Genomic DNA, 126,060 nt, shown 5'->3' on the forward strand with positions numbered 1-126,060 from the left:
ACTGTTGTGGGAAGGGATTCAGAACCGCCGAGCCCCTGGCACTGGCTGCTGCCCATGCTCATGTCCACATACTCTTTATTTTGCCTCAAGGAATCGTTTACACCGAAACCCACGGGATTTGGCCTTTACCCTGTACAGGCGGAATCAAAATCACATAAACACAGGAAACCGTGGCACCCTGCGAGAGCTCAGGCTCCCTTCCCACCACCCAGTCAAGCGCTGTACACTGCATTAGGGACCAAAAAATAAATCTCAAAAGAAAATGCAAAGCAACTGTTTCAGTTTAACCAATGCCAAGGGGGGGGAAGTACTTAAAACCAACACATGAACATTCAGAGTTTTTATTTTGAGGTATAGACAGACACCTTGAAGAGTTTGCCGAGGGACTCCACATTTTTAGCTACAGAATGGGGAAAAAAAAAAATCATTCTTTCCTCCTTTGTCTGTAAACCATTTAAGCAGAGCTGGTTTTCTTACTGACCAGCACCTGGTTTTACAGGGCTCTGACCCATCACAGGCTCTTCAGGCACTAATGGGACAAAGCTAAGTACTCCAAAGAGAAGCTGCATCTTTAAGAAGTTTGTATTTCATTATGCAGTGTTATTGAAAAAAAAACCCAAACCATGCTATGTTTTAATATACAAAATGTGTTGACATAACCAAGCCCAGACCTTTGTTCATGTTCTTTATTGTATGTTTGCACAAACCAAGCTGAGATTAATTTTTCCTCCCTCTGCTCTGTATTTCTTGGCACAATGTTATGGCTAGGATCCTTTTAGTAGCTTTCATTTAGATAGAAGACAACAGTATCTGCTATAACCACACATTTAAGCCCTGAAATTCCATTAATTATCTCAAACAACTCTCCCATAATGCACATCAGCAGATTTCTGCTTTGGTTCTATCTTTAGTGTGTTTATATCTGCTAAAACATTATCTCGTCTCAGTGTGTAGATGTGTTTAAGTCAGGACATGTCACAGATTTTGAAATAGCATTTTATTGGCTGCAAATGTGCTCTCTTGTCCGGGGAGCAGAACAGCCCTGTACTTTTCAATTCAGATCAAGGATGACACAAGGTCTGGCAGTTTTTCCTCACTATCTTTCAGATATTTCAGAAAACATCTCATCTTTCAGAATTGTTTTTGGGGTCAGGCTGACACATTTAGCCAGAGGGGAGCAGGAAATCTCAGTGATAAACCAATCCTGTACTTGTACAGAAACTGTTGCTGAAACACACCAGGAAACCAGTTGAATGCTACAGTAAATTGTGTCATCCAGAGTTCAAGCAGGAACAACAAGGGCTATTTTTTGAAATCATAAGGGCAGGCAGTCCAGAATATCCAAAACACCAGAATGCCCAACTTGCAAGCAAAGCAAAAGTTACCCATGCTTCACACTTCAACTGCTAAAACCTTGTGCAGATTTCCTCTCCTGCAGTGGAAAAAAGGAGATATTGCCAGAGCTATGGTAACCCTAACATGTACAGAAGCACCCAAGTGCCTGCCATGTCCTGAAGACGCAGCACAGACTCAGTCCCAGGGTTTGGTCTTGATCCCTTATCAAGATCTGAGATCCCTTCAAGAGAAGCTACCTCCCTCAATGTTTTGTGGTTTTTTTTTTTTTTAAAACCCTCTCTTTTTTTTCCCCGAACAGCCTCAACACAAGACTCCTTGTTCCAAAGCCTATGGCACTATATTCACCTCAGTTACTCATGGGCAGACTGGGCTGCAGCGCGATGCGAGCTGCCTCCGGGAGCAGCTCCTGCCCGCCCTTGGTGCCACGCAGCCCTCCGCCTGCTGAAGACAAGGTCCAAGGAGCAGTGCCCTCAAACACGCTGCTTGAACAGGGTAGTACCGCCAAACCCCACTGTGCTGTGTGTTGCCACGTGGCAGACTCAATGACCTCAGCTCCACTACACCTTTGCTACATGCTCTTACAACCTATTGTATGTTTTTCTATTGTGCAAGTGTCCGCTCAGTCTGGATTATTCTGCTTCCTCCAGGTAATCCAAGGCTGACTGCAATAACTACTGAGTTTCCTCATGTTCCCAGGGAGCCAGTTTCTTCAGTATGATCTACGTGACTCAAATCCTCCTCTTGGCCCTCCACCATACTCTTGCTGCCACAGTGATAACAACTCCAGGTTTTCCCTAGCCACTATTATTTTTCACTCAGCATCGCCATTCCCTCTCAAAGCAAGTGTTAATACCAGCCCAGGGAAGCAGCTCTATCTGTGCTGGCATTGCAACAACTAGCAATTTGCACAGAAGTTCCAGTGAAGACAAAGTCCCCAGAGCTTCATTAGCCCTGAAATGAAATGCTTCCAGCTGTGATCGAGATGGCTCTAACCATGCAAATATTCATGCCAGAGCATTTCAGTGGAACTACCCGCTGATGGATGCCGCAGGAAGTAAGCAGCGCAGATGAATCATTTGTTAAGTCAATAGTGAACCATTGCCCCAGTTTTATTCCACAGGTGACGAGCTGCTGGTGGTACACGATTTAGAGCCATACAAAGTAAACACCTTGGGTTACTAAGAGTCCCATGACACACTTGAAACCAGTTAGATGTTTCCATCAGAGCCAAACATTAACCAGGATGACAATCAAGCTATGTTTTCCTCATGTGGGAGATGTGTTGAGTTTGTATTTTCTGGAAAATCTGCACAAAAGTATTGAGTATACAGTAACATTTAGAACATCCTTTATTCTGTTTGGCAGAGGACCCCTGTCTCTCAATCAAAGCAAGCTCAGGAAATCCACAGCAGTGATCTGCAGGAAGTAGGTGGATATTAGAATCTCTCCAGAGTAAACAGAGAAGAGGTACAAGGCAAGCACCCCAATATTTCAATAAAACAATGTAATTTAATTGCTTAAAGCTCCTTCTAAGTTTGTTGTGAAACAAAGCAGAGGCAGGATACCTAAAGATACTTTCTATAGAAGCTGTAGATATGAATTAGAACAGCATCCACCAGTACCTGAGCGGCATCATCTTCAGAATAAGAGTTTCTGCCTCTGCACTGCTGAAACTAGTTACGTGCTCAGGAGCGTCTCTGAGAACATATCTCCTTTGCATAACTGCAGCATGCACATTTGTATACATACATATACACAGAACACAACAAACTCGGCACCAAGAGTAAAAACAGCATGGGCACACACAGCTCACCGAAGATCAGTTATCCAAGCCCTGAGCCTTATGGTCCAGGGGGGTTTAAAGGGCTTGTGCTAAAGCAGCTTCATTGCAACCGATGCCCAAACTTTGTAAATAAAAGCACGTAAAAGCAATGCTCTCCCAAGTCACACCCTGTAGGTTTTCTGTCTCAACAGCTCTGTTGAAATCCACATCAGCACTGAGTCACAAAAGCCTGCAGGAGCCTTCAGCCCATTTAAATCAATATGCCTGGTTCATATCCTATCAGGAGGAAAAACACTTCCACCCTCAACCCACCTCACCACACAAGAGCAAACAGAGGTGGTTCTTCAGCAGGACAGCTCACCCAGGGCACAGGCACTGCCTTACAGGGACCAAGGGCAAACTCATCAGGCAAACCCCACTTTGCTCACATGACCTATGCTAGACAAGAGAGTAAGTCTGTTTTTTTCTGAGCATATCCTCTAAGAGTGCAGTATAAAGTCACACTGGCTCTCTGATTCATACCATATCAACATGAGCAGGGCCTCCACCCTCAATCCTGTCTGGGCCACTCAGTTGTCAAATTCAGCCCCAGCAAACACCAAAGTCAGAGAAATACAAGCAAGTCACTGTCCTCCCACAAAGCACAGCCATGCTTTCTGCAAGCGCTGGTGACTAAGCGTCCCATCACATGATGTATGTCCTAACAGCAGCCCCAGGGGTTGTTCCCTACTGCTCTGGAGACAGAGATACTGCTACTGAGCAAGACCAAGCTCATAAGCCCTTTTCCCCATTGCCTGCACAGCTTTTCTTTGAGCCTTCCCACCAGCACGCTGCATGACCAGAGCTAGTAGGTCACCAAGACACAACCCAGCCCATCCTGCCCACCAGCCAGAGCTAGTACCTGTGTAAGGTCTGCAGGGAAATCATCCCTTCCAAGGTCATCTCCTCCCCTTGCCCGTTCTGCTCAGCCTCACCCATTCAGAGAGAGCCAGTACAGCTACCAGCAGCAAGAAATGCAAACTGCTGCCAAAACAGTCCTGAAGAACCCAGCAAACCCCTGCACCACTCCCAACATAACAGCTTGGTTACACTTTCTGTGCTTCTGGCTTAAATACCATAAAATCAGGTGCACTGAATTCAGGCAACCCCACCCAACTGAGAGAGGGGCCATTTAAAGCCCACCCAGCCAAGGCAGTCTCTTGGAGCCCTCCTTCAGTGATAGTGTCTTTCAGTTCCCAGTGGTTATGAGTTGGCTGTGCTTCTGCTCAGTACCAGCAGGCAGAGAGACAAAAGTAGAACATGACCTTTATGGGAATGTAAAGCTGATTGTTGACCCTGGCTGTGGGGGTTTTCCCAAAGCAGGGCTGTTCACAGCTGTGTTAGCTGCAGCTGATGCCAAGGGGGAAAAAATCCAAGCTAGAGGGGAACAAAAAGCCCTTACATTACAGGTCAGTCTTTAATGTTTTTTTTTTACTCTGGCAGGACAATTTTTGCTATAAAAGGGAGTCCAGAAACCAAATTACAAGCTTCTAGCTATGCTGTAGTAATAATGTTTCTTTCTTATAACATGTGCTCCTTTGACAGAATGTCTCTCTTTGCAGATAGAGGAAACTTGGGTCTATATTTCGCAGGACCCTGCTAGATGTGAAGCTGTGGCAGAGCAGGGAATAGTTTGGGCCCAAGTGCTGCTTTTCTAATTCGGGACTAGCGTAAAGTGTATTTCTGTTTTTCACTAGCTCTTTAGAGTCTTGTATTTGTTCTTGCAAAGGAAAGTTTGTCAGCTCATGGGAACCTAAATGGAAACCATTATTTTTTGAGACAGAGCTGATAACCCACTGCTTCTCCTTTGCTTATGCAATAGTCTGTGATGCCTTTCATCTTTATTGTGGTTTCTGCACATGAGATCCAGAGAGGGGCTTTCAAAACTGCCCAGCCCTGAGCAGCATCCAAAGGGTCAGACGGGTCCAAGGTCCCAGCTGTGCCTGAGCACCCCGGTGAGCAGGGGAGTCCCCTTCTCCCGGCCAGGGGCCAAGAGGAAGCGCTGGGTTCCCAATTCTGGCTCTTTCTCAAGCGTCCGCAGGCCGATGTCCCCGTGAGTGTTGCGGGCTCCCCTGGAGAGGGCAGCCGAGCCTGGCTGAATGCAGGCGCGCGGCTGAGCTCCAGCAGCTGCTGGTGAACTCCTGAGCCACAAATAATGGCAGAGGGGGAATATATGAAGCAAAGATTTGGAGAGCAGGAGATGTAACTGCTGTTCAAAACCATCACGAATCCACTGAATGGGGGGAACTGGGACCCAAGCAGGAGAGAAGGTTGAGTTCTTGCTTGGGAGAAGATGGGTTGATGGTGCTGGGATGGGGCCGCGCAAGGAGGTTGCAGCTGCCCTGTAGGATGTCGGAGCAGGACCTGCAGCGGGGCAGGGTGATCTAGGGGCTAAGGAGCACGGTCTTTCCTTTGCAGCCAGCGCAGCCCCACTACAGGTTGTATGGTCTTTACCCAATTATAAGGCGGCCAATTCCTTTGGGATTTTGGGCAAACTTGCCTCTACCCACTGACACAGAGCCTCGAGTAACAGGTGGTATTCTCCCGGGTGCTCTGCTGTCACCTGGCAGCTGTTCCTGCTTTCCAGCAGCAAGAGCACAACCTGCAAATAAGCAGCTACAGGCTGCTGCTGCTCCGAGGGGAAGAAGTGGTTAGCAGTGAGGAAGTATGGCTGAGAGCAGGTAGAGCAGAGACCTCAGCCTCTGCAGCCCTGGGTCCATCATGACCACGGGGGTATGATTGTGTAACTTAAGAGCTTAAGCCATTTCCTTTCTCTTCCGCTTGCAAAGAAAATCATCTTACTCTTCTGGCATTAGCAGAGCGTGTTTGTGTATGGAGAAGCGGCTTGCCCACTTTGCGGGGCAGAGAGTTGGGATTCTTGCTGTTAACGGGGCTGGCAAACACGCAGATGGCAGATTTCTGAGCTGGCCCTTAGACCTGCGCACAGCTAGGTATATCCAGATTTTTCCATTTCTGCTTCCTAGCTCTTTTCCTTCCCCTCATCTTCCACTTCCCCAGAGAAATCAGGAAAAGACCTTGAATGCCTCAAACACTGCAGGTACATGGAGGAATCGGAGGGACTGAGCAAATTATCAGTGAGTCGGAGGGTTAGGGTGATTGTGAGATTTGGCACTAGCAGCCAGAAGCAGAACACAAGACCCACAGGGGAAGTGGGGAAGGAAAGAAAACCTGACACGTGTTCACCAAAAGGGTACAAAAGAGAGCAAGAAACCAGAGGAAGAACGTGCACTGATGGATTTCCAGCCCAGGGGAATAAAACAGAATGGTACGAGAAACCCAGATGAAACCAGAAGTGATGTGAAAGGAGAGGGAAGCAGGCGCCGTCTGCAGCTGCACAAACTGCCCTGAGAGCTGGAGGGAAGGGAAGCCCCCGAGCATCCCCAGCCCGCAATGCCAGCGAGAGGAGGTGAGTAGTTTGCGTTTGCTAACCCGTGGGGAGATCCTGCAGCCAAGGATCCTTTTTCTCGCAGCAAAACACATCACACCTTTGAGCCCACAGTGCTGACGCCCACGCACGCAGACTGGGGAGGCTCCGCTGCGCCGGGTTTGTCACGGGGAGATTCCCGGTGTTATTCAGGATAAAGTGCAATGCAATGTGTAACAAAGGCTGGGAAAATTGGGGTTTAGGATGAATACTTTCTTAACGAGAGCACGAAAGGTAAGTGTTTAAATAGCAGACTGCGGACTAACTCTTCACAGCTGGTTTTAGGGAATATTAACGTTGGATATGTCAGAGGTATTTCCAAATGTCTCACAAGCATGGGTACAATACTGAGCTCTCAGGCTGAGCGTTCTGCACAAGTTAGTGTTTATTATGACTCCGCGTGCAGTGGTTTTGGTGGAGTGAGAGAAGCTCTGTTTTGCCATGCTTTGGACCCGAACTGGCATTCGCAGTGCCACTCTGCACCCACACACCCATGTGCTTCGAACGCTGTCACCCCGAGCAGTCACATATGGCCAGATCTGGACTCCGAAAAGAAAGAAAGCATAAACTCTTCAGTGTGGCATTCGTGCCGGACAGTTCTTGCATCAGGGAGGTAACTCTGCTCAGCATTATTTAATATGGTCAGAGGGACAAACTGGGATGCACAGCTATTTCCAAAATAATGGCAAAACTTCTGCAACTAAAACAAGAAATCATATACAAACTAAAATATTTGTAAAGCAAAAGATATTTTGCTTTTTCAGCAAGGGAAATGTCCAAGCATTAATGACAATTTTTGCATAAATCACTTCATATTAGGTGACCACTTAAGACATTTTATTTTATTGTAAAGACCAAATCTCTCAGAAATTCTGTTGATGAAATATTCAAGGCCAGCACTTTCAGAATGCTGCAGGCACATTGCATTGGCTGATTGCAGCAGGAAAATTTACTTTTACGTTATCTAAGCAACCGGGATGTTAACTTATTAATCACACGGATTCTGAGATGTCTGTGTAAATGAAGAAACCATTCCAAGTGATAACAGAAACCGTGCTGCTGCATGCAAGGCGGTGTAAGTCTGACAGCTGAAATCAATCGCAGCAATGCACTGAAATGGAAAAGGACTTTTCACTTGTAGATTTAATTTCCACCGAAGCCAGCGGAGTTATTAGGCTGGAGTGAGTGGGCTCACAAACAGATCTAATGGGAGGAAGGGTTCTCCACTGCTTCTGGGCAGACTTTCCAGTCAGTGAGGCGTGTATCAGAAATATATCGCGTTCCCAAATGTCTTATCTGCATTTTGTTCCTAATAGCTGGGCTTCTTGTTCATTCAGTGCATCACCTCCATTTGCTTCCTTCTGGGGCTCTGCTATTGTTATTGGCACTGTCTGGGGGTTTCTCCATTGCAAGAGACGGGGGTTCCATTGCTTTATTTTGGCAGAATTATTCCCCACCCTGGGAAATCCTGCTGGCAGGAGACACTTTGCTGTGCTGGGAGGAGAATTAATCCTGTGCAGAGGCCCAGGAAATCCCTGCTCTGCTCCCGTGGCTTCCAGGGACCCAGTCCCCCCGTGCCGCAGCCTCCTGGCTCTAAAGGAGGGCAAGAAGCCCCTTCATTCTTTCTTGCTGAGCTGAAACGTCAGCCTGGCGCGCAGGGACTCTGGGCTTGTTGGGCTGGTTGTGGTGGGAATGCAAAGCTGTGCCCGGGGCTGTAATTCCCAAGGAGGTGGAGATGCTGCCCCTCGGAAGAGGGTTTCCACCCTGGAAGTGGGACTTGGCCCATGGAGGATGCCACAGATCAGCTCTCCCCCGGGATCCAGATATGGGCTGGCTTGTTTCCCAGGAGCTGAAGCATGCAGGAGGCAGTGGGCATGAACAAACAAATGATTGAATCCAGAAGCCCATCTGACAAGAGAAAAATGTCCCCTGGGCAGGAAAAAGCAGCCATATGGCCAAAAAAAAAGACAGGCAGTGCAAGGAGAGGGGCTCTTGGCACTGCCCGTGTTTTCACGCTCTAGAGCATCTGCAGAAGAGATCTTGTGCTGGAGCAAAGCCCTGTGCTTTCCCTCACAGACATGGGAGCTGGAAGGAGGGTTTGGGGGAGCTCAGTCAAAACTGCAGAGATTCATCCTTGTCATTCAGCCTGAGACACAACAGATGTGGGAAGAGAAGTTCTGGGCTGGCTGGCTGATTGCAACGAGCACAGCACGGTATTTTGAACGTGAGGGCTTATCTGAATTATGTCAGCTTAATGGAGAGAGCTGTACCAGAACAGCCAGTGCAGGAGTTATTTTGCCATTATAACCAGATTCTCTTCCCAAGCAACATAACGTGAGGGGTAGCATTTTGCTGGCCTTCAGTCTCTTGCCTAGTGTTCACTACAGTTTCCAAGCTCCTAAGTATGTTCGCTGGACATTGCACAACTGCAGATACTGAGAATTTAAGATGGTCCTGGGAATGCTGGCTGCAAGCAATAGATGTCAAGGTGATGCTGGAGTCTGCTTAAGAGGTGTCTTGGTTTGGATGCTGGAGTTTTGGCTGGGGAGTTTTGGATACTCAAGGAGGCAGTTGCTGCCCCGGTGGCCCCTGGTGAGCCCTGAGATATGTCAAAGTCCATCTGTCCGCTAAATCCATCTCTCTCTGGAGGGACAGATGTTGTCAGGTTTAATAACAGCAGTTAGTAATTACTGCTGTCCTTGTAGTGTTTCTGTGAAGAGTTGCAGAGAACAAGAGTGCTGAGATTAGAGTGCAACATCTCTGGTCCTGCGTGATTACCCCATGCCAGAGCCTGATGTAAGAGGAGAGAGGCTTGCTGCAATGCTGAGCCACATTTCAGCCCAAAGTCCAAGACTCCTCCAGTCTGATATGCCAAGAAATGCAAATCAGGGTTGAACTGCTCTGTCTGTAATGTGCACCGAACACCCTGCAACTGCTGATGTTTGAGCCCCGACAGGCAGGCAGGAGCAAAGTGCTGGGGCTCAGGCTCTTCTCCGCGAGCTCCTGGGCAGCTTCTCAAGTGCTGTAGGGTATTTTGCAACTACTGCAAACCACAGAAGCAGTGATGGGTGCCAGGGGACAGGGGAATCAGCAGGGAAGGAAGTGGCGAAGACAGGTATAAAATACACGTCACTGCTAAGACATTGTAGACAGAGGTTTCTTGTGTGTTCATCACTGCTGGCTATTGTGGCCTCTGAAGACAGCTGTTGGCTTTGCTGAATTTCAAAAAATGGAGAAACCACAGATGGTTGGCTACAAGTGCCTGGAGCCCAGCAACACAGCAGCCCAGCCCCTGCACCGCCTGGGTGCCTGCTCCGCTCCTCGGGTAGCTGTAGTCATCACACATGCCATCTGCTGTGCCTTGTGTGTTTTGGACATTTCCTCTCTCGAGAGAGAGCTGATGGCAGGAAGAGACGGTGGCTTGTTTGTTCTGAGGGAACGCTGTCAGCTCAGCGCTTTCCTCCAGCAGCAGGAGCTCATGGTCCCATTGCCTGGATGTGGGATCCTGGGCACTCAAAGCCAGGCGGATGCTTTTGGGAAGGGGGGGTCCTGTCCCATGGGCTTTTGCAGCAGAGCGGTACGACCTGCTGGTGCGTGGCACTCGGGACACAGCATCTTTCTGCTAATAAGGCAGCTTTAGTGTATCCGACAGCCGCCTCTTCATCTGCTCTCTATAACCCAGTCCAGGATGACCCTGTTCCCCCTGTCACATGAGGCAACACAAGGCAGCTGAGCCCTCAATGAAAGTGCATTTGGTTTAAAGCACAAGTATAATTAAGAGCAAGAATGGGAGAAAAATAACATCTGAAGGACGAGCTCATCAGTGTAATGAAGATGGAGGGATTTAAATGCACTAAGCTGCAGAAGTGTAGAGAAAAACATGACTTTGCTGCCACAGAGTGCACTGAGCAGCTCAACATCTGCCTTGGGGAAAGTAAGGCGTTTCCCTCCATCACATCTCTGCTGAAGCTAAAAATACTCATAAAATTAACACAATCCTGGGCATGGATGGGGCTTCTTAGGTTCAGGTGGTCTAACTCCTGCACGTCCCCATTTTTATGTCCAACCTGCACTCTAATATTGATGTTATACAATAGCTTCTAATCACTCTAACCATGGGACAGACTGGCTCATGACACAGGGATTTTGGGGGGAGAAATGCAACTTTAATGAGGCTGACCTTTATAAAACTGCAATGGACAAGCTTAAATATAAACCCAGTCTTGTCATTTTATGTGTTCAAACAGCTTTGGTGAAGAGTAAATGCTTCAAAGTGCACTTTGTGTTCCCAGATGAGCCGCACCGAGCCCCTGGCGGTGCAATATCCCTTGTCCTTCTCCATCCCAGCCATCTCCCGGGGCAGCTTCACTCGGACAGGCTCTTCTCCAGGACCTATCTCCGGACACAGCACAGTGTCACCATGAGCAGTCCCTTCCACCGCTGCTGAACCTGAGCAGTGAATCCCGGAGAATTGGTAAGAGCGGGCCCAGATTTGTACAATTCTGAGCGTTGCTGCTTCCCTCTTGTGGTGAGGAAACAGCCCGAGAGACAGACGTACGGATGTGGTACAGACGTGGTACCCATGGGCTGCAGCAGACGGGTCTCAGCCAAATCACCGGTGGGACAAAGCCTGGATCTCTCCTGGGAAAGGGTGGAAGTTGGCCCCAGTATTTGGGCTGTGGACCTGAAAGTGGGTCTCCCTGGGCTATTTTCTGTTTGCTTGCCTCCCTCTAAAGGGAGGGGTGTGTCCAAGTTGGTTGAATTTATTGCTTATCATGCTCCTGTGAGTCCTCTTCACCTCGGTCTTTTTCAGAGCATCTGAAGAAGTGAGAAGGAAGCAGAAAGGCTCTCTGCAAGCTCCTGGCTCCAGTTAATTACAATGGATATTTGTAAGATACATAAAAACTCTTCCAAGTGCAGTGTGAACGCTATGGAGTGCTTTATGGTCCTCAGCACACAAGCACAGAAGATAAGCATTGCCACGCTGTGTGGCCTCTTTGGGACGCTGTGCATTTTCGAGAACTCTTTGGTGCTGTACTTGATCTTCTCCTCCCCCGGGACCAGGAGAAAGCCTTCCTACCTCTTTATCAGCAGCCTGGCCTTGGCTGACATTCTGGCCAGCATCATCTTCGTCTGTAGTTTTGTTAACTTCCATGTCTTTAATGAAACTGATTTCTCTAAAGAAACGTTCCTGCTGCAGCTGGGAGGGGTAAACACATCCTTCTCTGCCTCCCTGAGCAGTTTGCTGCTGACAGCCCTGGACCGTTACATCTCCATCAGCCGGCCCTCCGAATACAAGCTCCTCATGACGAGGAAGAGAGCATGGATAGCACTGGGGGTGCTCTGGGTGACATGTGCGACCACTGCTTCCCTGCCCCTCCTGGGCTGGAACTGCTGCACGCTCAATTCAACCTGCTCTGAGTTGTTCCCGTTTGTGGATGACAACTATCTGTCAAGCTGGATCTGCTTCATCATGGTCCTGCTGGGATGTATCATCTACGCCTATGCGCACGTGCTAAGGAGGGCTCACCAGCATGTGGCCTACATGGAGAAGCACCAAGTGCAGGTGGGAAAGCAAAACGCCAGGATGAGGATGGATGTCATGCTGGCCAAGACCCTTGTCATGGTGCTGACTGTCCTTGTGCTGTGCTGGTCCCCGGTCCTTGTTCTTATGATCTACAGCATCTTTGCCAGGCTGAGCAATCACCTGCGCAAGGTGTTTGCCTTCTGCAGCACCCTCTGCCTGCTCAATTCCATGGTGAACCCCATTATTTATGCCCTGCGGAGCAAGGAGCTATATTCCTCCCTGAGGATGGTCTTTTCTCGGTTCAGGAGGCAGCTGAAGGCCTCTCAGGAAAGCCCAGAAGCAGACAGCACCCACAAGTCCTCCATGATAGAGACCATCTGCGAGGACATGCGTGTGACATAGGGAGGCAGTCATGGGAAGTCTGTGCTCAGGCTGGCAGAAACAGTCTGGATCACTTTTTTGGTTTTTTTCTCTTCTTATGGAGGTCCTGGGAGATGAGGGATCAGATGCCTGTCATGGAGCCAGCTCCCGCTGATGTTATTCTTAGATGCTGGGACATAAAGTGCACAGACTTACACAGGCAGCCGGTCCCCACGCTGCAGAGATACCGGTGCCACGTCAGTGTGCCAGCCATGAGGCAGCCGATAACACCATGCCCCAGAACAGCAGATCCTCATATTTTATGACAACTCCTCCTGCCTGGTCTCCCACCTGTCCACCAGTAACCTCCTAACCCATTTTTCGTACATTCAGTGGTGTCTTCCTTACACTCCATAAAATATAGCTAACCTCAAGTAAAACACTCCACAGACCTTCAGGTTCTCTAGAAATCCCCAGGTATCACATAACTCTCTCTAAACCCCTTAACTGGGCACGGGCAGAGTTGTATAAGCACCATCAGCAAAGTGCTAATAGCACATCGCTGCGTAGCAGAGGTACATCTATTTATACCAGACTTGAATGCCGTCCCGGGGTGTTATGTATTAGCAGCACAGTGACAAAAGGTCTTCAGGTCCTGGCAAAGGTGGCAGAGAACAACACCAAGTCATGACGAGCTCCCACCGACAGTGAATGCCTCACCGCATCGCGCCGGAGCAGGACCAGCAGCAGCAGGAGGTACCTCAGCCTTTGCTGGGAAAGGTGCAGATGCTTTCTCTGGACTCGCTTGCAGACGGTCCTGGCTAATCATGTCTCACAGCATTTAGGATCATGTTGATTTTAGGATCATGTCGATTTTAGGATCTAATTCATTATGGAAAGCTGAAATGCTCTCACTGTGGCTTATGGACTGTGCTATAGTTGAGGCTTTTGAGGTGGACAGGACCCTACAGGCAGCACGTTTCATTCAGCAAATTTAAGGAAAGCTAACCTGTGCCACGCAGGCGTTTGCTGGATTGTGATTAAACATTAAAGCCATTTTTCAGCCTTTTCTTCCATTAACCTCTGGGGCACAAAATCCTCCAGGCAACAAGTTTAAGCCCAAGCTGGGGCAGGTACTCTGAGCATGAGGAACTCGATAAATGTTTTTGCAAATTGCACAAAAGCAGCACCTTTAGCTGCAAAACCTGCAAGGAGAGCAAAGTGGGACGGGGCCCTTCGCCGGGGCCCTTCGCCAGCGCCCGGGAGAGCAGCAGGGCTCCTGCCGGCTCCCAAAACGCCTCCGACGGGGATGAGCCTGACCCGGGGCACGGCCACCGGGCCCTTGGACTCTGCCCTGTTTCCCTGAGGATGCACCTGGCCCTCACGTGCGGGTTTTGGAACCAGGCCCTGGGCCTGCTCTGGCTGCACAGGAGGGCCGGGGGAGAGGGGCCTGATGGAGCCGGCAGCCATGGGGCCAGCCCCACGGGCTCTCTCCTGGCTCCTCGCGGGATGCACACAGGCTCAAACCGCAGCAAGAGGCACGCGGGCGGCTGCGGTGGGGCAGAGCCGGGCCGGGAGGGAGGGAAGGCTTTCCCTCTTCTTTCCTTGCTGCCTGCTACTCCTTTCTCATCGTCCCCCAGGCTCCTAACCTTATGCACTGCTCCTGTCTCTTTTATTAACAAATGGTTTGCCTCTCGCACTATCCTGTTCCTTCAGTCCTTGTGTTGCTGGTGAAGTCACTGCTTTTGCTGCTTCCGCCCCTCGGGCCGGGGGACACCTTATTCCTGCTTGTAATATTAACGTAAAGGGGAGACTCAGACGGTACATCTGCAACGCTTGGATTTGGCAGTGTTATGGTGACGGTTGGACTCGAGGATCTTAAAGGTCTTTTCCAACCTAAATGATTCTGTGAGTCCGTGAAGGGGGGAGGAAAAGGGCAGCCTGCCCCGCTGCCAGGAGGAGCGCAGCCTCGAACCGGCGGCCCCTCGGTAGCCATGGCGGCTCCTCGCTGTTGCCTCGGTAGCCATGGCGGCCCCTTGCTGTTGCCCCGGTAGCCATGGCGGCGGCTCCTTGCCGTTGCCTCGTTAGCCATGGCGGCTCCTCGCCGTTGCCCCGGTAGCCATGGCGGCGGCCCCTGGCCGTTGCCCCGGTAGCCATAGCAGCCCCTCGCTGTTGACCTGGTAGCCATGGCAGCCCCTGGCCGTTGACCTGGGAGCCATGGCGGCCCCTGGCCATTGCCTCGGTAGCCATGGCGGCCGCCCCTGGCAGTTGCCTCAGTAGCCATGGCGGCCCCTGGCCGTTGCCCCGGTAGCCATGGCGACCCCTCGCCGTTGCCTCGGTAGCCATGGCAGCAGCCCCTGGCTGTTGCCTCGGTAGCCATGGCGGCTCCTCCCCGTTGCCTCGGTAGCCATGGCGGCCCCTCACCATTGCCTCGGTAGCCATGGCGGCCGCCCCTGGCCGTTGCCTCGGTAGCCATGGCGGCCCCTTGCCATTGCCCCGGTAGCCATGGCGGTGGCCGCGCTGACGTCAGGGGCAGCATGGCGGCCGGCGGGCTGCTGTGGCTGGCGGTGGTGGCGCTGGGGCCGGTGTGGGCCGCGCCGCGCTACCGGCCGGACTGGGCCAGCCTGGACGCGAGGCCGCTGCCGGCCTGGTTCGACCAGGCCAAGGTGGGGGTGTTTGTGCACTGGGGGGTGTTCTCCGTCCCGGCCTGGGGCTCCGAGTGGTTCTGGTGGCACTGGCAGGGCGAGCGCCGCGCCGACTACGAGCGCTTCGTGCAGCGCCGGTACCCGCCCGACACCACCTACGCGGACTTTGCGCCCCGCTTCACCGCCCACGACTTCCAGCCCCGCGAGTGGGCCCGGCTCTTCCAGCGGGCTGGTGCCAGGTCAGCGGCGGGTGCCAGCCGGCGGCGGTTGGGGTCCCTGAGGGGATGTGGGGTGGGGTCTGGGGGTCCCTGAGGGTACGGTGAGTCCCTGAGGGGATGAGTGCCACGCCCGGGAGTCCCTGAGGGTATGGGGGAGCCATTTCTGGGGATCTGTGAGGGGATGGGGGTCCCTGGTCACTGAGCGGATGGGGAGAGCCATGTTTGGGGGTCCCTGAGGGGACGGAACAGCTGGGAGAGGATGGGGGGGCTGTGCCTGGGGTCCCCAAGAGGATGCAGGGGTCCCTGAGGGGTCGGAAGGGCCAAGTCTGGGGATCCCTGAGGGACTGGGGGTCCCTGAGCAGTGCTGGAGATCCCTGAGGGGTCATGCCCAAGGTGCTGAGGAGATCATGGGTCTCTCTACTTGCTAAGTCTCGATTGTTCATTCTTTTCCAGCATTAAAATCCATTAAAAACCTCTATTATTGTAGTTGCTTCTAAACTTAAAGGGTAACGAAAGAGGGCTCCTCACAGCATGGTTATTCAGCCCCTTGCTTTTTTAGTGACTGGGTTTGCCAGTGAGGCTGGGGAATCTTAGGTTGTTCCTTTGTCATCCTGATCGAGTCCTTTTTTTCCCCTCAGGTATGTGGTACTGACCACGAAGCATCATGAAGGCTTCACCAACTGGGGGTCACCCGTGTCCTGGAACTGGAATTCTCTGGATACGGGGCCCCACCGCGATCTTGTGGGAGAGCTGGGACAAGCCCTCAGGGAGAGGTACGGCACTGCCAAACTGTGCTGTTCCTTTCATCTGTGTGCATTGAATTCTCCTAGCTGTTCTTGGCAAACAGCGGAAAATGATGAGTTTAATATGAAAAAAGTAGTGCTTGCAAAGTCACGAAATCTGTGAAATAACACCACCAGTAACCTAATCTGCTGCTGGTTCTTAATCCCTGCTGCCAGCCTGACTCTTTCCTCTGTGTTTTCTGTCCTTCAGCAACATACGCTATGGACTGTATCACTCTCTGTTGGAATGGTTTAATCCACTCTATCTAGCTGACAAAGAAAGTGGCTTCAAGACCCAGAACTTCGTTTTAAAGAAGACCATGCCAGAACTTTATGATCTTGTCTTAAAGTAAGAGCTGCGACCAGTTAGGAATCAAGAGCATTTCCTGGTTTCAGTACTGTACAGAAAGATGCAAAGTGGATGCAGAGAAGAGAGGTGGTAAATGTTAATTTTTGCCAAGGCAAATCTGTTTACTTATCGGTAATGGTTTGCGGTAATTAGAAAACGGGTTCACATTTGCCCTGTGGACAGTCTAATTTGTAGAATATGGTAGGGACAAATTTTTTGTACAAGAGCAATTCCCTTTAATCCTTGCCTTGCTTCCCCTTGTTGACAAAAATAAGAGGCTTGGACACATGTTGCTCAGAATGGCCGTTGTCTCAGGTCAAGAATGTGCCTTGTAATTGCCTTTGAGATGCAAACTTCTGGTTTTTGGAAGAATTGCATCCTCTCTTGAGCTGTGATCATCAATACATCATTCTTTGCTGCTGCAAGAACCTCACTTAAAGCTTTGTCTGAAGCAGAAAGTGATAGCATAAACGTCCTGGTAATGTCAGGCAATAGGAAGAGGAAGTGAAGCTAGACTCCAGACACAAGAAACACAGTGCTTCCTTTGTGGTGGGAGAAAATAAGCCATTTTGAAATAACGTTCATCTCTCTGTTAGATATAAACCAGATTTGATTTGGTCGGATGGAGACTGGGAAGCTCCGGAGTCATACTGGAATTCTACCTCTTTCCTTGCCTGGCTTTATAACGATAGTCCCATCAAGGTATCGCTTTCAGCTCTCCCTCATGGCCACTAGCATTTTATGGGGATATTTATGGTCTGGCAGCAGCGAGATCTGAATGTGATCAAATCAGAAACCCGCTTGACAGATGCCAGATGTGCTTTGTTCTTTCACAGGAAATAAGCAGCTCACACTGTGCTCCTACGAGAAGACACTAGTGTCCTTTTCAGCACACACGCGGGAGGCTCAGAGGCCAGGAATGTTGTTGCCTCACCTTCTACCTGAGTGAATAGAGAGAGGTTCTCCCAGAGAGGGATTCAGCCTTCTCTTGATGATCCCCTCTCTCTTTCCACTGATTACACAGGGGGTTTTAGGTGCTTACCTCCTAACTGAGATGCCTTTGCTAACTTAGGAGGGATGAACGCAAGCTGAAAAATCCAAGACAAAACTTTCTCCCTACTGAGCTTTGTTTCTTCTTTCAGGACACTGTTGTTGTTAATGATCGTTGGTGTAATAACTGCTCTTGCCATCATGGAGGCTACTACAATTGTGCAGACAAATACAAGCCAGGGACCCTGCCAACTCACAAGTGGGAGATGTGCTCCTCCATTGACAAGCATTCCTGGGGCTATCGAAGCAACATGAACATTGCTGAGTTAATGGATGAAGCAAGTATCATTGAGGTAAGAAATCTGAAATGAAAACATGTGGGGGAGTTACTAAGAATTAGAGGTTTCCTTCATCCTCCTACTTGCAGAAAGAGTTGTCATGTGTTTCGTACAATCAGGCTGGAGTTAAAGGAGCAGTTGATGAGGGCAAAGCCCTCCTCAGGTTTCTTTGTTGTCAGGAATGAAGATAATGCAATTTGTTACTTTGGTTTATCTGTCACAGGAGCTAGTGCAGACTGTGAGTTTTGGAGGCAACTACCTTCTCAATGTGGGACCTACAAAAGAAGGGGTGATTGTTCCCATCTTCCAAGAAAGACTTCTGGCCCTTGGGAGGTGGCTGGACACTAACGGGGAGGCAATTTATGGATCGAAACCATGGAGAGTACAGATGGAGAACAGCACAGACACGGTCTGGTAAGGACTCTGTTGCTCAATACCATCTGGGCTGGGACTTCCAGAGCTGACGTTTCTTTCTTATTTGCTCTTAAATTTGGTACACTGAAGTGTTGTCATCAGGCAACGCAGAGGGTGTTTAGGTAATAAACGCAATCAGAGTGCTCGGTTACTGCCCCATGGTGTTATCTAAGGAATATCTTGCTTGAAAGAAGAGAATAAAAATCAGGACTTCATTCATCTTGCTTGATTTGGAAAAAAACAACTCTTCCTTTAAAAAAAATTCCATGCTGCTGCTGTCAGGACTGTTCAAGCAGCGGTCCTGCCTAGTTTGAATTGGATGATCTTAAAGGTGTTTTCCAACGTAAACGAATTCCACAAATGTAGTTCATCTAAACGCATACCGATGGTAAATGTAGTGATGTTTGCTTTTAAGCTGTTATATAATAGTACTAATCGCTGTTACCCAACTGTTAGATTTATACTGAGAAGGGCATAGTGAGTCAAGAGCCAGAAATTGCTCCAAAACGGAGTTATTTGTTTTCCTCAAGTGTGCCCAAGTGTGTTCAGTCTAGAAATGCAGAGCAATGATCAGGATAAGACAGCGCATCCACTCTGTTGACCACAAGCTGAGGCAAGGACAGATTGGCAAATGACATTTGCTTTTAGGAAGCATGCACAGACTTTGTTTGGGTTTCATCAGCCAGTGCTGACTGGCTAAATGGTAAGTCCAAGGTGACAGATTTTGGAATGAGGGGGAAGTAGGTGACCCCTGTGTGGTGACAGCCAGTGTCCTCGTGCTCTCTGGAAGGGTCAAGCTCGTGTCTGGTTCTCTCTGATGGGGCTCTTCACCTTGCTGAACTCTTTCTCTCTTAGGTACACTTCTAAGGGACCAGTTGTCTATGCCATCTTTCTGATCTGGCCTCTGGACAATGTTTTGGAGCTGTCCTCGCCCGTTCCATCCCCAGCCACACAAGTAAGGAAATTGAAAAAAAGATAACGCACTCTGAGAGCCCACCTTGGGCACTTGTGGGCTGAGAAGGTCCAACCTGACTTCATCGGGAAACCAGGGAGAGTGTGGAAGTTGTCATGCCATACTTGTTCTGGGATGCTCTGGCCTCCCTCCAGATCCTTGCAGCATCCCAGGTGATTCTCCAGGCTCACTGTTAACACAGAACATTGGCTAGAACTTGCCAGGACAGGCTCGTAGTCTGCCATAGAATAGGCAGAAACACTTCTCCCCCAGAGTCTTTTGATCCTATTGACACAGGGAGGTGAAGTAAGTAACACACCTCACACATAGAAGGCATCACTGGTATTGCATCTCAAATTCAAATCGGGTACACTGACCCGCTCATTGTAAATGTAATTGTGAGTGACGCAAATGCTGGAGTGCCCTTTGCTCTAAACAAACAGAGGTAAAGCCTTCCCAGTTTAAAAAAAAAAAAAAAAAAAAAAAACCAACAGACTGCAGTCAAATCTCTGGCCCCAAAATATCCCATGTGTTACCTTTTGTGCACTGTGAATGATGGGTGGAAATGTGCAGGACTGCTTTGAATGTGTGGGAAATGCTGTCAGAGACTGCAAACGTGTTTTGGGTGTACTGGGGTATTCGAATGGGAAGTACCTGTGTGAGCTACCGCTGAGTGTTTCCCCTGCCCTCCTCTGCAGGTGACGATGTTGGGTTTTGCAGGGACTCTGAAGTGGCAGGAGTCCCCAGGTAAAGGAATGCTCATAACCTTGTCCCCCAACATGCTTCTGTCTCCTCTACCTCCTCAGTCTGGCTGGACTGTCAGGCTTGAGGGTGTGAAGTGACGGCTGCGGGATGAAAGCAGCAGTCTCCCCCTGCTTTTGTTTCAAATTGAGTCTAAGAGGATTTTTCATTTATTGTTGAATAAAACATTTTTCTCTTAAGAGACTTTCTCTTCTAATTCCTTTTGCCTGTAAGCGATCTGCTTATCAGTGGACCTTGTTTGGCAGCAAAGGACTGACCTCTCTGCTCAGCAGTGGGAGGTTGGGATGCCCTTTGCAGTATTCTGCTGGCATGTGATAGCCCGTGAGCCAAACATCTGCGCTTGGAACAAAGTTTTTTGATGTAAAGCTGGGCTTCTTGGCGGATGTTACTGCTTTGCTGCTGTGATTACGGGTGGGTGTTGGTGGGAGACTGAACAGAGTTAGCATGGGGTGGTTAAGAGGACCTGCTTTGGGGTGTCAGGCCAGGCCACGTAGCACTGAGGTATTAGCGCGTGAAGCTGACAGATCACGCGGCCAAAGAGGAGATGCGTGTGTTGCTGGCGAGAGGCCTTGGGCTGCTAGAGCAGCTGACAGGACGCGGAGCAGCAGGAGCTGCGTCCCCATTCACGTGTGCGTAGCCAGCGCTGGTGAGCCAGGCGACGCACGGCGGCAGGGTCTGCACCTCCCAGGCAGCAGGAGCGGGCCCTGCTGCTTCCCTGGCTTAATTACTCATTGAAATTAATTTGGATAACCAATGTGATACTCTTATCCGTGGAATCGTGAAGCCTTGCATGTGATGGGCATGTTCTAATGAAGACCAACCCCAGTGCCATCACAGATTCCTGCCTGTGATGTACTTGCACAAAAATAGGTACTCGATGAGATGCGCTGTATTACTTTGGTACCGATTGAAACAATTGTGATCACATACTTCCATCACAAATAAATGTAATGGGAGCTTGTTGTTTGGAGAGGTCTAGAAGGAATCAGCTATAGGAAATCATGGTCTAATACAAATCCATTAAGGAACTTTTATTTATAGGCTGGTGGAGATAGGTATAAGCAGAAGAGGTTTTGTTCTTATGTGAATTTGGCAGAGAAGCTGCTGTTCTGAATTGAACCTCTGACTTCTGCTGTTTCAGTGAAATAAGATTTCCTGCGTTGATGTCAAACTTCTCTGAGAAGGGTTGAACAGTATCTACTTAAATGGTGAAACCCCTCATAATGGCGTGTGTTTCTGCGGCGCAGTTGTTGTGAAGGCCCCACAACGTTGCATACAGGCTTTATTTTGTCACTCTATGATGCGGTGCAAGCAGAAGTTGCCGGAACACCGAAGAGTCGAGCGCAAGCTAAGGCGCAGGGCTGGGACACGCGCTGAGCTGGTGCTGTAGGGGCTGTTACTCAATTGACAAATAATGATCTGTGCTGATGAATCTGTGCGGACTTCAGAGAACTGGCACTGCCTGCCAGGGACCCGCTTACTCACGGGAGCATCACCCCGGCTCCGGCGATGACGTTGTTATGAACACACAAGAGGGGAAAAAAAAAAAAAAAAAAAAAGGGACAACAGAGCAATGGCCTTTTTGTCTCCCCACCCCATCACGCTGGTAACCTCTGGTGCGGGGAGGGGGCCCATCCAAAACAAACAGCCCGTGTTTATTTAGCGGTCCGAGCCAGCAGAAAAGCCACGGTATAAGTGAGCGGCGGCGCGGAGACGGCGCACAGTGCCGGTGTCGCAGGGAGCCGTGCCGGTGTCGCAGGGAGCCATGCCGCAGTGCGCCACCGCATCGCTGCCGCGGGACGGCCCGCGGGGACAGGTACGAGCCGGGGCTCTCGCTCCCCCGCCGGCGCCCCGGGACGGGCAGCGGGGCCCTTCGCGGCCGGAGGGAGCGGAGGGGGCAGCGGGGGCTGCGCGGCGCCGGGGCGAGGGGGTCCGGGCCCCACGTGGGGAGCGCGGGAGCGCCGGTGTCACGTGACCGCGAAGCCACGCCCCTCTCTGATCACGTGTGGGGGCGTGGGCGCGGTCACGTGAGAGCGAGCGGGCGGGCGTGATGGCGGCGGCGCGGCGGCTGCTGCCGCCCTGGGCGCCGTGGCTGCGGCCGGGGAGCGGGGCCGGGGAGCGGGGCCGCGGGGCCCGGCTGACGCTGTCCCTGTCGTCCCTCTCTCCCCAGGGCAGCGCCGCGGCGGCGGCCGGAGCCTTCCCGAAGCGTGTGAAGGTGGTGGAGGTGGGGCCGCGCGACGGGCTCCAGAACGAGAAGGTAGGGGCGGGCCTCAGCCTCCCCCCGCGCCTCCCCTCGGCACCGGGGCCTCGCCCCGGCCAGACACCCGGAACGTGCTTCTGCCTCGCCGACGGGGCTGGCTTTCTTGGGGCTTTCTTATCAAATGCCGCTTTTTGATGTTGGAAGAGGAGGGGGGGGTTTGCAGTGGCGGAAAAGTTTGTTGTGAAAATAGTAACTTCAGGTCGTTCTTCTTTTCTTCTTCTTAGAATGTTGTACCGACACCCGTGAAAATCAATTTAATCAATATGCTGTCAGAGACGGGGCTTCAGGTTATAGAGGCCACCAGCTTTGTTTCCCCCAAATGGGTTCCCCAGGTCAGTATTCAAACGGGATTTACAATTGCGTGCTATAAAAATGCCTAATAATAGATAGTAATCCAATGAAAAGATTCCACTTGCTCCAAAATCCTTGTTACCGTAACTTGTAACTGGGCCAGAAGCAGCAAAGACAAATAAAAGATCTTGCGATATCCCAGGCCTTCCCTTTGGACCCTGCAAAAGAGCAAACGTACAGCCCAAATACAAACGGCCGGTTGTGCGCATGTTGGCACTGGCTTGGCGGGGTGACTGAACTATGATCCTTCACAGGGTGCAGTGCTCTTTGCTCTTCAGAGGCCCATTTCTCTTATTTCTAAGTATTGCTGTCCCAGTTCGTAAAAATAAATTAAAAAAATAAATTTATAGTTTGCAAAAGTGGACGTTGTCACCCTTAGAAACCTTTCCTTGTTTACCTTGCAGATGGCTGACCATACTGAAGTCATGCAAGGAATTAATAAGTTGCCTGGTATTAGTTATCCTGTGCTGACCCCTAATCTGAAAGGATTTCAGGCAGCGGTAAGAGCTGGCAGCGTCTGAACGTTCTCGGTGCCTCACGTGCAGGGTTGCCCACGAAGGAATGTTTCACCTGCGGTTAAGGGTGGGAAATGCGTCTTTCGTTTTGGCAGGCAGCAGTCTCCTCTTGTAGTTCCTTTACAAGGGATCATTTTGCTGGGGAAACAGAAACCTGTTGTTTATAATAGAAAATACCTTGATACATTTTCTGTTATTAAAAAAGTAATCTATTTTAATTGGCAGTGATGCTTTCAGTCTTATCTGCATGTCCCCCAGCTCTCCGGACTACATCCAGCAGATGTAGCTTTACTGCTGTATCTGTAACTTTACACTTCTTTGAAGACAAACTTGGATGTGTCATTGTGTTTTTGTTGTAGAAGGAACTGAGGAAAGAATTGGGTTATTCGAGGAAGAATTGGGGAAAAAATACTTTTTATAAAATATTTTTTATAAAATGAGAGAACTGTAGTCATGGTTATGCTTGTCATTGCCCTTGCAAGAGAAATCGGCTTGCTTTAATTTACACTTTCTGTTGGCAGGTGGCAGCAGGGGCCAAGGAAGTGTCGATCTTCGGAGCAGCATCTGAGCTCTTCACCAAGAAGAACATCAACTGTTCCATAGAGGAGAGTTTGGAGAGGTTCGATGAAGTGATGACTGCAGCGAGAGCGGCCAGCATTCCTGTCCGGGGGTAAGGAGTTTCTGCTGCGAACTTAGCATCGAGCAGGTCACGTGGGGAGATGAGACTGCTTGAATTTATCTCTTTGGAGTCCAGCCCATGCAGCGCTGGGGAGTGGGATTTCTTTTAAACTTTACCTTTTTTGGGGGGGTGTCTCTCTATCTGGATGGGTGCAAGCAGATGTGAGCTCAGTGCAATGAGAAGCATTAATTTGGAAACACCATCACGCTCACACGGTTTCAGATGCTCACTTGGTGCAAAGCCTGTACCACTCGTGACACTTTGCGCTCTTCCAGATGGATTCACCCTTCGTGTAATTATTCTGTCTTCAGCTTTACCAAATGATCCAAAATAATACTAGCTTCTTGGCAGACATTCCACATGGAAGTGTGTAGATCTACAAACCTAACAGTCCTGCGTACTCTTGCCTTGGCAAATTTTTCACGTCCGTGGAAGAAGTAATTCTTGAGTAGTTAATTATGTAAGCTTTATCCACTGGACTGATTTTTAGAATATGAAATTAATTCTTCCATTGTATAGAGCATGCAAGACACTGCATGAGTCTTGGCTAATTTGGCCAGTATAATCTCACTTTGGTTCTCTAGCTAAAGGTGTGTATTATTTTTAACCACAGATACGTTTCCTGTGTCCTTGGTTGTCCCTATGAAGGGAAGATTTCTGCAGCTAAAGTTGCAGAGGTGAGTTCATCATAAATATAACCAGAATTTCTGAGAGGTTTTTGGCTCCCTTTTATGGGTGTGAATTGGGCACTGCGGGCTGGAGGATGTGTCAGACCATTTAACCACAGACTGAGGGAAGACCGGGGAAGGTCACAGCTAGCTGCCAGCACAGGGAGGGGGAAGGCTGGATCTAGCCAAAATGGATTGGGGAATTCAGGGAGAAGCCTCCTGGCTGTTGTCCCCATGGCTGCTGTGCTCCGATTCCTCTGTCTGGCAGGGCTCCAGCTCTGGGGAAGGGAATGACAAAGCTGCCCTTTTAGTAAGCATCTTGGCTTTTGGACAGGTCTCAAAGAAAATGTACTCGATGGGATGCTACGAGATTTCCCTTGGTGACACCATTGGCGTTGGGACCCCAGGGAGCATGAAGGAGATGCTGACAGCAGTCATGAAAGAGGTGCCAGTTGGGGCTCTTGCTGTTCACTGCCATGACACCTACGGGCAAGCTCTTGCCAACATCTTGGTAGCGCTTCAGGTAAGATTCTCGCTTTGCAGTATAGCATCCTTCCTTGAGGGTTTTTTGTGCTTGCTTGTGAACCGTAGATTTGAGGAGCAGGACAACAGTTTGTAACCTTTAAGAGTTTACTGATAGTGGGTTTGTTCGCAGATGGGCGTGAGCGTGGTTGATGCTTCCGTCGCTGGCCTTGGAGGCTGCCCCTATGCCCGAGGAGCTTCGGGAAACGTTGCTACGGAGGACTTGGTGTACATGCTGAATGGCCTGGGCATCCACACGGTAAGCACGAGCAGCTGCTGCCTGCAGCAGCTGAGCCTCTCACACGATGGCTCTGTTCAGGCTTCATATCATAGAATCATGGAATGCTTTGGGTTGGAAGGGACCTTTAGGGATCACCCAGCCCAGCCCCTGCAGTGAGCAGGGACAGCTTTAACCAGAGCAGGGTGCTCAGAGCCCCGTCCAGCCTGGCCTGGGATGTTTCCAGGGATGGGGCCTCCACCGCCTCTCTGGGCAACCTGTGCCAGTGCTTCACCACCCTCATTGTAAAAAATTTCTTCCTTATATCCAGTCTAAATCTCCCCTCCTTTAGTTTAAAACCATTACTCCTTGTCCTGTCACAACAGGCCTTGCTAAAAAGATTGCCCCCATCTTTCCTATAGGCCCCCTTCAAGTACTGAAAGGCCACAATAAGGTCTCCTCGCAGCCTTCTCCAGGCTGAACAACCCCAACTCCCCCAGCCTGTCCTCGCAGGGAAGGTGCTCCAGCCCTCGGATCATTTTTGTGGCTTCAGTGGGGGGTTCAAAACTTGGCCCAGGGAGCCTGAGTGTAGCTGCAAGGGTTGCTCCGGCTCTGCCGTGTCTTGCCGTGCCAATCCCACCCCCACCGGCTGGAAGCATTCCCTCCTCTCCCTTTTTCAGCGCTCTGCGATTTAACCCTCACTGTCAGAACCACACTAGCGAGCAGCAGGCACTCGCAGCCTCGTTAAAGTACCCTTCGGGCTCCCTCACCCCCTGCGAGTCTCTCCCAGTGACACCGGTTGTTACTGGGCAGCTTTATGTGGCAGAACTGGTACCAATGCGCGTTGTATCTTTTTTTTTTTCCCCATGAAGGGTGTGGATCTGCAGAAGCTGATGGACACAGGCACGTTTATTTGCAATGCTCTCAACAGACGAACCAATTCCAAAGTGTCCCAGGCATCTTGCAGACTGTGATACTGCATCGAGTTTCTCCTCGGATCAAGAGGAAAGCAAGGATCTGGCGTTGGCCGGGTTTCCCTCTGTTCTGCTGCCTCTGATCTTCAGTGCTCCTTCCAGGCTCAATGCTTGAGAGGAAATGCATAATTCACCAGAATCTATGAAGAAATGAAAAAAAATGAGAATATTATATTCAACCTTGAAGACGTTAGCCATTTGCCTTAGAGAAGGGAGGACGCGGATGGGCTGAGGGAGAAGCGGACGCACCGCTTGCCTTCTCGCAGAGAGCTCTGGCACCAGCTCAGAGCAACATCCGGTAACTTCTACGTCGAGAGTGCGTTGTCATAAACTACCAGCAAAGGATAAACCACAGCTTTTCCCATTTGAGCACTTCTCCAGGTCAGGCTTGACCCTTCTTCCCTTCTCTCTCCTCACTACAAATGTTAAGACTGAAATCGAAAGGCTCCCCTTCGTCATTCGAGCGTCAAGGACCAGCCTTGGACCCTCTGTCTTAGCATTTAGGATTGTAATAAAGGGTTGTATCTGTTGTAAGATACTTCTAAATACTAGGAGTAATGAACACATTATTTAATGTTCTAAACCGTCAGAAATTTGGTTTAACGAAACCAGTTAAAGAGCTTTTGCTGCTGGTTTGGTTCCAAGTGCCTCTTCTACCAGCCCTCAGTGTGGAAACGCTGCATCATCATGGGCTTATTCTGTACGCACGTCTACTCACTGTAGACAGGTCCTAGGGAAGTATCCCCTTATCTCCTATTTAAAATAATTTATTTAATAGTTTATTTGTGAGACTGGAGACAAGTGCAGAAACCTTGTCCTTCCATGGGGTGGTTTGTAGCTGCGTGCTGCGCCTTCCTCTGACTGCCCCAGCGTGCTACATACAGGACCGTCCCTCCGCCTCTCTCCACATCCCTTAAAATAAGCTGTAACAATTAAATAAACCGTAACGCTGAGATAATCCTGAATCGGTGAATTCATGGGTGGGTTTAAACCTGGGGCTCAGTGCCCTGCGCCCGCCGCCAGGGGGCGCTGCGAGACTGGGCGCTCCCCGCAGCCATTGGTCCGGCACTGACCACTCTCCGGGCTCCGCCCACTCTCACGGCCCGCCAATGGCCGCCGTCCCTCTAGGCTGCGCCCCGCCCCGCGGAGGGCGTGGTCGCCGCACCCCGCGCATGCGCGCCCCGCGGCTTTTTGTCCCCGCCGCCGCGCCGTAGCGGCAGCCGCCGGGACACGTTTCCATGGGAGAGCGGCGCGCGTGGCACCGCGGGGGGCGGGGAGAGCGGCCGGGCCTTAAAGGAGCCGCACCCGGCGGGGAGGCAGAGCGAGGGCGGCGGCGGCGGGAAGCGACCGGAGCAGCGGGTGAGCGGCCGAGGGAGGCGGGGCGGGGGGAGCCCGAGCTGAGGGCGCGGGGCGAGCGGAGGGAGCGGCTGCTGTGCTCTGCCTTGGCGGGGGGCGACCACGGCCCGGTCTGGCCCCTGAGGTAAATCCGGGCCCTGAGGTAACCCCCGGGCCCTCAGGTACATCCAGCCCCTGAGGTAAACCCAGCCCCTCGGGGGCCCCCCAGCCCCACAGGGACCCCTGGCCCCAGCCCCTCAGGTGAGCCCTGGACCCGGCCCCAGCCCCCCAGGCAATGCGCAGCCCCTCGGGAGACCCCCGGCCCCGCAGGCGGCCCTGGTCCCAGCTCCTCGGGTAACCCCCGGCCCCAAGCCCCGGCCCACGGGGATTCCCGGTGCAACCGCAGCCCCACAGGTAACCCTGCCCCGCCGCCGTGCCACGTCCGCGCCGTCCCACGCACACGCCCTGTCCCGCAGGGCCCTGCCCCGGCCCGCTGCCTGTCGCCTGCCTGGCTCAAGGCAGCGTTATTTCGGCTTTCCAGCCCTCGCCCGCCTGGCTCGGGCTCTGACCCCCCTTGGAGCTGCCCTCGCTGGCTGCTGGAGCAGCCCTGGGGCCGGCAGCAGTGTAGGGTCTTCAGTGGGGTTTTCAGCCTGAGGTGCAGCTCTGAGAGCGACTGAAGGCACCCAGGGTGGAAACGTCCCCTGCACTGCTTCCACGCGCCTTGGTAATGAAGCAGATTCTCCCTCCTACCCGGTGGGCCGGAGCTGCTGCTTGGTTCCCGGGGACGGGGGCTTTTGTGCAGGTGAGCTTCCAGGTTTCCACTTTGTGTGCGCCAGCGAATGTCCCTGCAGTCCGCAGTGACCCAGTGCCACCTTCCTGGGAAGCAGGGGTGGGACGGGGCCAGTGCTGGGCGAGGGGAGGGAAGCAGGCAGGGAGTGCTGGGGCTGTTGTAGAGAGGGGATTTCAGAGCTGGAGAAAAAGCAGGGAACGGGGGGAAGAGGGCAGAGCTGATGCCCCTTGAGGAGGCCGCCCACATTAGATGGCTCCCTGCCCTTGTGCCTAGGGGTGAATTAGCCTGAGGGATTTGTGCTGTAGGATATGGGTGGCACCAGGATCTTGACTGGATTTAACAGGAAGAACAAGGGTTTTTCCCCGGTTTGTGACAAGTGTCAGATAAACCCTTCCTGTCGAGGAGGCACGAAGCGTGTCAGCAGGGTGTGCTACAACCTGCCCAGCCCATTCTTCTCCGGATGCCGTCCTGGCGCTGGCCGGGCCAAGCGTGGGGAGTGCCCAGAGACAGTGCTGACGTGACAGTGCCCAAGTCCTGCCTGCCCCTTCCCTCCCAGGGCCCCTGGCTGTCGGGCGCACCCCAGGCCGCCTCACACAGCGCTCTGCGCTGAAGGGCCTTTCCTCCCCCAGAGAACCATGGCAGAGAAGATCCTGGTGACCGGCGGAGCTGGCTACATCGGCAGTCACTGTGTGCTGGAGCTGGTGGAGGCTGGCTATGTCCCCGTGGTCATAGACAACTTTCACAATGCCATCCGAGGTATGGAGAGCCTTCATCCCTTCCCATACAAGGGCCTCGGCCGCTCTCAGCCTGTGCCGGCACCTCCAGCCATCCCAGCGCCTCACACCCTTCCATCTCCCCAGGGGCAGACGCGCTCCCCGAGAGCCTCCGACGTGTGCAGGAGATCGTGCGCCAGCCCATCCTCTTCCAGGAGCTGGATATCACTGACGAGGCAGCGCTGCAGGAGCTCTTCACTAAGGTGAGAAGAGCAAGAGCTGCAGTGCCCCAAGGCGGCCTCATGGGCTCCAAGGGATGAGAGAGGTTTGTGCTGGGGCTGGGAGCAGGGAGGGAGACGTGGAGTGGGCAGGAGCGGAGCGGGGAGGATGGTGCTGAGGGAATGCTGTGACCAGCAAATGTTCCTCTGGGGCATGGAGACCACACAGGCTGGCTGAATGAAACTCCTGGGGGGATTTCTGACTGGTTTCTGCCTGGAGCTTCTATCTCCTGTTGCTGTGGCACTAACGCCAAGCTCTTTCTCCCTCTGCAGCACCATTTCTCAGCCGTGATGCACTTTGCGGGGCTGAAGGCAGTGGGGGAGTCTGTGCAGAAGCCCCTGGAGTACTACAGGGTGAACCTCACTGGGACCATCCGGCTGCTGGAGGTGAGCGGAGCCGGGAGGCAGCGTGGGGTGCTGGGGCCGCACGGGTGCTGGGTGACTGGTGCTGGGTGCGATCCCGTTCTGGGGTGGCTGTGCTGGCTGGCAGCCTGGTCCCGGCGGCGCTCCCCAGGCCCTGTCCCAGGGGTGTAACAGTGCCTGCGTGCTGGGAGCTGCTGTCCTCAGAGGGCTGAGCCGTGCGGCTGAGCGGGAGGGCGCGGAGCTTGCCGGCTCAGTGGCAGCTGGTCCCTGCTCCCCAGACCATGAAAGCCCACGGCGTGAGGAACATCGTGTTCAGCAGCTCTGCCACCGTCTATGGAGACCCCAAGTACCTGCCCCTGGATGAGAACCACCCGGTTGGAGGCTGCACCAACCCCTACGGCAAATCCAAGTACTTCATCGAGGAAATGATTCAAGATCTCTGCAAAGCAGAGAAGGTGAGGAGCTGCCCCAAGGCGTGCAGGCCTGGGAACCGCGAGGTCTTTTCCCACTGGAGCGTGCTGGGGTGACCAGGCAGCACCGCATGGCACTACGCCCTCCCCAGGCAGCCTCACTGTGTGTCTCCCCAGGACTGGAACGCCATTCTCCTGCGCTATTTCAACCCCATTGGGGCCCACGAGTCAGGCATGATCGGAGAAGATCCTCAGGGGATCCCCAACAACCTCATGCCCTACGTGGCGCAGGTACCGCCCCACTGCAGCCTTTGAGAACCCCCTGGGCTCGCGGTGCCCATGTGGGGCACAGGCTGACGGGGCTCTCGCGGGCTTGTCCCTCTGTGCAGGTGGCAGTGGGGCGCCGGGAATTCCTGAGCGTGTTCGGGAACGACTACAAGACGGATGATGGAACGGGTGCGTTGCAGAACTGCTGGAGCAGAGACGCCCCGTCCCCTGGGGCAGCCGTCGCAGCTCCCCAGCCCGGCTGCACCCCAGGCTGGAGGGCTTTGCGCTCACCCTCTGTGTCCCCACAGGCGTCAGGGATTACATCCACGTCGTGGATTTGGCCAAGGGCCATATTGCTGCTTTGAAGAAGCTCAAGGGGAACTGCGGCTGCAAGGTACCAAGAGGGCCGTTGTCTGGGGTGTGGTCAGCCCTGCCGGGGCTGCGGGGCTGGGCTGGGGCTGGGCTCTTGCAGCCCTGGGGAAGCTAAAGGGGGGCCTGACTCTTCTTTCGCAAGGGGAGAAGCTGACCCGTTGTCCCTTATCCTCCTCTCAGATCTACAATCTGGGCACGGGCACCGGCTACTCCGTCCTGCAGATGGTCCGGGCAATGGAGAAAGCCTCAGGGCGGGAGGTAAGGTCTGCCCCGCAGGGCCACGGGCACAGAGCCAGCGGCTCCCACAGGTCCCCCCTCGCCGCCCCAAGCCCTCGCTGCTGTGCCAGCCCTTGTGCCTGTGGCTGCAGCAGCCGCTGGCACTGCTCCCTCGGCTCCTGGGCCTCAGATGAGTCCCCTCTGCTGAGAGCCAGGAGCCCCCAGGCCCCACGGTGCTGCCTTCCCTGCAGATCAAGTACAAGATCACGGGCCGGCGGGAGGGAGACGTTGCCTCCTGCTATGCCAACCCGGCACTGGCCGAGCGCGAGCTGGGCTGGAAAGCTGCCTTTGGCCTGGACAAGATGTGTAAGAGCATCCCCCCAGTCCCTGGCACGCTGTGCGCCGCCGGCTGCCCCTCTTCTGGCCCACCCCTCACCGCCGCTCTCTCCCTGTTGCAGGCGAGGACCTGTGGCGGTGGCAGCTACAGAATCCCACAGGCTTCAGCAAGAACTGAGCTGAGGGCCGGCCTGGCTGCCGCGAGCTGCTCCGGGGCAGCCCTGCCTGCCTCCCCCGCGGCCCCAGCGAGGCTGCCAGTGGCCTGGGTGCAGCTCCCGCTTCTGCCTCTCGCAGGGGGCAGGAAGGCAGCGGCTTCCCCAGTCTCTTCACTCTTCATCCTCATTCCCACCAGGTCCTTTGCATCTCACAGAGCAGAAACGCAAGGAAGAACAGAGCCAGGGCCCGGCTTTGGCAGCCGGGGCACAAAATCCCCTTGTGGGAAGGGACAGGGGCTGGTGCTGGCCCCAGCAGGGAGCCGGCTGGGCCCTGCGGCCACTGCTGGAGCCGCTCCTGGGCCCTCCTTGTGCCCAAACCACCCCTTCCTTGCTGCACTCGGCCCCCAACCCGCCCAGCTCAGGGAGCCGGGGCTGTTCCTGGTCTCGGGGAGGCCAGGGCACCCCCTACCCCGGGCACGAGCAGGCTGCTGAGCACCTACCTCACGGCCGCAGGAACCCCCAGCCCCCGGCTCCCACAGGGACCAGCCACATCCCAAGGCCACTGTGGCTCATTTCCCAGCCCCGCTCCCCTGGGAGCCGGCCCTGATGGCTGCCAGGGGCTGTCCCCTTTCTTCTCCCCTGCTCCCCCAGTGTGGTTTTTAGGGACCAAGCCTCAGCAGCCATGTGCTCCTAAGGAGCCCATGGCTGTGCCAGCCCTGGGCACAGCCGGCCTCACCCGGCTGCACACAGCCCCCCCCGCTGCTGTTAGATTTGGCCGGTGCCTGGTTCTGCTTCCACGTTGCCTGTGGCAGCCACTTCCATAATCCCATTGCCAAAGGCTGCCCAGGAGAAGGCTCTGCTCAGCTGTCAAATACTGCTCCTATTTATTACTGGCAGCTCTAACGGCTTCATTAGGCAGCGCTGACGCAGTCAGCCCGCTTTGCCGTCAGCTGGATTAATAACTTATGCTACTAAATTATGAATTGAGCTTTTGATTTGTTTTTAAATAAACTTTCTTACTTTCTAAAAGTGGCAGCTCTGTTCTGCTTCCCCTCAGCTGGAGCTGCTTCCCCCCCAAGAAATGGCACCCAGGGGCCTCATGCTAATCCCCCCCCCCCCCCCCCCCCCCAAATCTCTGTTACAGAGGTGCTGACGGTGCTTCCTGCCCAACCATGAACGATGCCAGCTCTGGGAGAGGTTTACAATTTATTTAACCTTGTATCTGACTCTGTGGAACACACACACACACAAAAAAAAAAAACCACCAAAACCAACCCCAAAACATTTACAAGGAAGACAAAAGAGAGAGAAGAAACAAACAAACAAAAAAAAAGCTGTATTGAGGAATGGAGAGAAGCCGTTCTCCCTCCCGGGTCCTCAGCACGGCCCCAGCCAGGCGCGTGCTGCTCAGGCGGGGAGCGAGCAGGAATGCTCTGCAACGGGGCCAGCACGGCCACCCGTGCTGTGCCCAGGGATGGCCACGAGTCCCGGGCCCCCGCTACGCACACGGTTCCAGTTCACAGTCAAATAGGTCGGTCTGTCTGTCCACCAGCCCTCAGGTAACCTGCGGGGAGCTGCGTTCCCATCCCAGCCAGCCCCTCTCGCCTCCCCGCTCCCCACCGAGCGCAGGGAGGGGAGGACACAGCAGCTTTAAAACAGACAAAGTAGAAGAAACAGCAGGACTGAACCCCGAGCAAGGGGAAGAGCAGGGCTCCCCCAATACCAGCAGCAGGTTTGCTGGTTTAAGACTCCCTAAGCTGGGGGGAACCCCAACCCAACCGCCCAAAACAACCCAAGAAACCAACCAAGGATGAGTCCGACAGATCCGACTCTCCAGAGAGCGGGTTATTGCTTTACGCATCCCAGGCGGGGAGGGCACAGCCGGAGCAGAGGTACCAGCGCCGAGCCCCCCGGAGCAGCCCTCGCCCCAGCACCGTGAGCCCGGCCACAGCCCACTGCTGGCCACGGGGCACCGAGCAGAGGCTCTGCGGGGGTCACAGAGCCGGAGCACACGGGAGGGAGCGACAACCCTTAGGCTGGGTGGGTTTTGTGGTGTTTTTCTGTTTAAAAGACACGTACAGCTCCAGCCCCGAAGGGCCCGACGGTGCTGCGGGCTCAGCCCATGGAGGAGAGGCGAGGAGAAGGGCAGTGCTGCTCAACAGCAAGTGCCCTCAGCCCTGCGGGAGGGGACGGCAGGGGAAGGGGCAGCCAGGAGCCCACCCGCAGAGGAGACATTCGGGGCCCGGGGAGCTGCTCTGCTGCTGGGGACGGTCCCGGCCCCGCGCCCCAGCCAGCCACGGCCGCCGGCACAGCCAAGCCTTGGCTGCAGCCTCCAGCCAGCCGGGCAAGGGCCCCCGGGGACACCTGTGATTGTACATGGCAAGGCCAACGGAGCCCGCGGCCCCGGCCCCGGGGGGCACGGAGAGCCCCACACTGCCCCACGGGCCAGGGCGCAGCAGCACCCGGGCATTAGATGCTGGTGAGATGATGGCTGGGAGCAAACCTGCTTCCTCCAGCTGAGCCAGGAGCCATCCCCGGGGGCCTCTCCTCGCCTCTCCTCTCCCTCCCTGAGCCAGCCCGAATCCAAAGGGAAGGAGAAGTAGCAGCAAGAGAGACGTTAAGGACTGGGCCAGCGCCGGGTGGGCTCTGTGGCAAAGCCGTTCGGATGCCGGCCATAAACGGCAGGGCTTTGGGGCTCCACGGGCGCAGAGAGAACCTCCGGGACCCCCCACGGGGCTGAGGAGGAGATTGTAAAAGCAACAAGAGGAGGAGAAAGAGGAAGGAGGCGATTATCTCGAGAAGGGCAGAGCTGCCACAAGCCGAGGGCTGAGGCTGCTGGAGCGCGGGGCGAGCCCGCTGGGGAGTGTGCGTGTGCGACAGGGCGGGGGCCGGGGCCCCGTGCGAGGAGGTGCAGGAGCTGCGTGGACGCCTTTCTGCCGGCCCCGGGAGATGGGGCGGCCTTTGGTGGTACCGGCCCAGAGCAGAGCCTCTCCCTGGGCCTTGAGGTGTTTGCAGGAGAGTCCCGGGTTCCTGAGCTCTGATTGAAAACCCGTGAGTCGCCTGAGCAGAGGCCGAGAGCAGCCACGGAGAGGATGGGCTGAGGGCAGAGGAGGAGCACGGGCTGCTCTGGGTGCCCCAGCCCTGCCCTGTACCCACACCGCTCCTCCCGCCGCACAGGGGCATGTCTCACCCGTAATACTGTTACAAAAAAAAAAAAAAAAAACCCAAACCCAACAGAAAAAAAATAACAAACCTCGCCCGTGCCATGCCAGACCCACGCACTGCGGTGCCTGAACGGGGAGTCGAGGGGATGGTGACCCCCCCAGAAACTGCTCGGAGCAAGAGGAGAGGAAAGGCCACTCGAAGACTCGCCTTAGACAGCTCCAACCTCAGCTCCGGCAGCAGCAGGGAGAGACGGGGCACCTCCAGCCAGAGAGGACGCGGCGCGAGGAGACAGGGAGAGGCAGGGGCCGGGGGTGCGGCAGGAGGTGCGGTGGGGTGCCATGGCTTCCGTTTGCAGCAGACGGGTCACGGGGGAAAGATCAGCGGCTGTGACCTCGGCGTCCTTCCCTGCAACAGTCTTGATTGGCTCTGCTTAGATCCGGGGCAGCAGCTTCTCGATGAACTCCTTCACCGCCATCATCTCCTGCGGAGAGCACAGAGCCCGTCACTCCGGGGCTCCCACAACGCCGTGCATTGTCCCAGGCGTGGGGACACGAGGGCTGTGCAGCCTCCCCGGAGCGAATCAGGGAATAAACACATCCTGTGTGTCCCGGACTCAGCAATTTCCCTGCCCTGCCTGACCCACTGTGCTGGGGTCGGTCCCAAAAGGCGACACCAGCCCCTGGCAGCCCCGTCCCCTCCCTCCGCCCCAGGGCACTGACCTGAGGACAGGAACTGTGCATCACGCCGGGGTAGGTTTTGAACTGGACCTTGGCGGGGGTGACAACAGATTTCAGCTTCTCAGCAGTGAGGGCCCCGAAGCGGACGGGGATCATGGGGTCCATCTCCCCGTGGCACTGCAGGATGGCGATGTCCTTGTTCACGCCGTTATTTGCCGCCTGCAGCGAGGAAGGAAACGCTCAGCGGTGCCCAGGAGAGGGGATCCCCAGTGGGGAACGGGGTGGGTGCTTTATCTGCGGCCCCACGCACATCATGCGGCAGCTCCCCTCCTCAGGAGGGAGGTGGGAGAGCTGCTCACCCCGCGCCTGCTGCCCTGCCACCCAGCACCTCCTCCCACGCTGCCGCCGGGACCGAGCTGCTGCCCGGTGGGCACCAGGAGGCTGGGGGAGCAGACCGGCTCGCAGACACTCACACCAGATCGGAGGCAGAGCCCCGATTTCTCCGGTGCCCTCACCTCCCCCAGGCCCCAGGAGCAGGGGCATGGGATTAAGCCCCCACCACAGGCACCTCGTGCCCCCAGCACCCCCAGGCTCACACTGCAGCAAACTCCAGATGGGAAAATCCTCCCCGCCCCGACCCTCCCTGCGGACACACGGGGCAGCGTACCTGCGGGAAGGCCTTGTGCAGCGGGAGCCAGCAGCTGAGCGCCACGATGCCGGCCAGCTGGTGCTGGCAGGTGAGAGCCGTGTACAGCGACAAGGCACCGCCCTGCAGCAGATGAGGAGGGTTTGTTAGTGCCGTGGGGGGATCCGCAGCCCCAGAGCACCCACCAGCCTCCCTGCCATGGAAGCTCGCTTTGAGGGGTGTCTTCAGAGGGGGAAGAGGGAACCCAACCCTCAGCCTCCTCTGCCTCAGCACGCTGCAGCTCCACTCACCTGTGAGAAGCCCCCCAGGATGATGCGGTTGGGTGGGATCCCGTTCTTCATCTCATGCTCGATAATTGCTTTAACTAGAAGAAGCCAGAGAAACGGGTCAGTGAAAAGGGTGGGGGGCTGAAGAGCAGCACCTGAGGCCTGGGGTGCACACAGGACAGAGCACGTCAGGGAGAGGCAGGTGCCAGAGGGCCCAGGGACCGAACGCACTTGGCTTCAGCCAGGGAGAAGGTGGGCTGGGATCACAGGAGAGCAGAAAGGAAGGAGAGGTGGAAAGAAGACATCTGCTCCTGTCCCAGCGAGGGAGAGGGGCCCAGGAGCTCAGCGCTTCCCTCTCCCCAAAGCTTCTTACTGTTTTCTGCGGCTTTCTTGATCCCAACTTCATCCTCAGGCGCATCCGGAGTCAACCCCATCAGATCGAACCTGGGAGAAGCAGCAGAGTCAGCCCCAAACATCTCCCAGCGCCCAGGGTGTGGGGAGGTGGGAGCTGGGTGTGCTCTGCCCTTCCCCTGACTCCTACAGGGCAGTGGATTTTGGCTCTTCAGTCCCCCCATCCCTCTCGCTCCCCAAAATACACCCTCAAAAGGGTCCCACCCACCCCTGCCACCCAAAGCACTGACCAGGAGGGCATAACCATCTTCATGTTGAGGGTCACTGGGATCCGGGGCCTGCAGAGAAAACAGTTTGGCTGGTTTAGTTCAAATGCAAGAGAAGAAAATCTGAGCCAGGGGGAGCGGGGTGCCCGGCCCCCCTGCCCGCAGCTGCGGGACACCGCTCCCAAGGGACAGCAGCGTGTCGGTGCCACCAGACCCAGCCTGGGGGCTGCAAGGGGACCCCAGGAATCACCCCCGAGCAGATCCCAGCTGAGCTGGCAGCTCTGGGGCATTGCCAAGCGGCCCGTCCGGGGAGGAGAGCAACTGCGTCCCTCTCCTGTTTGCTGCTGCCGAGCCAGGAGGTGCTGACGGAGCGGCTGCCGCTGAGACCAACGCTGGGAAGCCGAGGCCCTGCTGCCTGGGACGCCGTTTCAGCAGAGCTCTCCCAGCCCCGTGAGTGCTGCCCTGCGTGGGCTGCTATCGACACGGGACACATCGGGGAGCATTTCCTTCCCCTTCTGCTGAGCCCCCTCCGGCCTGACCAAGGGGGACGGGGAAGGAGCTCCAGTGGTTTTGGCTTTCACTGCAGCCGTCGGGGAGAGGCAGAGGACAGGTCAGGGGAGAAAACAGGCTCAGAGCAGCAGCTCCTGCGCTGATCAGCTCTGTGGGGAACCACTCTGCCCGCAGGCAGAAAATGTCAGGGCTGGGGCCCTGAACGAACTGGCCACAGCCGGAGAGCAAGCCTCACTGCACAGCGCTGCAGGTAGGTCAGGGCACAGGCCACCGTCTGCCTCCCCAAACAGTCTCGGCAGCGGGCACCAGCATCACAGCCCACCCAGGCCCCCCAAAGGCCCTTCCCGAAGCAAGGACGGCACTTACGCGTGAGGGCAAATATATTTCACATAGGGGAGGCGGATGGAGGAGAGAGCATCAGCCCAGCTGTGCCTGGGGAGAGAGGAGAGGAGGGAGTTCAAGGCTTGCCCGACCATTTTGGAGGATGCTGGTGAAGGTGAGGGATTTCCTCCAAGGACAGGTTTTCTCCAAGGCTGTTGGCCCCCTGCCCCTGTGTTATTTTCCCAGGTCCTGCCCACCCCAGCAGCCTGAATCCCAACACAAATCCTCGGCACAGATCTCCTCTGCGGCAGGGCAAAAGGCAGAACACAAAGCCCCGCAGCTGGAGGTAGAGGAGCTGCTATCAGCAAGGGAGGAGGGAGAACCTCCTGCGCAGGGAGAAGCCTTTTGTTACCGCCGTGTCTCACACTGTCCTCTAAGGTGGCCTTGCACATTAGAGAGACGCGCTCGCATAGACAACCCCACACCCAAGGACTGGAAAAACCGCAGTGCTTATCTGCCTGCCTTAAAGAAAGCAGAAAATCAAACCCGCGGGAGGTGGGGGGCTGCCAGGCTGCCGGGATCATAAATATTCAAGTGCAGACAGCTGCTGGCCGGCGATTCCCTGTGAGAGCGGCGCAGTCACGGCTCTCGGACCGAGCTCAAAGCCCCAGACAAATCTCGGAGCTGCCCCTGGGGAGAGCAGCGCCGGCGCTCACAGCAAACGGCCAAGCCCAGGCCCGCATTCAGCAAACCGTACGTTGCAGCCAGAGCCAGCTCCTGGAATACTCACCCCGTGTCTCCAAGGCCATGTAAAAAAATTACCTGTTAAATTAAGCAGAAAAACAAAAGAATTAGCTGGTGTGACAGCCGGTGCCCTGGGAGAGAGGCAGGGCTGGGCTCACAGGGAAGCGGCAAAAGGCCACTTAGTCACTAACTAGAGGAGACTCAAACCGGCAGAAATTAGCCGATGCTAATGACACGTCTCTGCAGCTTTGAGTGTGACGGATGGGTGGAACGGGCACGTCACCGTCATCGTGCCACAGAGCCTGCTGTCACGGCCAGGTTCGTGGGCATCGTCGGCCCCTTGGCTGCCCAACGTAGCAGAGGGCGCGGGAGCGCCAGATCATCCTGCCGGGCTGCACGGCACCATGCCGAGCAGAGACCGAGCTTGCCAAGGCCTCACAAAACCCGTCTCTACGGGCTTTTCATCTAAGGCTCGGGCAGCCCCTAAGCAACAGGGAGCAGGGGGAGGGCAGCCTGTGGGGTGCCAGGGAAGGACAGAGGATTTTCTTTGGGGGATTTGCTTTTAAAAGCTTAAATAACCAAATCAGATCCAACTCCCACCAACTTCCCCGCAGGTCAAGCCTAGCTGTGAGGCTGTCCCCGTGCTTCTGCACCGGGCCAAGCACCAGTAACGAACAGCCCAGCCCAAAGGCCGGTTACTTTTCCCCAGCAAGACAAGAACTTGCTGGTCCCGCATCCCCTTTGGAGCACCAAGATGTACACCTGAAGAGTTGGGGGATTACGGGCTCAGCTCATGGCCCCTCTGAACCCCACGGAAGCAGCTCCTTATCTTCAAGACCGCTAAAAGGGAGGAAGCAGGTGAGGCAGGAGGGGTCCGGCCCTTACCGCGGCAGTCTCCCGCTCTGCCCCTGAGACAGTCACTGCATCAGCGAGGAGGGGGACAGACATGTTGTTACCACACATACACCGAGAGGGACTCAGACACTGGCACCTGCGGGACAGAGGGACAAAGGTAAGGTAGGAAAACACTCCCTTCTTCCCCACCCCGGCAACAATTTGCTCCAGAGGGACCAGCTATTTGGGAGGAAATGAATGACTACACGAAGGCTTTGATGTTTAAGCTCTTGGGACAGCCCTGCTCCGTCCCTGGCCTGGCAACGCCAGAGAGCCAGGAAGCAGAAAACGCTTCCCACATTGCAGCACCAGATGCGGGCGAGCGGGGATGCGCGCGTGGGGCATTGGAAGTGTTAAAATTAGCTCTTTCTGTTCCACCTCAAAGCCAAAGTTATTTCTGTGACTGTAACGACGTGGGCAGAGGGCGGCCGGGCGGCACGCAGCCTCAGCATCCCTTCCCGGCTGCCAGCAGAGCCAAGAAGGAGCCTCACCCACATCTGCTCCGATGGGGAAGCAGGAAACGCCGGCCCTTGGCATGCAGTAGGCAGCAGCAGCGGCTTTACAGCACTAATAAAAGGTCCGGCCCTCTTTTATGGAGCCAGCTGGGGATAAACCGGAGCGTTCAGGCGCTGGCCCGAGACCCAGCCCCACACTGCTTCCCAGAGCCTGCGACCCCCAGCGACGGCATCCCCGTCCCCCCCGCTGGGCAGCCAGCCCGGGCCACCACCGCTGTCCCCACCATAACGGCCTCCTGCCAGCACGAAGGGCTGATTGTCACCTCCCGGATCCCGGTCACCTGCGAAGCGGGCGGCACCGGCAGAGCTAACAGCCCCCACAACACCACCTTCAGCCACGACAGTCGCCGGCGTTTGTTCACAGTCCGGCGCAAATCACTAAAAGTACCGCACCTCACGTGACAGGCCCTAACCCCCACTTACTGCCCAGGACTAATTAGATCAGAGCACGTTTACGGCGCTGCCATCATCTCCCGGGAGCAAAATCAGCCTCCTGGCTACTGCCAGGAGCAAAGCAGACCCCACCGTCTGCTTGAGTCTTCAGATCTCACTGCCAGCACCGTCCCCAGAGGGTTTCGGAGGGCAAGAGACCACCCAACCCGCCCCCCAAACTCCCGGTACCCCCGGCAGACAGCCTTACCCAACAGAAACAGCTGCCTCCTCTACCAGCCTGGGTCGAGACCTGCCCAACTCGTTTCACCAACTGTTTGTCAGCCGTTTCCCTGACTCAAACAAAAACACCGGGAACAACAAGCTCCTCGGGTCTGGCGAACCTCGCAGACACACAGCCCACGTGCTCGTGTGTACTCCAGGGTCAAAACAACCAGCGAGGAAAAACAGCACCTGCCAAAATTCCTGGCAAGAAGAGCCATAAATAAAAGCATCTTCCATGACAGATGGGAGACGCTGAAACGCGCTCCCCGAGCAGACACAGGCTCGCGGCTTTGCCTTATTCACAGAGGCTTTGGGGAGCGGAGGGGTTTCGGGGGTCAAGGCTGCCCCAAGCACCCCACGGAGACACCCGAGATTTCCCTGGGGTGTTTCTGCCCCGCTCCCGGGGTACCCACGGGAGGGTCCACGGCTGCCGCCGCGGCTCGAGCAGAGGCAGCCCTGAGGCCGCAACGTAACACGGGAAGGATAAAGCCCCCAAAACGTGTCTGTGCCTGCATAAAAGCACCCACGCACAAAAAAAAAAAAAAAAAAAAAAAAAAAAAAAAAGACGAATTTGTGTCCAATTCGGGCTGTTTCCGTGGCAGCCCCAGAGCTATCGCCCCTCACACCCACCCCTCGCCCACGAGCGACGCCAGTGGGAAACCCACGGCCCCGGGAGGGGAGCGAGCGGCCGGTCCTCGGTCGTTAACGTGCCCCGGGCGCTCCCGCAGGCCCGGCCCGGCCGGAGGGGAACCGGTGCAGGGAGGGAAAGGCAGCGGGAGGCCGGAGAAATCCTGCGTGGAAGCGGATGGGCGGGAGGGAGCGCGGGGCTGCGGGGGCCACCCGCACCCCACGCCCGGCTCGGCCGCGGCGGGAACGGGAACTCGTTTTCCGTGGAAATGGGGCTTTGGGGGGTTCCTAAAGGCTGGAAGCCTCGCACCGACCCGCGGGAGGGCCCCGGGCGGGGGAGGAGGTGGCTCTGCAGCGGGGGGGGGCGGCCCCACGCTGCCTGGAGCGGCGCCGTTACCGGCTGCGTGCTCCGCCGCCGCCCCGGGCAGGAGGCCGCAAGGCGCCGGGGCCCGCCCGGGGCCCCCGCCCGGGGCCAGAACCGCACCGCGGGGCCGGGGAGCCTGGGGAGCGGAGCCCCCCCACGCCCGGCCCGCAGCCGCACCAGCCGGTGCTCCACCGTCGCGGCCCCCGTTACAGACCCCGGCAGCACCGCCCGCCCCGGGCCTCCCGCCGCCCACCCCTCCCCGCGGCGCCGTGAGGCGGCCCGGCCCCCCCGCCCCCGGTGGTACATCCCATCTCGTCCCGTCCCGTCCCGTCCCGCCCCGCACCTCTCCCGCGGGCCCGGCGCGCGCTCTCCTCCCGGTTCCCCCGACGCGCTCCCACCGGAACTTCCGCCCGCCGGGTCGCGGCCGGGGCAGCGCGGCGGAAGTGACGCGCGGCTCGGCCCTCGGGGGCGGCCATCTTGGCAGCGGGGGCGGAGGCGAGCGCGGCAGGGCCGGGCCCCACGGGAGGGGAAGGGCGGGGCGGCCGGGGCTTTGACGGGGAGAGGCCGCGGGAGGCCCCGCTCCCCCGTCGTTACCGCGGCGGCCCGGCCCGCCCCCGCCGGTGAGGCACCGAGCGCCGCCCCCTCCCCGCCTCACAACCGCCGGTGACAGCCGCGGCCCGGAGCCGCCCCCGCTGCCCGCTCCCCCCCGCAGCCACCGGCTCCCCGCGGGGACACGAGGGCCGCCCCGCACACCGGCTGCGACCCGCGCTCAGGGACAGCGACCCGGGTCCGCGGCTCCGCACCTCAGCGCGTGTTTTATTGGCAGACACGAGAATTAAACGACACCAGCCACGAGCTTGCCTCTGCCTAAAGACCGCGTCTCCCGTTAACGAGAGCGGAGCCGCTGCCTTCCGCGGGACCCAACGCACCGCTGCCCTCAGCGGCCGCCTCCGTACAGGCGTCGCACACACCCGGCACTCCGCTTTCCGAGGCAAAAAGACCAAAACGTAAAGCCGATCCAGCGCTCTCCAGTGCTCCAGGAAGCCATTTCTGTCCCAGTCAGCCCAGCACCTCCGTACACTTGTACCAAAGCCTTCGGGAGATTCCCGACAGCGGTGTTAGGAGATGAAGTGAGTCTGTGGGGTGATTTGTTCCAACTTGTGATCAGCTGGGTTTGCTGATGCTTCGTAATTGCAGATGGTGACTTCGTGGCGATGAGCCTGAGTTAAGATTAAACGTATTAGTCCAGAGGAGAGCAGAATTCAAGCCCCTCCTAAAACCCCTGACCGGCAAGAGCTGAGCAGGTTCCCAACTTACAGACTTTTCATCACAGACCTTCCATGCCCACCCCCACACTACCCTCACCTTCCTCACTGCTAGAGCACAACTTAAGCTACGATTTAAAGCCCCTTTCACACTATTAGCAGAGTCTTGCTTATCTCTGCTCTCACCCACCTCTGTCCACTCTCCCTTCAGACCTATATAAAAGATCTTCGTTGTCTCTGCTCCAAAGTTCTTCGGAAAGTGGATGGAGAGGTGGTAAACGTTGGAGAAACGGGCAATTCTGGAAGAAAACACACTCTGAAGCCGGAGCTGTGCGTACAAGCTGCCGCTCTGCTGCCTTGCCACCTCCTCTCAGCACGGCGCTGCGGCCCTGCACTGCACGTGGCCCCTGCCCTAATCCGAGTCAGACTTGGGAGCAAATGACTGAGGGTGCAGGAGGAGCAGCTCCCTTCACGCTTGTGGTAACGGGCCAGCAACAAGCTGTCGCTGGGGCCAGGAGCAGGGGACACCACACTGGGACGATTCTGCACCCTGAGAATTGCTGGGTGACAGGCACAGCCACCCCCCAGCTCCGGGGAGGAGGTTTTCAGACCAGAACTCTCACCTGACAAGGGCAGGATGGAGCCAGGGATGCAAATTCTAGTCTGGGCAGCTTTGAGATGCAAGGGAAGGAACTGCCCTCTGCTAACACTTTGCTAAACTTTGGCGGCACACCAGCAGGCTGGACAGAGCGCGGCTCCTGCGCTCAGGAGGAGTGGCCCCCGCACCCCCCAGGCGTGTGGGTCTGCATCGTACTTGGTGGCGTACTCCAGCTCGCCCGTCGGATCCCGGTTCAGGCTGAACGTCTGGTCCGGTTCCCTGGCTGCATCATCAAAGGACATGTGAGGAATGTTCCTGAACCTGGGAAGAGAGGGAGGAAACCCAGGAGCTAATTGGTTTCCTCCCCATCTATTAGCGCTACCCGGACTCTTCTCAACAACAAGAAACTGGATTTGCTTTGTTTTCTAAGGGGGAAAATACCAACGCCACCACAAAGCATCATCATGTTCCAGAATACCCAAAACTCTGAAGAAATAATAAGGAAGAGAGAGGAACAAGGCTGGGGAGATACAGATCTCAGCACCCTTGGGTACATGAAGAAACCCAGACCCCAGTATACTGGAGACCAAGGAAAATGGGGGCCCGATAAAGGTGTATTTCTTTCCACACAAGCAGGAACTACAGAGTACTCGATACTTTTTTTTTCTAAAAAAAAAGTAGTATTAAGAAGGCTCTCTCTCCCTTCAGGAGCTAAAACAGGCCACGTGGCTCTGTGCAGCCAGACCGCTGCCAAGAGCTGACAAACCTCACCTGGCTGCAGGACACCCCGTCACTTGTGTCCCCTCCTCCCAGGCCTCAGAGCTCCCCCCCAAAGCGCAACCCTTCTTGGCCCACCAATCCTTCTGCGGCCCGCTAAGCCAGGAGCAGGTTGATTTCTTCACAGCACAGCCAGCACCTCAACCAAATGTTCTCTTCTAATTAGAATTTCTCTAGAGAAAAGGCAGCAAGTAGCTACGCTCATCTCCGTACAAGTTACTGTTTCTTTTTCCTCCTGGGGCTGGAGAATGACTGAGGTGCTGCACAGTAACACTGCTTGCTCCCATGCTGCGCACCCTCGCTGGGTGCCTGGGCACCCAACAGTGGGAGAATCGCTGTTCTCGTTAGCTACGGGTCAATCGGTTTGGTTCACGCGCCAACAAAGTTAACGCTCATTTTACTTACAGCCTCATCTCTGCTGGATGTGTATCATCGTCTTCTCCCATCACAATTACTCCTTTTAACTTCACGTTGCCCGTAAACCTGCCAAGAGACACAGAATTGGCGTCTTCATCTCCATTCTCCCCAAATCAGCCCCGGTTACGGCGGCAGACGGATGTGCCTCGCTCCCGGGAACATAGAGGCAAGGAACAAGCCCTGCCAGCAGCCAAAACGATGCCAAAGGAGCTCGGGGAAAGAACTTACGGGATGTTAAACAGAAGCTCCTCGTCATCGTCACTTTCTACGAACTGAGGAGAGAGAGGGGCGGGTCAGGGCCGGCCCCGGCCACGCAGGTACGCGGGCAGCGCACCGGGGGCGGGGGGAACACGCACCGGGGGGGGCGGGTGACCTCGGAGGGGCTCGGGGGCAAGGCGGGGACCCACACCACCTCGCATCCTCCCGCGCCCCGGCCCCCTCCCGCCGCCCGGCTCTCCTCAGGCAGCGGCACCGCTGCAGGCCCCGGCCCGGCCCGGCCCCACCTGGGCGCGATCGCCGCGCTCCTCCCAAGCGCGGAAGACGAGCGCGCCGCTCCCCTCCCGGCGCTCGTTGAGACATTGCAGCCGCTGCCGGTCGATGCGCAGGTAGAGCCCCCAGGCCGCGCCCCGCTCCCCGCCGACCGCCGCCGCCTCCCCGCAGCAACAACAGCAGCGCCCGTGACCGTGCGCCATCACCGCGCCGCCGCCCCGCCCACCGCGCCTGCGCACTGCAGCCGCCCCGCCCACCGCGCCTGCGCGCTGTCGTCGCCCTGCCCACCTGCGCCCCGCTCACCGCGCACCGGCGCCCCGCCCACCACGTACCGGCGCCCCGCCCACCGCGCACCGGCGCCCCGCCTACAGAGCCTGCGCGCTGTCGTCGCCCCGCCCACTTACGCCCCGCCCATCACGTACCGGCGCCCCGCCTACAGCGCCCCCCCCACTGCGCCTGCGCGCTGTCGGCGCCCCGCCCACCGGCGCCCCCTCACCGCGTACTGGCGCCCCGCTCACTGCGCCTGCGCGCTGCCGCCGCCCCGCCCACTGCGCCTGCGCGCTGTCGTCGCCCCCCCACCCCGCCGCGCGCTGGTGGTCGGTGCTGGGCGCTGCACCGAGCAGCAGCAGCGGCCCGCCCCGGGGGGTGGGGCTCGGCCCCGGCCGGACCCCGGGAAGTGGCAGCCGCCGGGGGAAGTGCCCTGCCGCTTTTCAGCGGCGCCAGGAAGGGCTGCTGGGGTTTAAACCTGCGGCTTGTTCCGGCCGGGAGGGGGAACGGGAGCACCCCCCCCACCCCGGGACACCGGAGCAGAAGCCCGCCTAGTTTTGCTAAGGGTGTATTTAACATTCATCGCTGAGACAGAAAAGAACAAGCAGACGCGGTCCAGTGTTTGGCTTTTATTGAGACATGATTTCCCTCTTTTCATATAACTTATCTAATTAAAATATTCATCTTAGTTACCACAAAAAAAAGGAACATAGAAAATTGTATATACAGAGTTAGGGACCAAAATACAAATGCAAGTCAAGGTCGCTCCCCCTCCTGCCCACATCACTCGGCGGCGAAGGGGGAAGAGGCAGCTCTGCTCGGTTCCCTCGCGTGTAGTGTAGCACAGAAAAATTGCACAAGTGTAACACCCGGGGCCCCGAGAGCCGGGGAAGGGAGCGAGCGCTTCTACCCTAGACTTCGCTGAGTTTGTGTCTCATGGCAGTAACCCTCCTCTCCTCCCAGCTGCGGGGCGGTGCCCACCTCTTCCAGCTGTGCTGGTTTAGTGTCTGAGCAAGAGGGCAGGGAAGGGGGAGCAGTGGGCATCGGTCCCAGGACCAGCGGGACCCGCTCAGCGGAGCGCGGGGTCAATTTGGACACGGTGTCACCTCTGATCCTCTCTGCATCCCCCTCCCTGCGATCCAGCTAAGCTAAAATACAGACACAGCTGGCAAAGCCTAGAGCAAAGAAGCTGCTCTGAGAGGGAAGGTACATCACCCCGTAACAGCGATGCTTTGGGCAATACCCATGTCCGAGTATCCAGCTGTAGTATTAATTAAGTGGCAGTTTAGCAGTGCCCAAGGTTGTCCTCGGGCTTCACGCAGATCCTTTGCTCAAGGCTCCATTGGGGCCCAAACAGCGTGCCAGACTGTGCTTCCCTCCCCTCTGCCCCTACCCCAAGCACAGAGGAGAAATAAACGGTAGCACAACGGTCAGCAGAAGATAATATATTGTTATCTAATTAAAAATACAGCAAAATTAAATACAGCAAAAATGCAAGAGTAAGGAGCCATTATTTTACAGCACAACACACACTGAAATGCTGCACGGTAACATTAAAGCATCTGGGACTGTAACAAACTTACAGCATATGAGAGTCTGAGAACATTTTTCCAAGACCTTCAAAATAAGAAAAGAACAGACCAAATAAACAAGAGACAGGTGTTCAGAATGGTTTAAAATTATTTAAAAAAAAAAAAAAAGGAGAAAAAGAAAGAAACAAACCAACAGAAACCAGAAGCATACAGGGATTTTTCTAGAGCCCTCCAGGGAGGACTCCTCACAGCAAGGTTTCCCCCGGTCAGTGTGCACAGACAACTCCACTGGTTCAGGATGTGGCAGCCACAGAAGGCCAGCAGCAGAGCTGCTCAAAAGCTGCCACCAAGAACAGCATCTACCACCAACACCTTTTCTGCCTAGACAGCAAATATGGCTTGGAACAAGAGAATCTCTCCCCCTTCCGATCCAGTCGGACCTCTGAGCACTAACAGAGGCCGCCTCCCTCACCACACGAGCTGGCTCTGACCAGCTCCATCCTCCGCTTGCACCACCTCTGGGTAAGGCTGCTTTCCAGGCAGACACAACTCACAGGCAGGAACGTTCACCACAAGAAGGCTTCACGCATAACAGTGAGTGCCTAGTTGTGTCCGGCTCCCCGAGTCCACCTGAAATCACACACCTCGTGCAGCACTCGGGCTCCCAACCTCCCCAGAGGAGCTGTGCTCCAGGGCACCTCCGCACACTTCCGCCAACCCCAGCCTCCAGGTCCACCGGGTCACATCACACCCCATTCCCTTCCAGAGCTCCAGTTCCTCAGACACCAAGTACAACTGAGCTTTTTGAACTCCTGCTATGAAGTATGCACGCCTTAAAAACAAACCACATTCCACTATTCACTTCCCTCCAACTCCAGTCAAGTGGTTTCAGGTTCAAAGACTAAAATCCTTGCTCTTTCCAAAGAGGGGGCAGAGGAAAACATACAGGGAAAAGACAGGATTTAAGCACCAGCTTCCAAACTGGAAATAAATCCTTCCCAATTCCACACGAAAAACAAGATAAAAGTATTCCTTCTTTCCACTAAAAGAGGCAAACTGATGCCATAATTGATATTTAAAAATTGTTTTTAATTTCTGAGGCAAAGTCCTCTCTCTCTCAATTAAAAAAAAAATTAAGATCTGACTTGGTGCACAGTAAGATTTCTCCCAAAACCCCTTGTAGTTTTATTCCCAGAAGCCAGCAGAAGACAACAGCAGCAGAGAAAAAGTCCCCAATGGCTCTTGGCATCCCTGCACAACAACGTAAGCATCTGTACAAGATCTACAGTAACAGCAGAGAGAAGGTAGAGTGCTAAGATTTTATTAACATACACGAGTAGAGAGCAAAGCCTCGGGACTTGATGCGCTTGCCAAAGGATCAATGAGCAGATGGGCCACCAGTCCTACCTGTCCCAGAGAGTCCAGGCAGGACTTGGGGCCCAGCAGGTACCAACCATATCACGAGGAAAGACGCCCGTGACACCCAGTGTCCACTCAGACAGATGGGTTCTTGCCAGCTCGAGTCAGAGAGGCTGGCCCTTGTACTGGATTGGGAGGGGGGAAGACTACTGAGAGCAACATAAATAATACCAGCGGGATAGAGGGGCAAAATATTAATTAAAACCATTTTATAATTTATTAAGAGGTTAAATAGTAAATAGTCTCTGGATCTTCCACTCTCAGCAGGTGCCAAGACTTCACATTTTCTCATATCAGGAGATTCTGTACACCCTTCTTTTGACAGATGACAAAGCCAGAAACAGGATGTCAAGGGCAGGGGTGAAAAGAGGGGGGCTTGACACTGAGAAAGGGACCAGAATAAAAGATAAAATACTGTGCTGTCGTCTTGTGCAGATCAAAGCTTCTCCCAGCAGCTGCAGCCTCCAAAGAGTCCAAAGAAAAGGGCTGTTTGGGTACCTTCTCCCCATTCAGTGCCACTCCCCCACGAGAAGGAAAGTCCCGGATCTGCACCACAAACTTATCTCCGAGAGAACCTGTTTTTGAAAGCTTTGATAGTCTTTGCCATCATGGGTGCAATTTCTGCAACAGAGAAAGAAAGAAAAAAAAATCAAACAAAAAACCCCACACATTAAAGCAGCAGTCACAGACTAGGAGAGCAGAGAGGAATTCAAAGCTGCAGCCCTGGCAAAGCAGATGCAAGGCAGGCGTAAGTGTGCGCTCTCTGATCATGGCCTATCATATTTTCAGGTCACAGACTGCCGAGAGCCCACTCTGCTTTCTGCACTGCAAGAACACAGATCTCTGGTTAAACTCTCCCTGCTTCCTTCCCAAGGGAGCTGCACTAGAATTGCATTGTTCCAAACTGCTAGACAGACACAGAAGGACAGCAGGAGGGAACAGGCAGGGTTTCTGCCTCACTAGTACCATTAGGACAGGCTGATGTAGTCAGCACTGAGCAGGCAGGCAAATCGGATGTTTCCCTATGCTTTTTCTTGTGCAAGAAGTTTGAACAGCCTTTACCCTCTTTTTAGGGAGAGGACAGAGGCCACCAACATCAACCCTCATGCATAGCCTGGATTTCTCTTAGAGCAGAAGCAGCGGATTCGTGCGTTTGTAAAGGAGGAGCTCTAGGAGTCCACACAGATGTTCTGCAGTTTGTACTTACTCTTCACTGGTGGTTTCCTGGGGTCGTAGGAGGAGAAGGTGCTACCTGAAGATGGGACAGAATGGGCACTGCTCGTGCTGGGCCCATCATAGGACTGCTCCTCACTCACACGAGTGTGGCTTTTGCTAGACGGGTACAGGACTGGTTTTATTCTGAAACAGAGACGGGGCAGACATTTCAGTAAAGGATTCGCTGTGGTTTGACACAATTCTTCAGACGTAAGCCATATTTGTTAACAGCAGCATGGCTGGTACCGCACGGAACCAGTGGTGACTGGGATCTCCACACTTCCCAGCAAGAAAGCAGCTACTGCAGTTACAAGTTTCACTGCAAAAGGACCTCCAGGACACACAGGATTCTTTCCTGCCAGGACTCAGAGCTTCAGGGGGAAGCTGGCAGGAGCCCATAGGAAGAGAGGCCCTGAACAGCAAGCACTACTGAGAAACACTCACTTGGTCTTCTCTGGCAGAAGAGGTCCCCCAGTTCCAAACTTCTCTTGTCTCCTTCGTACATCCCGAGGGGGCTTTGCTGCAGAGTTCACAAACGCCATTTTGGCCACTCTACCTGTAGGAGGCCAGAGGGAAACATTGCTTAGATCCACCTTGTTTTATTACAGCAAGCTCCAACCACCAATCCATCTGTTTCAAAGCTCAGGCGATAGCCTCCTCCCTAAGGTCCAAACCTCCTGCGGTCACAACATGGGCTGTGAGATATCAGACTGATCAGATCAGTAGTTCTCATTATGTTCACCAAAAGAGCAGTAATGCTTCCCTCCACCTCGGTATTCTTCAACGCCAGCACGGAGGAGCCACTCTAGCAGAACAGAAGGTGTCTCTGCAGCCCTACATGTTCTTGCTATAAAATATTGCTCTGTCTAGTCTGCATCAGCAACACTATGGATGAAATCTAGAGCCTGCTAAGCCATTAAGCAAAGGCCACCACAAAGAGCAGAGACTTAAGCATCTCCTAAATTGGACTAGATTTAAACCAGCCATTCTGAAAGACCTTCCCCCCACAAAGATATCCCCTAGGCAGAATTTCCAGACCTCTCTCTGATCATTCAGCCCTGCTTTACCTTTGGGTTTGTTGGCATGAGCTGAGCCGATGTTCCGTGCTAACATGAGCAGCCGCTGCTCTCGTGCGTCGTGAAGTCGAAGGTACATCTCCCGCCAGGACTCAAACTCTTCTGGCTTCTCATTCTTGAAATCTCGGAGACAGTGATTGTGCCACAGTTGATCCGTATCCTCAATGAGGACCTGAAACAAACCCACACATAAGCTGGGATCCCTCCCGACACCTTCACTCCCCTTTCCCTCAGCACCAGTATCACTGGAATACCACAGAGGACAAGACAGCTTAGGGGCTGTCCTGGTTTCGGCTGGGATAATGTTAATTTTCTTCCCAGCAGCTGGTGTAGTGCTGCATTTTGGATTTAGTTTGAGAATAATGCTGATCACTTGTTGCTAAGTAGTGCTTACACCAGTCAAGGACTATTTCAGCTTCCCATGCTCTGCCAGGTGCACAAGGAGCTGGGAGGGGGCACAGCCAGAATAGTTGATCCAAACTGCCCCAAGGGCTATTCCATACCATACGGCGTCATGGGCAGTATAGAAACTGGGGGCAGTTGGCTGGGAGGCTGCAATCACTCCTTGGGAACCGGCTGGGTATCAGTCAGTGGGTGGTGACCAATTGCATTGTGCGTCACTTATTTTGTATATTATTATTATTTTCCTTCCTTTTCTGTCCTATTAAACTGTCTTTATCTCAACCCACGAATTTTACTTTTTTTTTTTTCCCAATTCTCTCCCCCATCCCACTGGGGAGGGGGGAAGTGAGCAAACGGCTGTGTGGTGTTTAGTTGCCTACTGGGTTAAACCACAACAGGGGCCAACTTGCAGCAAGAGATGGGCAGATGGCAAATCCAGGAACTCAGGACTAGCAAAAGCCACCTCTTGTTATAAAAAGGCATTGTTCTTTACTATTCTGCAGATGAGGACAGAACATCACTCCCGCATGTCACCATCCCTTCCCCAGGCCAAGGCACTTACATGATTACATTCCTCAATGCGATACAGCTGCTCTGGGGTGCATCTCTCCAATACTGGCTCCAGCACCGAGAACGGGACACCACCCACTTCATAGATTGCTAGAGAGAAGCAAGATGCACAGAGTATTTATCCTGCTGCTTCCCTGCCAAGGAAAGGGCTTGACACCTTGAAATGCAGCAGAAGAAACAGCAGTGCTGCGTGCCACTACACAATACGAGGGGAAGGAGAAAGGAACCACAGGTGTAATAGCTCTAGTGGGTCATCAGGCACCAATATCTCCAAGTTAAGAAGTGCCTGCGCAAGGCTCTGTTTACCACTATTTCCTAGTGCTTTTGCACTCCCTGAAAGCATGCTGGGTGCTGATTCCTGCAGCACCTGAACTTTCAGCGAGAGCGGTCCCATATTAGTTAGCTTGCCTTGTGACAAGGGGCAACTAACTGTTCACATGCTCCAAGCCAGATGCTGCTGGGATATATACAAACAAGCTACCAAGACTTCAGTATTATCTGCGTGGCAACATGACTAAGATAGATGTGGAAAGGTACTTACAGTCGATGTTGTTACTGAGGACTCTGATACATTGCTGATACAGAGACATCATCTTTGGGAGGTAGGCAGTTTTAGAGCCTGAATACACCTGCATCTTTGAATTCAACCGGCGGCCTGTAAAACCTGCTTCGCTCTCTTCAACTGGCGAGGACACTGCTGTAAAGAGTAGGACTTGGAGTGAGAAGGGAGCAGAGAAAAGAAGAGCCCACCCTGCTGAATGGCACAGGAGACACAAATGAGTCACCCAGAACAAACCTAAAGGGCCAAGTCTTCTCTAAGAGACCTGCAGCCTAGTTCAGGAAGGGCAAGTCCAAAGCCCAAACCTCAAGAAGGGTTGGCAAAGGATCTTCCTCATTTCTGCTACAGCACATGGGAAAGAAGCCACCTTTTTCTGAAACTCAGGCTCTGGTCATCAGAGGCAGGACACCAGAGCCCAACAGAAAGACTTGAACCCAGCCAGCATCCACTTCCTCCCACAAACAATGGCTGCAGCCCGTTTCAGACCTATTTTCCTGCCCAACATACCTTTCCTTTTTGTCTGGGAGCAGGTAATGGACTCGATCGAAGGAAGAGGGCGGTAGTTGGCCTGAATCGGCGGCAGTGGGATGTCTGGTAACGTTGGCACCACATCTAAAAGTATCTGGAAGGAGAGGATGTACACGCAAGTAAGACAAGAATAAGGAGAATGTTACACTCTGCCAGCATACAAACAGCGCTGAACTGCATTTTGTTTGATGCTTTGACATTCAATGCTGATCAGCTGAAATAGCCTGAGAGGGAGCCTGCACTTCTGCCACATTACTGTGGCTCTGTCTAGGCTGTCAATACAAGGAAGCCAAAATTCAGGATCTGAATCACGTAACACCCTCCATTAAGAGCCATCCACATCTTTAACCTACTAGGTTCAGTATAAAAGGCCTCTGGCAAGAACCCAAATCAGATTAACAATGCAAAGAACTAGAGAAAAAACAGAAGAGAAAGCTGGCAGGAACATTTCCTTGATCTCAAACACTCATTTACCTGGTTTGTCTCTTCTTGTCCTCCTCCCCCCCACCCTGCAAAAACCTCCAGTGATGGAGAGGGGAACCTCACAAACTGGGGGACACCTAAAACTTATTAGAATGAATGGCAAAGCAGGACTTTAAAAGGCTGCTAAGATTATCAAAACACTCTTTGAAGAGCAAAGCATTTCAAGTTGAGTAAAAAGATAAAGCAGTCAAGGTTTTACACATTAGTCCCTTATTTATATACACAACACTGGCACCCACGTGGTAATGAATATATACAGAAACATTGCTCATTTTTCATGCTTTCACAAAACAAGGTCTGTCTTTTAGAATAAGCTGCATTGTAACACCAGTTCTCCCATTTCTCCCCCATTTCTGGAGACCAACAGATTTAGTTAACAAAACTGCAGTACTGATAAAGATAAAAATAAAAGGTCAATTTTAGAGAAGCATAAATACTTGAGAAACTTGGGAACCTTGCTAGCAGGTGGAGATGCACCGCGTGTTAGGCAGGATTCTAAGCTGACTCACACCTGAAGACACTCTGCATGCTTAACAAATGTATCATGTCCAATATGTTTTCATACAATTATTTAGCTGAAGGTGTTTCCCTCTTACTCTCCCCATTTTTGAATAAAGAGGGTTTTGTCTATTGCATTTCTTTTTTCCCCTCCCTCTTCTCCCACTTTTCCAGCAGAGTTCCACTCTTAACAGCACAAGGCGATGCGTGCGGTGCAGGGCATATGAAACACAGGGTGTCTCCCAGCAGGAGCCAGGAGTCACAGACCTAGATACCAGTGAGACACTGCAAGCACAACCCGATGCAGAACACAGCCCAGCACCTCCAAGGGGAAAACTAATAAGCCCCAGATGGCAGAGGACCAAGAGCAGCTGATCCCACCTGCTTGTTCACTTCCCAATCTTCAAAACCTTACCCTCTTTGGTTTAGGAGGCTCTGGTAGTTTCTTCTCTGCCTTTTTCTCACTTGTTCGCTTGTGGCTTGGACTCTTCCGACTCGAGCTTGAGCTGTTGGTACTGGCTTTGGATCCATTCTGTTTGCTGTGCCCTCGGTCTTTCTCCCCAGCTGACGCAGAGGGTTTGACCACTTTCTTTTTCTTTTTCTGGGGCTGATCATAGCTGAGGTACGACTCAAAGGACATTGTAGGTTGTTCAAATTCATCCTCCACTTCCCCCTCCCCCAAATTTGAGGAAAAGCCCATTGATTTTTTGTCCACATCGGAGATTTTCCGCTTCCCCTCTGAAGATTTTAAGCTCCCAGAAATCCCCTTTTCTTTACTCCTATTTGTCGAGTCACTCTCAGCTTTCCGTTTCTCCTGCTCTGTGTTAGAGGTCTCCAGGCTCAGCTTGGGCTTTTCCAATTTGCTTTTTTCAGAGTCCCGATGTTTTTGCTTCTTAACATGGTTGTCCAAAGACTCTTCCAAGTGTGGCAACATGTGCAACTTCTCCTTTCTCGGGGTGCCGCTTTCTCGGTTCTTCTCCTTCTTGGTGCTATCTGACATCCTCTGCTTCTCCTTGCTGCCCCCTGCCATGGGGGCTTCTTGAAGCTGCTCTTTAAAAGAGGTCTTGTGCAATCTTTCTGGGCTGAAGGCAGAGGTCCTGTCCTCCCCTCTGCCATCAAGTCGCTGCTTCTTGTGAGAAGACTTGTGCTCTTTGCTTCGACTCATGTTCCCTTTGTCGTAGAACTCACCGGGGTTCCTCTCTCGGCCTCCCCCCAGCTTCTCCTGAAAGCTGTGGCCTTTACTGGCTTTCCGATGACATACCGTCGGTTCTTCCTGCTCCTCAGAGGCGTAAGGGTCTGCGTACATATCCTGAGGGCTCTCACTTGGCTCAGGTGACACAGCTTGTCCATAGTCCGAGTACTCCTGATCTGAAGAGAGCACTGGGGAAGATCTGCCCCAACCCTTCCCGTCTTGGCTGCTATAGCCATAAGTCTCGTGGGCTCCCTCAGGCCTAGGATACCTTTTGGACTTCTTTTCCCTATGATCTGGGCTATAGGACTGGCTGCAAGACGGCTGGAAGGGTTCTGAATACTCCTGGTCAGGTTCCTCATCCTCTCTGAGGGAGGGTTCTTGATGTCTTTTGCTTGAGCTGCTCCTCTCGTAGTCACGGTCTTCAGAATCTAGGTTATTTCTGAAGGGATAAGAAAACAAAATAGTTAGATTAAAACTTCCCAATATGAATGAAATGAGCCACTCCCCATGGACCATGTGGACGGGAACCTCTCTTAGAGAAGACTAAGGTTGTATTTGGTAGTTCTGGGGCAAGAATACCACTAATTCTTCCAGGCATAGCAACATTCAGGGATTTAGAAACCGCATGTCTAGTGCGCAAATTGATTAAGCATTTTTATTAAGACTAGAGACTTCACTAGTTCATGGGAAGTGGAGACAGATGTGTACAGAGACTTCTCCATGCCTACACACTCCTGGCTGTATGGTGCCTATGGGGAACATGTCCCCCACTTAGCCAGTTAAGCATGTAAGGATACTACAGCCATCAAATTATCATGAATAACTGGGTCTTTATCACCCACATCTAAATGATACAGTTTTGTTACTACAACATGCTGGCTAGCATTAACTTTCAGTTTCCATAGATTTTTCGCACATAAAAGCCTTCTTTCAAAGAAAGCCACTTCCTTTACTCGGGCCTAGAACTTCCTCTCTTTAGCATCATAAAATGGGAAGCAAGCAGATTGTATCTCTTGCATTAATAAACACACTTTTTTGGCCTCTACTGTTAATCTCTTCATCAAACTGCAAATTCTTGAAAATTGGTCCCTACTTTCACGCAAAACTGCAGCCATCAGCAACCCAATGCTCTGCAGCTAGCAGAGACAGGAAGTTTATGCCAAAACAAGGCAAAAATCCCATGCAGAGTTAGCACCCTTGTGTTACAAGTTTATCCAGAGCCTTCACTTTGTCACCTTGGTCAGAGAAGTTTACGATCTCTACTGCAAAAATATAACAAAGCTTATCTATCAAGATAGCCGAACAGGTTCACTTACCGATCTGCCTCTTGGGACACCGGCACTAGCTTCTTCCACCTGGCTACGAGATTCTTCGCAAAGTCTCCTACAAGCTCGTGTTTCCGTAAACTGTTCACAGTCTTCCCAACACCCGTCTCCTTCATGAGAGAGCCAAGACATGAATTCATCTTAGCAAAACAGTCAGCATTCTCACCTCTGCTAAATTTCCTACAAAGTGAATAAAGTTAACCCGCTACCCATCCCTGCTAGATAGAAATAAACTTCCTTGATCTAACGGCAAAGATACCACATATATTATGTTTTCAGCGGCCATTATATTGTTTACTACAGTTCTGTAAGTCAAACAAGACTTAACTCTGCCTTAAGGCAAACATTATTGGTATTAATAAACCAAGTTAGTATTTACCACAATTATTGTTTATAAGTTTGAAGACAGAAGTCACTAACAATTTTAAGGATTAGCACTTCCTGATTTCATGCCGATTCACTTATCATTAGTAACTGCTCTGACTTGAACACCATCAAGTGTTGAACTTTTGGAAGAACTGAGGATGACAAACTGTCCTCCATGGCTTCACACTTGCTCAGACACACTCCTTCCCTGTGCCTGGTATCTCTAGGACCTCATCACAATTGTGCCTGTGACACCAGGCTGTAGCAGGTGGCTGAGGCAACACGCCCTATTCCAGAGAAAGCAGCATTTCTGTGGCAAACGGTTAGCCTGCGACTTGACAGACACGATGAAAGCGCGAGAGATTTCACAGCTCTTACCACAAGAATGTCAACTGTGATGGGCAACTCAGACAGCCTCTTCAGACTTTTCAGCAGCTGCAGAGACAAGAAGGAAAGTGTTCAGACTTGTCATACTGAACCACATACTGTGATTAGAAAGGAAGAGCACTGCATGAGAGCTTGTTCGAAAGATCCAAGTGGCAGACAGCTGCTGTCTTGCTCCAAATCAAGCTCCTGAGAAGGTGAACACGAGGGCCAACTGTTAAGAAATTATCACCTCTTTGCCTACGAGGGCCCACCTGAGAATCTTAAAACGCACTCAAATATTAATGCTTTCTTCACACAGGACTGCAACTTATCTTTGGCTTAAAGCATCAGGAACACACAACTCTGTTGCACAGCAAGTAGAAGAAAGGACTCGGAAGCTTGTGACTCTCAGAAGGTGGTGCTGAGAATTGCATCACTTGTTGAGAGAAAAAAAAAAAAAAAAAAAAAGAGTCCTTTCTGAAGTTTTGCAAGCTAGACACTGAGGGAAGGAAGATTTCTAGATGCTCTTGAAGGTCTAAGAGGGAACCTCACTCTTCCCTGCAGACCCTCCTCTCTGTCAGTGCTGCTGACAGTGTCTCTCCTCTCAGCTCTAGTCTGTGCTAAAAAGGCAACCGACCCCTTCCACAACCACTGCCTCTCGCCCCACTCTTTTCCCTTCCCTTCACCATACGCCAGTGAAAAATGTTGTTTTCCTCCACACGCACGCTGCCAAGCGAGGCCCTGCCGGCACGTACAGCTGCTCCGCGGGCCAGGAAGGGAAGAGGAGCCCTCTCCGACTCGCACCCTGGCGAGGGGCTGCAGGTGAAGGGGACATACTCGTACCTCTACCACCCAGGTGGTTTGGGACATTGCTTCACCCAGATGTCTACCGACTTTTTAGTTACGGTACACGGAAGCACACATCTGACAGCCCCGCTGCCCCTCACATTATTTCCTGCAGCTCAGCTATAGCCGCAGACCAGCCTCGTCAGCGTTCCCATTATTATAGCCCCTATACAGCCCAGGCTTTGTTCAGCACTGCTGTGCTATATGCCATACAAAGGGCTGTCCCTCATCCCTCTTTAAAGCTCTGCGCTCATGCTCAATTAGCACTGTCGGCCTAAGCTATTCCAATCACCCCCACTTCCACCATGCAAGGATCAAAGAGGTTTAGAGGTTTCCTTCCTTTTGAAAGAAATAAGTTCTTTTAACCTATCTGAAGAGTGCTATTACTTCCAGAGAGAAAATACTCCTCGACACAGAGATAAGGGTTCATCTAGCTTAAGCAGAACCACAGGACAGTTTCCGTTCACCAGAAACCACTGCCCCATCTCCATTATATTAGGACTTTATTGCCATGACTGAACGTTTAGGTTTTGTTTGTTTTAGAAGAACGAAACGCTGATATCAACAGTAACAGTGTGTTTCAGCACTCTTGAGCTAAGATGCTGAGGGGGGTGCAACAGTTCTAGCTGTGCTGTAACCACAGCTAACCAGGTCTTCAAGCCCTCTGTCCCTTCAACTCTGGGCTCACGATAATGCAGAGTCTCCCCTGGGATTCATGGGATCTGGGGCAGGTAATGCATTCCACCACCTAGCTCAACTGATGAGAGAGGGAAGGAAAAAAAAAACCCACCCAGGCCACCAGTTGAGCTAAAAATCCCAACATCCCTTCAGTTTTCAGTACCACTGTTATTTTGCCAGCACTGCTGCTTGACAAGCTCGCTGGCAATCAAAGCCATCAAACCAGAAGGAGCAGAGGTAGAGACACAGCCCACCTCTGCTGCCTCCCCTCAAACTGCCGTGGCAAGCCCTGCCAGAGCTCGTGGCTCGGGATCCCTCTGAGAAGCCCAAGATCCTTCTGGCATCGGTAACGCAGGAGTTTGGACTAGTGTGCACAAAGGCCCTCTTTGGAAGGGGGCAGGAAGGGAGGGGAAGAAGGATGGATTTTGTACTACATAGAAAAAGAGTAAAAAACGGGGCAATATTAAAACAATAGCATCTCTGTAAGCTGATTACCTTCCTAGAGAGGTTGTTTCAGAGCTTATAAAATCCCACCGTGAGAGTAAGAACCAAGGGAAAACTCGTTATGATATCCTTAAAGCCTCCCAATTATTTTCCAGCTACACCCCCCCACTGCAGCATCTTCCACAGCTCTTTTTGCTCTTTAGTTATTTGTTGCCTTCAGGGCTGAATTCCAAGAAGAAAAGTACTATTCTGAACAGGGTTCATCTCTGGATTTTGTATAGCCAGGGAAGTGTGGTTTGAGACCAGAGGACCCACACATTTGATCCAGAACATGTCTCAGGGGGAACTGGCTTATTCCACACCCACTGCAGTCAAAACCTCCACACTTCTTAAAAAAAAAAAAGCAAAAGCTGGCTTTCCAGCTTTCCGAGAGGCCACCATACACATACCTTTGCCTAAGTGTTACTTTACCAAGCTTTTACACCTGCACATTCACTAGAAATATTAACACAGTTTGAGTTCAGCAGACTTCCCAGCCAAGTAATAAAAATCTCAGAATGACGCTGTCAGGAAATGAGGCATTTTTATTACCTGCGTCATCAGTAGCACACTTATCTGCCAATCTAAGATATCAAAACCTGTGCTTATTGATGCTGTCCAAGTGGCACGCAGCCTGGCAACAACCAAGGAGGGATATATTTGGGAGCTGTGTTTGTAACAGCACAGCAAAACCTCGCTTTGCTTGCCACCTCTGTGGACCACAGGTCCACGTGCATGAGACGCATCAAGTGAGACAACTCCGATGCAGCAAGGCTTAAGAACTTGTACGAATCTGTATTTCCTATGGGAACAAGCTGGTGCAGTACACCCCACTGCCTTCAGCTGAAATCAGCCAAGCAGACTCAAATCTGGCAGCTCAACTCAGAAATAACCGAGAAAAAGGCAGCCAGGTAGAAGACAGAAAACACAAGGCTTGTATCTTGCCAGATACCACATGAAATACATACGACAAAACTCTTCTAAAACACCCCAACACAAGGCAGAGTTTCAGTCAATCGGCCACAAGACACAAACCATAAAAAGTTCACTTAGTTCCAGCTCCAATAGAGTTTTGTTTAATATGGGTGGATTGTTTTCTTTTTCTAAAAGAAGTCAGCCAGGCCCATTACAATGCTAACAACACACTTTAATATCAAATTACTACAGCACAGCCTGGCCTCTTCCTCTCCGTGAAGATGTTCTCCTGTTTGTGTTTCCCGTACCCTCCTTCTTCCCCCAGAAGAGAAACAAACTCTGCTGCAGGAGTGTATCTTCTCTGCTGGAAAAAAAAGAGACCATTTCCAAACCGTTACAGCAGCGTCCAAAGTTTCACTCATACAGTTCTGTGCCAGCAGCCCGATTTTCGCCCAAAACCAATATTAATACTTAACACCTTTCAGCAAGGCGATATAGAGTTGTACACGATACCAGGCAAATATTATTCTTTCACATTACTGATAAAATGTTTCAAGAGGATAAGGCAAGAAAACTGAAGACTGGAAATGGTGTAACGCATGGGTAGCACCCAGAGGTGCTGTGGATTTGTCCTGCTGACATGGCAAAGCTGTAGCTGCTATAGAACTGTAGCGGAAACAGTTATAGCAGAAGAGCCGAAAGCCATTTTCTGACATAGGAAGGTGCTCAGAAGATACACAAGCTAACAAGACAACGCAATGGCAACTAAATTCAAACCTAGAAACACTAACTCTTCCAAGGATATAGTTGAAAAGGTATCAGAAATAAAAAAGAATATAGGTCACAGGACCTTTCTGCTGCGGAAGGGAAAAGGTTTAAAGTCACTATCCTAGCTAGTAACAGCTTGCAAATGCTTACCACCTCTCCCTCCCCTTGCAAAACTGCATGGGATCAACAGAGAAAGAAATGACTTCACATCGCAAGGTTACTGGAGAAAGAGTCAGCCTGTGCAAATAGTGCCCAAAGCCTTACAATGCCCAAGGAACACAGACAAGCAGTTGTTGCCCCAAGCTGACACAAGGGTCAGGAAACAGGAGCACCAATTCTCCATGCACGGCGTGCTGAGCCAGTATTTGAAGTCTTGCGCGTGCTCTCAGCACCACAGAGCCCGAGACCCCCTGGAATTGACTCCTCAGCAGTCCCTCAGCTCCATTTGGGGCCCCACCAGGTAAACCCTGCTCTGGTCTTGGCTGAGAGGGCGAGAAAAGGAACCAGACCCCCCATCACTTCGCCCCCAGCTAGACTGGAGCCGGGTACAGGGGCCTCTGGTTCAAAGGGTCAGCACTCGAGCACTTCAGTATCCATCCTTCTTCATGGGTGGTAGGAGCTCTTGGAAAGCAAGTGGTTCTGTAGGTGTTTGCCTCAGTTAAACAAAATTAACCAAGGGCAGAATAGCTCCACAGCCCTCACTGCCTCGTCTTTCACCTGAATTAAGTGAAACATGAACCAAACACCTGTAAATAGTCACCACAGCTGCTCCCCCTGGAACATATAAAATCCTACAGAACAGGGTAACAGCATGCAGCAAACCCACACCTGAGCTCAACCCTAATTCCAAGTTTCAGTTGAAAAAGACGGCTCCGAACCCTGGTGCCCAGCAGGAGAGTTGCTGTCAGCAACAGAGGCAGCCAAATGTCACCGAACAGATTGGGGCACAAGCGCAGATCAGGGCAGCGCGCGCACGGCAGCTGTTCCACGGCAGCTGCTGCGGGCAGCAGATTTCGGCAGCGGACACCTTCCCTCATGGAGACGGGCGAGAGGCGTCGAGCAACTTCCCCGAGGCCAGAGGGGGAACGCACGCCAGGAGCTGAGTTAAAACTCGGCAACTTCTTGCCCTGACCCCAACTCCCCGGCGATCGGGGTGGCCTTGCCAGGGTCCTGGCCCTCCCCAGCCCCACGGCAGGGCTGCGCCCCCCCATGGGGCTCACGCCGGGGACCGCGGCTCCTCCACCATGAACACGTCACCAGAGCAGGACTCTTCCGGCAAGTTCTCCCGTTGCCCACTCGCCCGCCTCTCAAACCGCACCCCATGGACGTGCCACGGGGGGACCCCGCACAAGGACCCCGGCACGCGGCTGCGAGCCTCCCGTGGGGCAACCGGGGCCTGCGAGCCCAGGCTGGCAGCAGCGTGGGGGGCTCCCACCGGGGACAACCACCCGGGGCCTGCCCCGCTGCCGCGGCTCGGGGGCGGCGGGCCGCCCGCCACGGACCGCGGCCCCGGCCGGGCAGGAAACTTCGGCGGGGCGAGGGGGGGGGGAAGGTCCGGCGGAGGACAGGCCCGGCCCGACCCCGCTCCCCGTAGCCCCCGCGGGGTGGCCCAGGCCCTCCCGACCCCCGGCCCCGCCGCGCCGCCCCCACCGAGGAGGGGGAGCCCCGGCCGCGCCACCGCCCCCGTCACCTTCTTGGGCTCCGAGCTGCCCGCCAGCCGCGACTGCAGCTTGCCCACAACTTCCAGCACCGACTCCGCCATTTTTACTGCTGGAGAGGCCGCGGCGGCGGAAGCGGCTTCACCGCCCCCCAGCCACACGGCGCTTCCCCACCGCCGCCGCCATCTTGGCTGCGGGCAGGAAACGGAAGCGGCGCAGCAGGTGTCCCGGCCTGTGGCGGCCATGGCGGGTGCGGGCAGAGTTCGGCGGGTGCCATCTTGGGGCCTGGCAGCGGCGGCGGGCAGCGCCATCTTGAGTGTTGGCAGGGCGCTGCTGAGGGGAGCGCGGCCGCCATGGCCGCCCCTCATTGAGGCGGTGGAGCCGTGCCTGGCCCCACAGTGGTCAGGACAGCCTTTCCCGAGACAAATGTCCCTTCATGCCGACTCCTGTTGCCTCCCAATGGCCAACGGCTCCACCACGGCTGTTGGGAGTGAGTGGAAAGTAGGTTTTTAGATTTGTTTGTAGCCAAAGGCAAATTGAGTAGGGCCACAGCTGCCCAGGCCGGGGGCTCCTCAGGCCCGGGGCTTGGAGCTGCCGTCTGCTCCGCTCACTCAGGAGAGAGGGGAAGGCATCAGGAGGGCAACGTCCCCGCAGCTCATCCCCAAATGCCCTGGTGAACCCCTCTGGGGTGGAGCTGGGCCTTTGGCCGCCTCCTCGTTGCTTCTCCCTTGGCAGCAGCCAGGTCATCACGCCCGGCCTTTGGTTTACTGCCTTCTCCCGTCGCTGGCTGCGACGATGCCCTTGGCCAGAGCAGCGCTACCTGAATCCAGCCCTTCCCATGTCTCTCGGAACTCGGCTGAGGGTGGCTGTCCTTGCATCACCCCAAAAGCCTGCTGTAAATGTAGAAGTGATAAGAGCAGTCAGCTGGCTGGGAGGCGAGAGGAGGGAGGAGGATGTTGCGTGGGGAAAGTTGAGGGTCTCTGTCTCTCAGCCTGCAGAGCCCTGTGCTGGTCAGAGCTTCCCCTCGGACCACCCGGCCTGAACAGCAAGGTAAGGAGCAGACCCAGCCTTTAGATGAATCATGGAGAACCAGGGCTCGCCTAGCAGGATTTGCAGAGACCTTGCATGGGGCATGGGAACTGCTGAATAATGGAAATAATGGCATGGGGAAAGGCTTTGTTGTTTTCTAAAATGGGGCTGGAGGAATTATTGGCAGCAAAACAGTGCCCAGAGGTGCAGCGTCCAGGTATTTTTCCAGGCCAGCGCGGTGTTTGCTGTGACTCAGACCCTGCTTGAACCCACAGCCAGGGACACCAGCAGGTAAAGGAAAGGGACTCTTGTTTGGTTAGATATTAAAGAAAATAAGCCTGCTGTGATTTTCTGAAGACCCAGTATCACCCAGAGTAGGTCCTGCTTTGTTGTTAGCTCAGTAATATGGTGCAGGGCTGAGATTAGCAGCACTGAAAGGATGTGAGGACAATTACTGTCTTCTAAGAGAAGTTAAACCGCTAGAAAAAAGCCCTGTCTTCCTTCCTTTCTGTCTGGGCCTTTTGAAATCTCTTCAGAACATTCCAGCTCCCTAGATTAATCCAGCAGCCAGGATTAATCTGTAGGAAAAATATCCCTTTCAAGTCACTACAGTGGTATTTCAATCAGAAGCAGCAATGATGTCCCATTTTAAATTAACTGCAGGTAGTAAAGGTCGCTCTGCCCTCCTGCAGCCAGACACTGGAATAACATGAACATGTGCTTCAAATCGGAGTCCATCAAAGGTGCCCAAAGGGGACAGGCAGGATCCCACGGACATTAGTATGAGCCCCAAACTTCGCATGGCTCCTTTGTACTTGTATGAAGTGTAGTGCAGTTAGAATCATAGAACTTGGCGTTATTAGCACCATGCTCTAACCAACTGAGCTAACCCGGCTGGTCTCCCAGAACAACTTCCCCTCCTGACTCCTGAGCAGGGTGGACAGGGTATGGAGAGAGCCAGCTGCATTGCTGGGCTTTCCAGAAGGTGTTAAGAAGGCTTTTGGAGATCCACTTGCCCAATTGTGATGCTGGGCTCCACACCAGGCCCACAGGAGCTGCTGGGCACTGGTGTCACCTCTCTAAAATGGGGTCTTAGAGCCCCTGAAAGGGGGGTGAGCAGTTTTATGGACAGGAACAGTGGCTTGCTGCAGACACTGTGCTTGTTTCTGTAAAAAAAGGCCAAAATCAAGGCAGTCTGGGGAGCAGAAGGGATCGGGCAGATCCTCAGCGCAGCCCGATGGGAGCTGACACCCAGGTCACTTATTTCACAAGGCCAAACCCTCCTGCCGTGGCAGGTTGCAGACCTCAACCTGGCACCCGTCCTGCTAGGACTGGTCTCGGCGTGGGGGCAGCAGGATGGCCACCTCCCTCCAGGACAAGTCCTGCTTCTCTTTGGGTTTCTTCAGCAACAAGGAGGTTTGTGTAGCATTGTATCTCAGAGAGAGACAGGTCTCATCCCTTGAGGGATCTAGAGAGAAGGCCTGGAAAAACATTTGCATTTCCTGGGAAATTCTAATATTTAACCTAATATTGTCACTTCAAATCCAGCTGAAAAGCTAAAACTGCAAATTTTCTTGGGGAATGGATAGTCTGAGCAAAATGCATGTTTGGAAGCATCAAAGCGTGGTTGCTCTGAAAGGGTAAATCCTAGTTCCTTTTCCCAATCCTGAGCTGGGTGTCAGAAACAGTTTCATATCCAAACACACAGAGTGAGCGGTATTTGCGTCCCAGTTTCAGAAGGACCTATGCCCGCTCCAGGATATGACACTGTGATAGATGAGCCGTCAGTGGTGTAAATTGGGGTAGCCCCGTGAAACGCCACAATAGCAGGGATGGCTCAAGTGCCTGGGACTTTTCTCCTGAATCCTCTTGGCTTCTGTGCAAAGCCAGGAGAGAGCAGGGTCTGCGGGCGTCTCTGTCATCCCTGCTCCCTCTGCTTACCCCAGCCAGCTGAGCTCGGCCGGGCTGGCACTGCTGCTCTCCCCCTCAGACTCAGTCCTGAATCCTCTTTCCTGGCAGGGACTTTCACTAAACTTTTCCCTTCTCCATATTTTTGCTGAAGTCTCATAATGCCTCCCTTCTTCATTGCCCGGTGCTAAATACGAGCCGATTACTCAGTTCCAAGAAACCTGATCTTTATGGCCAAGCGTAATAAACAGTACCCAGACATGTGAGACAGTGCAGTAACAGCTATTTCTGGTCGGCAGATTTGTTCCCTCAGAGGAACTGAGGTCACTGCTGAGTTTCAGACTGGAGTTTCAAGCAGGAATTTGGGAACATTCAAAAGCTGGATTTTTGTTGTTGTTGTTGTTGATTTTTTTTCCCCTTTCACCTGCATTCTGGTCACCCCAAAGGGCAGCTGGACCCACTGGATACCCAGCAGTGCCTCACCGTGCCCAAGGGCTTGGGGGAGGAAACAAACACCCTTTTCTGTGCGGTCCTGCAGTGCTGGGCTTCCTCTTACCTCACGGCTGTGTGGGAACCTCTGTCAGAGCTGCTGGGACTCGATTCACCCCATCTGACGTGCGCTTGAGTCAGGCGGAACACACCCAGCGATCGCCCCCTCGTTCTGCCTGGAGTCTGCGTCACCCCAGACAGCAGAGCTGTCAGTGGGGCCGAGCACGGCCCCACACCCCAGGAACCAGCGGGTGCTCCCAGTTTCCCAAGGCAACTGCCCAAAGCCCCCAGTCCTTTTTTAACACAGCGAACGTGCTGGTACTGGTTGAGAGCTGAGGATCCCCTCTTGAAGTCATGGCCCTCAATGCCTTTAATGCAGCTCAGAGGGGTACAGGGCTTAGTTTCCATCCTTCCCTTGGCCTGACCCAAAGAGTATATGAGTCAGTGGGAGTTTTTCCTTTGCTTCACTGAATGTCTTAAAGAGCAGAAGGTCACCTGTACCCCTGCTCCTCACCTCTCCTTTCTCACCACGTCCCGTTCCGATCCTGCCAAGATGGCACCCAAAAAGAAAATCCCCAAGAAGCCCAAGGTGGATAAAGAGGATGCATCCATCACCCCGGTGATGGTGGAAGATGCTTTGCTAGATGTCGAACACTTCAATCACTTGAATAGTTTGTACGACAGCGGCTCCAACGGCTTCCACTGCACAGCCACGGAGGTTGAGGCGCCAGACCACGGAGCCAGCCTTCTGGAGGGGATGAACCAGATGCGCCAGAAGCGGTTCCTCTGCGATCTCACCATTGCCACCAAAACAAAGTCCTTCGAGGTGCATAAACTCATCCTGGCTTCCTGCAGTGAGTACTTCCACTGCCTGCTGCAGAGAGACCCTCAGCTGCACCGGGTGGAGCTCCACAACATCTCCCCACTGGGCCTGACCACCATTATCACCTACGCCTACACGGGGAAGCTGAGCCTCTCGCTGTACACCATCGGCAGCACCATCGCCGCGGCCACCCAGCTGCAGGTGCCAGCGCTGCTGAACATGTGCAGCGACTTCCTCGTTCGGGAGACAGCCGTGGAGAACTGCGTGTACATCGCCAACATCTCAGCCACCTACAGCCTCAACCAGGTGAAGGATGCCACCCGGAAATTCATCCGGGAAAACTTCCTGGAGTTCTCCAAGACTGACCAGTTCATGAAACTCCCCTTTGATCAGATCAATGAGCTGCTGATGGATGATGGCCTGCAGATACCCAGCGAGGTTACAGCCTTCCAGATCGCTGTCAAGTGGCTGGAGTTTGACCCGAAACGAGTTCGATATGCTGCTGACCTCCTGAGCAACATTCGATTCGGCACAATCTCAGCTCCAGACTTGGTCAACCACGTGCAACCTGTGCCACGCATGATGCAAGATCCGCAGTGCCACAAGCTCCTCGTGGATGCTATGAATTACCACCTGCTCCCCCACCAGCAGAACAGCCTTCAGTCTCGGAGAACCAGGATTCGGGGAGGCCAGAGGGTGCTTGTCACAGTCGGGGGTCGTCCAGCTATGACCGAGAAGGCTCTTAGCAGGGAGATCAGCTACAGGGACGCAGAGGGAAACTGGAACAAGCTGACGGAGATGCCAGCAAAAAGTTTTAACCAGTGCGTGGTGGTGATGGATGGTTTCATCTACATCGCGGGTGGCGAAGACCAAAACGATGCCAGGAACCAGGCCAAGCATGCTGTCAGCAGCCTGAACAGGTAAGATGGGCTCCACCTGGCCACGCAGACCCCTGGGAGGGGTTCCAAGCTGTGCCGTGTGTGCCTGTGCCCCAGCATCCCCCATGGGGTGAGGGACGAGTGTGTCAGAAAGGTTCCTCTTTGCTATCAGTAACCAGGAGGTAGGTCTGGCCTCTGGGATAACGCTGCCAGGGAGGGACAAACGCAGCAAGGCCCAGCACAGAGTGCTGGACTGTGAGACACCAGACCTGGAAACCATTTCCAGGGATTTGGTCTGCGTGACCCCAGCCTGGGCTTCCCCTGGGGACTTTGGTGCCTGGGCTGTGCTGCCCACGTCCTCTGGCGTCCTCACAGCACCGGTGCAGGATGAGGGCAAGGCAGGGCTTCTTGGAAGCTGCAAGACTCCTTGGGAAATGGGAGCCCTTGTTATTTAGAAGTAACCCATTTTGTTACTCTGGGGAGCTCCCCTTTTCACCCGCTGGCTGTTCTTCCAGCTGGTGCCAGCCTCAACCTGGTCTCTGGTTTGCCTGGATTCATTTTAAGGTTGATTTACTGTCTATAGGATTCCTGTTGCCCTTCAGGTTTTCTTCTCTCTGCCTCCCTTTCTCTCCTCATCATTTAAATGACAAGGTTTGTTTCCTAAATCCCCGTAAGCCTGTCACTGGATCGCCAAGGGATTACTATTCAAAGAAAGGAGGAGTAACTACGGCAACCTGACATGCAGTATTTTGTTTGCAACCTAAACTTGAACTTCCCAGTGGCTCGGCCCACAGCTTGGCTCAGCCACCTGAGGCTCCACACGCAACGTCGTCAGCACGGCTCGAGGCCAGCCTTTCGTGGCCCCTGATCACCACCCCTCGGTTAGGAGCCATCATTGAGCTCTTTCTCCTGCACTGAGTGAGGTTTTGGCGACCCACTGGCAGGTCTGCTTTCTCTTTCTGGCCAGTAGCTTATCCGCCTTCCCCAGCCTGGCCTTAGTCCCTGTGGCATCGCTCTGGGGACACAGCAGTTCCAGTTCCCTCTGCTGTCTCCTGGGCACACAAGGAGCCGGCTTCTTATCACGTGCCTGGCTTTGGCCTGGCAGGGTGGGCAGGGAAGACCTGCCCCTAGGTCCTCTTCTACCCAACAGAGGGGACAGTGACAGTGCTTAGGGACACCTCGGATCGGCAGCACTCACAATTTCCAAGCCAGGCTGGAGCTTGTGGTAGCAGGAGCAATGCTGGGCCCTCCCAAGGGTTGGCGCGGCAACAACCCCAGCAGTCGCAGGTAGGATCCAGGCCTGTGCGGTGCCGTCATCTCCATCTGCACTGCCTGTCCAGATGCTTTTTTACTGCTGGAGAAGACAGAGAGGCTCTTCCAGAGCCCGAGTTGTCTCCTCTGAAAGCAGATGTCTGGCAGGCCCTACTTCTCCCCATGGCTCTGGTGCTAGTCCTGGACAGACAGCTCTGCCCTTCGTCCCCCAGGTACGACCCACGCTTCAACACCTGGCTGCACCTGGCCAGCATGCAGCACAGGAGGACACACTTCAGCCTGAGCACCTGCAACGGGCTCCTCTACGCTATCGGAGGGCGCAACGCCGAGGGCGCATTGGCGTCTGTTGAGTGCTATGTCCCCACCACCAACAGCTGGCAGAGCAAGGCGAGCCTGGAGACGCCCCGCTGCTGCCATGCCAGCACCGTCGTCGACGGCAAGCTCCTGGTCACCGGTGGCTACATCAGCCATGCCTATTCCCGCACCGTATGCTGCTACGAGCCCAGCACCGACGCCTGGAGGGAGGGGGCAAGGCTCAGCACCCCCCGGGGCTGGCACTGCGCGGCCACCGTGGCTGACCGAGCGTATGTGCTGGGTGGGAGCCAGCTGGGTCCCCAGGGTGAGCGGGTGGACGTGATGCCCGTGGAGTGCTACAGCCCACTCACAGGGCAGTGGAGTTACGTGGCGCCCTTGCCCACGGGGGTCAGCACGGCCGGGGTGGCTCTGCTGGAAGGGCGCTTGTGCCTGGTGGGTGGCTGGAACGAGAGCGGGAAGAGGTATCAGAAATGCGTGCAGTGCTACAATCCTGACCTCAACGAGTGGGCTGAGGATGAGGACCTCCCCGAGGCCACCGTGGGTGTCTCATGCTGCACTATCATCCTCCCACACTCCCCGAGTTCCAGGTCCCGGGCCAGCTCCGTGGCCTCGGCAGCAGCCAGCACATAAAGAGCCCTGAGTGCCACGTGGCTTATGCCAGCAGCTAGGGAAGGAGCCAGCTGAGTGCTGGGTAGCTGGATGGGGAGGCACACTGATGTTTGGAGTCACTGCGAAGTCTCCAACACTCTTGTTCCATCACGGCAAGTTTTGGGCCCTAGGAAAGTGTCTTCTGAGCTGCCTGCATCTCCATCCCACAGCTTAAGCAGGGATTGCTCAAGTGGGGCAGACACGGAAGCAAGCAGGACAGAATAGCTTTTCTCCTCAGCCTGCAGCACTGTATCGCAGCGTGGATTGGAAAAAAATGGAGAAAAAAGAAGAACACCCCCCCCTAGAATAATGCAGAAGTTCTACTGTAGGAATAGTATCACAAGACACTTTTGAAACAACAGTAGTATTGGTATTAGGTACAAGAAAGTGACAGGTCTAGAACAGACTCTGTTGCTCACGTAGCATTTGTTCAAGGGAAAGACATTTAATATTTACTCACTGAGGCTAGATACCTTCACACCAGGAATAAAGTGAATCTTGATAGCAAGGAAGAGAACTATTGGATCAACTCACCAAGATCTTTTGCTCTTCCAAGTGCTGTGCTCTAGCTCAAGCAGAGGGAATCAGGGATGTGCCTGTGGATGCTGTGAGAGTCCAGGAGATCTGAGAGGCAAATGGTGCCCTGAAAATAAGTATGAGCTGGAAGAGAAGCCCTTCACATCTAAACCAGGAGCTCTCGTAGATACATCCCTAGCCAGGTCCTGTTACTTGTACCATCAAGCTGACAGCTTGGTTTTGAGCTCAATCAGCGCTTCCCCATTACTGTAAAAGCAGCATCTGACCTGTGAAAGGAGAAGCCGTTAGGAAACTTGAGTTTCCAGGGGCAAGCACTTGCTCGGTGCCTGGGGCCCCTCCCCGTCACCGTGTCTGAGACAGTTACCAGTCTGTAGTAAAACCCTGGCTGCCCTTTCAGAGGGCACAGGGGCTGCAGCCCCCCCTTACAGCACTGCAGAGCAGAGTCACGCTCTCGGGCTGAGTACATCCAGACAAACCACGCCACAGCACTCCAAACCCTGCCCCAGCGGGTCTGAGATACAGCCCCAGGGCAGCGATAACCTGTGACAAGCGGCAGGCAAGAGAGAGTGGTGGTTATTTCCGGGTCTCAAACCATTACAAGACACCACGCAACAGCCACACGCTGAGGCCAGCATCTTCTGGTAACAGGTCCTGTGCCTGGAGCACATTCACACGTGATCCTAGACGGCTCATCACCTTCGTCTCGGGCCAAGGCAGCTACGCGCTGCTGAGCATCCAGGCAAACGCTCTTGGTTTTGTTTTGGTCTTTTTTGCACACCACAGTGAAATTGCATCCAGGAAGCCAATTGAGCTGCTCAAGGGAACCCCAACGTGCCCCGAAGATGCCAAGACAAGAGCTTTAGCAAAAGCGGGCTGGTTTTCACTTCCTTTCACAACTCACCAAAACTGAGCAGCTTGCAGTAGTTACAGTTCATATAAAGGTACTGCTTTCTCTGAGAATTCATGATCTCGATTAAGAGTTCGCATCAAGCATAAAGCTATACCGAGGCAGAACATAATTTCTGTTCAAAATTCTTTCCTCTGCCCATTTTAGCATGCACAGCACACAGTGCCCTGTGTATTTTGGGGTGGGCTCCATCCTGAACGGCGCTGGCAACCTCCCCGGGCTTACAACTCCAAACAGGCTTAACAAAGGAACAGTCTACTCTTTCAGAGAACACTGCGCAATCACCGATGGTGGAACATGTGCAGACTTGTATGTAAGGGAGTTTGTTCCTTGATTTTTTTAATTATAACTTTTTACTTAAGATGCAGGAGAGGACCGAACACTAGAGGCAGAGGCAAGGGTGTTGCTGAACTCCCCCGTGTGAGCTGTGTTGTCCTGCAGGGAATTTTCTCTTTAAACAATAAAGGCCGTTCCTTTGCAGGGGAAAACTCTCTGTCTGTGTAATTACAGCAGTGTAAGTTCACACTCCTGAAACATTTTAAGAAACCAGTCAAAATTCCTCCTCTACATTCCAAGCACATCCATTAATTGCTTCAGGATTTCTACAGCACACTGAGAGCACCACGATCTGTGGGGTAGAAATAACTCTGCCAGCTGCAGGTACAGGCACTTGAGGTCACTCATGCTGCTCACTGAAGCAGCGTGGATCAGGGGGTTCTGCAGCTGATCTCAGCCCTGTCTTGTGGCACCAGGTTTGAATCTCAGCTCAGGAGCCTTGCTGGTCCCACCCATCCCCTTGGCCCCTTCCCACCAGCCCTGCCATGCTTGCTTAGGTAAAGAACCCTCAGCCACATTTTGGCCTTATGGCTCTGCTTTATTAAGAGGGTACGTGCACCATTTCCTTTGGCTTCCCATTGAACTTGCACTGCCCATAGTTCCTAAAGCAACCAAGTTTCTTCTGCTAATTCAGAATCCCTTGTTCATTAAAGAGCAGGCTGCCCTTAAGACTGCAGGCTGGTCTGTGGAGGATGAGAACCAGCACACTGACTTACTTTGTTCCCCTCAGGAATTTAACCCTCCAGAAATTATGCCCTACAACTCCAGTGGTCAAAAAGCATACTTTTTTTTTTTTTCTTCTTCTTTCTATGCCCACCTGCAGACTCTAGTAAAAGTTCTGCACATTATTTGTGCAGTTGGACAGTACAGAAGTGGAGACTGTATCCATGTAAATCCAACACCCGCTCCTTAAGAACACCAGGTTCTCCTCAAGCGCACAGCATCAGTCCACATCTTTCTGCTGCCTTTGCAGTGTGAGTGACCCTTGCTCCCAGCAGCTTCCTAGGGCAGGAGAAGCCCGCACAAAATTCACAACAGAAGTTAGGGCTTAGAAAATTTTATTTGCTTTTTTGGTAACAGGAACTGCTCATTTACCAGGAAGGATGATGCCATCATACTGTGAGGGGGGGAAAAAAAAAAAGAGAGAGAGAGAGAGAAGGAACCAAGTGAGAAAGCACTGACAGGTAAAGGTGCAGTACCACTGTGGTGAAAACTGAGCCGTCATGTTCATTCCAAGCCAGACACAAAACAGACACAAAACCCCAGTTCTCCTAGGTGAGCAGCTAACTGCCTTCCTACTTCGCTGCTCTGCTGTTCACTTCCAAGCAGAGCTTTGTTCAGATAAACATTAAACTCTGCTCCTCAGCCCAGCAAAACAAGAAGCCCCCACCCATCACAGGTTGATCTGACCAGAACTGTACTCCTCTCTTTTACAGTCCCAAGATTCAGCCCCTGAAGGTAACTATGCCACAGTAAGCAGAACCAGGCACCAGGGAGGAAAAAAGCCACTCAGCAGGAGCAGGCTGGAGCCCGCTCTGCGCAGGGTACGGCCGGTGTAGCTCTGGGCAGAGTAGAGCCTCCTGACAGGCTGCCCACCCTCTCCCCCTCTGAAAAAGTATCCATTGTCCCCATCTCTGAGCATTTCATCAAGCTTTCAGCATCTCCCATTCATGACCCAGTCTGTGTCAGAGCATGCTATGCACAGATAAACCCAAGAACTTATTTGGATCACTCCATCCTCCCGGTCTGGCAGCTGAGCTAGAGCTGTGTCAGATAAACAAATCCTAACCCTGCCTCATCGCTTGTGATCCACGTACACCGAACACCTCCAAAAACGGTGGGAGACAAGATTTACACAAAAGCTGATACTTCCAGCTTATCCTGCAAGAGCTTCTCTTTCAGTTCAGTACACAAAAAAAGGGGCATGAACAGCACTCATGCTCAAACACAGCTTCTACTGCCCCAGAGCAGTAAAAATCAATGATTTAAGCATTTAAGCAGGATCAAGAGCTCCTCCCACCCAGTGACTTGTTCCAGTCCTTCCGCAGTGAAGCATTTTGCTGATACTTGCTTGGGATACAAAAATAAAGATGAACTTTACCTTTTGCTGAAACCAGCGCATGGCTTCTTCCTTTCCAATTCTGTGCTTGGCTCCAATGTTGCCAGTCCTGCGTTTCTTGTCAGCAATGCTGAAACCAGGCCGGCCCAGCACCTGCCAGGAGAGGAGACCAACAGCACTATTTCATTCTGGCATTTATTTATTTTCTTCAACTTAACAGTTTTCTAGGAGGGAAGGCTAGAATTTCCACGTCAGTAACATCCCATTGTCTGAGTCATGTTCAAGACCAAAAGCATTATCCTCTACAGCCTCAATGTAAACTGAAAAGTAACTTCTGAGCAGCCAAGTAAACTGACAGGGACAGCTCCGAGGCTGGACAACCTGGCACATACACTGACTCAAAGAAACCAAAATGAGCGTGGAAGATTCACTATTCCATACCCAGAGGCCTCAGCTCTTGAGAAAAAAATACATTCAACAGCGTTGCTAATACACATGCAACAGCTTCCCTCTATTTCAGAGATTTACAGTGAGGCACGGCAGAATGGAATGACTCAAACGCATCAGCCACCACCGCTGCTAATGACCCATCCCCAGCCCTCCAACACAGGGAGAATCTCCCAGCAATGCAGCCCATCTTTCAGTCTGCATTCCTGAAGCCCCTGCTGCTCCTTCCTTCCCCAAACCCGGCACAGCTGTTTCAGTGTTATCCCAGGAGTACCAGTAAGAGCAACAGTATTTGCTTCTGAAGAGGCTTTGAGAGACATGTCATAAATCAGGGATTTTACAGCAGCCCTGGGAATGTCAGTTTAGACTTGGATTTCGCTGAACATTTTTCTATCTTCCAGCACTTGGCAGCAAATTCACATGAGCCAGTTATCATTCTAGGTTCCTTCCGGAGCTTTCACACAAGCCCAGTAGCTGCAGGGAAGCGGGGAAATACGCACCACATAAAAGTCCAAGCCGTAGATACCAATACTGGGATCATATTTAATCCCCAGATCGATGTGCTCCTGGATTCCAAAGCCAAAGTTGCCAGTGTCTGAGAAATTGTTTTTTCTCAACTCATATTCTCGCACCTGAAACATTTGTTGTCAGTCATTATTTCATTATTGACTGCAGAGTAAGTCCTGTGTATTCCAACTGCTACCAGACCCAAAACTTGCTTACATGCTAAGTCTTTAGCCCCAACATTTTGCTCCTACAACCTGCTCATAAATTACAGCAAAGACAGAACCTCGAGAGAAAGCAGCAACGCACACCCACTAGCTCTTAAATAAGGATGAAGCAGCAACCAGATAAGCAGTACAAACGCAGCAGCCTACATATCAGACAAAGCTGCTACTCCAGCCCTTAACACCCACAACTGATCTGTAACAGACCAGATGCAACATTTCAAAGCACACATCTTTTCAGTTGGTATGGATTAAGTTTGGTTCTCTTACAAATCAAACAAACAGACCAGCCAAATTCTCACCTTCAGCCCCTTCTCCAGAATCTCCTCTGCTTTGGCCCCACGAACCGTGCAATGAACAGCGATCTTCTCATTCCTCCTGATGCCAAAGGATCGTACAGTGTATCGTGCTGTAGGCAGCAATAATTACACTTAGAGGCTATTCAAAGAATTCCCACTCAGGGGATTCAGAGCTTGCTTAAGACTGAATAAATGACTTTAAAGGAAAGAAAAAAGAACCAAGGCAACCACATGCTCCCTCTTTGGGCATGAGGGCAAAGCAGCAGCCCGGGTCTGGAAGCAGAACCGAACTGTCAGAAATGACCACCAGCACCCGAATATTTAAAGCCCCCAATTCCAACAACAAGGCCCAGATCAGAGCAGACCTCCCCACGCCGGCTCTGCCAAGGAGCCTCTTCCCTGGGAGCCACGCTGCCACTTCATCCTCTGCATGCTCAGGAGAAGAAGGAAAACAACCACTACTGAAAACAGAAAGCAAACTGCTCCTTTGCAGCCCCCCCTTGGCAGCCGGCAGAAAAACCCACCCCTCACCTTTGGAAAAGACAGGGGTCTGGCCTGTCAGCTGCTCCAGCACTTTGGCCGCTCGGGTGAGCCTGTCCCCGCTCTCCCCAACGCAAATGTTGAGGCAGAGCTTGCGGATGCGCAGCTCTCGCATGGGGTTCTCCTTTTCACCTTGGTCTTGCTGCTGCGAAACGACACGGGGGGGCTAACGGCGGGCGCCCAGCAGACAGCCCAGCGCTCGCCCCAGCCGCCGGACACGGCTTCGCCAGGCCGCTCCCGCAGCCTGACACCGAGCCCTGCTCCGCCCCGGCGGCGAACCCCGACACCGCGGCCCTCTCTCAAGCACCGCCGCGGCGGCCCAGCCACCGGGCAGGCCGCGGCCTGTCATGGCAGCCGCTTCCCCAGGGCGGCCCGCCGGCTCCTCCCTGCCACATACCGGCCCCGCAGCTCACCCTCCCGGCCTCCCTCGCTCCCTCCCGCACGGGCCGTGGCCCAACCGGGCCCCGCCGAGGGCGGATGGCGGCGGATAAAGACGGCACAACCAGGCCGCGGCCCGCGAGCGCCTCCACTCACCGCCATGATGGAGGCGGGGAAGAGACCTGGCGGCCGCCGCCGCAGGGGCTTATGGGGAGGGCGCGGCGCGGGCGGCAGCGCCCCCTGGCGGCCGGAGGTCGGCGCGGCGCCACGGCCCGTTGCCGTGGCAACCGCGGGCGGGCGTGGGTCCCCCGGGGGCGCCCAGGCGGCCATTTTGTCCCAGGGGCCCCGTGGGGACACAACGTGCCCCGCAGCCAGGCCGGGACCAGGGCCCGGCCTGCACCACCGTGAGCTGCTGCCTCTGCTGCGGGGCTCGCTGCGGAGGGCGCTGGGGTAAATGGTGGCAGAGGGGGCTGGGGTCCTGCCGGGAGCCCCCGTCCGCCGCGGAGGCCTGGAGGGGTGAGCCGCAGCCGTTTTGGTGGGAGATGCGGCACCAGAAGGTGTTGGAGCTTCTCCACTCCCAAGCAGCATCGAGTGTAGCTTACCCAAGCCTGGCTCCCAGAGCTTCTGCCACCCCCACATCCTTGAGTTCCTTGACCCAGACCTGGGAACATATTTCAATTTCACTTCACTCTTTCAGGGAAGTGTTTGTGGGTTTCAGATCTCTGCCTGGGATCTGGATCCTATTTTTGCACCATTTTGACTTAGTCTGGAGCAAGGGAGCAGTTGCAGCCCACTCCCTCGCTGCAGTCAGCTGCGAGCAGAGCATAACACAGCTTGTCTGGGAAGGGGGCAAGCCAAATTCACATCCCTTTTTGGGTCCAAACATCTCTTTCAGAGGACACATCCTCAGCTGAATGCTTGCAATGAGGCTCTCACTCAGTAAGGATGATACCAGCTCAAGGCTTTCCCTGGCTGGGGGGTTGGACTAGATGATCTTTAAGGTCCCTTCCAACCCAACCCATTCTATGATTCTATCCCCTTCCCTGCCTCCCAGGGGCTGTGCTCAGAGCTGCCAGGTTGAACTCGGTAATGCCCTCACTTATTTTTTGCCCCAGTTGCTTCTAAAAGGGGATGAAGGGTAAATGAATAATCAGCTTGTCTCATTAAGAAGAGAAAAAAAGTGTTAGGACTCTGTGCAGAGCACGTGAGAAGCCGCTAGTTAAAAAGTAATGTTGCTCTACTACTTCATTATCGATTTACTTCACCTAAGAACAGCTTTGCTGGAAATAGCTGCAGGCTCCTTACGGAGCTTGGCTAACAGCCAGCTTTACCAGCTCTCCGTGGATCCCGTTTAGGATCTGTCCACGCTGCAGCGTTTCTTCCTGTGGGCAAAGGCTGAGGGCAGGGTTAAATGCACAGCAGGCAACACGAGTCGAAGGGCTGGTGCCTCCCCAGGGGAGTAGATTGGGCTCAGAAGGTGGACAGAGCTGGGGGAAGGTGCTGGGTACTTCAAGAGTTAGAGTGCAGACAGGGCTGCGTAGCTCACACCATTGCCTGAGGACACTCCAAGGCCCCTGGGAGCAGGCAGGAACACACGGCTGAGCTTGGTTGCACAGGCGAGAGCAGGGTAGCGGAGGGGGCTCCTGCCTGGCCTGTGCCTGTTTGCAGCCCATTCCCTTGGGTACCTTCCCGTGCTCGTGGCTCTCATTGCACAGCAGTGTCCTCCCTAGCCCAGTCTTGGATGGTCCCGCTGCCAAAGGCTATGTAGAAGATGAGGCCAAACAGGTTGAGGGCTGCAGATACAAAGAAGGCATTCCTCCAGCCGGTCTGGAGATCCTGGGGGGCCAAGAACAGATCACGATGGTATCGCCCTTCCCTTCATCTCCATGTAGTGATCACCCATCTACTGCCACCTAGTCCACTGGCATTAAAACCATCTCCATCCTCTGCTTGCTACTTGTACCAACAACAGAAGTGCTTTGCTCAACTCAAGACATATGCCAGCCCCCCTCTTGTTGGAGATGCATTTCCTGCCTTGGCATTTTTGGAAACATTGTGTGCTGTGCTGAATTCAGGAAGCTTTCCTGCCTGGCACAGAGCTTCCCCCTCACCCCACTCCCTTGACCCTCTCTCCATCTCTAAGTACATCCAGATGGGGCCCATGTGGAGCTCTTCCTGCTCTCTGAATCATCCCCATGTCCTCAAAATGGTCCAGAGCTCTGGTTTGCCGGGTGCTACATCACACGTGTTTGATGGGAGAGGGGGTTGGCTTGGAGTATTTGATTCAGTGCACAGAAAGGAATCCATTTCTGACAGCAGACCTGTGTTTTCTTCCAGGGATGTGCTTGTGGTTTGCGGCCCCAAAATTACCTGGCTGACAAGAAGTCCAACTGCGGTAGGAGCAATAATTCCTGCGACTATGCCAAAGGTATTTGTGATTCCCAGCAGGAACCCTGCATATCTGGGGAGAGGAAGCAAAGATTTCCTGAGTGAGGCAGAGAGAAAACTGTCACAAGAAGGGAGAGGAGTAGGTGCTGCCAGTCCCTTCCCTCATCTGCATGAATACTGCCTGTCATGCTGAGCAACACTAGGATCTCCCCTGTAAGACTCAGGGGGATTTGAAGCCTTTATTTTACTCCTTAGCTTGCTATGCCACCAGCTACAGAAGATAAGGGAAGGGACAGTAGGAGTTGCAGCAGCCTTGGGGGATTGGAAACAGGAAGGACGCAGAGCCAGAGAGGGCACAGAGGTTGGATCCACTCACCTGGGTGCTATATCAATGTGGTTAATATTGATGCCTGCCCCTGTCATGCTGATTATTGTCAAGGCCAGTGTTAGAAGGACCACAACAACCGTGGAACTGCAGCCAATGTAAGGCACAGCCACCAGGAAGACAGCTGGGAGCAGCATCCCTTGGGTGGAAAAGGGGATGTGTTTTATAACAGGCCACACAAAGGTGCTGGAAAGGCTGGACAGCAGATGAAAGCTTGTCCTTACCAAGTGCCGAGAAGAGCTTCCTGACGGCTGCTGTGCCAAGCACTTGCCTGGCCAGGAGGAAATCAGCCAGCATCCCAGACAGGATGTGCCCAAGCCCATTCCCAATGTAAGGCAGGGAAGAGAGGAGCCCGTTCTGCAGAGCAGAGAACAAAGCATTGTCATGGCCATGCACGAAGGAACAGAGCCAAGAGCTCCAAGACTGCAGCTCCCTTCACCCCAGAGCCACCGGTCTTCAGGCAGAGATGTCCCTGAAGAACCTCCATGTTCCCAGCCTATGGAGGGACCAAGTCCTGTGGCTGTTACAGGGACCAGCCTCAGCTGCAGGGCAGCACTCACCTCTCTGAGGTCAAAGTGGAGGACATTGCTCATGAACGTGGGCATGGAGGTCAGCAGCATGTAGAACAGCCAGTCTGTGCAGAAGCAGGCAATGGTGATCGCCCAAAGAGGCAGTGATTTAGCCATGGCCACAAGTGGGAGGGAGCGGCCATGAGAGCTGCCCTGGAAGGAATAAAACACCAGCCAGTGCCTCCTTTCCTGTCTTACACCCCCTGGGCAGGCTTTCCTCAGCCTCTCCAGCCGCTGCTGAGAAGACTGGGACTAGCCTTGGCCGCTGTATGAGGAGCCGAGCTGAACTGAGTCAGAGCTTTCCCTTTGCCACAGTGTCTGCAGTGTGGTCAGCCGTGGTTAAAAGGTTTGTGTGTACCTGGTGAGCCAGCGACGACACGATGTACTCCTGCTCCCCGGCACTAATCCATGGGTGATGTGCAGGGTCCTCGTACACAAGGAGGAACCAGCAGAGACACCAGGCACAGCCAACGCCACCTGTGAGGAGCGGGGCTCTCAGTGCCAGCTCCACTTATGCTGAGCTGCGGCAGAGCTGAGAGCCAGCGGGATGGAGGCTGGTGCTAGCAAAACGGTGAGTGCAGGAAGACGGAAAGGGACAAACTCCCCTGAACCCATTGCTCGCAGTGGAAGGGGTCGGGTTGATGGCAAAGGTTCAGCAAAGGCACATTCCCTAATAGTACCCCAGCAAAATGGCTTCATCCTGGCCTGGAGGGCGAGAGGGGAGCCCAGAGCCCTGTGTGGGACTCGTAAGGACAGAGCTAGTCCCACAGGGCTCTGACGGGAACCTTTGGGAGCTCTGCCAGCAGACGGTATGCAGCGGGGTTGGAGTAGAGAGACATGATGGGCCATTACTCACCAAAGATGTAGAAGACAAAAGGCCAGCCCAGGCTCTGGCAGATGATCCCAGCCACAAGGAGAGCAAAGAAAGTCCCAAAAGTGCATCCTAGGGATCAGAAACCAGAAGAGTCATTTTAATGGGACTTTGTGTGACCAGCAGCGAGCGGGACAGACCTACAGCTTCCAGCCTGATTTGTGATGGGAAAACATGGCGGCACAAATGAAGTGCCTGTGCAAACAAGCACCCTTGTATCCAGGCTTGCTCCCGTCAGTGTGTGGATTCCCTCTCCTGCCTCAAGCTGACCTGAGCCAAGGAGACAAAGAAGGCACAGGATGGGAGGGGGAGAGATGGAAAGGCTGAATGCTGCTAACACTTCTTTGCCAAGGACCCACAGCCTTGAACTTGAGGCTGCTACAAGGACTGGCTTGGAAAGAAGGGGGTGAGAGGAGGTCCTACACTTACTGAATCAATGGTAGGGAAAAAGTCCTTGTGTCTTACCAGCATCAGCGATGTTCATGAGCCTGCTGCGTTCCAGCGGAGGGGCCCATTTTGCCCAGAGTGTGTATTGAGCTGGAAATATCACTCCCTGCAAAGGAGAACAGGGAGCATGGAGGGAAGGGACATGGGGAGTACAGCCAGGGGTAACCGGAGCAGGTTTCATAGCCTGGCAGCACCTGGAGCTACGACTGACCTCAGCCAAACCCAGCAGTGCCTGCAGCCCGATGAGGAAGCTCACACCGAGCTCTGCTGCTTGGGGCATGAGGAGGGTGAGCACAGAGGAGAGCAGGAGCCCGCTGCCCAGGACGGGTTTGCCCCCAAACAGCCCCGAGCAGTACCCGCCCAGCGCCTGCGTGAGGCCGTAGCCGTAGAAGAAGGAGCTGAGGACAATTCCTTGAGTCTCAGGGCTCCAGTTGTACACGGGGACCTGGAAGAGACAGAACAAGTCTGTCAGACGGACATCTCTGTTTTCCAAGCACTGACTCCTCCAGACGGGGAGAAGCAACCAGGAAACGCAGCCCTGAGTACAACAAACAGAGCTCTCTGCTCTTTCACCCTCCTTGTCATAGAATCATAGAATCATAGAATTGTTCAGGTTGGAAAAGACCTTTAGGATCATCCAGTCCAACCATTAACCTAACACTGCCAAATCCACCACTAAACCAGTTAAGGGTAGAGTAGCAATTTCATGTTTCCTGGCTTGGTGGCTGGATTATTTTTTAATGAAAGTAAAAACTAGGAATCATTAAGGTTGGAAAGGATCTCTACAATCATCAGTCCAAGGCTTGTCCTCAAGGCTTTTCTCTGCTGCTTCCAAGTCTGTCCTCATGCAGAAGCAAGAGTGGACTGAGCCCGGGAAGCGTCTTTCAGTTATCTGCATCTGCTTTCCACTTACGTCCTGAGCAAATCCTGGGTAGGAGCCGTGGGGAGCACTGTTGGTCCAGCTGTGGGGGTGGCTGCTGTTAGTCATGGCAACGATGGCGATGCTGAGGCTGACCCGGAGCACGTATGCCACGAAGAGAGAGACGTGCAGGACCAGGGCCAGGCCACAGCGAGTGGAGCAGAACCCTGTGGAGGGAGAGCACCCACAACCCAGGGCTGGTCGGAGAGGCCACGGGTTAACTCTCACCCCCTCCTACAGATCCGTGTCGCCAGGCAATCACCTTACTGCAGCAGCAAATGGCTCTTTCCAGGCACGCTCCTGACATCTACCACTGAGCCCCTGCGCCCCTCCTTTGCAGGGATGGCAGTTCGTATCTCCAGAAGGAGAACAGAGGGGCAGGAAGGCAAGGAGACTTGCCCAAGGGTGGAGGGGACATGTCGAAACCTGCTGCTGAGGCCGCACTTCAGCCCGCTGCTCCCCAGGGAGTAGATTTACCTGTGCGGGAGGAGGGCTGCTGGGCAAGCAGAGGGCCTTCGTCCTGCTCTGCCTCCGGCCCGTCCCCTGCCTGCATGTCATCCATGTGGCGCTGCCTCCTCTCCTGCCGGCAATGCTGCTGCCTGCTTCTGCTCCAGATAACGTCCAGCCCTGTTGGGAAGCGAATCTCAAACATCAACAAACACGGGAGCAGCCGGGCAGTGATCCCTGGGATTTCCTCCTGACGCCGTCACCAGCATGGCGAGAGCGGAGCAGGCCGCCAGTCGCCTGCCGGTACAAGGCTTTATGAGCACAGTGATTTACAGCAGCCTCAAACCTCCCTGGGACGGCCTTATTGGCACCCGTGGTTTATAACCCTCGACCACAACAGCCTGGCAGGGCAGCGGGGTCTCTCCCACCCTCCTGCAGATGCCCCGGGTACCCGCTGCCCTCCCTCGGCTGGGGCAAAGGGAAGCTCCTTCCCCGCCCTGCCGCGTCCCCCCGGGGTAGCTCACCTACGGGGAGAGGTGTCTCCCCCAGCCCAGGAGGGACCGACGGGGTCGTGGGTCTCCTGGCTCCCTGTCCCGGGGCGGGGAGCGGGACGCAGCCACGTGCTGCGGCAGGATTTGGGATTTTGGGGACCTGGGTGGGACGGGGCAACGCCGGGGCTCGAACCAGCGACTCGGGTGGGACACCCCACCCCACCCCCCCCGCCCCTCGGCCCCGCCCTCCGCCGCCAGGCCCCGCCCCGCCTCCGCCAGGCCCCGCCCCTCACCGCCATCCGCCATTGGTCCTGCTCCCGTTGGGTCCCGCCCCTGCCAGGCCCCGCCCCCGCCGCCTGACCCGTGCCGCGCGCGAGTCATGTGCTCACTCAAGATGGCGGCGCTCAGGGTGGCGGCGCTGGGGCTGTGCCTGGGCTGCGCGGCCGCTGCCGTCCCCCTGGTTATGTGGCACGGAATGGGTGAGCCGCGACCGGCAGCGGGGGGCCGGGCCGATCCGATTCTCCGGTAACGGCTCTGTGGGCGGGGCGGCGGGGCTTAGCTGGCTCGGCCCGCGGACGGGACCGTGCTGGGAGCCGAGCAGGCCCGAAGGGAGCTCGCAGGCCGCCTCCGGTCCCGCTCCGGTGTCCCCCTCCTCCAGGCCGCGGGTTGCTGCGGAGGCTGGGAGGTGCTGACCCCCCTCCCCCGGGCCCGTGTGTGCGTTGGCAGCTCCTGATCCCCTTGCAGCTTGGGGGTCCTGGTGTGGTGTTTGTGGAGGCGGGTGTCAGCGAGGTGAGGGCCTGGGCGGTGGCGTGACGGTGCTTCGCTGTGTTCCCTTTCACAGGAGACAGTTGCTGCAATCCACAAAGCATGGGCTACATTAAGAAAATAGTGGAGAATAAAATACCAGGGATTTATGTTCTGTCTCTCAAGATTGGAAGCAACCTGATCCAGGTAACTAACTCTGCTGTCAGTTGCGTTTCTGCTTGGCAGGGTGGTGGCCAGCGTGCAGATCTAAAGGTGCAATAGTTACTGCAGTGTCTGTTATTAACACGGTTCCACAAGGATTCGTGATGTGCTTTCCCTGCTAATTTCTTCTTTCTTTGTGAAGTAAACAGCTTTGACAGGTAGAAACCAGTAAAGTAACAAATCCTTAGTCTAAACTGGATTAATATGCAAATCCACTGATGAGCACTCTCTCACCACTCCAGGTAATAAAAGGCATGTGATAAGATACTGTGCTCTGTAAGGCAGAGCTTTAGCCCCTGCCATCCTTTTTGATTTACAACCATTTGTTCACTATATATCTTCAGTATAATAAAGATAAAGGCTTCTTCCGCACCTTTGTGTGTCATGACAGTTTTGTGTTGCCCTATGGAATTTCTTTAAATAGTCTCTCAGGATAATGTGCAACATATGTTATTTTCTGGAATTTGGAAAAAATGGGTGAAGTTTGAGATTTGGTGTGGTTTTTTATACACACACACGCACAAAATCTGAAGGGACTCAAATTGTCAAGAAGTTTGGGGAAATGTCACTGTTGAGAGTGACAAAAATGAGACAGTTTTGCCAGGCAAAGTAGGAACAAAGATGTGATGAAGGGAAGTCTCAAAACTTGAATTTCACTTCTGTCATATCGTGAAAGTTAAGGTTCTCTTTCAAAAGCAGAACTGTTAGCGATCTATTTGTAGAGGTTAAAATAATGTAAACCGTTGTAAAGGTACAAGTTGTACTTTCTAATCTGGCTTATCCATCAGGATATGGAGAACAGCTTCTTTATGAATGCGAACGATCAAGTGAGAGAGGTGTGCAGCCAACTTGCAAAGGACCCTCACCTGAAAGGAGGCTACAATGCAATGGGCTTCTCCCAAGGAGGCCAGTTCCTGTAAGTTTACACTTCTATTCCATTTCCAGTGATTTTCTTGGAGTTTTAGGTTCTGATTTAAAACTCTTTTGAAGCACTAAGCAGATGTAAACTGACAAACCCCTTTGTAAAGGTAGGAGCACTCCAAAGGCAAGAATGTGTTTGCCTGAAGCCCAGCTCTACCAGGAAGGGTTCATTCTCTTTGCAAACATTACCCAAGCACCTGAGCTCACGCAGTGGCAAGCCAAGAGCTGCATGTGAACCAGCATGGGTGGCCTGGGCACGCTGAGCTCCAGCTCAGCTCCTTCATCTTTCTTCACAGGCGGGCGGTGGCCCAGCGGTGTCCTTCTCCTCCCATGCTCAATTTGATCTCCGTTGGGGGGCAGCACCAAGGTAGTGTCCTCTTAAGTTATGGTACCTCCTAACTACTGTGAAGGGTGGGGGGCTTTTGTTGGCAGGAGGAATTATTTTTTTGGCCTCTTCCTAAAAACTGACCGTTTTCTTGTGAATTAAACTGTCCCTTTGTTCCTGTCTGAATCTGGTGATCTGCTTTGGCCCAGTTGTTAGCCGAGTACATTATCTTCTGTCTTGGTCTTGCTTAACCAGCAATGAGAAGGGACCTTTGTAAGTACACGACTTATTGTCTGGCTAGAATTCTTACATACTTTGGAAGCACTTGGGATTAGTTGTTTCAGGAGAAGAAATTTCTAACTACAGAGCAAAGCCTTTGTGAAACTAAACCTTCTGGGTCACAAGGATATTTTACAGTCAGCATCTGGAAGGCTAAAGCCCCAAGGAAAGGGAGGTGCTTTTTGCAGTAGATTAAAGAGGCAGTATGAAATGGAATTTAAGAGGTGTACAGTTAAGAGTGGCTGGCAATGAATTTCAAATACTCTCCCCTGAGAAGTTCCGTGGCTTGAGTCTATTTCTTCGTAGTGTAGTGGGAAGACTTGTAGGGAACCATCCTGAGACCTCCCGGGAACAGACCAGGCAAGCCGGACAGTGTTCCGCTTGTCTGCATGCCCCCATTCTCCAGAGCAATACCCTCAGGTCAAGAACATCGTCCATTATCTTTGTGTGTAATAGTGCCCAGGGGCAGGAGGGCTGTCTAATGCGATTGCAGGATTAAAGGCTGTCTGATTCCCCAGGTAATTCTTACCACTGCTCTGTAAGAGGGTGGTTCTTTACCAGCTGGAGGGATTAAGGGATTTGAGTTTGGCTCACCGAGTTGTTACGCATGTCTCCATACCCCAGGCGTGTATGGCTTTCCGCGCTGTCCTGGTGAGAGCTCCCATATCTGTGACTGGATCCGAAAGACGCTGGATCTGGGCGCCTACATGCAAGCTGTTCAGGAACAGTGAGTATATTCATCAGGCTGCAACGACAGGGGGCAAGCCCACGTGAGAAGCTCTGGGTTTCCGATCTGATCTTTGTTTTCTCTCCTCTCCAGCTTGGTACAAGCAGAGTATTGGCACGACCCTTTGAAGGAGGAGGACTACAGGAAAAACAGCATCTTTTTGGCTGACATAAATCAGGAGAGGGTAAGGACCTGGCTGATGATGAAATGCTAGCAGGAGAACAGAAGCCTTAGCAGCGAGTTCCTTCACGTTAGCTCTCTGGGGCAGTAGTTTTGCTGGAGTTCAAAGGGGAGAATTTTTTTGCCCTGCATCCCAGGAGTGCACAAAATGGTTTTGCTGGTAGACTTATGAGACTTGTCCTGTTCCTGTGTCACTGCACTCTTTTGGAGCAGTCGGTGCTAATATGCCATGTGCTTAGTCCACCCATCGCCATTCAAGTGGTCTGGGAAGGCAGGGGAGGCCCATCCCCTCTTTACAGCCTGGAGATGAGGCTGGATGCCTTGAGCACGGCCAGGGGAGGCTGGTGACAGAAATGCACGTTCCTGCCTCCTCGGCTGGTACAGTCCAGGGCTTCCTTTGCAGGTGCAGGGCAAGTCGGAGCAGGCGTTTCCCTGACCTGTCTCAGTGGGCTTTCCAGTGACTCAGATCTGTTCTCTGTTGCTTTCATCCAGGGCATAAATGAGACATACAAGAAAAACCTGATGGCTCTGAAAAAGTTTGTGATGGTGAAGTTTCTCAATGATACCATGGTTGACCCACCGATCTCTGAGGTGAGGCAGGCAGGGTGGCGAGTGCTGCGTTTGGGTGGTGTTTCGGTGCTTGCTTGCTTGTTCCTCATCCTTTGGTGGTGAGAAACAGGCTGAGCACAAACATAGGCCTGAATACCACACTGCCTGCAGCAGCACATCTCCAGAAGAAGCTGGTGAAAGCCTACATATCTCCTGGGAGCCCTTCAGCAACTGTTTCCTTGTTTTTATTCTGACAGTGGTTTGGGTTTTACAAAAGCGGCCAAGCCAAGGAGACCATCCCACTGAAGGAGACCTCGCTGTACACAGAGGTGCGTTCTGCTGGGGGCTGAGGGGTCTCTGCTATTTCTGCTGTAAAGCAGGTAGTGTCCCTGGGGCCTTGAGGAGCTCTAAACCCCACAGCTCTGCTCTACCTACCTCTGCTGTTCCTGGGGCATGGACTCCTCTTGCCAGGAGCTGTTTGGGAAGGCACTTCCCTCTGGGCCCATTCTGGCAGCGGGAATTACAGTGTTGGTCTCGTGCCTGGCTCAAAAGCGCCTTCAGCATGTGTTTAATGAACGCTGCTCCTTTTTAAAGCCTTGTAAGAGTCATCCAAAATGCCTTTTCCCCCCTCTATGAGGAGAAGCTTTGAAGAGCAGAGGTGGAACCCACTCTAGCCTGCCAGTCACTTCTGCTGCAACAAGTCTCTGCACATCAGTGCTTTTCTCCCTGCTGGGTTCCCCAGCCCTTGCCAGCATTCGGCTGTGGCAGGGCCCCAGGAAGCTACGGTCACACTTCTCTCTGCAGGATCGCCTGGGGCTGCAGGAGATGGACAAAGCGGGAAAGCTGGTGTTCCTGGGGGTCAAAGGGGACCACCTGCAGTTCTCAGAAGAGTGGTTTTACACCACTATTCTCCCCTTCCTCCAGTGAAGCTAAGGGGAGGCACCCTGTGAGACCGCCAGGGAGGGTCTACCACTGTAGTTAATGCAGCTGCTACTGCGCAACAGCACTTCTTGCGTACAAGCCTGCGGGGATCTGGGGAAGGGGGAGAAGAGGGGGTTTAGCTCAGCGGTTCCACGGTGTGCAGAGGTGGCATCTGTTACACTGCAGTAAGAGATGAGGATTTGTCTGGATGTAATTACACTCCAATATGAGTGGACTGAGCCTTGCACTAACTCTGAAGCACTTCATCCTGCACAGGCCTTGGTAAGTCTACTTCGGTTCTGAGTTGCAGCTGCACCGGTCGCTTGGTGATGGCAAAATGATCAGCTGCGCGAGAGGGCTGTTTTCCCTGTCGCTTGTTCCTTGCAGGGTGCAATGGCAGTATTAACTGAAATCACTAGTGCACGAATGCTGCATCTCTTAAAGGGATCAGCAAGTAGACTCATATAGCTGTATGCAGAGGAAAGATATTACAGCCTATCCTTCAAAATGGGGAAAAGGGCCAAATTTAGGGGTTTCCGGGGAAAAAGGAGGGGTTTGAATTAAGCAGGTATTAACAGCTTGAATGGTTTTCAACTAGTGGCTTGTTTTATGCACTTTTGTACAGCAACTGAAATCAATAAAGAACCTTACATCTAACCAACTGAAAAAAAGAGGTGAGATTTGACAACTACTGACAAGTTGATTTGAGGGGAGTTGAGGAAAGTCTGTACTTCCCCCTGGGAAAAGCATTCAAAGCAGTCTTGGCAGGGTCAGGCAGCAAGGGGCATCTTGTCCTACCTGAGGTCCTGTGTGCCCCCAAAGAGTAAACAAGAGCCACTGAAATGAGCAAGTTGGCATTAACTTTATTCTATCTTCTGTATAATCTTAAGTACATAAGAAAAGTTTTTCCACAAGCCTCAGGAGTAGACGAGTACAAGTCACAGGACAGTCTCAAAATAAAAAAAATTGCATATTTTTGTAAGTTTTGTCCTAGAGAAAAAGAACATTGACACTTTACAGAGGAAATGCATTTAAGATATGCTTATGCCACCCGAGGCGTTGGAAAAATGAAGGTCAAAGCACGTGCAGCTCCCTTTATGGGTCAGTACAGTACTGTGTCTTAGATCCATCACTCTGCTCCAGGGCCCTGGAACAGAGGCTACAAGCTTCCACCAAAGTAAAGAGCCAAGCAACAGGGGAAAAGGGAGGTTGAGAGGATTAACTTTATGGGGACCGACTGCAGATGAGGAAGAGAGTGATGAACCGACTTGATCCAACTCGGGTATTTACAAAACTGCACTACTGACCCTGGAATGAAGGAGACCCTTCCTCTGCAGAAGGGGACAGGTTCAGAAGAACTGTCCTGGAAGACTGAACCTGAGTTCAGCTGCTCCGAGAAGGAAGCCCTGGGGCAAAGATTCCCTTGCGAGGGTGGAGGGCTTATGGAGTTAAGAGGTGCTCAGCTCCAAGCTACCAGCCAGACTGCTGGCAGGGTAACTGCAGTTACTCCACTGCAGTCTTCCTGTGGCACTGGTTAATATAAAGCCTCCTGTCATGGCACAATCAGAAATACACTGAGCTAGTAGGAATGATGAAAGAGAAATCAGGGTGGAATGCTACGGCCCAGGTCCTCAGCCTTTGGTCCGACAAAGCCATTCCCATGTCCTGTAATGCCACCAAACTAATACATAGAGCTGGAATTAGCAACTTCCAGGACCTTCTTGAGACATCTGCCATAGCAACTGGGTACTCTGGACCCTGACATAAACCATTATTTGTTAAAAAGGGGACAACATTCCTCTCTCACATGAACAGTTTGCTTAAAGGCAATACAAAAAGACCCGAACAACACTCTGAAAGCCAACTGCCAGTACTGGCTGTGAAGTTCACCAAAAATCTGACTCAATCGATTGGTGCAGTTAGATCAGACAAGGGGAGGAAAAAAAAAAGTTACACCTTCCTGCTAATAGATGTGGACAATAACTGACCCGCCACCTACACCAAACCCCAGCCAGAGGTATTTCAGTGACGGCAGGTAGCTGTGTCTCTCGGGTAGAAGAGAAGCAGTTTGAGAGCAGAAAGGTACAAGAAATCTAAGAGAATCATCTGAAAGCAGATTTGTCCCACAGCAGGGCCAGGGGAGGGCAGGAGCCTTGGAGTTTTTCTGCTTAGCCAGCAATTTCTGTCACAGTGGTAACCAGCTTCTGACCATTCCACACTGTCTTGAACTGTTCTGGGACAGGGAATTCAGTCTGGAGGGTAAAAATAGAAACCTGTTATCAAAAACGAGTTTATGACTGAGACTAGTAACTACTCCCACTGTTTTAGGCATTTCTTTTCTTAGATGCATGCCATGTCCCCTCCTGCACCGCAAGTGCTGCCTGTTCTGCCCCCAAGAGATCCTGAGAAAGAAGAAACTCTCACAAAACAGCAAATATCTCACTGTAAAGACAAACAACTCGATTTGATGGTTTTATTTCATTCACAACCTCCAAGTCTAGAATCTAGACTTGTACCTCCAGACCTCACTGGAACTGTGACATTCCCTGCAGGGCTCAAAACACAAATCCCGTGACATTCCCTGCAGGGCCCTGCATGACCCCAACCGCAAACAGACCACAATGATTTAAAAAATTCACACTTACAAAGTCACCGCCCTCTGTGGGAATAAGGACGTTCATCTCTGATGACTTGGCACTGACGATTTCGCAGTCTAGGGAGTTCTTGCTCAGATACACATGGCAGCCATCTGTCTTGTTGATGGAAATCGTTGGCACTTTGCCCATTACCTGGCAGGGTGGTCAAAGCAGTTAGAGGAGCATTAGCTTGAACTGGGCAACCACAACATTTTGCTTTTGCACTTGCCTTCGAGGCAAGAGGTTTGACTTCCCCCCACCCCGCCCTGCTGCAGATATACAGGATTCAAGTACTCCCACCTTTGACAAAAATACAAAGTTATTTCTTGGTTTGATCCCTTCAGAACAAAACTACAGTGAATGCTGGGCAAATTGACCATCCCAAACCAGATACCAAAACTGGAATCAGAGGAGATTCTACTGCTGGTGCCCTACTTTGGCAGTCACATTGCACTGCCTGCCTCACAGAGGCCAATCTTTTCTCTAGAGCCCTGAAGCAGCTCAGCGAGGCAAATTTCATCCCTTTCCTAAGGGCTGGGCAGGGTGAGCTGCAGAGCAGTAGGACAGATGGTGTTTCATGAATGTTCTCCACAGATGCACATTCCTGTTCTGGAAATAACTACTCGAAGCAGCAGATGCTACAGACACCCTGTTGTACAGCGCATCAGTCATACTCCAGGCAGAGAACAAGTCACGCACTCTCACCTGAATTTTAACATCCCTGCTATTTATGATCTCTACGATGCCCACCACGTCATCGAACACCAGCCCTAGTTTCTTACAGTTATCTGCAAAGAAAACACACAGTAGCTCACAGAAAGGTTTTGGAGATTCAGCCTTCCGCAAACAGACCAACACGCAGAAGCAGTTTTCAGGGTTTCTCCACTTACCAAGGGTGATGGAGTTGATCTTGCCTTTGATTTGAAGGGTACTATTTGTGCACTTGAAAACATATACTACCTGCTTCAACTCTGTGTCACTGATTACCAGGTTAGTGGCATTCTCCTGGTTTTCCTGAAAAGGCAGGGAACACACTTTATTTTTGGAATGCAGACCAATGAATCGATGTGAACAGTAGGGCAGTGCAGCCCCTTTAAAAGCAGCTGCAGGTACCTTCAGGCTGGTGCCTCTTACAGGAAAGGTCTTCAGGAAACCCTCCGTCCCTGCTGCAAAGCTCCCATCCCTCCAACCCACTCATGCCGACGCCAGGCACTCACCACTCTCCACTTTTTGCCCTCTAATTCTAGCAATGCAGGTGCCTTTGGAGAGGTTTTTTGGGAGGGATTAGCATTACAAGCTGGTTTGGGAGCAGTGAAAGGTTTGGGTCCACTTCTCACAGGACCCCCTTGGTTCTTCAGTGCTGGATTCTTGTGGGTCTTCATGTCATCTGAAACATGTCTTAAGCCTGCAAGAGAAGTCAAGCCTGAGATCCAGCTCTCCTCCAAGAATGCAGTTTCACAAACACCAGACATCAGCGATTACAACAATCATCATGGTAACATTTTTCAAAATGCAAATAAATTATTGAGACTGGGCCTAAGTTGACTCCAAGCATGAGTGACAGCAAGTGAAAGAGGGAGCAAGAAACTGATGCAATATTGATGGGAACACGCGATGTACTGTGGAACCAGAAGGTGCCAGCTCTTCCACTCTACAGCTGGAAAAAGCCTTGAGCCAAGCACCTCACCTTCATTTCGCGTCTGTCCTGATATGCTAACCAGGTAACACAAAAAAGGGATAAGTTTCGTGCAAATATGAATAGGTGCAAAATTGCGCCTTTTGTACTGGAGACATGCAGGCAACCAAAGGGCTCACTCTCTCCATTCCAGCTAGAGATTAATCTCTTACTACACTTGACAGATGAGGCTGAGAATTCCAACTCGGATGTGCTCCTTTGTCCCTGTGAACTGCCTCAGGGCTGCTGCTGGCTCCCAGCCTCATACTCAGACCAGGTGGTCTTTTGTTACTGCAAGCGTACTTTCTAAGCAGGTGTACTGAGGGACAGCAGCGAAACAAGGATTCACAACACAACGGTACTCGCGGCTGCCCTCCCTCCGCCAGCTATTTCCACCTACCGGAGGTGATGCCTTCTCCCCGATTGATCTGGGCGAAGAGCGCGGAGCGGGAGGCAGAGTCATCTGCACTGGAGCTCGTGGGGGCAGGAGCAGGCGGGGGAGGAGGGCCTGGTGGGGGAGGCGCAGCCCCGCCTGGGGAAGCGGATGGTGATTTAGCCCCTTCTGTTGCTACAGGACCCTGTAAGAGGCCGGCAAGAGGAAAGGCAATTGCACAAGCTCCATATCTGCTGCAATAATCATGCAATACTCGTCTAAGAAGCTCCTGCAGATGTAGCCAGGACTTACTGTTTTGCTCCAAGTCAGCCCTGTGGTGTGATACTCTTTGATATAGGCCTGCAGCTCTGTCCAGATACTCAGATAAGCTTTCACCCAGTCCACTTGCTTTTTATCTCTGAGGACACAAGAAGATCATGAGGAGTGAGCAGGTGCATTTGCCATTAAAACCCACGGACTACAAGCAGTTCTTTACACCTCTCCACCTCTCAGCCTACAGGCAAGACGCAGCTGAACCAGCACTGCAGCCTCACACCTCCAGCGCTGCGTTCCAGCTTCAGTATTAATCTTGCATATGCAGGCAGAAGCCCACAGGCCTGGGCTGCGCTGTCACCCACTTTAATTCAGGAGTGTGGGACTTCCAACAAGACCCGTTCCCAAGACACAACCTGCTGCCCTGGGAAACAGTTCAGCCACCAGATGATGCTAAGACAAGAGCAGCAAAACACTTGCTACCAGAGATTCAGCTGCAACACAAATGCAAGGAATCTTGTCCCTAAGGGTCAGGAAAGAACAGCTAAGTGAGGCTTTATAAATATACCCTGCCTTTAAAAAGAAGACTGAATTAAAGACCAAGGCAGCTGTGGTTAGATACTGGAGCAGCCCCTACACACCCTGCTAGCTGTATTCAGTGACATCCTTAAGAGATAAGGTGAACTTACACATCCTTGTACTCCTTGAGGATCCGGTTGGTATAAAACATGGCAGCATCGGTCATTTCCTTCACATAAGGACCAGGTTTTGGAGCCTAAAGAAGAAAGAACACAGTGGCATGGAACAGCTGACCAGGGAGCCAGACTTTTTGCACCAGCCCAAGGAAACCACTTCCCACTGGAGTTCTTACCATGGCCACCCAGCCCAGGGCTGGGATGCTCTCACTGACTGCTGATAAGTGATTGAACAGTGTGCTACCACGGTTCCTCTCCCTGAAATTCTGCACCACCTGGATTTGGTCTGAAATTGGTTTCAGGAGCGATGAGAACGCGTTCTGCAGGACAAGATGGACAATAACAATTAAGGACATTAGTATTGCTCTGGAATGGCTGCACATCGACATTGGCAGCTCTGCTGAGATGATGGTCACTCAGAGGAAGATTCCAACTGGCACAAGTTACTGCTACAGCTCCTGTCCAGGGTCGGCCCTCCCTGCGAGCTGAGCTCGGTCCCACAGCGTAGCTCCTCCAGGGCTGAAGTCATAGCTCCCAACTGGATTGGTACTATGGGAGCACGCCAAGAACTGTGACTCATGTTCAATCCAAGAGACACTGACAAAGCTTGTTAGTAACGAGGACAGAAATAGCATTTGCCTTTCCTGGATTCTTTTGTTCCGAGACAGTTTGTCAAATTTTTCCTCTCCTTTACAAACCCTCAGAGAAGGGGGGTGCTATGCAGGTTTTCGCAGTTTGGGATCTACAGCCGGCATTACAATCTGAGTTGCAGCAAATTCTCAACTCACCCTATCAAGCTGGACTTTAGGATTCAAGTTACTTCTCCAGTCAATCCAAGCCTTTAATATTTGGATGATAAAAACTGTTTCTGTGTTGTTCACTTGGAATGCTGACTGAAAGCGCTTAGAAGTCTTTTGAGGTGAGAGCAGAGCAGCCAATTACATATTTCCAGAGATGCCTCTTGGGAAACTTTTCTTTCCTCTAAGGTCAGAAATTCTCCTGCTGGTGGCAGCACTGAGGGATAAATTTGGGCAAGGCTTGCTTTTCAAAGCCTCGACTTTTCCATTTGCTGTCCCTTCCTCTGTTTAGATGAAAACAGGTTCCAAGGACCACTGGCCAGGCTACGCTTTCAGAAGCTCCAGCCTAGCACCACTGTCAAGTAACAGGACGGGGAAATTCTTCACCACAAGCAATGACAGTTCGTACATTCTGTATTTTAAGCTGACTACTCCAGAACTGACTGGAGTCCTGCAAGACAACCTGCACAAAGACCTACACTAGATTAAGGCTGTTGTTTGTTCAAAGTCCTTTTTTTAAATAATGTGTCAGTGGAATTTGTAAGGAGATTCTCTGACTAGAGGCCATGCAGAGCAGCGTCACAGCAAGCCTGGTGAAAGATAAACAACCCTTCAGTGCTGAGTTTGGGGAAAAAGATGCAGATATATTTTGCAGTGAATAGGAAAGCAGCACAGAAATCCAGCTGCCATGACTGAACCAGATAAAAACTGCAAAGAAAAGCAAGGTGGGATCCTGTTGCTCAGGAAAAGCCGTTCCCAGCAGGGAAAAGCCAATGCATTCAGGATCAGATTTTCAGTCACACATCCTGCTGAGAAGCAGCAGCCTAGGGTAAAGCATTAAATTACTTACTAAGGACAAATCAGTCCTAAAAGCCTAGCTACTATTCAGAAAGCATTCAAGAGAGACGAGCGTCTGTTATACTTCAGAAGGAGTTTAATGCCTGGAAGTATCACATAATGAAAAGCAGGCTCTACACAAGTCCCACTGTGGCTCCTGCCTTGGACAAGTTCCTGTCTGCAGGCTGCATCTGAGGGAACAGTGACTGTGCAGTGTTGGTGCAAGGTGAAACTGGAGACAGACGCTGTGAGATGACACGAGCTGCTCTGACTGCTTCAGAAAACTCAGTGCTCTAACGACTGGAATGCCAGTTCTGCACCTCTAAGAATCAACCTCCAGAATTCTGCCCAGTGTTAGGTGAGCACCGGGGACAGTGCATGCTTTCAGCAAGTGCCACCTCATGGTGGCAAGTGTCTCCAGCCCTCCGGTTCCTCTTTTGGAGCAACTGTAACAGCCCAGATCCCCCTACAGTGGCAGTCACCCCTGACTCTGAGGCAAGGGCGTGCAAGGTTTCTGATGAGTGAATTTCCCAGACTTACCTCTGCTGGCTGCTGATGTTGAGATGCCATCACCAGAAGAGCCCTCTCGCTCATCAAGCCTGCATGAACCATCTCAGCCTAAGAAGAGAGAGAACGTTGAGAGATCTTCCCTTGTACCCAGCCTAACACTAGCAGTCATTCAACCTCCCGCTGCTCGCAATTCCTAGTCTGTAAGAAAGCAGCTATGCTGATCTCAAAGCACATATTCTTGGAGACACTCATCCTCAGAGAAAACTTTGAAGAGTGTAACAGCTCTTGGGCTGGGTAGTTTACAGGCCTCCTAAACGCATATGCCAAAGTCTGTAAATAGAGCTAGGCACCTAACTAACAACAATTTCAAGGAGGAGGTTTGATTCATAGTGTGTGTAGGTGGCAATCTGCTGGAGGTTATCTGGACATCTGCATCTGTTTTGAATCCTTGAGGATTATAAACATCCTAGAATACAGCGCTAAAGGAATGCAGACACTGACAGCAAACCTGGCCCTTAACAGCCCTGAAGAACAAGCAGCATCTATTTAGAGCGGAGGGAGAACGCGAGTCCTTACGTGCTTCTGCACATCCCCGCCAACTTCTTTGCTGATCTTGACATACTCAGCTACTGGGCCAGCCAGAAGGGCATCGAAAGCCTGCACGTACTGAGCCACTCCTGCAGAGAAGGAACCAGAGCACAGGCATCACCAAGCGGCACCGGGTGGGCTCCCGGGCTGCAAGCACTCACGGGCACCTCCCACCCGCTCCACACTGAGCCTTCCCCCTGGGGTACGTCGACCGAAGGCAGGAGGCTCAGCCCAAAGTATGCAGCTGAATGCAGACGCGGGAAGCGCTGCCACCACAGGAAGTCCTTATCTTAGCGGGACGGTAACCGCAGGCCTCTCTGCTTTTGCGCAGTGTCTGCTGTGAAACTCACTTCCCCTCTGCGCACAGCCAGTTCACCTAACAGCCCTTTGCACACCCTGCACGAGCACCACCCGCTCTGCAACAGCTACCGCTGATGTCCGACAGTGCCGCACCGCCCGGGTGATCCTTCGGCACAGGGACTCCCGTGGGGCGACGCTGCTGGGGAGGTGCTTTGGGCCTTACCTTTGGAAGAGCCATCTCCACACATGCCACGTCCTTGGCACACCGTCTCCAGGCGCTCCACAGCCTTCTCCAACCGTTCGACCAGTCTTTCCATATCTACCGCTGTCCACAACCTGCACAGACAGAATACAATTATTCGCATCCTCTAATGGTATGAAACTCCTACACCAAATATCAAAGAGGGTTTATCAGCTGTCTGGTACAAGCTCCACCAGTTCCAGAAGAATAATTTCTACCTAGCTCTGCACCCTGATGATGGGCAGCAGGGTACCCTCACATTAGCAGGGACTTTTGGATTACACAGCAGCGATGCACACAGCCACTTTCTATTGCCACAGCCACTCCTTAATGGCCACATAGTGTTATTTCATTGTAAGGACTTCTTACATGTGTAGGGATACTAAAACTTACATCTTCTAACCTTGTATTGACACCACTCAATAAAACAAAGGCCTGCACAGAATCTCACTGTAGTCAGGTCTTGGCCAAAGTCCCAGCTGTGACCACGTAGCAAATCAAGTAAGAATGCTTCACTGGGAGTTCACGCACATCAGGTTAGAACTGGTGGTTTTGATTCTGCAAATGCATCCATGGGGACCTCCCAGAGTCCTGAATTCCTCCAGGGAACGCCTATAACTCCAGCATGGCTATGGTACAGAGCATCAGCGTGCAAAACGAGCCACCCTGGCACACGCTAAGACGAGCAGCTGCCCAAGCTAAGAAGGCATAGCTGCTTCTACAACAATGCGCCCCTGTTCATACTCTCCCTCTACAGGCTTTGCTATCTGAACTGCAGGATCTGCTCTGCAAGCACTGCACAGGAAGGCGATTTAGGCACACAAGTCATTTGAAAAGTCTTAAGTGTCATATAAACTTTCCATTAATTACTGCTTTGCAGAGACTCTGCACCAAGGAGCAAGACCAGTCACGTTCCAAGCACACTAATGCACAGGGAATGCAGGGAGGGAGTAGCAAGTCACCAATTGCATTTTTATCTTATCAGCACTCACCAAAAGATTTTACAATGTGAATCACGATTACGGCCTGGACACAGCTTCCTTCTAATTGCAACAGCCTGCGAGAGCTCAAAACCCTGCCTGAAGGAGAACGTCCTTCCCAGGACATTCCCCAGCATACCCAAAAAGGAAGGCAGGGTTTAACCCAGCTGTGTCGATGAACTGATACTAGATCTCCCTCAGAAATGAAACCTGAAGTTGTAACTAGGGTTTTGCTTTTGCTCACAAGCCTCCTCAGCCCTGCTCTAAAGTGCATGTTTTCACCCAATTTCCAGAGGATGTGGGGCAGATCCAGCATTAGTCACGAGTGGCACTGATGTCACAAGACAAACAAGACCATTTTCCACCCCTCTTACGCCTGCTTGCATCAGGAGAAGCAGCACTGATGTGGGAAGCTGGGGAGAGGCCACCCCCCTTCCAAGAGGAAGAGCGCGGTTTCCTCCTCTGTGCAAGAGGAGATACTTTGCGTAAAACTGGACGGCAGTAACTGGATGGCTTCCAGATACAAAAAAGTTCAGAGAGGCTGAAACTTGTGGGCGGTCACCCATATAATCAACAGTAATGAATACCTCTTTCTTTTTTTTTTTTTTTTAATTCTGTACAATGTAGAAATCCTGACCACAGGATCGTCAGCACTTCGCAGCAGCTGAGGACGATGCATCCAGAATGGGGCTCACGTCTTCAAAGTGGGAGCGCAGCCAAGAGCAGGGCTCTGCCTCCCCCGCTCTCAGCACACCAAAAGAAGGGTGGGGGGTTTTTTTCCCCCCAAAAGAGCCACCTGTTAAGGAAATTCTCCCATGCTTTGAGTGTGCAACAAGATAGAGGGGCGCAAAGCGGGGATTTCAGGAAGGACAGCAGGTTTACGGAGCGCTGGGCAGACAAAGCTGCTGTTCTGCACCACTGATCCCCGCCACATTCCACTCAAGGCTCTAATCTGATCAGCTCCATTACCGAATCGCAAACTGCATTTCCAATCAGGATTACAAACCAGAAAGTCCAGATGGAAAGCTGCTTCCAACCCCCAGCAATAAAACACGCTGTTGCGAGGAGCATATCGCATCAATTCTAGATATGCTCTTGGGATTAATGTCCTTTAGCAAGACAGCATTTCTTGAGATTCAGATTCCTTCCAGTCTCCTTGCCGTTTGACACATCCTTCCTGGGCCTCCGTGGGTTTACAGGACAGAAGCTGTAAACTCACAGTGCTCGATACCAGCTTTGTAAACCTAGCGCTATCTGGCAGATGGTGAACTCAGTTTAATTTCTGTTTAATGGGCAGCATTAGGACAACTCACAAGATAAATCACTTGGTAAATTGGCAGCAAAATCGGAACTAAGTGCAGGCAACACAAAGTCCTAGAGCAGGCAGCTGTATCTCAGTCACTCCTTGCTAAAGCTATCTTGACTCACCCTTACTATGCTCTTTGTCCTGTGGATGCAGCTCCTTCTGCTACCTACACACCCATCCAAAATGAAATAAAAATATTTTGTTGTACAGACCAGAACCTAACATCAACAGAGATTGCAATCCAGAGAGATTAACGTTTAGCAAGGGGAAGGAAAAAATAAAACCCACAACCCCACACAAAGTAGATCTGCTTGGGCTATATCTGAACAGTGTTTTGTCTATTGATCACTCTGAATGCAGAATAATTTGTCAGTGACAAACTGACTTCACGGATCTCAGTAATAAAATGGGATCTCATTTGCCTTCTTTAAAGAGGAAGCCAAGACATACAGATGATTGAAGGGTGATTTTTGTTCAGTGCATCATCCCGTGCTCAGGAGGAAGGAGAACGGCTTTCAAGCTACGCCGTGCAGCCAGGGGTTAGAGTTCTCCAGCTGACAGAAGTGGAGTTGAGATGAAGCTCTCCCTTTTGGGACTATAATGCAGGATTTAAATCTAGGTCTTGTTTAAATTCAATTGAACTTTGATTACCAATGGAGCGGAAGCTATGGACTCGCAGCAAACAGACATTTCACCCTGGGCCAGAAAGTCCATTCATTTTCATAGCATATTTGATTAATCTATTAACTAGCCTTTCCTTCCATCAAAGCTTGGGAACATGGTTTTGAACACACTGTACAGCAAACAGGCTTTCATCTACAACTAGACTGTTTTGATATACTGATCAGAGCAATAAAGGGAAGGGATTTTATTTGTAAAAACACTTGCTCTCCCAAAGCCGATCCTGTACAACAACACGGTAAGAGGAGTTTCCTGTTTGGAGAATATCAAGGAGTCAGCATGTCCCAGCCAAAGGCCAGTCCTCAGAGGAGCGAGCAAGTTCTCATAAAAACAGCATAAATGAAATTCTTCAGTTGCCGGAGACAGCACACTAACCTGAGTCCTCACTTAGACATTCTGGAAGAGACAAATGTTAGTTTTATAGCCAAAGCAAGTCAAACCTACGCCTCTGTTCAGATTCAGCTTTTGTGAAGCCCGACAAACTGCTGTCAGCAACATGAAATTTGCATCAGCTACTTCCTGTTTCTACAGGCAAAAGGATTAAAGATGGGACAACTAAATTAAGAACATACCGCAGTTTATTCCTGAGCTGACACTGGAATATCTCAGGGGATCAGCTACCAGATGATTTTCAACATTTATATCTTCCAAAAATCCAAAGATTTATTTTTTTTTAAAAACAGTTCAGCTCATCAAGTAAGGAACTATTTGAAGCAAGACAGGCCTCAAATGCCTGAATTTAGTCAGTTGTCGGGACCAGCCACGAACACAAGACAGCTATTGCTAGTCCCAGCAGCTGCCAAGACAGAGATCTCTGCTGTTTATAGTACAACAATACTTGTTGACATTGCTCCAGAACCCATGGTGTCTACTTCTGGTATTTCAGATCTACTTTATTTAGAAAACCAAAAGCGCTTAAAAAAAAAAAGTCCATCTGGACCCTATTTAAGCTCTCTCAAATAACAAATCCTACTGAAATCATTAAAAATGTTATTTGGCATTTTTACTCAAACATTAAGAGGTGGTTAAAGTGTCGCTCCACGCTAGAGCAAGCGCAAGGACTGCTTTTTCATCACAATTATATGAAATAGGAGATTGCCAGACTCTGTTGCTATGCTCCTCTCATTTCCATTCCCCGCCAGGGCGACGAATCCACCAGGGAAGTAGCTGAGGATCTCAGATCTAAGCTAAATTGGATACAGTACCAAGCTCCATATCAGGAATTCAGAGCATCGAACCTCGTCAGCATCCCTCCTGAGCTGTGCCTGCTCAAGCAGAGGCTGCTTGGCTGAACTTTGTTACATGAATAACAGGGGGTATTTTTGGCTTTCAGAAAGCTCAGCAATATTCCAGGGACGCAAGGATCGCCTCAGGGAGAGAAAGGGAATACAGCAGTTTTTTGAGGTCACTGATTCTTGTTTTTTCAATGATGTGCATCTATAGCCCAGGTCTTGGGGAATTCCAGGACCCAATGTGCAAAATCCTGTGACCTGATGCATGAAATGCTCGTATTGGGTGGGTTTTTTTTTTTTTTTTCATTTCACTATCAGAAAATCCCAAGCAATCACTTACATGTTTATCCCATCTTAATTGCCACCAAAACACAAAAGCCAAAAGACAAGTCAGCAACAGGCTAAAGAAAAAAATACCCCAAGCCCGGTAAGACGGAGAGAGTACCGGGGATTTGGAAGCGCAAGCTACAGACATACCCTCGCCCGAGGCTGCGGCAAGTCAGTCCTGTCGTGGAAAGCTGGATGTGTCACCGGGACACACGCTCCTCCCTGCCCGAGCGAGCCACCCAGGAGCTGCCGGCCCCGGTAACCTCCCGGCCCCTCCGCATCACCGGGGAGAGGCGGCTCTGCACCGAAGGCTGCCGGCAGACCGGCGGCCAGCACGGCCCAACCCCCCGCCCTGGACGGGGACGGAGCCAGAGCGGCCACAGCGGGCAGGACCGCACGCCCCTCGCCGGGGTTTCGGGGCAGCTGCAGGCCTCCAGCCCGCCCCTCCACCGGGACGGCGAACCCCGCCGCAGCGGGCCGAACCGCGGCGGCCCAGGCCTCGGCAATTTGTTTGTCTGTCTGTCTGTCCGTCCCCGAGCAGAACTCGGGCATGGAGACGGCCCCGGCCCGGGCCCCCGCGGCAGGAAGCGGCTCCGCTCCGCGCAGGAAGCCCCCAGGGAGGCCCGAAGCTGTCCCGCCCGCTGCCACGGGCTGCGGCGGGCCCCGGTAACAGCCACGTCGGGGAGTTTTCACCGTTCCGTGACTAAATTAACCCGAAATCTCCACGTTTAACAGATTCACCCCCAGCTGCCGGGCCGGACTCCCTCCTGCCTCCCTGCGCCCGCCCAGCGCGGCCCCGGCAGAGGCGGACGGAGGCCCCCCCCAGCCCGGGTGGGCCCGGCCCCTCACCGGCGCCCCCCGGCCAACCCCAGGGCCCAGCGCGGCCGGTGGCGGCTCCCCCCCGGCAGTCTGCTCCCGCCGATACCGGCTCCGAGGCAGGGCCCGCGATCCCAGCGGCAAGCCCCGTCCCCTGTCCCCCGCCCCGGCGCTCACCTCCGCTCCGCTCCCCGCCGCGCTCCCGCTCCGCCGCCGCCCGGCGCCGCCCAGCACCCGCCGCTTCCGGCCCCCGCCCCGCGCGCCGGAAGTGCGCACAGCTCGGCGCGGCGCCGGCGGGGAGGAGCTTCCCTCAGCCCCCGCCCTGCGATTGGCGGGTGGGCCCGGTGGGCGTGGTCGAAGAGGGCGAGGGGGTGGGGCTGAAGGGGCGGGCTCTCGCTTGGGGGCGGGGCCACGAAGGCGCTGGAGGCGGGGCCAGGGGCCGCGTGGGGCCCGGGACCCCCGGAGAGAGGCCGGGGGGGCTCCGGCATCCTCGGGGTGCCCGAGGCCCCCACAGAGGGGCTGGGGGGGGCCTGAGAGCCCCAGCGGGGGCAGCCGGGCCCCCCCCGGCAGGTTACAGCCCCCCCCAGGAGGGGTTGTTGGGGCAGTGGGACCCCCGGAGAGGGGTTGGGGGTGGTTTGGGGTGCTGGGAGGAGGCGGGGACCTCTGGGAGAGGGGTTAGGCTGGAGGTTGGGGCCCTAGAGATGTGGCCAGGGGCTGCGCCCTGGGTCCCCAGGGTGGGGCTGGATGGGATGAGCCCCCCCTTGGGGAGGGGGCTTGTCCCCAGCCTCGCAGAGGCAGAACTTGGCTGGGGAGCAGGGCAGCCTGGGCTGGGGGGAGGTGGAAGGGACACGTTTGGTCCTCCCGAATGGCATCCAGCTGCGCCAGGGGCAGCTGAGGTCAAGGCCCCTCCAAGCTACATGTGGTGGGCGCAGGATGGAAGAAGGGTCCCACTGGGGAGCTGCTGGTGATGGAAACAGCTACACCCCTTCCTCGGGGTAAATCCTGCAGGGCTCTGGGCCCCTGACACTCTGTGCCAGGGGTGGTCATCATTGCTGGCTCTGTGCAGCAAGGATGGGTTTATTCTTGGTGTGTGCTCGCTCGTCCCGAGCTTCGAACAAATCCTGCAAGGCTCCAGTGCTTCCCTGGGCATGGAGCGCTTTGGAGCCTTGTGCTCACGGATCCTCTTGGATCCGAGAGTCTCAAAGCACTTGGCAGAGGGTGGATAAATGTTGTTGTCCCAGCTTTGTTGCCAGAGAGACCAAGAACAGGGCGGTCAAGGCAAAAATAACTGGGGAGTCAGGATTGTTCCCACAGAAGGCTCCGCTGTTTGCTTTTACCATCAGGGCAGGACTTGCTCTAAGAAGGTGTGTGCTGCCACGGTTAGAGAAAGGGCAGCAGTCCTCCCTGCCTGCTGCGAGGGACCTGGAGCTTTGCTTTGCATTTTTGGGTCCCAGCAGCCCTGGGGAGGGGGTTGAAGCCGCCCTTGGAGCCGGGGGCCTGTGTGGACAGACAGACAGATCGTCTGTCCTGGCAAGGGCTGGGACACGTTGACAGGATGGGAAGGAGGAGAAAACCCGGCGAGGTCGGCTGACTTTACCACCGCTTCCTGCCCTCTGCTCCGCTACCATAGATGGTCACGTCTGCCGCAGCGCGGGGTGGAAGCGGGGCCCATCCACCACCGAGCTCGCGAGCGGAGATCTGGACTCCGTCTGTGGGATCCCAACCAGGGCAGGCGGGAGTGCGGCCGAGCCTGGGATCGGCCAAGGGCTGGGAGCAGGATTGCTGGGAGCGTGGCTCTGCTGACATCTAGTGAGGCTGTCTCCTCCAGCTTTGCACTCCCTGCCAGCTGGGGAGGCATTCAAAACCCTTTGAGGGTTTGATTTTTCTGAGCAGCCAGCAGCTAGGAGTTGTGCGTCTTCTTGGTGACAATGCAGCTCACCACTACCCCCCCTCCCCGCCATCCAGCCCCCCCAGCTCCCAGCCACTGCCCTGGCAAAGTGCACGGAGCCAAGCGGGACCTGCACCACTGCCGTCACATCATCCTTCCCCGTTAGGCTGAAGCCTATAGAGGAGACAAGCAGCTCCCTGCAGTCACCAATGCCATTTGCCTGGTTTTCTCGCCTCATTTTCCACCCTGCCAACACCTGATCTGCTTCTTCCACCTGTCTCCATCATGATCAGGCACCTTAGGATCAATTGACATGATGCAAAATGGAAAATAAGATACAACCACCTCTTTTCCGTGCAGCCACTGACTTATATTAAAATATAGCATCCTATAAGTCACAGCCGTGGAGCACAAGCCACATCCTACCGTGCTGGTGCAGGGGGCAGGGGTAATCCCAGTGGGCAGCACAGGCAGGAGCCGTCCTCCTGGGCTGCATCCGCAAGGAGGAAGCGAGACTGGGGAGAGGAACTAGAAATAACCAGAGAACAGGGAGAGGAAGAGCACTGCTCACTGGGGATATCTCAACCCAGCCCCAGGCTGGTGTGTTTGCATCTGGGGTGGGTCCGTTCAACTGAACGTGGTTCATGAAGGAACAAAGATCAAGTTCCTGGTAAGGCTGGGTCACGGAAGAGCTGCCTGTTTACAGGAGGGCTGTAAACCAGGTCAGTGCTCTGTGGGTGATCCCAGTGCCCATAAACCATGCCAGCCTGTGGCCGACGCTGTCCTGTCTCCAGGGAAAAGCTTACAGCTTGCCCATGCTGCTGCCAGGTGGTTGGCACCTCATCCCCCTTTCCTCCAAGCACCATGGGAATATTTGCTCTGTTTTTTAGCCATGAAATTACTAAAACGCCTTTGTGTCCCCTAGACAGCGCCCTTTGGCTTGTCGCAGCCAAAGGAGAGCACTTGTCCCTGCTCTGTTGTGTAAGGAGGGCACTTGTCCGAGCTCCAGCCCAGGTCCCCGTGGTGCTCAACAGCCTCCGACTCTGCCGCCGGAGCAAGCAGGGTCCTGGCAGCAGCTAAGGCAGTCCTGTGCTTTCAGAGCTCCCTGAGCCATGTCCGCTTAAGGCTAAGACTGAGTGCTGGCCTGCACGCAGCATTTCATTTCCCAGCAAAGCAATTTAAAGTTTCATTCCTGGGAAAAGGGATTTTTTTGGGGAGGGTAGCAGGAAACCATCGTGCTGCCCCGTCAGTTTCTGGCCTCGTACTGCAGCACCTTGGCTGGTCACATCCTTGGAAACAGTGGTTTTGCAAAATATTAACTAAAGCCCGCCAAAACAGGTCGATAGCCTTCAGTCTCTATTTGCAGATAAAGTGAGTGACCTCAGCCAGGTGGCACAGACAAGGTGACCCCTGGGGACAGCGGTACCCAGGAATGTCCCCGTCCTGCACAGCTGGCCCTGGGTTAACTCTGCCTTCCCCAGCCAGTGACAGAGCCCAGCCCGCCTGGGGAGCAGCGTGCCAGGGAGATGGAACTGCTCACCGTGACCCACTGGCCAGCACCTCTGCCCCAAGCACAGCCCTGCTCCAGTAATCCTGCTTCTCCCCAGAGCTTCCCAGGCTGAGCTAATTTCCGGCTGGATCTGTTCCCTGATCCAGCCACCCGGAGACCCAGCGCAGCGGGGTGGCTGCGCTGTCAGACGCCCCTTGCCCTGGGAGCCTGTGCTTGGTTCAGGTTGAAGCATCCGTGAAACCAGCCCTGGGTGATTTCCGCTGCAGCATAGGGCACGCAGGTCCCTCCAGCCCAGGGGCCAAGAGAAAATCATCCCCAGCAGCAGCCGTTTGAAAGTTTCACAAATCTCTTCCTGCTGCGAGATAAACCTGAGCCTCTTTGCCCTCTCCCTGGGGATAAGGAGGGTGGTTACTCCTCACCCTCTGCAAGAAGCAACTTTTCACACTTCCATTTATCCCCCGTAGGGTAAACTGACACAGCACGGCCGCTCTCACCTTGGGGACCGTCCCTCCTGCTGCCTCCATCTGTCCGGGGAGCGGGAACCTGCCTCTTGGCAGAGCCACCCTTCGGTGACAGAGGGAGGACGTAAGTCCAATTTGGCAGGTTCATGTGCTGCCCTTTGGAGGCCACGACTGCTGTTTGCTTGTTTTGTCCCCTCCACAATCACCTCCCAGGACAAGTACCTGGTTGGGGTGAACATCTGGCTGTGCCCCACAGTTGGGGTGAACATCTGGCTGTGCCCCATCACCTCCCAGCCCCCTCTCCACCATCCCCCAGCAGGTACAGCCCTGATGGCATGTCCCTGGCTCACCTCTGTGCTGCCCTGTGGTGTGGCCAGAGCAGCACCCTCCCAAAATGCCCCTCTGAGAGCTTTGGGCTGCAAGAGAGGCAGAGCTGCCCACCAGCCTGGGCTCAGCCACGTGCACTGGGAGCACTGGGTGCTGGCACCCAGCAGGTTTCCCCAGGGCTCAAGGTGAGCCTTGCAGCCTGACCAGAGGCCCCGGGAAGTGTACGGGGCACGCAAATGTACCCTGATGAGCATCAGTGGAGAGAGGGGTGCCTGCAGCAGCCTGCCCTCCCTGCTGAGCTAGCCCTGGGTGCTGGGATGTGAGCCCGCACCCCTGCCAGGCTCTTTCTACAAGCCCCACTGCTCACGTGCACCTTCACCGATGTATAGTGAAAGGCTCTTTCCCTTGTGAACAAAAGGGACCAGACAACCTGCTTTCCTGAGCAGAACAGGAACCCTCTGCTCCCTTTCAGCAATGCCATTCTAGCTCAGGAGAAAGCTCCCCAAGCCCCTGGCACCAGACCCCTGCCCCAGCTGGCCCAGGACCCCCTCAAAGCCCATCAGCTGGGAATCAGGGCTGATTCCCAGCACTTGCATATGGTTTCTGAGCAGCACAGCCCCAGCCCATAAGCCGTTACAGGCATCAGCTCAGCAGGTGCTGAGCATGCAGCTGACACCCTGCATTTTCCATGTTCTGGCTTTGATTTCACAGGGCCAGCACTGCCCATACATCAGCCCCGACTCATGGCTCGCCCAGCCGGTGCAGAGGACACAGCAGCGATGTAACTCCAGCTCTGCAGGGAGGTGCTTCTCAGACACTCGGGTGCATTTGCTCCATCACCAAGGTTAGTGTGGATTAAGCCATAGCACAGCTGCTGCTGGAGGCCAGCTGTAGGTGCTGGCAGCATCTCCCCACACAGTTCTGGCTGGGAAGGCTTCCCATGCCAGAGAGGCTTTCTTCATGCTTGGAGCAAGAGCCTTCTGTAATCACAACTGAAGCAAGACACAGTCTCTGCTTCAAGGCTGGAGTTTTGCTCAGGGCTCGGTGCTATCAACTCCCATGGCCATTTTTTGTTCCCCATCTATTTTCTTAAAAGCCTCAAATAGAAGAGGTGTGCTCAGCTAGGAATGTCTGGGCCCTGGTTCAAGCTCAGTAGGCTTTTAGTCTCTTGAGCTGGCTGCAAAAAACCTGAACAGAGACTCCTCATGAACCCACAGAGCCAGAAAAGAAGAGGCAAAGAATAAAATGTCTCTGATTTTTGTTTGAAATGAAAAGCCAGTAGCAATCTTTCAAACCCTTGGAGACAGCAGCGCTGCCCACACCCATTGGAGGCAGCCAGATCGCAGCAATGGCCAGGGTGACCCCTCACAAACCCAGCCAGGAGCAGGGCAGGGGTCAGTACATTTGCAACAGTCCGGAGCTGTGTGCTTGGCTGGAGCACAGCCGCCCTCCTCCTCTCACAGTGCACATGGCGCCTACCTGCCCTGCCACAGGGGCTTCAGAGAGCGCTGGCTTTGTCCTGCCCTCATTCCTTCCCTGCAAGCTCCATGCCTGGGGGAGCAGGGAACACCCAGGCCAAGGCTAACGCTGCCTCTTGCCCTCTGCTCAGCAGAGTCGGCTCCCAGCCTCCTTGCATCATCCCTTTTGCTTCCTTCCATGACCCCCGCCATGGTGGCAGAGTGGGGCCCAGTTAAGGATTCCCAGCTAAAGTCTAATCCCTCTGGCTATTTTTAAACCCCCATCCTCATTCCAGTCCTTTGTACCCAAATGTAGAACAAAAGATGAGCCATCCCTCCCCAAAGCCCCCCTGTGCAAGGGAGGCCGCTCTCAAGTCAGGCACTGACCCCACAGATTTCTTGGCGTGACAAATGTGCTGAACAAAAGGCAACAGCCCTGTCCCCCAGCACAGTGGCCATGGGGACAGAGCAGCAGAGCCAGCACAGTCCCCTCACGCTAGGGATTTGCCCCAGCTGTATGGGTGGCTGCTTCATCTCCGATGCATCCTCCCTGCGCTTGCTCCAGCCCGCTTTCCCCCTCTGCATTACGCTTGCTGCCACGGGAGTGCGCTGAGCAGGCAGGGCAGGGCTCTCCCCGTTTCTGCTGCAGAGAGGGGAATGCAAGAGCAAGGTATAAATATACACAAAGATTAGCGCTTGCACAGCCCTCTGCCCTGGAAGAAAGTGTTGAGTGTCACCCACAGCCCACATTCCCTTTCTCTCTGCTCCCCAGCTGCCTCTCCTGTTTCCAGCCCCAGGTTCACAATCTCCACAGCCAGCACTTTCATTTCATTCCTCCCTCCACCCCCATTCCCCTCTTGAAAGGGAGAAAATAATAGAGCCTTTGTTGGGTTGCTGCGGTGCCTGCACCGAGCAAGGAGCCACACAGGGGTAAGGGGTTGCCGGGCACGGCTGCCTGCCTGGATTACGGCATTCCTGCACCTTCAGCTCAGGGAAGTCAATCCTGCCCCCTGTGGCATGTAAAGGGACCCTGGGCTTGCCGACATCCGCAAAGAAAGCAGCCAAACAAAAGAAATTCTCCACACCCACGCTGCTGACTTCCCCCACTTTTACGTGAATTAATATTAATAGGTCCTTGAGTTCAGTTTCTGTACAGACATATACAAATTTCATATTTATATCATTAAGTTAATTAGGCTCTATAAAAAAAGAACAGCTTTCCAGATTAGTGTCACATGTACAGACAGCAGAGGTGAGCTCACGGCCTTGGCACGCTCACATTGACAGTGTAATGTACACTAACCATTACCCCCGGTCCCACGGGCAATTGGACCCACGCAGGCTGGGCACAGGTGGGCAGCGGGCACAAGTGCTACGAGCCAGAGAATCCCGCTCCAGGCTTTTCTGCTCTCTGGGACCCAGCAGGGAATAGTGCTTGTCTCTTGTGAGGCACACAAGTACCACAGGGTCAATTTGTGTAATGTACACTACCAGCGGATCCCGTGGAAGGCATAAGACCAGCACAGATCTCATGTTCGAATCAGTGGATGCTCTGCACAGCTTCTCCCAGGCTCTCCTCGACAGCACGCACCTACAGCGGCACGAGGCTGGTCCAGTCGCAGAGGGGCCAAGTCCTTCGGAGAACCCCGGTGTGAGCGGGCAGACCCAACCCAGGGTCACACGATGCTGGCCAGTTCTGTGTTGTCCGACTCCGAGCTGCTGTTGCTCTCCTCCCTGGGGACAAAGGGTTGTGGAGGAGGCACGACGTGAGCCATGGAGCAAGCCCTGCCTCCAAGCAGACCTCTGCCTTGAAGCACAGGAGCCTCCGAAAGGCTTGGAGGGACGGCACTGCCTTGCGCAGTCCCCGAACAAGTTTTCTTTAGCAACTGGGGCGGGTTCCCAGCTGATTTCAAGCACTTCACGCCACCTCTTTGGATGTTGGTGTTGGGAAAACAAGCCAGCCCTTCCCTCACCCGACTATCCATGAGTCCTGGAGGATTCCTGGACAAGTCACAGTGTGTCCCAACCCGCCTGGGCCTGATCCTGCCCCCACACACCCCGCTGGCGTGCCACACTTGCTACCTCCATAGCACAAGCTGACACTCACCTTAAGTCCTGCAGGGCTTTCTTGTTTTTCTTCCGCTTCTCCTCATCAATGGGGTACAGCTTGAACAGGAGCAGGCCCAGCAGGATCAGCCCCACGGGCGCAGCCGACACCAGCATCTTCAGGGTGAAGTTCACCTCGCTGGGCTGGGAGCAGCCTCGGGTCTGGTACCCTGCAAAGCTGCGGACAGAAAGGGACCTTCAGGCAAAGGAAACTGAGTTTGTAGGAGACAAACCTATCCCTGCAGGTAGAGGTTTGTGGAACCACAGCTGGATTTAGACCCCCCCACCTCCCTCCCAGCCCTTGGGAAGCAAAGACGCCTGGATGCAGAAGCACCGGACTGGCCTCTCTTCCCTCCTCCTCAGCTCCCATGCAAAAACTCACTCTAAGCTGAGTGTGGAGATGCCCAGGGAGACCCCAGAGGTGAACTTGGTGAAGAAGACGTAGAAGGAGAAGAAGATGGCTTCATGGCCATGGGCGTCAGGGTGCTGCAGCTTGAAGTCATCTATGACATCCGGGAGCATGGACCTGTGCAGAGAGCGGAATACTGAACACTAGGACAGAGCCAAGGAAGCATCTCCTCTCCCTGTGGAGAGGATTTCCCTCCAAGAGCCCCATCTTAGGCTGAAAACATCGCAAAAAGGCCTCCCAAGGATTTCTAACCACTCCAGGAGGCCCTGGAAGCACCTTGCCCAGCTCTCGGGGTGCAGGGCTGAGAGCACCAGGACCTCGCACTCACCAGGGCAGGAGGAAGGCAGCTGCGACGCTGATCCCAGCTGCAACAGCCACGATGTAGGTGACGATCAAGTTACTGTCCAGGACAACCACCATGATGAGGAAGGGGATGGCAGACTAGAAAGGGGACAGAAACCAGGTTGTGTCAGCAAGTGCCTGACCCAGACTCTTTGGTCTTTCCCCTTCCCTCCCGTGCATGCCAGCCCTCCGACCCCAGGGACAGCCAGGGAAGCAGCAGTGCAGCCTTCCTCCCAGAGCCCCACAGTGGCCATTTCTGCTGGCCTTGGCCACATCCATGACAGCACAAATAGCAGGATGAGGGACAGGCACCAAATCAGCAGCAGCTGCAGTCCCTGCCCAGCTCCAGGCCCTCTCAGGGTGGGGGGGGACACAGAGCTGCTCACCCCACATGGGAAACACCATCCTCGCATGCACCCCTGTGCTCAAGGGGACCCACTCACCGAGATGCCCACGTAGACAGCAGTCTTCTTCCCAAAGCGGGTAAGGAACCACTGCCAGAATGGAATGGTCAAGGTGGCCGAGAGCTATGGGAAGAGAAGGGGATCGTGGTGTCACTTGCTGGCCAGGCTCTTCTCAGGAGGAAAAGCTCTTCCCAGCAAGGAGCAGCTCCTGGGCACAGCCTCCTCCATCACATTTCCAGCACCTCCAATTTCCACACACTCCTGGGGCTGGCACACAGCCTGCTCCTGCCCTCACCCCATCCCTCACCTGCCTCCACTCCCAGGAAAGAGAGCTTGCAATTGGAGCGGGTGCATGGGGCCACCTCCTCCCTGGCACCCAGCACCACCATCCTCAGGGCACCCGGTGGGTGCCAGCACACCTTGCCCAAACAGAGGGAGGACCCAACTCGATCCTCGGTGCTGGGAAGGGACCTGATCTTGTTGCCGCTGCCTGCACACAGCGTGGCCAAGAGCCAAGCTTTGTGGGGAACTTGGCACCTTGGACCTCTGCACCCCATTGAGCAGGAAGGGTGGGAAGGGCTCCCAGGGATGAGGCAAGCTGGAAAGTGCTCTCAAGGAGCTGTTTTGCTCCATCTCCCTGGCAGTAAACACTGAGATCCTTTTCGCAAGGCAGGGGGGAAGGGAGATAAGTGGCAGGATTTGGACAAAAGGCCCCACGGCTCCTGGTCTCCCCCATCTCTGGCCGCCTTCACACGGGAACAAAGGCCTCGCTGTTCCTGCTAACTCGCCTGGCCTTTGCAGGACATTTGGCAGCTCCTTCTCCCTTCCCTTCTCCTGGGGGACCTTCGGTCACTGTCCCCACAGCAGACTATCACAGCCTCACAGCCTCCCTCCCCTCAGCCCACAGAGCACCCATCCCATGCCAGCTCCTGGGGAGGACCCGGGGGATCCCACAGCACGCGTCCCACCGCAGCCTCGGCCCCAAGGGGCTCCAGGACACGGCCATACGCACCATGATGGCTAGGAGAATGTTCTGGAACTCATTGCGGAAGCCCAGGGTGTAGGTGCAGAAGAGGGCAAAGTTGCCCTCCAGCAGCTGTGGAGGAGACAGATAGCAGTTAGGGGGGGACGGGCACCCCAGCCATCCCAGAGGCACGTGCTCCTCCTCACAAGACTGTGCCCAAAATGCGAGCAGGAGAAGAAAGCAGCCATTCACTGACCCATCCAAGGGCACAAGGCCACATCCTTCCTCTGCCTGGGGCAGCTCCGGCTCCTTGAGCTGCCACCTCACATGCTCCCAGCCCACGGGGATGCTATTTGGGCCCTACGCTGCTCATCTCCCGGCCATCTCCAAGCTGCGCTGCTGCCGTTCCCTCTCCCCCATCCTCCCAGCCTGGTTGTGCTTACCATGAAGGCCAGCGAGGTGAAGAGGAAGCCAGCTATGAGCTTGATGTAGGCACTGTGGTTCATCACCAGCTTCAGCCCCTGGAAGAAGGAGACAGGCTCGTCCGACTGGAGCTCAGAGGACTCTGGGGAGCAGAGCAAATTGGCCCATCGTTAGACGCACTGAAACAGCACCCCTGGGTGCAAGGGGTGCAGTGCCTTAATGCCTGCTGCTGAGCACCCTGCACAAGCCTCTGCCCACCTACAGCATCACTCCCCAAGGGAGTCAAGGCAATGCCTGCGGGGATCTCCCTGCCCTCGCCCAGGGGAACCTCGGCCTCACGGAGGGGAGAAGATGGCCTAGCTGAGAACGGTCTAGCTGATTCGCCCAGGATAAGCAGAGCTGGTGGCAAAGCAGAGGGAGGAAAGGACAGAACTACTGGACTTTGGATATCGCCTCACCCCAGGATGCCCCTAGTTGGCACTAGCAACCTTGGCCAGTCAAAACTGCAAGATAACATTTATCTCTGACAGTGCAGAGCAGAGAGCTAAGTCCTCAGGGCTGTGCTGTAACATACCCTGGAGATGCTCTGGCCTCCTGCAGCACCTTCCCCAGGCCCCCATACCCAGACCTCAGCTCTACAGGCCCCTCTCCTCTGGTGCTTGACCCACAAACCAGAGGCTGAGAGCTCAGCCGGGCTCCTGAGGAACCCCGGGCAGAAGCCACAGCATTTCCACAAGTCTGGAATATTCCATCATGTCTCAAGCCTCACCTCTCTTCTCCCGCACACCCACCGACAGGATCACGGCGCAGAGGATGTAGAGTCCCCCGATGACCCCTGCAGCGATCATGTAGGCATTTCTCTGTGCAAGAGAGGAGGGAGCGGTGAGGGAGGGGGCTCATCCCAGGAGCCAGCCCGGTCAAAAAGGCAAAGCAAGTATGGCAGGGGCTGCCAGCCCATCCCCCCAGCTTACTGTGTCTGTGAGCGACCCGGTGTCATGGGTCATGTTTAGCTCCTCCAAGGCCACTGAGGAGTTGGTCTTGCCGATGAAGAGGGGGCTCTCGATGCAGGGAGTAACCACCTTGCCCACGATCTGGCCCTGGATGGCGGTGCCCAGCACAGTGCCCAGCACTTCCACTGTCATACCTGGAGAGAGAGAGTCCAGACGGACTGAGCACAGCCCTTGGGCACCCAGGGCATTTTGCAGCCAGGGTGCAAAACCCTTCTCCACTGCAGAGGCTCCCCAGCTGCAAGGCATTGCCCTTCACCAGGAGAAATGAGCCAGCCCAGCTCCCTCCAAATCACCAAGTGATAAAGCCACAGGGAAGGAGAGTGTCTGCTGGGGACACCAAGGCAGGGAGAGAGGCCAAGACAGTCATGCTGCTCCCACTGCTGTATGACAGAGCGGGAGGAAAGAATTGGGAGCTCAGATCCCCCATCATCTGCTCCAGGCACTTGGCCATAACAGGGACCGCCTCCCCATCAGCCCAGCTCTCACCAGACTAGACAAGGATGTCTGCTGGAGGAGCCCAGAAAGAGGAATGGGAAGGGCTGGACCAGCTGCAATTCAACTCCTGAATGATGTTCATCACACACAGTCCTTAGGATGGGGTGTGATCAAATGAGCCCTTCCAGTGGGGCATCTGGAAGAGGATCGTGCCCCAGCGAGAGCTGCAGCAAAGGAGCTGAGCACTGGCTGCCCCCCAGCCATGGCGAGGAAGGGAAGGAAATGCTCTTACGGTAGGCAGTGGCTGAGTCCCGCTCACTCTGTTCCCTGCTGATGAACATGGTCAGCGCCGAGTAGGGTACATGGAAACACTGCAACGGCACAAGGAGAATTAGCTCAGGCATGGGAACCTGCCCCGCTGCATAGCTCAGCAAGGTGAGGGCAGGGATTCATCCTCTCCATCCCTCACCCACTGGCCCTGGGGTGTGCAGAGCCCAACTCACCGTCACAAGGGTCTGGAAGATGCAGTAGAAGATGAGGTACCACATCACTTGGCCCGTGGAGATGTCCGGCACAAACCAGACGAGAAAGTAGGACGTGACGGCAAATGGGGTAGAGAAGATGATCCTTTGGAAGAACACAGTGTTAGCCTCACGGGCACACAGCGCCTGGGTAACCCCACCAGCCTGGCTCTCCCTGCTACCACAAGTCCAGTGGGGTTCAGGCATCTGATTTTGGGGGCTCCTGAGCTGCCCCAGGGTGGCCCACCCTGCTCCACTTTGACAGGAGGTGGTTGCCACAGGGGTGATTCAGACCAGGCTGAAGGCAGCAGCTCAGGTCTCATGGGGTGAGAAGACCTGACTCAGACTTCCAGGGAAGAGCTTTATTGGGAAAAACAGACATCTGTGCTTTGATGGAAGGGATTGATCTGCTCCTGCCTTCAGTTTCCAGCCCCAACCTCTCCCCCAGGCAGCACCACTGCATGTTCAGAGGGATATCATCACCCCCATCATCCTGGCAAGGGCTGGGGAGCAGCCCGGCAGCAGAGCCAGGCAGCGCAGCCCCGCGGGCCCAGCAGAAAAACGCCTCTCACCAGCTTGGCTTTGCTGCCAGCCCCCCCCGAGCCCTGGTCCCGGGGTCACCTCTGTTCTGCTGGCAGGGATGGGGCAAACCACCAGCAGGCTGGCTCCTTCTTCCACCCCTGCCCAGCTTCCCAGAGTCGCAGGCAAAGGGACACGGGATGCGAAGCGCGACAGGGGATCAGAGGGGATTACTCAAGCGCTGGACCTTGGCAGCAGTCCCAGCAGGAGCAGCCAGCAAGGGTGATCGCAGCGGGAAGCCACCCAGAGCATCTCTCCACTTCACCCAGCGCATCTCGCAACACTTGTCCTGCTGCAACCCAGACCGGGAACCACTCTACCCTGTGCCGGCAGCCCGAGGACACCACAAGCACCCAGGTCCCCCCATCACTCAGGGGGGCACGGGAGGAATTCCTCCTCCCAGAGGGAAGCGAGCCAGGTGTTGAGGCTGCATCCACATCTGTTTAGGAGACTGATTTTGCTTGGGGATTTGCAAGCACCCTGCACTCCACAAACTACTGGATGGAGGCTGCGTTCTGGAAGGAAGCCAGCAGAACCAGACACAGGACAGAGCCATGCACAGTCAGGGCTGGCCCTCTGCCGCTCCGCTGCCAGGGTACAGTGAGATCTTTCCATCCGGGCTGACATACAGGACACAAAGTTTAAATTTAAGTTGGGGTGGGGGGGAGAGGAAGAAACCAAATCTCCATGGATGGAGAGCCGGCAGAGGCATTGCACAGGACCCAACACATGCACATTTTTCCCCATGCACGTCACCCCGGCGGGGGGAGGAAAGGGAGCGAGATGGCTCCAGCCACTCCTCTCCGGCGCGCTTATCGCCTCATGCATACGTGGAGCCAAGGGAAGTTTTGAATGAGTCACCGCAGAGCCGCGCGCCGTGGAAACCACGTCATGCTCGCCGTGGGCGACAGCGCGTGCACGTCAAAATCCCCCGCGGGTCCACGCCAGCACCGAGACCAGGGTGCTGAGCCCTGGCCAGGGCTGACTGGCAGCTCCTGGCAGTGGCAGACGAGTGACTGAAAGTTACCCCTGACCGAGGCGATTAAGACACTCTAGATGCTCGGAGGAGGCCGCAGTGACGCGCTCGCCCGCTCATTGGCCACGGCGCGATGGTGTGTTCCTTTGTGCCGCGGCTTGCACACCCTTCCCGGCCTGGCGGTTAACCGTTTGCAAACGGCTGCTGCCGTGAAGAAGGAAGGGCAAAGCCGAGGCTCTTCAGTCACCGACACATCACGGAAAAGTTTGGTCCCTGGGAAGTCTGGGATGGTCGGGGACCTGCTGGGGGGGCTGGGGACAGAGTGGGGTCCCCCAGGCTGGGGGAGAGGAGGCAGCAGCCAGCGGATGAACTGCTGGGACAAAACTTGCCAAAGTGTTTCAAAAAGAATGAACCGAAAGGGAGAAAAGTGATGGCCCTCAGGGAAGGTCTCCTCTCCCTTCCAAGGGGCCAGAGCAGCCCCGAGCTTTGAGCTTGAGCTGCTGGCAGCCGTCTGGGGCTCAGTCTCACGGATCAGACCCTTCAGAAACTTTGGACAATAAACCCTCGCACACAGGGAGTCCCACAGGGCCACCTCACGGGTGCTGAGGGTCGCAGTCAGGCAGCAATCTCCGAGACCACCCCACAACCACAACCAACCCGCAGCACCTGCGGCTCCTGGCTTTGCACGCAGGGAAACTGAGGCAGAGAGCCACAGGCACGCCAGCCTGGGGCTGTGTGGCCGCACACAGCTAGCCCCACAGTGGCCAACCAGCCCTGAGTTTGGGGAGGTTTAAACTCAGCTCAACTCCATCCCACTTGGACTCAGCCGGTTGCCCTTAAGCCATGTACAATAGCAGCAAGCTCCTCGCAGCCGGCCGCCCCGGCACTGCTGAGGGGCCCAGTGCAAGTCAAAAGCTCTGGCTAATTTTAACGAAGCAGGAGCCATTTGGAGGAATGTGGCCGCTCCATCCCCACCCCCTGCCTCGAGGACTCGAGATTACAGAGAGCGGAGCCGCAGCAGCCACCCGAGCACGCATGGCTATCCCGGCAGCCCTGCCTGCACACCCAGGCAGCTCTGCGCAGGCAGCCCCGCTCTAATCTCCAGACCCCAGACCCCACCACACGTGCGGCTGCAGAGAAGCTATTTCAGGCCATGTGTAGAGCCTGGCTTTAACAACAGCCGACTACCGCTGCCCAGAGCTATTCCAGGAAAGCCCGGAAGCAGAGGGTATAATCTGCGGGGGAAAGGACTGTATCCCTCTAATTCCACTCCCCTCATGCCCACCCCCTTTGCTGCATTGTATTTCAGCAATCCCGCAGGCACCCAGGACAGGGGTTATTTTAGCGCAGGACATGCCACCATGTCCACGCTTAGGCATTACCACCTGGCAATGCTCCCTGTCCCATGCAGGGGCAGGTGTTTATAGACATCCTAAATCTGCCCTGGATGCAGGCACAAGCCCTTTGGGGCTTCACAAACCCTGCCTCATCTGCTCCGACTCCCTTTGGCACCCCTTCGCTCAGTGCCCCGCTCCCAAGGGCGGCCGAAGCACCCACGTGCAGACACCCAGATCCATGACAGCTGTTTTCCGGCCCGAAGAGCATCCTCGTGACTGTCAGCCGGCACCTCGCCACCATGCATCGACCGCACACACCCCTGTCCCTCCTCCCTATGGCTGCGGTGCCACCTGCTCTGCTGGCAACCTGGCCCTGCCACTGGCCAGGGCTCAGCAACCGCTGCGTGAACAAAGTCCAGCGTTGGAGCGTGGCATCGGGGCAGCTCTTAGGGAGGCCAGAGCTGCTGCAGGCACAGCGACACAGAAGACAGCCAGGCCCCGCTTGTACAGGGATGGCTTGGGACCGGTCAGAATAACAGGCAGAGGCTCGAAGCCCCAGCTGCTGGCAGCACCGTGGGCTTTTTGGGGCGCTTTGCGCCTCACCTGGGTGAGACAGGGTGTCAGCATGTCCTGCCCTGCAAACCTTGTGCCAAGGGACACCTAAAGCTGGCTGGAAGCGCTGTGATGTATCAGGCAGGGATGCAGGGTGCTACAGGCGGCTCTTACCAGGGCATCAGGCGGCCGAAGCGGGTCCACGATGTTTTGCTGATGAAGAAGCCCACCATGGGGTCCGTGATGGCATCCCAGGCTCGCCCCACAAACAGGATGATGGAGGCATAGAAAGGGTCCAGCTGCAGGAAGAAGATCTTGCGTCAGGACACACAAACCCCCGTGCCCCCAGCTGCTCTTCCTGAGCTCCTCAAGACCTTTCTAACCGTACTGCAACCCACTGCCGTTTGGGAGCAGGGGACGGATCCCTCGGCCTCTTCCCCTCGTTCAGCGGGATTTGAGGCACGGTGACCCAGTCCCTCCCGGCGCTGCCCCACCACGCTCTTTCCACACTAAATTCCTGCCACCTGGGAGCGGATCTCCCTAAAAGCCGCCCCACAGCCAGCACGAGGGTGCCCCACGGGCACTTCTCCCTCCCCGTTTCACACCCACCCGGAACGCCGCGGGTCCGTGGGACAGACCCCGTGTCCCGCCGGACGGACACCGCAAGCCCGCTCGATCGCCCGGGGCACGGAGCGGCCACACGCGGGGGGCCGGCCTGCCGCAAGCCCCCAGCCTTCGGACCGACGGCCACGCAGGACCGCGATTCCTCGCGACCCACGCGAAGCCCCTCACACCCCGGCGGGTCGCACCGGTTTACCGGGCAAAGCGGCCCCGGGCACCCCCGCACCGGGGGTTCCGGTGCCCCCCCCGGCCCCGGCTCCGGTCCCCCCCGGTCCCGGCCGTACCTGCGCCACGTCCAGGAGGTAGATTTGGAGGAAGAAGCCGAGCGCGCAGCCGGTGATCTGGTAAGGGGCCCCGCCGACGGCGTAGCACAGCTTGCTGCACACCGACAGCCGCTCCCGGCTCTCCTGCAACCGGGCTCGGCGTTAGCGCGGCCGGGAAGCGACCCCCCCCCCGAACCCGCCCCGCCCCAGCAGCACCCCCCCGGCCCCGGAGCTCACCCTGCGGCGGGGCTGGCGGCAGGCGGGCGGCAGGAGCCCCCCGGGCCGGCCCCGCTCCGCGCCGCCGCCCCCGGCCATGCCGCGCCGATGAATGGGGCCGCGCTGCCGCCGCGCGGGCCTTGTACCGGCTGGGCCCGCCCCGCCCCGCCCCCTCCTCCTCCTCCTCCTCCTCCTCCTCCTCCTCCTCCTCCTCCTCCTCCTCCTCCTCCCGCCCGGCCCTTCCTCCCGCCCCACCGGCCCTCCGACCCCAACCGCCGGGCCCAGCCTTCCTCCACGTCTCTGCTGTCCCCCATCCCTCACCCCCTCATCTCCCAGCCCTCCATCCCATCCCTCCATGTGCCCAACCCTCCATCTCCATCCCCATCCCTCCATGTGCCCAACCCTCCATCCCCATCCCCATCCCTCCATGTGCCCAACCCTCCATCCCCATCCCTCCATCCCCATCCCTCCATGTCCCCATCCCCAACCCTCCAGCCCTCCATGTCCCCATCCCTCCATTCCCCCATCCCTCCATTCCTCCATTCCTCATTCCCCCATCCCTCACCCCCTCATCTCCCAACCCTCCATCCCCATCCCTCCATGTCCCCATCCCTCACCCCTTCATCCCTCCATCCCTCCATTCCCCCATCCCTCCATCCCTCCATTCCGCCATCCCTCCATTCCCCCATCCCTCCATCCCTGTCCCTCCATCCTCCCATCCCTCATCCCCTACCCCTCACCCCCCAACTCCACCCCTTCCCTCCATCCCAACCCTTCATCCCTCCGTCCCTCCCCTTTCTGCACCCCCTGCCCCTCCGTCCTCCCCCCCACGTGCCCCTGTGGATGGCGGAGGCCGCCCGAACGCTGCGTTGCCATGCACGGGGTCAGGGCTGGAAGAGACCCTGTCCCCTCCCTGTCCCGTGGGTTCCCAGTGAGGGCTGGGGACTGCAGACCCTCGGTGCCGGCCCCAGCGTGGCCCCACTCTTAACCCCCCTGTGCGTGGACCCATGGAAGGGGCTGAGGTGAAGCAGGACCCCCCCCCCAACATCAGTGCCCATGGCCCCTGCCTGCCACGGGTGACGGTGGCTCCCGGGCCCCAGCACCTCTGCCTGGGCCACCTGCAGTGTCCCCCACACTGGGCAACCCCATGGACATCGATCCCAGCACCTCCCAGCTGCGCCGGGTGCTGTTTGCCCATCGGCAGGGTGCACGTGCCATGTCACCACAGCGGCAGCCACCAGCTCTGCTTGGCTCAGGCCACCAAGGTTCAAAGATCGCCCCGAGGTGTGCCATGAGATGGGGCTGCACAGCCAGTCAGGCCAGGGTGGCACCCAGTGCCATCGCCTGAGTGTGACTTGGAGCTGGACTTGGAGCTGCACTTACACGGGACGGACGGGAACAGGCAGGGAGGATGGGCAGGGAGGATGGGCAGGCAGGATGGGCAGGGAGGATGGGCAGGGGGGACAGGCAGGCAGGATGGGCAGCGAGGACGCGCAGCGAGGACAGGCAGGGAGGATGGGCAGGCAGGACGGGCAGCTGGCACCGAGCAGGGTGCAGCAGAGCCTGGGCAGGAGCTGGGGACGAGCGGGGTGCGTGGCTGGTCGCATGGAGCGGTGGCACAGCAGCTCTGGGCACTCCCCGGTTTCTGGAGAAATGAACCGGCGTCACCGTTGACTCATGGTTTCCTGCCCCTCATACAACGGGTGCAGTGGGATCCCCCAGCGCCGCCGAGTGTCACAGCCCCTTGCCTGGCCACACTGGGGGGGGGCCCATGTGAGGGTTCAGGCTGTCCAAATTTGTTCAGTGACACAAAATACCTTGAAGCAAGAGGGGAGCGAGGTGTGGGCAATGCCACTCGCCCAGCCGGTTTGGCAGAGACCTGCCTCAGGCTCCTTGCCCTGCTCTGTGCCATGCTGGCTTGGGTGCACCTGGTACCGGCAGCCCCGGGGCAGACACCCCAGTGCGAGCTGGAAGCCCCCCAGGCCCCCCAGGAGAAAGGAGCCTCGTGCCAGGGATGGGCTTGTACGTCTGCTGGCACACTTGTGTAACGAGTTGGCTGGGCTCTGCCCTCCCTGAGCATCAGAGCTTGGGAAACCAGGACAAGCATCGTGACCCTGCACTGAAGCGAGCAGCACAAACAGTTTAAGGGGTCTCGGTTTTGGGTTTAAGGGGTCTCGGTTTCAGGGTCTGTGCTGCCTCCTGCGCCAGGTGGCCAAGAGGAGCATGTGGCGGTGCCACGTAGCTGTGGCTGGCTCGCCGCTGGCTCCGGGTGCTGGCGTGGAGCGGAGGAACCTGGACACCTTCTTGCTGGGGATGGCTGCGTCCCCGGGCAGCATCAGCGCAGCCACTGGGCACAAGGCACCCCAGAAAGAACCGAGTCGGACAACGGGGCTCATTTCCAAAACAGCCTCATGGACACCTGGGCCAAATCACGGCATCGAGTGGGTGTATCACATCCCTGTCATGCTCCAGCCTCCGGGAATGTCGAACGATACAATGGGCTGTTCAAGTGTACCGTGAGAGCAACGGGTGCTGGGACATTCGGACCCTGGGACACGCATTTAGCAAAGGCCACCTGGTCAGTCAGCAGCAGGGGATCTGCCAATCGAGCCCGCCCTGCCCAGTCAGCACTTTTACGTGCTGTAGAGGGGGAGAGCATCCCTGTAGTGCAGGTAAAAAATATGCTGGGGAAGACAGTCAGGGTTACTCCTGCCTTGGGCAAAGGCAAACCCATTTGTAGGGCTGCTTTCGCCCAAGGACGTGGGTGCACTTGGTGGGTAATGCGAAAGGAGGGGGAAGTCCAATGCGTACCTCAAGGGGATTTGATTTTAGGTGAAAATAGCCAATGAACTGAATGGTATGATGTTAATTGCTATATACTACTGTATGTTATCGCTTTTATGGTTGCTATATGCCATATCGAGGGTATTACAGTCAGAATCACACAGATTAATGAAGAATGAACTTTGATGAAACCGAGCAAAGTGCAGCGGTGATAGAACCGGAATTGCCTTCAGCAAGCCACAATCCAGCACCGCACACCATCCCTCCTGCCCGGAAGGACTGCTGTGACAGACAGAGCCCAAAGTCACGGGCTGGATGAACTCAATGGACGTTTTAGAGGCATGGCCCATAGATAAAGGGAACGGTATCTGTGTGTATATAGCGAGACAGGGAAAGTGGTGGCGATTAATTGGAATGTATTGGAAAAGGTAGAACCTGGGCATGACACGAGTGGTGTAGAATGAGGGATGGATACTGTCCTGGTTTTGGCTGGGATAGAGTTAATTTTCTTCCTAGTATAGTGCTGTGGTTTGGATTTAGCATGAGAATAACGCTGATCACACACGGATGGTTTAGTTGTTGCTCCGTACTGCTTACACCAGGCAAGGACTTTTCAGATCCCCATGCTCTGCCAGGGGCACAAGGAGCTGGGAGGGGGCACGGCCAGGCCAGCTGACCCAAACTGGCCCAAGGGCTATTCCATACCATACGTCATGGGCAGGATAGAAACTGGGGGGGGTTGGCTGGGAGGCTGCAGTCGCTGCTCGGGAATGGGCCGGGCATCGGTTGGTGGGCGGTGAGTGATTGCATCACTTGGTTTTCCTGGGGTTTGTGCATCGTTTTTGGTTGTTTTCCTTTTCAATGCAATTTTTTAAAATCTATTTTATTTTATTTTATTGTATTTCAATTATTAAACTGTTCTTATCTCAACCCACGATTTTTCTTACTTTTGCCCTTCCCATTCTGTCCCGCATCCCTCCGGGGGGGCAGTGAGCGAGCGGCTGGGTGGGGCTTGGTTGCCGGCCGGGGTTACACCACGACAGCCCTTTTTGGCCGGGGACATCCACGCGAATCTGCGTCCCTGCCTGAGCCCAGCCCTGCGGCACCCCCAAGGCACAGATTTGGGTGCCCCAAAGCACCCTGTTCCCCCGACACACGTAAGCAGGGATCTGCCGGGGAGGCAGGTTTGGGTCAACGCCCTCCAGGCTCCGTGCGGGGCCCCTGCTCTGTGCCTCAGTTTCCCTCGCCACAGCCACAGCGAAGGCCTCTTGCGCAGGAGCAGAGGGGACTCCCATGGTGGCACTTGCTCGCCCTGGAGGGACCGGGCTCCCTGGAGACAGAGCAATCGTGTCCTCAGCTCCCCATTGTGTTTGGCCCCAGCATTATGGCTCGGCTCCCTTTGTCCCAGGGGCTCCTCAGCTCCTGATGCTTTTGGCATTCCTGGCCTTGAGCAAAGCGCTGAGAAACGGCCTCCTGGGTGAGCGGGGCTTTAGGGGAACAATGAGCCGCCCTTTGTGCTGGAGATTGTACAGAAAGACCACAGATAGGTGTAGCCCTGCCTTACATATGAAGTAGCAGAAGTAGAAAGACCAGGATTTTCCCGGATTAGGAGGATTTTCTTCCCCCCCCCTTCCCCCCCCCGCCCCAAGTCTGGTATTGCACAATTTCTGGTGGGGGATTTTAGACTTCTCTGCCAAGCAGATGCTCTGGGGGAATCCTCACAGTAATAAATGAGCCACCAAGGGCTGATGCCGGCGGGGATGTCGGTGCAGCAGCTCCCGCCAGGTTTGGGGTCCCCAGGGACCCTTGGCACCAGGACCAGCTCGGTGTGATGGTCTTGCAGGCAAGACCAGAGCTCAAATAACCCTCGGACAGCGATGCTGCACGGTCCCAGCTTCCACATCCCTGGGCTGGGGACACCGTCGGGCTCCGGGGGTGACTCTTCAGGGGCTGGGACCCAAATGCTGGCCCTGGGGACATGGTTGAGCCCCAGGGACAGGGAGAGGGATGGGGGCTGCTCCAGTGGATGATGGCTCTGCCATCCCGCCTGCCACCCACGCCTCGCACAGCCCGGAGCAGGAGCTGAGCAAGCGTGAGCGCACCCGAAACCAGACAGCCCTGCCAGGCTGGGCCAGCTGGGACAGGGAGCGCGGGCTTGGGGGCGAACGGCAGCGAGAGGGTCCCAGAGCTGCTGGGGGGCCGTGGGCTGTGGGCCAGCCTCGGCGTGGCTCCCCGGCTCAGGGACAGCCCTGCCTGCACACCAAAGAGCTTCTCCAGGGCTCAGGGCATCTCCTGGCTTCGGGCAGGGTGTGCCGGGAGCAAAATGGGTCTGGGGGGCTGAAGAGGCAGCAGGGCTGGAGCCGATGGTGGGTTTTCCTCCCCCTTCTCCGGACTTCACTGCCTGCTAAATTCAGAACGGGCGGCTGCACCCCCAGAGAGCTGGGGCTGGTGTGACCCCGGGGCTGTGAGCGCTGTCCCCCGCCCCGTACAGCTGAGCAATATTTCGTGGTGCTCCTGTACCCCGCAGGGAGTCGGGCAGGCGTTTCGCAAGGGCCCAGCCAGCCCCCGCAGATGCTGCCTGGCAGCTTCATGGGGACAAAGGGGACGCGTTCCATGGCAGCACCCGGCAGCTGCCCTGTGCTGCCCGCACCTCTCCCGTGTGGGACCCTGGGGAACGTTTTGCAAGGCTGAAGGGGACAAGAAAGGGGGCTGGGGATGTGTTGGCACGGGATCTCACAGCCTTTGCTGTCCCTGGGGACCCGGGACCCCTGCGGGGATGGCAGGGCGGCTTGAAAGCTGCTGCTGCAGCAGGATGGGGACAGCCGGAGGCAGAGCCCAGCTCAGGGTGTTCCCAGGACACCCGCCAGGCTCGAGGTGGCCATCCACCGTGGGGAAATACTTTGGGGCTGGAGCATCAAAGTCCAGCCCTGCTGTCAGTGGGGATCCAAAGGGCACGGGGCCCCGGGAACCGCCTTGCGTCATGCACCAGAGCCGCGCCAGCAGCCGGCCGGGCCGCGGCAGCTCCCTCAGAGTTGTGCCAGCGCCGGAGGCACGTGCTGGCCGTGGAGCTGCGCCAGCGCCCTGCGACTGGGGGGCACGGCAAGGTGCCAGCCTGGCCCGTGGGCGGCCCCCCCCAGCCCTGTCACCCGCGGTGCCGCAGCCCCCGGGGCACTCACTGTTTGCGCAGCCGGTGCGGGCGCTGGCAGCCAGAGCTTCTCGGGCCCTGTTTGCTGAGTGCCTGGAAAGGCCGGGATGAAAGGGCTGTGCGGCCCCTCCAGCCCTCTCCAGCGGTGCTTTCGCACCTTCAAAGCATCCGGAGCCCCTTGAAGCTGGGACAAGCTCCTGCCTCACCCTGGGAAAAGCCGGAAAGGTCCCCGAGGCCAGCAGGGACAGGGAAGGAGACGTGGCCGAGAGCTATAGGTTGTAGGAGCCTTTGCTCCAGTGCCCGGGGGTGTGTTGGTGTTAGAGCAAGGCGGTCTGGGGCAGTGCCAGCTGTGTCCCCAGCTGTGACCCTCCACCCCTGCTGACCCCAACGGCGCTGGGGCAGGACGAGCCTCCACAGCCTCTGCAGCAGCTCAGCCCCTGCCCTTAACACCGACAGGACAATTTGTTTCCTAAAGACAAAGAGACCGCTTCACCTGCGCTTCCCAGGAAGGGCGGGGGGCTGGGAGCAGCCCTGGGGTGGGAGAAGCTTGGTTGGGGACACCCCGGGGTCGTGCCCAGGGCTCCCAGCGTGGCTGGGGACCGGGAGCAGCGCTGAGGCTGGAGCACAAAGGGATCAGGCCAGGTTCCCCACGGCTGCGTGGGTCCCAGAGCTCCTGCCCCAGCCCCGCGGGCATGCAGGCGGGATTGAGGTGCTCAGGGCTGCTCTGGATGGGCTGGGAGGGCGTGTGGGGTGCTGGGGCCATCGTGGGGACCCCACGGCACCCCTGTGGCTGGGAAACCACAGCCCCCGGTCCAGCACCCTCCCACTGCGCTGACCCAGATGCCCGAGGCTGGCAAAGCTTTGCAAGCTCAGCAGCACCCCGTGCCAGCGAGGAAAGGGGTGCAGAACCCCAGGGCACCCCCACATGCTGGGGGACCCTGGGGACAGCCCGCGGGCCCTGCGTCTGCTCCCGGCCCCGCTCCTCCGCCTCCCCGGTGCCCTCTGCCGCCTCAGCCACGGGGAAACTGAGGCACGGAGCGATGCGCAGCGGGAAACACCCCCCCGGGCCCCCCTCCGGGCCGCTGCTCCGGCTCAGCTGAGCGGGGCCGGGGTGCCCGGTGCGGGGGTGGTGGGGGGGGTGTCCCGTGCCCCCCCCCCGGCCCCGCTGCCCCCCGGGCCCCGGCTCCCCCGCGGGCCCCGGTCCTGACCGAGCCCCAGCAGGTGGCGCCCCGCGCCCGACGGTGGCGGCGGCCGGAGCCCGGGGCCGGGGGGACCGGGGGGACAGCGGGGACCGGGGGACAGGGGGGATGAGGGGGACCGGGGTGGCCGGGGGGACCGAGGGGACTGGGGGGCCAAGGGCACCGGGGGGACCGGGGGCGGCCGGGCACCGGGGAGAGCGGGAGGATGGGGGGGACCGGGGTGGCTGAGGATACCGGGGGGGCCAGGGGGGCCGGGGGGACCGGGGACGGCCGGGCACTGGGGAGACCGGGAGGACGGGGGGGACGGGGTGGCCGAGGGGATTGGGGGTCCAGGGGGGCCGGGGGGACCAGGGACGGCCAGGGGGGCTGAGGGGACCAGGGACAGCCGGGGGAACCGGGGGGACAGGGAGGACCGGGGGCAGCCGGGGGCACCGGGGGGACCGGAGGGACCAGGGGGGCTGTGTTGGACCGCGCTGGGCAGTGCTGGGATGTGCTGGTTCACGCGGGGCTGCGCGGGGCTGCACTGGGCTGGACTGGGCTGTGCTTTGCTGAGCTGTACTGGTCCATGAAGGACCATACAGGGCTGTGCAGGGCTGGGCTGCACTGGGCTGTACTGGGCTATACTGGGCTGTACTGGGCTCTGCTGGTCACCAGACTGGGGCAGGTTGCTCCCTGCAGGGCCGGCGCTGCAGCCCCCAGACCCGGGGCAGATCCTGTGGCCCCGACCGCAGCGGGTGCCAAAGGAGGGTGCTGGGGCTGAGGCGGGTTAGCGCGCGCTGCTGGGGGGAATCTGCTCATCCCGGGTGGACTTCG

General features: G+C 54.8%; 13 protein-coding genes across 21 annotated transcripts; 6 read left to right on the top strand and 7 right to left on the bottom strand.

Moving 5' to 3' along the window:
- The first annotated feature begins 10,926 nt into the window (after nt 1–10,926).
- Nucleotides 10,927–12,630, top strand: CNR2 (cannabinoid receptor 2). The gene is made up of 2 exons (XM_075721781.1): nt 10,927–11,097; nt 11,437–12,630. Exon 2 carries the CDS (start codon nt 11,503–11,505, stop codon nt 12,550–12,552), a length of 1,050 nt encoding a protein of 349 aa, XP_075577896.1. The 5' UTR covers nt 10,927–11,097; nt 11,437–11,502; the 3' UTR covers nt 12,553–12,630.
- Nucleotides 12,631–15,047: 2,417 nt separating this feature from the next.
- FUCA1 (alpha-L-fucosidase 1) lies at nt 15,048–20,091 on the top strand. The gene is made up of 8 exons (XM_075721780.1): nt 15,048–15,394; nt 16,012–16,146; nt 16,367–16,504; nt 17,101–17,206; nt 17,647–17,847; nt 18,056–18,246; nt 19,102–19,201; nt 19,897–20,091. Exons 1-8 carry the CDS (start codon nt 15,048–15,050, stop codon nt 20,038–20,040), a joined length of 1,362 nt encoding a protein of 453 aa, XP_075577895.1. The 3' UTR covers nt 20,041–20,091.
- Nucleotides 20,092–21,725: 1,634 nt separating this feature from the next.
- Nucleotides 21,726–27,094, top strand: HMGCL (3-hydroxy-3-methylglutaryl-CoA lyase). Of its 3 annotated transcripts, none has more exons than XM_075721820.1 (9): nt 21,726–21,776; nt 22,131–22,217; nt 22,445–22,552; nt 22,976–23,071; nt 23,608–23,756; nt 24,379–24,442; nt 24,768–24,956; nt 25,089–25,214; nt 26,045–27,094. In XM_075721820.1, the coding sequence occupies exons 1-9, from the start codon at nt 21,726–21,728 to the stop codon at nt 26,144–26,146; spliced, it is 972 nt and encodes a 323-aa protein (XP_075577935.1). In that variant the 3' UTR covers nt 26,147–27,094. The 3 variants fall into 3 exon arrangements, with proteins under 3 accessions (XP_075577935.1, XP_075577936.1, XP_075577934.1); XM_075721821.1 differs by lacking the exon at nt 21,726–21,776 and adding an exon at nt 22,011–22,083 and having other exon boundaries at nt 22,156–22,217; XM_075721819.1 differs by lacking the exon at nt 21,726–21,776 and having other exon boundaries at nt 22,011–22,217.
- A 1,812-nt stretch (nt 27,095–28,906) lies between these two features.
- On the top strand, nt 28,907–31,404 carry GALE (UDP-galactose-4-epimerase). The gene is made up of 10 exons (XM_075721993.1): nt 28,907–29,027; nt 29,132–29,247; nt 29,536–29,649; nt 29,904–30,080; nt 30,213–30,326; nt 30,425–30,491; nt 30,611–30,696; nt 30,855–30,932; nt 31,142–31,256; nt 31,349–31,404. The coding sequence occupies exons 1-10, from the start codon at nt 28,907–28,909 to the stop codon at nt 31,402–31,404; spliced, it is 1,044 nt and encodes a 347-aa protein (XP_075578108.1).
- A 3,155-nt stretch (nt 31,405–34,559) lies between these two features.
- Nucleotides 34,560–41,753, bottom strand: LYPLA2 (lysophospholipase 2). 5 transcript variants are annotated; one of them, XM_075721997.1, is made up of 10 exons: nt 41,725–41,753; nt 39,213–39,318; nt 38,374–38,405; nt 37,629–37,694; nt 36,777–36,824; nt 36,509–36,579; nt 36,160–36,233; nt 35,891–35,992; nt 35,266–35,442; nt 34,560–35,027 (listed from the first exon to the last, which is right to left on the bottom strand). In XM_075721997.1, exons 2-10 carry the CDS (start codon nt 39,288–39,290, stop codon nt 34,977–34,979), a joined length of 699 nt encoding a protein of 232 aa, XP_075578112.1. In that variant the 5' UTR covers nt 39,291–39,318; nt 41,725–41,753; the 3' UTR covers nt 34,560–34,976. The 5 variants fall into 5 exon arrangements, with proteins under 5 accessions (XP_075578112.1, XP_075578113.1, XP_075578114.1 ...); XM_075721998.1 differs by lacking the exon at nt 41,725–41,753 and having other exon boundaries at nt 35,266–35,400; nt 39,213–39,509; XM_075721999.1 differs by lacking the exons at nt 36,777–36,824; nt 41,725–41,753 and having other exon boundaries at nt 39,213–39,509.
- Nucleotides 41,754–42,169: 416 nt separating this feature from the next.
- On the bottom strand, nt 42,170–45,139 carry PITHD1 (PITH domain containing 1). The gene is made up of 6 exons (XM_075721775.1): nt 44,942–45,139; nt 44,667–44,710; nt 44,427–44,504; nt 43,461–43,565; nt 42,837–42,945; nt 42,170–42,601 (listed from the first exon to the last, which is right to left on the bottom strand). The coding sequence occupies exons 1-6, from the start codon at nt 45,128–45,130 to the stop codon at nt 42,500–42,502; spliced, it is 627 nt and encodes a 208-aa protein (XP_075577890.1). The 5' UTR covers nt 45,131–45,139; the 3' UTR covers nt 42,170–42,499.
- Nucleotides 45,140–45,808: 669 nt separating this feature from the next.
- Nucleotides 45,809–62,177, bottom strand: ELOA (elongin A). Its single transcript, XM_075721774.1, has 11 exons — nt 62,106–62,177; nt 56,738–56,794; nt 55,985–56,103; nt 53,892–55,107; nt 52,475–52,589; nt 51,950–52,105; nt 51,401–51,498; nt 50,428–50,608; nt 49,805–49,916; nt 49,353–49,504; nt 45,809–48,766 (listed from the first exon to the last, which is right to left on the bottom strand). Exons 1-11 carry the CDS (start codon nt 62,175–62,177, stop codon nt 48,705–48,707), a joined length of 2,340 nt encoding a protein of 779 aa, XP_075577889.1. The 3' UTR covers nt 45,809–48,704.
- Nucleotides 62,178–66,036: 3,859 nt separating this feature from the next.
- Nucleotides 66,037–69,417, top strand: LOC104026564 (kelch-like protein 31). Its single transcript, XM_009490993.2, has 2 exons — nt 66,037–67,242; nt 68,685–69,417. Exons 1-2 carry the CDS (start codon nt 66,053–66,055, stop codon nt 69,415–69,417), a joined length of 1,923 nt encoding a protein of 640 aa, XP_009489268.2. The 5' UTR covers nt 66,037–66,052.
- Nucleotides 69,418–72,256: 2,839 nt separating this feature from the next.
- On the bottom strand, nt 72,257–75,847 carry RPL11 (ribosomal protein L11). Its single transcript, XM_075721877.1, has 6 exons — nt 75,823–75,847; nt 75,280–75,433; nt 74,752–74,858; nt 74,222–74,353; nt 73,317–73,427; nt 72,257–72,332 (listed from the first exon to the last, which is right to left on the bottom strand). Exons 1-6 carry the CDS (start codon nt 75,826–75,828, stop codon nt 72,303–72,305), a joined length of 540 nt encoding a protein of 179 aa, XP_075577992.1. The 5' UTR covers nt 75,829–75,847; the 3' UTR covers nt 72,257–72,302.
- Nucleotides 75,848–77,361: 1,514 nt separating this feature from the next.
- On the bottom strand, nt 77,362–82,489 carry LOC104037141 (sodium-dependent phosphate transport protein 3-like). Its single transcript, XM_075722180.1, has 12 exons — nt 82,477–82,489; nt 81,723–81,872; nt 81,240–81,412; nt 80,538–80,771; nt 80,345–80,432; nt 79,865–79,951; nt 79,367–79,485; nt 79,000–79,161; nt 78,664–78,796; nt 78,431–78,578; nt 78,037–78,127; nt 77,362–77,502 (listed from the first exon to the last, which is right to left on the bottom strand). The coding sequence occupies exons 1-12, from the start codon at nt 82,487–82,489 to the stop codon at nt 77,371–77,373; spliced, it is 1,530 nt and encodes a 509-aa protein (XP_075578295.1). The 3' UTR covers nt 77,362–77,370.
- A 73-nt stretch (nt 82,490–82,562) lies between these two features.
- PPT1 (palmitoyl-protein thioesterase 1) lies at nt 82,563–87,096 on the top strand. The gene is made up of 9 exons (XM_075722020.1): nt 82,563–82,662; nt 83,025–83,134; nt 83,938–84,065; nt 84,367–84,437; nt 85,299–85,401; nt 85,495–85,585; nt 86,074–86,172; nt 86,388–86,459; nt 86,935–87,096. The coding sequence occupies exons 1-9, from the start codon at nt 82,563–82,565 to the stop codon at nt 87,055–87,057; spliced, it is 897 nt and encodes a 298-aa protein (XP_075578135.1). The 3' UTR covers nt 87,058–87,096.
- A 798-nt stretch (nt 87,097–87,894) lies between these two features.
- Nucleotides 87,895–101,530, bottom strand: CAP1 (cyclase associated actin cytoskeleton regulatory protein 1). Of its 2 annotated transcripts, XM_075721840.1 has the most exons (13): nt 101,496–101,530; nt 95,959–96,071; nt 95,424–95,524; nt 94,878–94,955; nt 92,880–93,023; nt 92,698–92,783; nt 92,048–92,153; nt 91,763–91,940; nt 90,905–91,092; nt 90,578–90,701; nt 90,393–90,475; nt 89,697–89,840; nt 87,895–89,303 (listed from the first exon to the last, which is right to left on the bottom strand). In XM_075721840.1, exons 2-13 carry the CDS (start codon nt 96,050–96,052, stop codon nt 89,220–89,222), a joined length of 1,410 nt encoding a protein of 469 aa, XP_075577955.1. In that variant the 5' UTR covers nt 96,053–96,071; nt 101,496–101,530; the 3' UTR covers nt 87,895–89,219. The 2 variants fall into 2 exon arrangements, with proteins under 2 accessions (XP_075577955.1, XP_075577954.1); XM_075721839.1 differs by having other exon boundaries at nt 90,393–90,701.
- Nucleotides 101,531–108,637: 7,107 nt separating this feature from the next.
- On the bottom strand, nt 108,638–118,218 carry MFSD2A (MFSD2 lysolipid transporter A, lysophospholipid). Of its 2 annotated transcripts, XM_075721896.1 has the most exons (14): nt 118,141–118,218; nt 117,925–118,047; nt 117,194–117,318; nt 113,558–113,681; nt 113,347–113,425; nt 112,581–112,753; nt 112,379–112,469; nt 111,630–111,751; nt 111,235–111,318; nt 110,262–110,345; nt 109,805–109,917; nt 109,450–109,593; nt 109,069–109,245; nt 108,638–108,695 (listed from the first exon to the last, which is right to left on the bottom strand). In XM_075721896.1, the coding sequence occupies exons 1-14, from the start codon at nt 118,216–118,218 to the stop codon at nt 108,638–108,640; spliced, it is 1,575 nt and encodes a 524-aa protein (XP_075578011.1). The 2 variants fall into 2 exon arrangements, with proteins under 2 accessions (XP_075578011.1, XP_075578012.1); XM_075721897.1 differs by lacking the exons at nt 110,262–110,345; nt 117,925–118,047; nt 118,141–118,218 and having other exon boundaries at nt 117,194–117,216.
- Nucleotides 118,219–126,060: the final 7,842 nt, after the last annotated feature.

This window comes from Pelecanus crispus, chromosome 16 (assembly GCF_030463565.1).
Source record: "Pelecanus crispus isolate bPelCri1 chromosome 16, bPelCri1.pri, whole genome shotgun sequence".
In the NCBI taxonomy this organism is placed as follows: Eukaryota; Metazoa; Chordata; class Aves; order Pelecaniformes; family Pelecanidae; genus Pelecanus; species Pelecanus crispus.

What these genes read in the sequence shown, in the direction of transcription:
- RPL11 (XM_075721877.1), bottom strand. An exon ending in GACCCCTGTCTTTTCCAAAG is followed by an intron (nt 74,859 to 75,279) that starts GTGAGGGGTGGG and finishes TGCTGCCTACAG; the next exon opens with CACGATACACTGTACGATCC. An exon ending in ACGGCTTGGACTTTTATGTG is followed by an intron (nt 73,428 to 74,221) that starts GTGCGTATTTCC and finishes CTCTCCTGGCAG; the next exon opens with GTGCTGGGCCGGCCTGGTTT.
- GALE (XM_075721993.1), top strand. Translation starts at nt 28,907, where the DNA reads ATGGCAGAGAAGATCCTGGTGACCGGCGGAGCTGGCTACATCGGCAGT. An exon ending in GGACCATCCGGCTGCTGGAG is followed by an intron (nt 29,650 to 29,903) that starts GTGAGCGGAGCC and finishes CCTGCTCCCCAG; the next exon opens with ACCATGAAAGCCCACGGCGT. An exon ending in AGAAAGCCTCAGGGCGGGAG is followed by an intron (nt 30,933 to 31,141) that starts GTAAGGTCTGCC and finishes CCTTCCCTGCAG; the next exon opens with ATCAAGTACAAGATCACGGG.
- HMGCL (XM_075721819.1), top strand. Translation starts at nt 22,011, where the DNA reads ATGGCGGCGGCGCGGCGGCTGCTGCCGCCCTGGGCGCCGTGGCTGCGG. An exon ending in CCCCCAAATGGGTTCCCCAG is followed by an intron (nt 22,553 to 22,975) that starts GTCAGTATTCAA and finishes TTTACCTTGCAG; the next exon opens with ATGGCTGACCATACTGAAGT. An exon ending in ATGGCCTGGGCATCCACACG is followed by an intron (nt 25,215 to 26,044) that starts GTAAGCACGAGC and finishes TTCCCCATGAAG; the next exon opens with GGTGTGGATCTGCAGAAGCT.
- CNR2 (XM_075721781.1), top strand. Translation starts at nt 11,503, where the DNA reads ATGGATATTTGTAAGATACATAAAAACTCTTCCAAGTGCAGTGTGAAC.
- LOC104026564 (XM_009490993.2), top strand. Translation starts at nt 66,053, where the DNA reads ATGGCACCCAAAAAGAAAATCCCCAAGAAGCCCAAGGTGGATAAAGAG. An exon ending in GCTGTCAGCAGCCTGAACAG is followed by an intron (nt 67,243 to 68,684) that starts GTAAGATGGGCT and finishes TTCGTCCCCCAG; the next exon opens with GTACGACCCACGCTTCAACA.
- FUCA1 (XM_075721780.1), top strand. Translation starts at nt 15,048, where the DNA reads ATGGCGGCCGGCGGGCTGCTGTGGCTGGCGGTGGTGGCGCTGGGGCCG. An exon ending in ATGAAGCAAGTATCATTGAG is followed by an intron (nt 17,848 to 18,055) that starts GTAAGAAATCTG and finishes TATCTGTCACAG; the next exon opens with GAGCTAGTGCAGACTGTGAG. An exon ending in TTCCATCCCCAGCCACACAA is followed by an intron (nt 19,202 to 19,896) that starts GTAAGGAAATTG and finishes CCTCCTCTGCAG; the next exon opens with GTGACGATGTTGGGTTTTGC.
- LOC104037141 (XM_075722180.1), bottom strand. An exon ending in GCAGCCCTCCTCCCGCACAG is followed by an intron (nt 81,413 to 81,722) that starts GTAAATCTACTC and finishes CTCCCTCCACAG; the next exon opens with GGTTCTGCTCCACTCGCTGT. An exon ending in TGTCGTCGCTGGCTCACCAG is followed by an intron (nt 79,162 to 79,366) that starts GTACACACAAAC and finishes TATTCCTTCCAG; the next exon opens with GGCAGCTCTCATGGCCGCTC.
- CAP1 (XM_075721839.1), bottom strand. Translation starts at nt 96,052, where the DNA reads ATGGAAAGACTGGTCGAACGGTTGGAGAAGGCTGTGGAGCGCCTGGAG. An exon ending in TGGAGATGGCTCTTCCAAAG is followed by an intron (nt 95,525 to 95,958) that starts GTAAGGCCCAAA and finishes CCTTCTCTGCAG; the next exon opens with GAGTGGCTCAGTACGTGCAG. An exon ending in AGGGCAAAAAGTGGAGAGTG is followed by an intron (nt 90,702 to 90,904) that starts GTGAGTGCCTGG and finishes CTGCCTTTTCAG; the next exon opens with GAAAACCAGGAGAATGCCAC.
- ELOA (XM_075721774.1), bottom strand. Translation starts at nt 62,177, where the DNA reads ATGGCGGAGTCGGTGCTGGAAGTTGTGGGCAAGCTGCAGTCGCGGCTG. An exon ending in GCAGCTCGGAGCCCAAGAAG is followed by an intron (nt 56,795 to 62,105) that starts GTGACGGGGGCG and finishes TTGTCTCTGCAG; the next exon opens with CTGCTGAAAAGTCTGAAGAG. An exon ending in CTCCCAGACAAAAAGGAAAG is followed by an intron (nt 52,106 to 52,474) that starts GTATGTTGGGCA and finishes TACTCTTTACAG; the next exon opens with CAGTGTCCTCGCCAGTTGAA.
- PITHD1 (XM_075721775.1), bottom strand. Translation starts at nt 45,130, where the DNA reads ATGGCGCACGGTCACGGGCGCTGCTGTTGTTGCTGCGGGGAGGCGGCG. An exon ending in GAGCTTCTGTTTAACATCCC is followed by an intron (nt 44,505 to 44,666) that starts GTAAGTTCTTTC and finishes GTCTCTTGGCAG; the next exon opens with GTTTACGGGCAACGTGAAGT. An exon ending in TGAAGGGAGAGTGGACAGAG is followed by an intron (nt 42,602 to 42,836) that starts GTGGGTGAGAGC and finishes ATCTTAACTCAG; the next exon opens with GCTCATCGCCACGAAGTCAC.
- MFSD2A (XM_075721896.1), bottom strand. Translation starts at nt 118,218, where the DNA reads ATGGCCGGGGGCGGCGGCGCGGAGCGGGGCCGGCCCGGGGGGCTCCTG. An exon ending in GCCGCCAGCCCCGCCGCAGG is followed by an intron (nt 118,048 to 118,140) that starts GTGAGCTCCGGG and finishes GCCCGGTTGCAG; the next exon opens with GAGAGCCGGGAGCGGCTGTC. An exon ending in ACATTCTCCTAGCCATCATG is followed by an intron (nt 110,346 to 111,234) that starts GTGCGTATGGCC and finishes CTCTTCCCATAG; the next exon opens with CTCTCGGCCACCTTGACCAT.
- LYPLA2 (XM_075721996.1), bottom strand. Translation starts at nt 38,167, where the DNA reads ATGATCCCGGCAGCCTGGCAGCCCCCCACCTCCCGCGGGTTTGATTTT. An exon ending in CAAGAAAGCCGCAGAAAACA is followed by an intron (nt 36,234 to 36,508) that starts GTAAGAAGCTTT and finishes GGCTTCTTCTAG; the next exon opens with TTAAAGCAATTATCGAGCAT. An exon ending in TGCACAGTTCCTGTCCTCAG is followed by an intron (nt 35,028 to 35,265) that starts GTCAGTGCCCTG and finishes TGCTCTCCGCAG; the next exon opens with GAGATGATGGCGGTGAAGGA.
- PPT1 (XM_075722020.1), top strand. Translation starts at nt 82,563, where the DNA reads ATGTGCTCACTCAAGATGGCGGCGCTCAGGGTGGCGGCGCTGGGGCTG. An exon ending in CTGACATAAATCAGGAGAGG is followed by an intron (nt 85,586 to 86,073) that starts GTAAGGACCTGG and finishes GCTTTCATCCAG; the next exon opens with GGCATAAATGAGACATACAA. An exon ending in TTGACCCACCGATCTCTGAG is followed by an intron (nt 86,173 to 86,387) that starts GTGAGGCAGGCA and finishes TTATTCTGACAG; the next exon opens with TGGTTTGGGTTTTACAAAAG.